At 46.5% G+C, this 141204-nt stretch overlaps 2 protein-coding genes across 7 annotated transcripts; both read left to right on the forward strand.

The window, feature by feature from the left end:
• The first annotated feature begins 9980 nt into the window (after positions 1-9980).
• Positions 9981-100154, forward strand: ANKRD17 (ankyrin repeat domain 17). Of its 5 annotated transcripts, none has more exons than XM_069854998.1 (34): positions 9981-10447; positions 54332-54485; positions 55041-55197; positions 57329-57476; positions 57641-57788; positions 58725-58958; positions 59486-59580; positions 63920-64157; positions 64731-64922; positions 65279-65388; positions 66143-66230; positions 67158-67285; positions 67774-67917; positions 68480-68582; positions 70104-70859; positions 78189-78337; positions 79979-80090; positions 80261-80406; positions 82399-82541; positions 83300-83513; positions 84498-84673; positions 85549-85711; positions 86467-86562; positions 87432-87548; positions 88322-88493; positions 89746-90193; positions 90585-90740; positions 90940-91089; positions 91561-93209; positions 94267-94464; positions 95139-95387; positions 97189-97364; positions 97697-97861; positions 99557-100154. In XM_069854998.1, the coding sequence occupies exons 1-34, from the start codon at positions 10154-10156 to the stop codon at positions 99614-99616; spliced, it is 7728 nt and encodes a 2575-aa protein (XP_069711099.1). In that variant the 5' UTR covers positions 9981-10153; the 3' UTR covers positions 99617-100154. The 5 variants fall into 5 exon arrangements, with proteins under 5 accessions (XP_069711099.1, XP_069711100.1, XP_069711102.1 ...); XM_069854999.1 differs by having other exon boundaries at positions 78192-78337; XM_069855000.1 differs by lacking the exon at positions 9981-10447 and adding an exon at positions 31635-31735 and having other exon boundaries at positions 99557-100153.
• A 2973-nt stretch (positions 100155-103127) lies between these two features.
• COX18 (cytochrome c oxidase assembly factor COX18) lies at positions 103128-109674 on the forward strand. Of its 2 annotated transcripts, XR_011337224.1 has the most exons (7): positions 103128-103393; positions 105195-105295; positions 105966-106129; positions 107403-107515; positions 108525-108629; positions 109158-109242; positions 109363-109501. XR_011337224.1 is itself a non-coding variant. In XM_069854831.1 (6 exons), the coding sequence occupies exons 1-6, from the start codon at positions 103142-103144 to the stop codon at positions 109534-109536; spliced, it is 909 nt and encodes a 302-aa protein (XP_069710932.1). In that variant the 5' UTR covers positions 103128-103141; the 3' UTR covers positions 109537-109674. The 2 variants fall into 2 exon arrangements, 1 of the variants encoding a protein (XP_069710932.1); XM_069854831.1 differs by lacking the exon at positions 109158-109242 and having other exon boundaries at positions 109363-109674.
• Positions 109675-141204: the final 31530 nt, after the last annotated feature.

Below are 141204 nucleotides of genomic sequence, written 5' to 3' on the forward strand. Positions count from 1 at the left end.
TTATTTCATAGCAAATCACACAAATATTTTTAGTGTGGTTAGCAGAAGAGTAGGAAGCATCCATGTCGCACAGTAAGGAATTAATCTGGGTTTAATCACTTCCTGTGTATGAGGCCAAGCACCCCACTCAAAGCTGCAGCTGAGGATTCCTGCAGATGAGACAGTGGTAGTAGATGGAAAGGGTGCTGCAACAAGCTGTGGGAGAAGTACACCTGGGAGGAGCTCTGGCATAAATGGAGATGAGACAACTATGGATGGTAAAAGCAGGTCTATCCCAGGTTACACTGAGATTATTCTAAACCTGATGTCAAGTCTAATCCTTTCCTAAAAAGGTTCTCTGGCAGAGAACACTGTGGTGTGTCTGGAGGTAAACAGGTATCTGCCTTTGGTAGGACCAGTCTGGAGGAACAGACAGCAAGTATTTTCAGAGCCATCGGGTGGGAGAAGGCAGCCACCTACTGTTACCACACTCTCCTGCACGCAGGAGCCCTGGACCTCACCGTGGAGATAAACGTCATGTTCGAGTGGGCAAGGACAGGGCTGTTCTTTCACAGACATCTTTCCTACCAACTACTCCCAGTTAGTGACTCACTATTCCAGGATAAAAAGCTTGCGAGGTGTTTCTCCATACTTTGTTGCACTGGTGGAAGATGCTAGAACACCAGAACACCCCAGCAACCTCTAAAAAACTCAAGATATCAGTTATTTGTGCTCATTTGGCAGGCACTGCTGTAGTCACGCTGTGTCATTAGGCCAGGAGGAGAGTGTGCTTTCTGTTAATTGCACTTTCTTCCCTTTTTTATTCAGGCTGTTGTAAGTAAAACTCATTAAATTTATTCCATGATATTCCATGATAGTCCATTCTATACCTTCAAGTATCTTCCAGTACTGAAAGGGGCTACAGGAAAGCTGGGGAGGGGCTCTTAATGAGGGAGTGCAGGGATAGGATGAGGGGGAAGGGTTTGAAGCTGAAAGAGGGGAGACTGAGATGAGGTATCAGGAAGAAATGTTTCTCTGTGAGGGTGGGGAGGCCCTGGCCCAGGTTGCCCAGAGAAGCCGTGGCTGCCCCATCCCTGGAGGTGTTCAAGGCCAGGCTGGATGGGGCTTGGAGCCCCTGATCCAGTGGGAGGTGTCCCTGCCCATGGCAGGGGGTGGAACTGGATGGGCTTTGGGGTCCCTCACAACCCAAACCATTCCATGATTCTACAAAATTCCATGGCAGGTTAAAATCAGTAGAAATAAATTAGTTAAAAGTAGAATAGTCATTATGCAAACAATTTCTTATGAACTGCCTCTGACAATCTGTTTAACAGAAGTCAGGTGTATCTGCTTAGGAATGACAGTCCACATAGGTGGGTAAGCAATGTATCTTAGTTTGAATATTCCAGCACACAAAACAAAACAACACAACACATCTGATTCTTCCAGTGATAGTCTTATGAAATTGCAATAGTGGAGTATGTAACAAAGAGATCGGTTCTTGATGGACTTTTGATTAATAGAAGGTGAAAACCTGACCTATGCGATTTATTTGGTGCTCTTATTGCAAAGTGTTTGTGTAAGACTCCTGCAAGGGTCATTGTCTTGGACAACATTTTCATTGTCCTTACTCAGGTCTCCTTAAATCAAAGATATTTGAAATACAGAAGGTAAAAAGTGCTTTAAAGACAGTAGGTAACACGGATAAAGCACAGCATTCCAAAACCAGCAAATAGCTTTTCTGGCTAGTGACAGCCACTGCCTAACAGAGGGGTGCAAGATGGGGAATTATGGCACAGAAAGAATCATGTAAGCTCTGTTTTGCTGAACATGAGATGGGTGTTTGAAATCTCACTGAAGCTGTGGCGTTTAAGAGCTTCACCAAACATGAAGAGGCTGTAGCACCAGCTGAAGGTAAGCTTGTGAGTTTGTGTTCAAACTGACTCTGAAATATAACCACGAAAGTAATATCTTGTGTGGAATTGAAAGTCACACACTTGGGAAAACAAATCAGATTCGGTAGGTTATGTCTGTGCATCAAAATTCATGAATGAGAATAAATGATGCACATCGACCTCCCAGAGCACTCATAACTCGCTCAACAGACATCCATTGGCAATGTGTGTTTTGATTTACTGCTGCACTTTGCCAGGTACTGCCTTACTTAAAAATATAACTGAAACCACATTCATGAAGGAGAAAACAAGAGAATGACAGGGGATGAAATGAAAATTCACCCCATCAGCAGTTTTCCTCTCATGTACATGAAATGCTAGTTGGAAAGGGCACTAATTCAGGAACACAAAGAGATTCAAGGCATCACATAGCTCTGTAATTGGCTTGCGCTGAAGTCACTGGCATTGTTGTAGATGTCACAAGCAAAAAAAAACCCTGGTTAGCCAGCTAGAAAGAAATGACACCAAAAAATCACTTTATATTTACTGTTTTTAGGATGTATACATTTAAGAATCAAATGCTTTAGTACAATTTTGTTTCCAGAACATTGGAAAGAGCAAGAATTTGTCACTCACGTCCCTCAATTCTGACTGTTTTAGATGAAGATGGACTGCCAGCTTCTAGCTCCATCTACTGTGTCAAACCGAAATAACAAAAATGATTGATCTTAAAAAAAAATTGTATCCCAGCCCCTCACTAAAACAAGAGATCAGGAATCAACAGTATAGAGCTGTTGAAAGAAAATGTATTGAAGTGAAGATGAAATGGCAAATAACATGAGATAATAAGTAGAACAGGACACAATAAGCAAGGGAGGGAAGGTTCTGCTTTGAAAAGCAGAGGCTGCACAGGATCCAAGGGGAGTTAGATACTTTTGGACAATGGAGGGCTTTCAGACAATCTTTCTAGTTATCATTTGAACCGTGCAAAAACCAGGTTTGTTCCCCTTTACCAACCTTTTTTGAGAGAGCAAGACAATTTCTTACACTGCCTTGAGTGAAAGCAAGCTCTCACGAAGCTTTACACAGAGATTCTCACCCCCCTTTCCTGCCCAGAGACAAACTACCCTGGCAACATAAATATTTTCCAGGCATACTTTACACGAAGATAGCAAAGCAACAGCTTAGACCGTGATGTTCTGCATGCCAGTAGAAGGCTGCTTGCATTCAGATCTCCTGAGCTGTGCAAAAGAGAAACAATTTCAAGGACTAATTTCAGGATTAATCAATTGTTTACTTAAAAAGAAGGCTGGCAGGACTCAAGCAAAACACAAGACACATTTAATCTTCTAGCTGATTCCTGGGTAGTCTGCAGTTGATTGTACCTTAAACGCTGGTACTAGCAAACCCCAAACAACAGAACATGATTTTGACAAGAAAACTTTGATACCCAAATACAGGAGGTTTAGCCTTGAGACATCTCATTCGTAGGCTGCGATTACAGATGCATTATATATGAAATACACCAAACTCCTCTTTATCTTACGATTTCTCTTGTTCTTATTTTATTTTTGTCTTCTACAGCACTTGCAGAGACTCAGGAAGAAACCCAGAATGTCACCCCGATGCTATTTGCCTCAGTTTGCCATGGTATTTTTCAATTTTATACTCACAAAAGGTAAGCATTTTAAAATTATGCGAAGCAAATTAGGAACCTGCAAAGGTTTAAGGGCAACTATCAAAACGTGTAATATCAGTATCTGAGATGGAATGCAAATCATTTTAAAGCCATCCAAGTGGGATGTACATATATTTCAACTCACACTGATGTGGAAAAGTGTAGCAAACGGCAAACCCTCCTGGCTTACTACGTCAAATGCAGACAGAGGTCACTCCCAAATGGCTCTTAGTGCTGGGTATTCTTGAGAGTTAGCATTAATGTAAAGGTTTTTACCTTGCTGAACAGGGCTGTTGTAACTCCCAGCAGTTATTCCAGGTTTGTACCACTCTCCTTAAATTCTGAATCTGTCTGGATTCTCTTTGCTTTCTTTCACTTCCAAGGCTACGCCAATGGAGACACAAGAAATTGCTGTAATGGAGAAACAGGTATTAACAAAATGTAATTTAAAGTAAATGCCAAGGTTGTATAGAAATGATTTTTAATCATTCTTTTTCATGTGTAATTTAGATATTAATGCTGTTTTAGATGAACCTTAAAATACATACCTCAGAGAGCAGTGTTTAAGGTAGACACATTTATGTTCTAACCCTTATTTTGCCCTCTGACTTGACCAGCAGTAGCTGCGCAATCACTGAACAACTCCAATGTTATTATTTCTGTGTAGAATAACTAATTATGGTCTCATTAATTTATCTTGTCTCCCATTTCAGATGAGTCTTCCTTTTTTTTTTTTTTGAGACAAGGCTATGCCCCAAGGAGGTTCAGCGAGACAGTCCTTTTGGTACGTGTGTTGAAGGAATACAATAATTGGGAGTTCAGAATTCCCAGAATGATACTAATGAAAATATTGCAGCACACAGAGAAGCTGCAACCATAGAACTGTTTGCATCAGGTTGGAACTTTGATGATCTTTAAGGTCCCTTCTGACCCAAACCATTCTATGATTTTATGATATCTGATGATTTCATTCATTCTGTAATCAGTGAGAATGGCATGATTTGGGTTTGGGATTAATTTTGCGGCTCATTTAGATAATCATCTCAACTGGAGACGTGTAACTTATGCGCCCCTCCTGTTTCTCCTACTCAGAATTAATATAAAATGAGATGTACTCAGTCTGGAGATGAAGAGACAAAAATTTAAGGCTGTGGTTTTAGGCTGACAGCTTTCACCCTTTGTACGAGGCAGTCCCTCTTTAGCACTTAGAGGAACTCAACTGAAGCACAAAAGAGAAAAGCCACTAGTGAGACAGGCTAGAGGGAGACAGTGGCAAAGGCAGACTAGCAGCAGTTGCAGCTGTCCTGAGTCTGGGTTAAAAGCTCAGGAAGTTTTCACAAAAACAAGTACAGAGAGAAAATATATTCACCCCTTCCCAAAAAGAAAACTAGATCAGTGTTTTATTAGTGCCAGTTCAGTGTGTTTACATTAAGAGTTATCAAAGTTAAAAGCTGGATTACTTAATCTTTGCACCTTCAGAATGAGACACCTTCTTTCAACCTTTTGTCTCTCCAGCCCTCAACTGATAATTGCAGAAGTCCTGATCGTCATTCAGGAGCTCCTAGGCTGAAAAAGTAACTAAGAAATAAGAGCTGAGTGTAACCAGAGTGTGTTTGGGACTGCTGGGTGGCACGGCACAGAGCACAGTTGGGTGGCAGTAGCTGACACACGCAGGAACCAGGAGGGAGTGGGCACATGTGTAAAATTGGAGTGGTCGGAGGCAAAACCAGACTCTCGGGGTGTGAAAATGTGCACATTACAGGCATGTGTGTGTGCTGGAGGGGTTACTGAAACTCAAACCAGCAATAACTTCCTTGAGTTCATGTAGGGAGTTATAATCGCAAACAGAATTCAACATCCCAGCTTCCTGCCTTTGACTGTGACCCTGCCTCCATCGGTTATAAATTAAACCAAAAGCAGATCTGCAGAGATATGTACTCCACGGCAGAGGTTGAAACAGGTGGGTTGTCCCATCAAACTTTATAAAGAATCTGGCACATGAGACAATTCCTGAAGGCATTCATTGAATTCCAACCTCAGGTTCTCCCAGTATTGGTACTGAGTGTTGGAGTTATCAGTAACCAGAAGGGAACTGAATAAATACTGAAGGAAAAGTCACAGATCCAAAGGATAAGCAGGGGTTATTAGTATTTTTCTCAAGATTTCCTGCAGCTTCATGCTAGCAACAAAACCAAAGAGCCAAAGTTCACCAATCTCACACAGGGAAATGTATTTGTCAGGGATCCCTTCCTGATCCCTCATGAGGGCTTGTCTGACTTCCCAATGCTGTGTAACCCATTCCCTAAGAGCCCCCATAAGCTGGAAACACAGCTTTGGATCATGCACCCACATGGAAACTGGGATACAAAACCAGTTACTTTCATTATTTCCTCTTTCATTATAAGCCTATCTGGATGACTGCTGTGGTATCTGCAAGAATGGTTTGTTTGGGGTTTCTAAAATACAAAGTTACACAACCTGGTGAAGCTCCGTGCCTTCCCGAGGTGTCCTGTTGCTCAAACTGTAATGACACCGACAGCCCACGTTTGCTCACACCTTTAGCCTAAGATAAAACCAAAGCTTACAAGCCCAATGAGTCCAACACCACACTTTGCTAAAGAACACAAGTGCTGTTGCTGCTGTTGCATTCTCAGAAGGTTCAAACTAGCAAGGGTTGTATGGAGAGCACGTATGAACCGTGTTACAGAAACGGAGGAAACCGACTTGCTCTATGCCACAAGATTAGGAGGAGGAAGTCTTTGATCAGAACAGAGGTCACCACCATAAAAGAAAGAAACAGTCTCAGACAGGCTGTCTGTGCCAACAAACGCGGGGTCCTGTGATCACTCCATGTGATTCGGGGCTTAAGAACACAATGCAGAGCAGTTAAAATAAATTGGTAACTTCCATTAACATAAAACTGGGCTGTATGGATCAAGCCTGACAAATTACACAGACACATGAAGTAATGTGTAGATGTTGAAGTGCAGTATTAAAATGCAGATTTGTAACACAGTTCAACCAGATTATGGCTTAGATCAGCTCAGTGGCAGGACAACCCTTCAATGGCATTTCCCAACCCTGTGCTGCTCTGGAAAGGGACTGAGCGGACAACTCCCTGCTAACAGCTCAAATGGTAAAATCCAGCCTTGCAGCTGCACTGCTTGAATCCAGGCAGATGCATTTGGTGCATGCGGACAATCTGTTCCTCTGCTGGGCTACTGTACAGCCAAAGAAATCTCAGACATGTTCTGTCTGAGAAGGCCACCACCTCCTGGATCAAACTGGGAAGAACTGGGTCACTTTTCCAGGCTTATCACCTGAACAAGGTGACATCCTTCTCACACATGCACCATGAATCTCGGGCAGTAAGGCCGAGATTGCCTGTATTCACTTCCAATTCTGCTTTCTGCCTGCAGTGATTACAGTGAATGCTTTTTGTGATAAATCAGTAACAATCAATGTATTTGACACAGGAAGACTGAAGGGTTGTCCTCACGGATCTGCCTCCAGGGATCTTGTACTGTGTGAGAGTTTTGTGCAGCCATACCAGGAAGTGCTAGATAGCTGCAACATGCAGTTTATTCCTCCTGGATCACATCAAACTGTTGTATACAAAGATATTTATAAGCACACTGTTCAGTTTAGACCTTGGACCTGAGGATGAGAGGTTAACAACTGCAGTTCTAGCCGGATGACTTGGAAATTGTGTCATTTAACAGTGGTGGTACTGCCCTAATGCAGTCCCTTAATTAAGAGGTGTGTAATGAGGCAGGTTTGGGTGGGCTACAGGGAAGATCTGGAGGGAAATTGTGCAGACTGGCTTTCCTGAGGAGGAATTCTTTCAGAATTTTTTTACAAGCAATGTTTCATTTCCAAGGCACTGCAGACGTGACTGGTGCTTTCCAGCATCATCCAAATAAGACAGAAGAGGAAAGTAATCGAGTAAGGCCAAGCTCTTTGCATTTCTCTAATTGGAACAGACAGTATTGGCTTGAAACACCACTCTAAAACATCCATAGCATAACCAGCACATAAGAGCCATTACCAATCTCTACAATCATGTGTTTTCCTGGTTAAAAACATTTTCCTTGGGTATTTCCATGAGGTCTAAGGGAAAAAAAAAGATTTTAAAAAGTAAAAAAAAAAAAATTCCTTTGATTAGCACGTGTTGGTCTGCCTGTGTTCAACTCTCCTGAGACTTCTGCTACCGCAGACCTGACCCGCACCACTGGAGGGGAGAGTGTTTGTCCAAACACTGTTAATTCCCAGCACACAGAATCATGGAAAGGTTTGAGCTTAAAGGGAACTCAAAGCCCAACCAGTCCCACTCCCTGCCACGGGCAGGGACACCTCCCACTGGATCAGGGGCTCCAAGCCCCATCCAGCCTGGCCTGGAACCCCTCCAGGGATGGGGCAGCCACGGCTTTCCTGGACAGCCTGGGCCAGGACCTCCCCACCCTCACAGCAAAACATTTCTGCCTAAGATCTCATCTCAATCTTCCTTCTTTCAGCTGAAAACCATTCACCCTTGTCCTGTCCCCGCACTCCCTATCCCTGCACTCCATCTTAGGGATGAAGGCCCAGCGTGGGGGCCTGAGGGAGGACAGGATGAGGTGACAGAGTTGGAGGATGTTGCTAAAGCCTATGGTTGGTGACAGAGATGCCCGTTTTCCCACTTTTTAGTGACATTGCCCTGGATTTCTGTTATAACAGAGCTTGGAGGTGGCCTGCAGGCCTGGTGTGGGTAACCATCACCTGTGACAGAAACCACGAACATGGCAGCTCCACAGCAGAGCTGAGACAGGGCCTTGGTCATAGAAATTTGGTTGGAAAAGACCTTTGAGATCATTAAGTCCAACCACCCCTGTCCACTACTAAACCACATTCCTAAGGACTTCATCTACCTGGCTTTTAAACCCCTCCAGGGGTAGGGACTCCAGGACACCTCCCTGGGCAGGCTCTGCCAGGACCTGAGAACCCTTACAGTGAAGAAATTTTTCCTGATATCCAACCTAACCCTCCCCTGGTGCAACTTGAGGCCATTTCCTCTAATCCCATCCCTTGTTACTTAGGAGAACAGACTAACACTCACCTCGCTACAATCTCCTTTCAGGGAACTGCAGAAAGCAATGAGGTCTCCTGTCAGCTTCCTTTTCTCCAGACTGAAAAAATCCCCAGGGCCCTCATTTGCCAAAGAACAAGGGTCTCATTCTCCAGCCCCTTCACCAGCTTTGTTGCCCTTGTCTGGACACATTCCAGCCCCTCAATGTCCTTCTTGTAGCAAGCTATAGGCTCTGGAGGCAGCAGCGTGGGCATCGCCCCTCACCTGGCAGCATCAGCAACAGCCGACTGAACTGCTGCTGCCAACCCCCCTCCTCGCATCAGTGTGGGAGCCTTTCCCCTCACAGGAAAGGGAGGTGAGACCTTGAATATCTCCAGCCTGTGGGGCACCCACAGCTGCTCTGGGCAATCTGTGAAAAATTTGTTCCTAATGTTTAATCTCACCCTCCCTTCTTCCAGATTCAACCATTCCCCCTCCCCTGCACTCCCTGTGCTCCTCCCCAGCTCTCCTGGAGCCCCTTTCACTACTGAAACCCATTCCCCTTCATCCTTTCCCCTCACAACGGTGGGAGCAGAGGGGTGGGGGTTGAAGAAATGAAGCGGCAGTGTGACCATGGCTCAGCCTCACTGCTCTCCGGGCAGCATCTGATCGACTCAGCACTGCCAAACCCCACTCCAAGCTGGCAGGGGAGCCTTTCCCCTCATGAGGATGTCTTGAGCCCTTCCAGGGACGGGGCAGCCACAGCTCCTCCGGGCAACTTGGGCCAGGGCCTCCCCAACCTCATCATGAAGAACTTTTTCCAAGTATTTCACGTAGATCTCCCCACTTTCAGCTTAAAACCATTTCCTTCATCCTCTCTCTGCGTTCCCTGATCAAGAGCCCTTCCCTAGCTTCCCTAAAGCCCCTCTGAAGTTCTTAAACTCGTTCCCTCTCATCCTTTCCCCTCACAGAGAGACCCTGAACCCCTCCAGGGACGGGACTTCCCTGGGCAACCCGGACCAGGGCCTCCCCACCCTCACGGGAACACATTTTTCCCTCAGGTTTCCCTCCCATCTGCATCGCTCCCCCTCACGGGGAGGCGCGCCCGCCATTTCGGGGGGCGGGAAGGGCAGTGGCGCGCGCGGGCGCTGTCGCTCGCCGATGACGTCACCGCCGCGAAGGCGGGAGGAGGGGGCGGTGGAGACAGCGGGGAGGTGGTGCCGAGGCTGGGGGCGGGGCGGGGCGGGGCGGCGGGAGGAGCGGGGCGCGCGTGCGTCGCGGCGCGATGACGTCGGCGTCACTTCCGGCGGCGCCGCGCTGAGGGGCGGCCGGGCCCGGGAGCGGCGGCGGGCGGCGAGGAGGAGGGGGCGGGCGCGGCCGGAGCGCGATCGCAGGGCGGCACCGGGGCGCCGCGCGGCCGCAGGCGGCACGGACAGCGCGGGGCGGCGGGCGCGGGCGGCGGCGCCTCCAAGTATCGCGAGAGGGGGCGCGGCGCCGGCGCTAGAGGTGACCGCGGCCTCGCGGGGGCCTCCTCTTCCTCCTCCCTCCCCGGCCGCCATGGAGCAGGCGGGGGACGGCGCCGCCGCGGCTGCGGGGCCGGGGCCCCCGGAGGGGCCGAGCGGCGGCCCCGGGCCCTCCCTGCCGGCGTGCCCCGGGGGGCTGGTGCGGGTGTGCGATTTGCTGCTGAAGAAGAAGGCGGCCGGGAAGGCGAAGCGGAGCGGGAGGGCGGGCCGGCCGGCCAGCAGCAGCGAGAGCGGCGGCGGCGGCAGCGAGAGCAGCAACGGCGGCAGCGAGGAGGACGAGGAGGAGGAGGAAGACGACGAAGAAGAGGAGGAGGAGGAAGTTTCCGAGGTACCGGGGAGAGGGGGCGGGTGGCGTTAAGCCGGGCGGGAGCGTGGGTCTGCTGGAGGGTAGGGAGGCTCTTCACGGGGTTCTGGATGGGCTGGATCCACGGGCCGGGGGTCTGCAGAGAGATCAGGCCAGGCTGGATTCGTGGCCCAGGACTAACGGGATGGGGTTCCTTAGGGCCAAGTACCGGGACCCGCACTTGGGCAACAACCCCGTGCAGCATTGCAGGCTTGAGGCAGACTGACTGGAAAGCAGCCAAGCAGAAGAGGAGCTGGGGGTGCTGGTTGGCAGTGACCAGATGTGATCCATCAGTGACCCAGGTGGTCAAGAAGGCCAATGGCATCCTGGCTTGGATCCACCATGGTGTGGCCAGCAGGAGCAGGGAAGTGATTCCCACATCTTGAATCCTGGGTTCAGCTTTGGGCTGCCACTCCAAGAAAAGCATGGAGGGGCTGGAGTTTGTCCAGAGAAGGGAATGGACCTGGGGAAGGGGCTGGAGAGCAAGGGTTATGAGAGGTGGTTGAGGGACCTAGAGCTACTTAGCCTGGAGAAAAGGAGGCTGAGGGGAGACCTCATCACTGTCTACAGCTGCCTGTAAGGAGGTTTTAGCAAGGTGGGTGCTGGTCTCTTCTCCCAAATGACAGGTGATAGGATGAGAGGAAATGGTCTCAAGCTGCACCAGCGCAGGTTCAAATTGGACATCAGGAAAAATTTCTTAAGTGAAAGGGTTCTCAGGCTCTGGTAGAGGCTCCTTGGGAAGGTGGTGGAATCCTGTCCTTGGGAGGGGTTTGAAAGATGGGCAGACATGCTGCTCATGGATCTGGTTTAGTAGTGGACAGGGATGGTTGGACTCAATCTTAAAGATCTGTTCTAGTCAAATGATTCTAGGAAACTAAGAGATAGGGGATGGGCTGCCAAGGGGCTGATGCCAAGGGCTGCCCTCTTGCTCTGGTTTCATAATTCCCCCCTGCTCCCGCCTCCTGTGGGGACCTGGGAAGGAGATGGCAGCAGGGCATGACCAAGAGGCCAGGGCACGATGGGACCCCATGCATCACTCACCTCGGGGGACCTACAGAGTGGGCATGTAATGGGAGGATGGAAGAGGCCCATGGGTTTCCCAGGAGGTTGGAGGCTCCCTGGGAGCCGCAGCTGGCAGCCACCTTTATATGCATGTGGTTTTGCTTGCAAAGACTCAGGAAACGTTGGAGGTCCCCTTCAAAACTGCGGTTTGTGCCTGTGTGAGCCGTATCACAATCCCAGTCGCACCCGGGAGCGCTGAGCCATGCGGCGTGCTTGTGGTGCACACGTGCTGAGGCTTTGGAGACAGGCCTGAGCTTGGTGTGCACTGCTCAAAGGCTGTTGATGCTCCTGACCACAGGAGTAGCTTGTCCTGGAGAAAAGTAGGTGATCTGGCAACTGAAGGCTGCTGTAGAGCGAGCCCTGGGTGCTTTGGTCTCATCTGGCATGTTCTCTGAGCCTGGAGTCACCCATCATTCCGATACAGTGCTGAAACAAGCACCAGGAAGCGTTGTTAACTTGTTCTCGTTTAAAATGTTGGGTTTTTCAGGTAGGTATTGCTGGAAAAGCCAAGCGAGGCTGGAAGCCCCTTCCTTATTTGCGTATAATCACACAGACCTGCTTTGCTGGGTGGTTTTAATTCTGTACCCTTGTAGGCTGAAGGTTCCACTCTTTTTGAATAGCGTCCTCAAAAAAAAGGCCACTTCAAGTTTGAAAGCTTTTTGTTGGAGTGTGTTTCTAAGCAATTTGACTCTTAAGTGTTTTATCTACATCGTGGTTTAGACCTGGCTGGCAGCTCAACTCGCTCACCCCTGGTGAGATGAGGAAGGGCAAAAGTGGGGAAATTCGTGGGATGAGATAAAGGCAGTTTAATGGGAGAAGCGGAAGCCACGCTAGCAAAGCAAACCGTGGAATCATTCACCACTTCCCATGGATGGGCACACGTTCAGCCATCTCCAGGAAAGCTGGGCTTCATCACTCGTAACAGTTCCTTGAGAAGACAAATGCCATCACTCCAAACGTCCCTCGCTTCTTTCCTTCTTCCCCAGCTTAATATGGTGAGCGTGATTCCGTGTGGAATATCCCTTTGGCCAGTGTGATCGGCTGTCTCAGCTGCGTTCCCTCCCAGCTCCCTGTGCCCCTCAGCCTGTGGGGTGAGGAGCAGGAACGGCCTTGGCGCTATGTGAGCATTGCCCAGCTGTGACCAAAATATCCCTGTGTTATCAGCACTGTTCCCAGCACAAACCCAAAACACAGCCCATAGCAGCTACTGGCGAGAAATTCAGCTCTGTCCCAGCCCAAACCAGCACATTCTGCTTTTGTGTTGGGAATCAAAACGAGCAGGAAGAAAGGGAAGGAAGAGTCAGATAGATTTAAGGCCAGTCTGGGTGAAGATGGTGATAGGCTTTTCACGATTAAGCCGATCTGTGCATCTTGTTTCTGCAGAAGTTGTTACGAGAAGCATTTTATCCAATGTCTGCGGATAAATTATGCACAATAAGCCTGTGCCAGTTGATAAGGAATTATGCCTGGCATTTTGTTTCTGTGGGAAAGTGAATATCATCATGTGGATAGAAGTTTTTGAGGGATAAAACTTGTAAGATGGGCAGATGTGGTTCTGTGCTGAACTGTTCTGTTGTGCAGTCCTGCAGAGACCTGAGGAGCTGCCTTGAACATGGAGTCAGGATGCAGGCCCTCTGATGAGGTAACAGAGACAGGGCTTGGTAGTTAAGCCCTGAGCCGAGCTGTGTGTGCCAGTAACCTTCAACAGACTTCATGTAAAGCCCAACCGACTGACAAGATTGTGGGCAGATTCCTTTTGTAGTCAGTAGTCCCTCTTCCAAGTGTCTCCTTATGCTGGTAGTGTCCAAACATGGTTGTGTGTGGCACAATGAGAGGGGCAGAGGCAGCTGAGGAATATCGCTGAGCTTGGGCGATGTGAGCCTTTACTGGTGCGTTGTGCAGCCGTAGAATCACGGAATGGTTTGGGTCAGAAGGGCTCTCAAAGCCCATCCAGTCCCACCCCTGCTATGGGCAGGGACACCTCCCACTGGATCAGGGGCTCCAAGCCCCATCCAACCTGGTCTTGAACCCTCCAGGGATGGGGCAGCCACAGCGTCTCTGGGCAACCTGGGCCAGGGCCTCCCCACCCTCACAGTAAACAATTTCTTCCTAAATTTCCTCTCTTTCGGCTTCAAACCATTCACTGTCATCCTGTCCTTGCCCTCACTGATCCAGAGTCTCTCCCCAGCTTTCCTGTAGCTCCTTTCAGCACTGGAAGCTGTTCTAAGGTCTCTCTGGAGCCTTCTCTTCTCCACGCTGAGCAAACCCAGCTCTCCCAGCCTGTCTCTATTTAATATGATCCAAGACCTCTGGAGAGATAACAAAGCAAATAGTCACTGAACTATCACGTGGCAGCAGGAGGACATTTCACTTCTTGTGACAGAATGGCATGTGTAGTAGATACCTGTAGCTGGCAAGGCAGTTCTGGCATCTGGAATCTTCCCTCATGTTGTCTTCTTGTTCATAGTAAGCAAAGGCTTTCTCAGTCTGTGTGGTCTGGGATTAGATATTAGGCAGGGGTAGGGAAGTGATAAACAAGTCAATTAAATTATTAAGTTCAGAATAGCATATGTTGGGTCACTTATTTGCTTCTAGAAGAATTCTTGATCATTCAGGCTGCTTGCAGAAAACTTTTGTAGTCTTTCTCTCCCTGACTTCAGGATGAAGCGATGCAGCTCAGTAGAATCTGCACAGCTGAAATCACAGTTTTCAGGAATGTGAACCTGGGGATGGCCTGATTAATGGAGCAGAGGATCTGACTTCAAAGTAGCTCCCAGAGGCTCCTGGGGAGGAAATGTGTTTCGAGTGTTTGTAGTGAAAGGGAATTTTCCTTTTCTGAGAGCAACCTGGCAATTAATTGTAGCTTCTAAAAGCTTTTTTTAAAAAACATAAAAATAAAAAGTTTGCATTGCAACCATGGGATATTTATTTCTTCAGAATTTTTAAAAAGGGTTTAGAATTTTTTTAGCTCAGACTTTGAGATGTGCCTGGCTTGAGTGGCCTCAGCAGCTGGATCACTGTCTTCTGACCACTGTCAGTCTGAAATGACAAGCAGAAAGAAATGGAAGTGTATGTTTTCACTGTAAGTGGAAACTTGTGGAAGCGCTGTGTAAGGTGGTGTTCCCTCCCAGCCATTCTGTTTATCTCTGCAAACTTAAGGCAGTTTCTCCTAGGCTATTCTTTGCCCTTCCTATGCTTAATGCGTTAAAGCTTCTATAATCTGTGAAGCAAAGCGCTTCTAGGGTTGACTGCCAATGAGACAGCTTCCAAAAATCAGGAGTACAGTAGCAACAAGTCAGAGGCGTTTTAATCGGAAACCTGGCAGGCGCTAAATTGCAGAAACCCCGTGAGTGGAAAGACCTTGTTTGGCTCAGTTGTTGCTGAGCTGATGGAATGGAATAAAAAGTTGTAATCAGATGTTTTCATCTCGGTCTCCTTCAGATCTCAATGCGGAAGCAGAGGCAGTGGACAGGGCTTTGGGAGAGGTTAAATGGAAGTCTCATACTGAGAGCTTAATGAGCTCCTACTGCAACGTTCATGGCAGCCTCTGAAGTTGCTTTTTCAAGCCGCTGCCTGCCAAAACCCAAGGTTCTAGGTAGCGCAGGCCAGTGCTGTCTGTAAATGGCAGATCGCCTTTTCCTAACTGCTGGCTAATGGAACAATGGTAACTTTTCCACACACAGAAGGAGAGATCTTAAGGTAAGAGAAAAAGGGCAGAAGCAGTTGCACCGGCGAGAGCAGCGTGCGTGCTTCCTGGCAGAGTTGTGGGCTTGGTCTGTGAATGGTCCTGTACAACAAGGGTTTGGTTCTCATGGGGGCAGCCCCGTCAGCTGGTTACGGACCTGTCCTGCTGTTAAATGGGACTGGGCATTGAAAGGTGAGCTGAAGGTGCCTCTCTTCTCCATCAGAGTTCTGTGAGGAGAGCCGTTACACACAGCTATGCTTTTGGGCCTGTTTTCTGCATCCCTAACAGGAAGCTGCTTTTCCTGTTTAGTGGGGCTTTGCAGAGTGTTCCCTCCATCCCCATCTAACGTGGCTGATTGCTGCTATGTCAATATGTGAAATAAATGTGAAGAAAACTGCCTGTCAGATTTCTGCCTTGGGTCAGGTGGAGGGTCTGCCTTCTGAGCTGCGTGAATGAATGGTTTTAAAGATGTCATGCAAAAAAAGAAGGGTTGTGTGTGAGCAGGTTAGAGGAATGAAAGCCGAGATATTATATTAAGATTGGGACTGTTGTTACTTTAGATCTTTGTTATTATCAGGAGTTTATTTTGTGAAAATAAGGTTTAGCAGTTCCTCTGAACAGGCTCAAATAGGCAATAAATACATAGACTTCTTGTATGGACCCATTTTGCTAAACATTTGTCTTCAATAAATAGTGATAGAGTATTAGGAGTTGGTGCTTAAAAATCTGCATTGGAACTTCTTTTGCTAAACACGAAAGTTTAATTGTTTAATAAACTCTCTTCACAAGCTTATTTTGTGCCTTTGAAGTTGAAGGATGCTTGCTGCTGGCAGTGAAATTTATAATTGCTTTTCCTAGCGTCCTGCCCATTTTAAGAGTTTCTAAGTTCAGTTTTCTCCTAGAGCAGAGTCTCGTGACGATCAGGTGTAGATCAGACTTGGGTTTGTCTGCTTGTTTCTGACTGGTATAGTTTGTTACTGGACTCTCATATGATGTGCACACTCCCTTTCCTAAAAGGAATCCTCTGTAGTGTTTGCTCTACCTGAACACAATGGTTTTGAGATGTTTTGGCTGTTCCTCTCTTTTTTTGAGCCCTCAGAGCTGCTGCAAATGAAAGTTGATTTTATTTTTTTTCAGCTGCAGTTGAATTAGTAATTGAACTGAGCAAGTAATCTGAAGTAAACAAACCAACAAAACAGCACTGGTCCTCCAAAATGTCTTAGTGCTGAAGAAGCTGCTCTGAACTTCTCTAGCTTCAGCTTCAGATGCAGGGTGTTAAACTAGAAACTTGGGTGGGATTTCGAGAACCACATGGTTGTAACACTTTACAAGCAAGCTGTTGATAGTTTGTTTTTTTTTAATCCCAGCTGTCTTAATTAGTGCCAGGGAGTAAGGGAATAAGGCCTGTGGGTGCTGCAGGACTGCAGGAGAGCCAGTATGTCTCGCTTGGCCGCTGTGTGATACATCTCTGCTACCATTGCTTTCATCTCCTCATGTCTTCAAATACGTGACTGAACATGCACCTAATTGGGCTCTGGCCTGGTTAGTTTGTGCCATCCTGGTGTACAGTTCTGTCTTGTATTCTACCACATTGTTTATGCTGTAATTCTTCCCTCTCTGTTTCCTTTGGCAGTTTTTTGTTTGTAAGGTTGTGTTACTTCCCTTCCAAAGAAGAAATAAAAGTGAAATCCCTTAGGAAAACCCAAGCTTCTGTATGACCAAAGGTGATTTTGGCATTTTCCTCATTAGTGTAGCTATTGCAGCGTATAGCGTGGCATAGCAGTGGTTTCCTTACATCAGCTGAACCGACGTGACTAGAAGAGCAGGTGAGCCGCAGCAGGGGCCGCAGCAGACTCATTTTCCATCTCTAGTAAGAGCAAGGCGGGCAAGATCTTTGCTTTGTCTCGCATGAGGGATATGGTAAGTATGATGTAATGTAGCTGTCAAGGGTCAGCATCCATTAATTGTATCTGGCCGTGAGTGGAATTAGAGATGGCCTGGTAGCCTGAAAGGATGTCTCTCAGAAACCTCTGAAATAACAGGGCTGGCTGAGCTGGTGGCAGGCAAATCCCACAGCCACGTTTCACAGCACTGAAATCCGCTGGGACTGACCCCAGGACGCATTAGCCAGTGTTTAACGCGGCGTCCTTTTTCTGCTCTAGACTAGGCACCAGCAAAATCAGTTTGGAAAACTGGGATAATTATTTGGCTGACTTTGCCGTTCTCTGCCAGCTGCCTTGCAGTCATTTCTGGCTTCACCCTGTAAGTGTGTGTGGCCCCTTATCAAAGGGAGCTGCGTTACTGGAGCTTGCGTGCTGGTTAGGAGGTGGAGCGTCTGTGAACTGGTGCTTTGCAAAACTGAGTAGTGTCTTCATGTGCATGGCTGAGAGTCCCAATATGGGAGCTGATAAATGGTGTCAGCCCAGGCCTAGTGGGGATTTTAATAAAAACCTTAAAGATTTTCTTTTGTCTGCTTTCCTTAATTGAAGTTATTGGTGAATATTGGGGTTTAAAAAGAAGCCCCCCCCCCCCCCAGGTACTGGTGATGCCATGTGAAAAGGTTCACTTCCTCAGATAGTCCTTCAGGAAATGTCCTTATAAACAGAATTCCTGTGCACAGGCTGGAGTCAACCCTCCATATTTTAGGTTAGTAATTTAGTTCTTTAAACAGAAAAGTTTTCTGGAAGAGATTTAGGTGAAAGAATTTCCTTGCCTGTCAACTTTGAAGGCAAGTGGGATTACGTATGTTTGGGTTTTCTCTCTCTCTCTGTTTTAAAACCAAAACTATTTGTGCATGTTTAGGAAACGTCTGATTCGGAAATTGGATTTAAGAATTGAAAAATCAATGCTGCAGATCCAAGATAAATGAGAAGGCTTTGTTTCTGAGGTTAGAGAAACAATCCCTTTGTACTTTGTGATTAAAAAAAAAGGAATCGCCCAAAATTGCTGTGTTTGAGGCTGTTGGAGCAGGATTTGTGGCTGCTGTAGTGGATGTTCTGTTTATTCTCTGAACTGATCATGTGCCCTGGTTTCTTGATAGTGTGGCATTGCAGGTGAGTTGAGTTGGAATAGCACCTTGGAGATGGGCTGTGTCTGTATAGCCTCTGTCCAGTGTGGGGCTTTTATCTTGGCAATAACTGATGTTTCCAGAAAGAATGCCCACTGGGTGGGTGGGGAAGGCCTGGTTGCTGGCAAAGGTCGGGATAAGGTCCATTAACAAACACGGGGAAGAACAGTCTTCCCGAACACACGGTTCACCTCACCGGTGCATGTAAGCCTGTCTCAGTGTCAGTGTGAGAGTTCTGGTGATCTCTGTTTAGCATGGACAGGAGTATTTGAAGAAAATATACTCTTGACCAGCAAAGGGCAGCTTTTCTGCTCCGTTAGTGCAGTTAGTGCTTTGTATTAATCGGTGCTCAGAGGGGTTATCTCCGTGTTCCAGACGCTCATCAGCCACATTTCCCCCCCATACGCAATCATAAGCTCATAACTATCCGCAGAGCTAAAGCCGTGCGGAGGTATTACTGAGCTGTTGTCACCTTATTTACATATTAGGTAATAGCTTTATGACAGGCTCAAATTCTGCCACGGGACATAATACATCTTTGTGCTTGCACTATTTTCTTGTAGGCTCAATGCTGTAATTATGATGATTTTGTTTGCCTTGCCCATAGCAGTTTTTGATGAATACACTTTATTAGTGTTTGATGTGCAGGTGTTTTTCATAGAATAATAGAATAGTTAGGGTTGGAAGGGACCTTCAAGATCATCTAGTTCCAACCTTCCTGCCATGAGCAGGGACATCCCACTAGATCAGGTTACCTGAGACCCCGTCCAAAGTAGCCTTGAACACAGGGATGGGGCATCTGTAACTTCCCTTGGCAACCTGTTCCAGTGTCTCACCACTCTTATGATGAAGAAATTCCTCCTAATGTCTAAATCTGCCCTTTTCCAGTTTATACCCGGTTCTCCCTCATCCTGTCACCACAAGCCTGTATGAATAGTCCTTCTCCAGCTGTCTTGTAGGCTCCTTTCAGGTACTGGAAGGTTGCTGTAAGATCTCTTCAGAGCCTTCTCTTCTCCAGGCTGAACAATCCCAACTCCCTCAGCCTGTGCTCATATGGAAGATTCTCCAGCCCTTGGATCATCTTTGTAGCCTCCTCTGGACCCCTTCCAACAGCTCCATATCCTTCTTATGTTGAGGATTCCAGAACTGGACACAGGGTTCCAGATGAGGTATAAAGAGAGTCATAAAGGGGCAAAATCACTTCCCTTGACCTACTGAAGCCTCAAGTCTTAGGTGTATAATGGTGTATTCTACAAAATGAGCTGCAATGAACCTTGATTTTAGTCTTTCTTCTGCCCCACCCCAGTATTTTAAGCCTTTGTGGTGTTAATCATCAAGAATGGATAACATGTCCAAATACGCAGCTGTTCAGATGCTAGAAAGCACAGCTTGGAGTGTTAAGTGTGATGAAATGTTGCTATTTAAAAGATCACTTTGGGCTTTTGGCTGCCATTCTCCTCAAGTTCAGCTTGAAAGAGTCCAAAACTTAAGTGTCTGTGTTCTTTATTTAGGTTAAAGATATCTTTCACACAGCAGGGTGTCTCCTCCTGTGTCTGGGGAGCCTGCCTCGTGTTTGACCTCAGGTTTGTCTCCCCTTGCCCTGATGAAAAGATCACTTGTTTCCAAGCCTGTACGTATGTCCTTTGCAGGAACCCCTTGTGGTCGCAGCCTCACAGAAGGGGAGCACTGGAAACCTCTCTCCAACACACACGCACAAAAAAAAGCATTCATTGCCGCTTGGGAAATGATCCCCTGTAAAAAAACCTCAGCAACAGAAAAATCCTGTTTACAGTCCATCAGTTCCTTGATCCTGTGTGTCACAAGAGTTTGTGCTGATGCAGTGGAGAACAAGGAGCTAGGGCAGGGAGGAGGGATGAGGGCTGCAGGTTTTGATGGAACCATGCATTTAAATATCAAAAGAAATACTTGGATTGTCTGCGAGGACTCAGATTGCTAGGAATGCTACACATCTGGGAGAATCTCTGTATTCAAGAGTGAAGTAGTCCTTTTGACTCTCTGTCCTTTGGATCTTCTGTTTGTGAGTGGCTGGCACAGTCCTGGAAAGATAAATCACACTTTAAAATATGAAAGCTTGAGATAATATCAGCTCTGACTTCTTTTGTCTCTGCTACTTAAGGTTCTTGAAAGCAATGTGTTAAGGATATGAGAAAGAGGAACAAGGCAGTATTTTCTTAAAATGTAGCTGTACTTTTGAGTATCACCATCACTGCTCTTGCATAGTTTATTACAGTGCAGAAAAGGTGTCACTTTGTACACTGATGAGCATAAAATACTCACAAAGCATGACTGGGATCGGTGTGGTAATCGCAAGACAAATAACCAAGCTGGTTGGTGGAACAGGGGCGCTTTCAACGTGCCAGCCTGCAAGACAGATGAACATATGCCTTCCGTCCGTCTCTGACGCTAACAGAAGTGGAAGTTGGCACAACAGCACACTGGTATTTTTGTGAAGCATCGGCTCCATAAAGGATCTCCTCAGCGATAAATATAGTGGCAAACTTTCTGTGCTCAACTTTGAAAAAGGGCTTTTCCACAGGCTATGTGTGGGGGAAACGGTTACGCCTTGACACAACGTGTGTATGAGAATGATTCTGCATGATGTGGCTGAGGTGGGGTGGGCTTTTAGATACATGGTGGCACCTGTGCCAAAGCTGGGGTCTGCAGACCCGTAATGTAATGAGTTATCTAATGGCTTCCTTCTGCCACGAGAGGGAATCTCTCCATCTGGGCTGGTCCCATTCACACCACTTGTGTCTTGCAGCTCTCTCTGCAGCCGGTCACTGGCCTGTGTGCTGTCTGCGAGGTGATAACATGGGTACAAAAGGGAAGCGGGGGAACGCTGTGGAGTGTGTTGTTTGGTTGGTTTCTCTTGAGTTTGGAACAGAGATGTTACTCAGGATGCGCCTCGTCTACCTGAGTGGGTCTTGAGATGTCCTCTTCAGCCACGTGTTGAGGAGACAGACAGCTTTGCCAGGGGAAGCTTTTTTTTTTAGGGAATTGCTGTTCCTCTTGTGCTTTGGAACTGTTGTGAACATCGCGTAGTTATGCCAGGGTATGGCCCAAACCTTAGTTGGTTTGCACATTTCTGCCTTCAGTAACTCTAACATTACGGCTTTTGAAGAAGTATGTGAAGTGGTCCCACGTCAGAAGCACTTCTGCAGTGAATTTGACTTACAGTGAGGTTAGTAGCAGTACTCTCTATAAACTTCATTTTAAAAAAACCTTAATTTTACATATAAAAATATCCCAAACTGTTTTCAAGCAAGGCAGATGTCTTTGCTGGTGGCTGTTATTGTAACTTGGAGATGGGTGTAGTGGGGGATGCAGTCTTCCCAAACCATTGGAATAAGCATTGCAAGAAATAACTTGAGTGAGTGGTTTTGGAACAAGCATTGTACATACAGTCTGAAACATAGTTAATTCTTTTTTATACTTTTTGTGAGCTTCCAATGCGTTTATTAAATGTTGTCGTAGTAGAATAATTCCTTTAGGCTCTGTGTGTAGGGTTTAATTTAAAAGGATTTAATTTACAAGTGGAGGGGGAGGCAGTGCGGATTTGTTTGGCTGAAAAGAGTCCCTCAGATATCAGGATGGTGAGAGCTGCTGGCTGTGCTCTTCAAGACTGAAGATATTTTGTGTTTGGATTCTTGAAAGCCTTTAGGGCTCATCTTGGGCTAAAATCGGGCTGTTACTGTGTGTGCATCTTGAATTGCAAAGGGCAAATGTTTGCAAGTTAATTGTGTCTTTCTCCTGGTAATGTGAGATAAACTGAAGCTGTGACCAGTTTGTGGTTTTTTTTTCTTCTTCAGCCTTTTCTACCAGCATGCTGTTAAATTCCAGGCTGTCAATAAGTGGAATAGGTTTCTTATCTGGTTTAGTCTGTGAACTGGAAGATGCCAGCTAAGGAACTGTGATTACTGGGGGCTTTGTGACAGAAACAAACATGAAGTACCTTGTTGTGGGTCCTGCTTGTTTCCATAACAGTTGGGACATCCGAAATTAACCGTGTCCACATTCATTGTGAACAGTCTGCCTGCATGTAGAGCTGTTGAAACAACTGTCTGGTTCACAGCTGGGATAACAGGGGACAGCACATTGCAATCCAGCAGATCCTGGAATAGAATTTGCTGTGGAAATACTCTATGTCAGTGTTCACATAACTGGGTTATTATGCATAGCAGAAAATGATAGACTAGCCCACTTAAAAAGGAGGAAGGCACTTTTTTCTAGAAAGTGGCTTTTTCTGGTTGAAGGTTTCCTAAGCCTTTGCAGGGAAGGTGTTTGCACTTAACTGTTCCAGAGCTTCCAGTAGCTTGCAGCTGTACCCGCAGAAAGTGCTTAAGTTTAAAAGATTAGACAGGCTCCAATATATATTTATATATGCAGAACTGGATGAGGGGTGAGCCTCCTGCACAGTGCGTTCAGTCGTTTTTGTGGCTGCGGAGTCTTGCATTGTTGCCTGTTCATTGTGTTCTGTGAGTACGGAGCCAAAGTTGCCGACAGTACCTTGTGTTACAGCTGGCAGAAGAAAAAGCATCTGTTTGAGAGCTTGTGTGCTGATACCAACTGGGTGCGGATAAAGAAGCAGGCATGTTCTCCTACTTGTGTATCACACAGAGTACACAGGTAGAGCGTACATTAAATGAAGGTGGTTTTTTACCTTGCACTCAAGTTTCCAGGTACTAATATGAAGATAGCTTGGATTTGTCCCCAGAGTTCGAGGGGGTGTTAGCCTGAATGTAGCAGGACTGTGTGACTCCCACAGGTGAGGAAGTATTACTCTGTATAAATGCTGCTTACCTTACACAGTTTTCCCATCACCGGTATTTCACATGTGGAATGAGAAAGGAATGTGTTTGAAGAAGGATCTTCCCTGTGTAAGCTGGTGTCTTTTCTGAATCTGAATGTGTTCCCCACCTTACTTGAGTTTAGCCCCAAACCAGGTTTCTTTAGTGTGTTGAAAGTTCTTGGACTAAAGGTTTGGAACATGGTTCTAAGCCATGAAAACTTGGGCTGCTTGGAGCAGAAAACTTAACGGACATTCCTGGATAGAAGGCTCCCCTTAGACAAACATTTATGCCAGTAATGTTACAGCTCTGATGAAAAACAATTCTAGAATGCTTGTGCTCTGTAATTTTGTCGTGCTGGTGCAGCTTGGTGTAAGTTGCATCGGAACTGGTGTCAGGCAGTTCCTCCAGAGCAAAATCATGGCAGCTCCCATTAATGAGAGAACGTGCCGGACAGATGACAAAGCAGAACTTCAGGGATATGTCTTGACACAGTTGCCTTTTAATGACGGTCTAGTTTAGCTCATCGTCAGGACAGTGCTAGGTATGAGTCAAGACATTTTCTTTCCTCCTCTTCCCATGCTCAGATTTGCCATGTGGATTTGAAACCCAAAATTATGGGGCTGATGCAGGCACTTCCTGAGGAAAGAGGCTCTCCTGATGGGAAGGGTTTCTCTTGCTTGGTGCTGGGATGCCGCTCCCTTGCTAGGCTGTAAAACTCTCTTTAAATGGTGGTTTTGTTTAGGTGTAGGTGAAGCCTGATCCTAGAAATATCTTTATGGTGCGTATACCTTCTGTTTAGAGATTGTTGGTGTAAGAGCAAGTGGCTGCCAGTAGAGTTTAAGGCTGTTAATGTCTGACTGTGGTGTTGCAGTCTCGCTTCAGATGGAGCTACCCTTTGGCATCCCTTGTCTTGGAAAAGAGCTGTAAGCTGCATGTTTGTAGGTGCTGTCAGTGAAACCTTCTGGTTCCCTTAGCTTCCTAGCACTACGTGGCTAACTTTTTTTCAGTTGTGAAAGCAATGGCCTTTTTACTGACCCTGGAATAAGAAATCCTCTGTGAAATGCAGTGTGAATGCTGAAATCCTCAGCAATTACTGGGAGGTGATAATATATATTTGAAAAGGATTCTCTGGATACAGAATCGTCATCTTCCCTGATCCCACCAGAACCCGATAGCTGATGCGAGTTGCCAAGTATACATTGCTTGAATAGTGCTTCTGTTGAGGGAGAACAGGTCGGAGGAGGGTGGTGTGAAGGGAATCAGGCGGCTTTATACACTCAGACAGATCATAAACGTCCAAGTCTTTGGTCAGCAGTCAGTCTTAAAAGCTTTTGAGTTTTATGCAGTCTTTTAAATTGACATAAAAAGCTCAGGACATGTTTATCTTGGCACTTTAAAAGATACTTAAATACCGACACCTTTCAAAGACACAAGTTTCCTTGGAGCTGTGGAAAACCTAGCTCTCAAGAATGCCACGTTAAGGCCCCCTAAGGAATAGAATTTCATCCACTTCAGCTTTATAAGCTTACAAAAAAGAGTGTAACTAAATGAATGGGAGATACTGAATGTGGCAAAAGGGTGTTGGACGCCTTGCTGCTGCCCTGGGCCAAGCGAGGGCAGGAATGAAAGAGCTGTCTAGGTGTTTGAGCAGGAAATAATCTTGGAGAGTTAAAAGAAGTTGTTGCATAGTTGTTAGAGAACAAAAATAGGTGGATTGGTTCTGGAATTTTCCTTATCTGTGGGAGGGAACAGCACTGAAACAAGGGTGGTGCGAGAGTAAGGATGGGCAGCAGGGATCATCTTGTGATTGTAACACTCAGGGAATGCTCCACTGCCATTGTGCATTGAAATGCTCAGTAAGAGACACTGAATTACCAGGATAAAGGAATGAAGAGAAGTTGGAATAGAAGTGGATGTTAAAAAGGGTAGATTTGACCAGATTAAAGGCTGTCATCCCTGTGTGACCCCCTCCACCCCCAATAATAAAAAGTAAAGGAAACAAGTGACTTCTTTGATCTGAAGTTCCCTAAAGCACCTGCCTGAAGGATGTTGGACATTTAGTCAGGGTGGCAGCTGTAGAGATGTGGTTGCTGTAAGCAGTGAAGGAAAAGAAAACAATATACTGTGTGAAAGTAGGAAAAACAGATGAGAGTCAATTTCAGATGGTTCCTGAGGTTTGTGTTTGGATGGAGTTGATTTATGTAGTCATGAAACACTGGGGATCAAGGGTGAGGAGTGCAATGGATCTGTCTGGAGAGAGGGGCTGGAACAGTACGGTTAAAGGTCTCTGTGTGTTGTTGGCATAGAACTAAGGGACCTTACAAGAAGCACCAGGTGGTGCTCACTGCTCGGAAGCAGAGCTCACATTTTTGTGGTATAACAAGAATTTTGTATTACTAACCAAAACCACGGGTGATATGAGAAGTAGCAGAGAAGAACACGTTTAGTGTCTTGGTGCTTATCTGTGCGAGGTAGTGATGTGATGGAGTGATGAAAGGGGTATGTGTGGGTGGGGATGGAGTTCCTAATGCAGGCTGGGAAACGTTACTGTGGTTTTCCAAGGCAGTGAGCTTCTCTAGAGTCGTGTATACCCGCAGCAGTGTCTGGTTGGGGAAACACTTGCTTCTGGCTTAGTTGTAGACAGTTTGAGATTCTGTTTTGACTCCAAGAGCAGATCGGGAGGACTTGGCTCAGTCCAGCAAAGGGAACGTGGGTAGGAGTGTCATCCTCTCTTAAAAAAGGAAGAAATGGGCCCAAAGCCGAAAGCCAGTGTTAGGAGAAGGAGGGGGAGAGGTACCTTCGGTGGTGAGTAATTTTAGTGTGTCATTTTGAGTTGTTTACTGTTACTGTGTCTCCAGTTAAGTTAGGGTTCTTGCCTTTTTTCACTTGTCCCTGTGCTATCTTTAAGGTAGTCTTGGCGACTACGTATTCTTTAATACAGAAGAGCTTCAGTAACTGTGTGTGCCTTCGAGGGGTGCTGGCTGCCTAGGTTTATACAGGGTGGTTGCATTACAAGTAATGTTTTGGTGATCCACTTCTGCAGCCTTCAAGAAAGAATACAGCAAGTCCAGACTACAAAAAGTCATCCCTTTGGTGTGGGATGACTCGCCAAGACGCGGTTGATTTTTTGTTGGTTATTCTGTAGGTGATTTCTTGTCTCGTGAGTTTTTTGCTCTCCCCTTAAGTAGCAGTAGGAGCTTGCTTCCAGTGCCAATGATAAAACTCAGGATAGGATCCATAATGAGTTGAGTTCCTGGGTTCTACACCACTGTATCCACTACTACACTGCTGTGAGCCTGGATGTGCTTCTTGCCCACAAAGTCTTTCAAAAACAGGTTTGAAGCAGCCATTCAAAATACTGTCTGAATGTTACTCACACCCCTGGATGTTCCTCTTGCATGTGAACAACTTCTTGTGCGTCTCACCATGGTTTTTGGTTTCATGTTAGAAGAGGAAACTTGGTCATTTGTAAGGTTTAGTGATGGAGTTTTCCCCTTTGTGGATTAATTGAGTTTTCTGATTTCCTGGGTATTTCTAATCCCTGTGAAATGTCAGTCTTCTCTCTGCAGATGTATCTTGTCATATCCAACGTGCTCAAATTCACTTCATTTGTGATAGATGTCTCTTCACAAGATATATTGTGTGACAGTGGTAGCATCTTTGTCTCGTGGCACTCTACACTTAGTGGAAAATGGCAATGTCACAAAATTCCAACTGGAAACTCACCCTGCCTTTTGGTCTGAACTGTCTCGGGAACTTCTTGGTTTCATCTGAGCTCATCTTGCTGTGACTGTCTGCCTACCTGGGAGGAGATATGCATGGGAAAGGTGTGCTGAAGGGGGTAACAGAAAGGTGCTTTGTACTGTACTATGGGGCTGGTTTTTCACCTCAGAATGATTTGGGCTTTTAGCAATGAATGCACCTCATGGTTCTGTTGGAGAAGGTGTTAGCACCATGTGGGCCATGGTTTAAACAACCCAACTTTGACACAGAGCTCTACGACTCTGAGAATACACAAAAAGTATGTGTGCGCGCTGTGGGAGAGTTGGTGACCAGTACTGCTCAATCAGCTGTAAACAGATAACAATGTGCTTTTGTGATATGAGTGGGAATTGTCTGATCAGTTGTTCCAAGCCTTTCGTTTCTGGGTGCCAGAATCTGTCTCGGATCAATTGTTCAAATGCTTGTGTTTCAGGGTGACGTAATCCAGGCGATGCCCGTTCGGAATGCGTGGTGCTGGTCTGGTTTGATCCTCTCTGGTACCAGAAGATTGAACTGAGATCTCTTTACCACTGCCCACTCACCAGTTCCTGAGCATTTATAGCCACACTGTAAACTTCATCCTGCATGAACTGCTGCACTACTTGCAAGTGCTTTTATTCTTCCTTTGCTCAAATCACACGCTTTTTGCTTAGGTGCTGTGTTGAGAGCATAGCATGGAGTAAACCAGCCTTGATTTGTGCTCATCCCTGGCTTTGCCTTTCACAAAATGCCACCTCAGGATTCCCTCTGGTCTAGCACATGTTAGCATAGCTTGCAAGAGGGCTCTTTTTTTCAGTGCTGTGCCAAGTTTGTTTCCTTCAGCTGCGCTTTAAATGTTTGCTCTTCAATTTCTGCATGGGGAACATCAGGACTTTCTGGTGGCTTAGGCTTATGGAATGGTAGAGACAGGACTAAGGAAACATGATGATGGATGTGTGTGACTCGGAGGGCTGCCTTCTTTTGCAGTACTGCTTGTTCAGAAGGCTGCTGTTTGGTGATAGATGAGAGTGCTGACTAGATCAAGCCCTTCAAAGTAAGGCGTAACAGAGATAATCAGCTTTCAAATAGCAGGTGACAGGTTTCAAGAAGATAGTGGGTTTTATCCCAAAAACAGCTAGTGCAGGTAATTCACGGAGATAGACTTGAAAGCAAGGAAGAAATGGATTTGTGTTCATCTTTGCAGTACTTGAAGATATATTTCTTCACCTGTGTTTAAAACCCAAAATCACACAGTAGAAACGGGAAAGAAATGAATCGTGGGCATCTAAACAGGATTTCTTGGTTGGGTTTTCCACCTGCATTGCTCCTTTCTTGCAGGGATGGAATGGAAGCCTGTGTTAAAGCCTTTGAGTTGTACTGAAGGTCTCACAGTGGTGTAAAATAAAGTGTTGGGAATGGAGGTGTTGGATTTTGATACTCCAGACTATACTTCTAAGTACTAAGTGTAAGTAGGAGTTGTCATTTGGCAAACAAATGGGTCTTCCCAGGCCCGCACCAGAGGGCTGCGGGTGGGGAAGGAGAGCCAGGAGAGGGGAGGAGGTGAGGGGGCAGCAGGGGCACAAAGGGGCTTGAAGTATCAGTATTTTGGGTGTGGAAGTGAACAGAAGTTGAGTGTGACTTGCTTTTGGTGAAATACCTAACTGGGTAGGTGGTTTGCTGCTTGCTTTGCTCATACGTACAGCCTCACTCCTCAAGGTGTTTCTGGTGGGGCAGCGCAGCTTGAGAAGCTTTGAACCGGCTGAGTTGGTATGAATTATGCTTTCAGTTAGGGTTTTGTAAATGAAGTTGTGTCGTTGAACTCTGTCGCCTTCTAAGCAGTGTGGGAAATGGTTCAGCTTTTGAGATGAGCGTGTTTCTCCTTCTCCTGAAACCCTCACATTTGTTTTGGAACACCAGGAAAGGTGATGCTTTTCAGTTTGCTTCGTGTGGAACAGACAGCTTCTTTTGTTCCTGCGTTGTGCCATCTTTCCATCAGATGATGCTTTCAGCGTTGTGTGTCAACTATCTTCATCTCAGTGCTGAGCTGGGTGTTTTATGCTTGTTTTGTGTGTGATATAAGGTATCTGTTAATTCCTTCCTATGCTCAGAAGAGTGAATAAGTGGTCTTTTGAGACATGAGCCTTAGGTGGGGACTGCTGGCTATTTTCTTGTTCTATACAAAGGAGTCCTTCCGGTTGGCTGGGAGAGCTTGGTACTTGGGCTGATGTTTGCGTGTGATTACATGTACGTGGGATCAGGTGCAAGGGGCTGTTAAGGACATGAGAAACGCTGTCCTCGAGAGGAACCATGGAATTTTGTCCTGTGATTCTTTGCGTGGGCAACAGTTTCCTATGGGAAGTAGGCTGTGATATGTAGATGTCTGTGTGATTCATTTCCCTCGAGGTAGTAAAGACTTCCATGTGCCCCCTTGCCTATCTAACTTTAGATTGCTGAGCTGCTGCTTCCATCGGCACATGCCCAGTAAAGTTTGGTGGGAAGTCCAGCATCATTGGAAGAGGTCCTGTGGCAAGTGGGCAAACCTAAGTGGATTGGAGTCTACAGCAGATCTCGGCAATTGTTGCCTGGTCCTGAGTTAACCTCCAATAAGGATAAGTCACTAGATTGGCTTTTAGAATCACAGAGTGGTTCAGGTGGGGAGGAACCTCAAAGCTCATCCAGCGCCAACCCTGCCATGGGTAGGGACACCTCCCACTGGATCAGGGGCTCCAAGTCCCTAAAATGTAAAGGTAGTGTGGATGGCCTGAGCAGGTGCAGCAGTTGTGGAAAACAAGGGAGTTTGAGAGCTGGGTAGGATTGATTGCCTTTTATTTGTTGGTTTAAGAACAGAATTTTTAGTAGAAGAACATAGCTGTGCCTAACATTTAGACGGCTCAAGTAGAAATTCCCTATTTAATGTTAGTGGTTGGCCTGGTCTGCTGCCTAAACCTTGTTTGAGTGTTCATAGAGTCATAGAATTGTTAAGGTTGGAAAAGCTCATCCACTCCCAACCCCACTGTGCCTGGTAAACCATGTCCCAAAGCACCACATCCATATGTGTGTTGAACCCCTCCAAAATGAAGAACCTTCTTCCTGTTGTGAGTTATTTGTTACCAGCAGAGTATTTTCTGGAAGAAGATGATGTCGATCAAAAGAAGCGATCCCTGCTTGCATTTCTCAAAGCCAAACTGTGAATTCAGTTCCCTCTGCCATTTGCGTTCTGCTCACGTGAGCCCATGAGAGGAGACTTCTGTGAAGTTGATGAGATTTATTATGTTTCAACCTGGAAAATTAATACTTGGAGAGCTGCAGATATGACTGCTCAGTGATTTCAACCTGCTGTGTGCAGAATGGGTCTTACCATCACCCGGTGTCAGGAGGAGCCTGTAAAACTTCATTTTTCTTGGCCCAAATTAACACTCGATGGTTTGGGTGAAGCAGAGATGATGGTGGCTCTCACAACTACCTTGTGGAGACCTTTCTTCCCATGGTCGATACCTTTGTTCAAGTCACAGGCTGTCTCTGGAATTGCTCTGGCTCGGTGGAGGTGAGATGGATGGTGTGGTTGGAAATGTGGCCCTGGGCGTAGGTCGGCTGGCTGAGGAGGTTCGGCCGGCACGGGAGGCCAGGTCACAGCACAGACACAACTGTGGGCATTGCTGTGGATCTGCTCGATCTGGAGCTTGGGGTGGTTTTATGCTTTGGGGAGCGGACTGCGTACTCAGGAGCAGTTAGGACAGGGTGGCAATGGTCAGGCTCCAGGAGAGCACCTGGACTTGTGAGTTTTGGGTCCGAATGAGCATGTGGGTTGGCGATGGGCGCCCTGGCCACTGTTGGGCCCGCTTGGTGTGCAGAGACTGGCAGCAGGCCCACCACAGACCAAGGGGGACCTCATGGAGGGGACCTCATAGAGTTCCTGCTGGGGAGCCCCTCATGGGGAGAGCCTCACTGAGCTCCTGTTTTGAGGGGAAGCTCACTGAGAGATCTCATGGATGGAAAAATTCATGGAGATTCTCTTGGGAGGGTGAGGGGGGGAGCACACCTCATGGAGGGGGAACCCTGCAGAGCTCCTGATGGGGGGGCACCACATCTTGCTTCTGTTGGGAGAGAACCTTATGGTGGGAGGGGACGTCATGGAGCTCGCTCTGGAGGACCTGCCTGGAGGCAGATGAGGGGCTAGTATTCCCAGCCCGGTAGCCACTGGGCAAGTTGGTTGAGGCCCCGGCCAGGCTTGGAGTGTCCTCATGCACGGGGTGAGCCGGGTGCTCTGGGCCTTGGGGAGAGGGGAGCTGAGGAGAGGCACTGCAGCGCGTTTTGTGTGGGAAAGGGGGAGTGGAAGCATGGAACCCTGCAGTGGCTGGGTGGGAAGGGGCCTCAAAGGTCTGTAGGATTGTGGAGCCATGGAATGGTTTGGCCTGGAAGGGACCCCAAAGCCCACCCAGTCCCACCCCTGTGATGTGCAGGGACACCTCCCACGGGATCAGGGGCTCCAAGCCCCATCCAGCCTGGCCTTGAACCCCTCCAGGGATGGGGCAGCCACGGCTGCTCTGGGCAAACACGTTCTTTACCCGTACAGCCCGGCGGTAGCTCCTTCCTCGCAGTGGTAACACCCCCCCCCCCCAACGCCGTGGTAGCTCCCCCAACCCGTGTTAGCTCCCCCCTCCCAGGCGTTGGTAGCTCCCCCGGCTCAGTTATTCCCGTGCCCGTTGGCGTCCCCCCCCGCGCGTCCGGGTGGTAGCTCCCGGCGCGGCCGTTGGAGGCGCGCGGTGGAACAGTCCATTTCCTGTTCCCCTGTGACAGCGGGGGGGGGCGGGCGGCCGCCGGCTGCCGGTCGGTGTGCGGGTCCCGGCGGGCATGGCCGCGCGGTGAGGGCCGACATGGAGGCCTACGTGCTGGAGGACATCCTGGAGGTGGGGACGGGGCGGCCCGCGAACAAAGGGGGACGCGGCCTGGGGAGCGGCCGGGGCCTGGGCCGAGGGGGCGGGGGGCAGGCTCGGTGTGTGCTCGGGGCTGGGCAGGTCTTTTGCCCCTGTGGGGGGGGGGAGATGGTTCCTGGGGTGAGCGCGGGGCTGGCGCTGCCCCTGCAGGGTGGGGACGCCGGTTCCTGGGGTGCTGGGGGTGTCAGTCCCGCTGTGAGCACTGGGCTGGGCACCTTTTAGTCCCTATGGAATGAGAGGGACCAGTTCCCAGGGTGCTGGGGGGGTCAGCCCCACTTCGGGCCCTGGGCTGGGCCGCTGGGGTTGGAGTGGGGGGGGAGCCGTTTCCCAAGGTGGTGTAGGGTCAGGCCTTGTGTGTGACCGGGGCTGGGCACCCTTTTTTTTGACCCTGTGGAATGAGTGGGACCGGTTCCTGTGTTGCTGGGAGGGTTCAGTCCCCATGTGTGCTCAGGACTGGGGCACCAGGGTGTAGGGGGGACAGACGGTTCCTGGGGTGCTGTGGGGTCAGGCCTAGTGTGCACCCTGGGCTGGACACTGGTGCTTATAGAATAGGGGGCACCAGTTTCCGGGGTGTTGGGAGTGTGGTCAAGGCCCAGTGTGTGCCCAGGGCTGGGTCAGTGGGGCATGCAAGGGACCAGTTCCCAGGGTGCTGGGGGTCAGTCCCACTACTGGAGGTGAGTTCCAGTGTGTGCCCCAGGCAGGGCACCTTTTTTGCTCCTATGGAACTGGGGGGACCGATTCCTAGGGTGCTGCCCCAAGCAGGATCAGGATGATGTGTGCTTGGGGCTCTGCACCAGTGCTGCCCCTGTGGAACAGAGGCAACTGTTTCTGTGGTGCTGGGTGTTCCTGATGTGTGCCTAGGAGCTGGGCACTAGTGCTGTGCATTTAGGGTATGGGGGGGACCGTTTCCCAGGGTGCTGGGAGTCAGGCCTGGTGTGAGCCCGGGGCTGGGCCAGTGATGTGTAGAGTGCTTACCCAGGGTTGGACACCACTGCTGCCCACACAAACTGAGAGGGGACCGATTCCTGGGGTGCTGGAGGATCAGTCCCAGAGGGTCAGTGCCAGTGCGAGCCTGCAGCCAGCAGATTGGTGTGGTGGCCAAGCCTGAGCCCTCCTGCAGAGCCTCCGCTGGGCATCACTCTTGTGTATCGTGCCAGTGCTCCTGTTCCTGCAGTGAGTCTGTGCTAGGCCTGTAGGTTCTGTGCTCCCAGCTGTCTGAAGCTTACTCTGCTTGGGCTTCCTCTGCAGAAGAGGTCCTGCGTTACAAAATGAATAACGTTGTCCCTTCTGATGAGGGGAACTTGGAAAGGATCTTTCAGCCATGTGAAGAGAGGCCTACCTAGGAATCCTAAAGTGAAACTTGTGTTCGCACTGACAAAGAGCTCTATTCTGGATCTTATTAGCTTGAATTGTTCAAGGAGATATCTTTGTTATTGGTATTCTTGTGGGTTTTTTTTGGTTTAGCAAGCAAAACCACAATTTCATTGCTAGGTGACTGTTCAGAGTAGTTGCACATGTTCTTCATCGTAACAAGAAGCTGCTACCTCATAGCACTGTCAGAATTTAAACAGAACGGTGCTTTCAGCAATCCATGTTCTGTAGGGTTTTTCTTGTCACAACCATACTTAAGTTGCTCTTGAGGTGGCTTTAAAATGTTAAATCGATGGAAGTATGTAGTATTGGTGTTAACTTCCTTGTAGACCTTGGAACTGTTTAACATAATGATATCCAGTGTGTGAACATGAGCGTGGTTTCTGCTTAGGAAACCAGTACAGATGTATGGACAGGGCTTTTAGCGGTGTCTGCCTGTGGCTCGGTTGCTGTGGTGAGGTTGGGAGACCAACAGTGAACTGGGCTCTCTGCCATTAGAGAAATGCTTTGGTTCTTCACTTGCATCATTGAATAGAAAGCTTTTTCTTTCTATTTTTGCTTTCTTGTAACTATAATTGTCAGGTGCAGCTCCATAGGTGAATGAAGTGTTTGGTGTTTGTTAATATTCTGTTTGGAAAGGCTATTGGCAAATTAATTGTGTCAATATAATGATACTTTGGGTTTGCATTTGTGAACTAAGCAATTATATCTTGCTCCTCAGAGTAGGTTGTGGTGCCCCATCCCTGGATACATTCAAGGTCAAGTTGTATGAGACTGAGCAACCTGATCTGGCTGAAGATGTCCCTGGTCCTGCAGGGGGGTTGGACTGGATGACCTTCATGTTCTCTTCCAACACAACCCATTCTATGACTTTTCTGTTGGTAATCTCACCACGCATTCTTTTCCTGGTCATAAGACCAACTGCATCCAAGTAGAACACCTTTAGAGATCAAGTGTAGCTTATCTGACTTGAGATGTGTGTAAGCTATGACTGAATTGGTTGTTCATGAGTCTCTGAAATAGCAGCATTAGAGATGGCTCAGAATTCCTAGTGCATTAGTAGAAGCATCATAACGGTATTCCCAGTAAGGGTCCAGAAGTGAAACTTGCTTCTCCTGAAACTTGTTTCCAGTATAACTTTTTACAGTGTGTATTTTATTTTCTCACTTTAGGCTTTCTTTTCTCCCGTGGAACAGCTTGTGATGTTCGTTCAAAGACAGAATCGTGAAGATGGAGAGAACTGCTCTTGCTTAGGCAGCAGAATCTGTCTGGTCTTTGTACTATTGAGTAGACCTGGTACTGCTTAGTAGTTCGACTTGGAGGGATCGGTCCTTGCCTCTTCATTAAATCGTGGAAAATGTTTTCACCTTTAATCTATTTATAATGTGAAACAGGAAGAAGAGGCATTTTGTGTAGTGTGCTGGTGATGTTGATGAGTTAGCAAGAGACCACGGTTCAAACTGTGCTGGAGGTCCTTACTGCAAGCAGCAAGTGCATGCTTCTGGGGCAAAAATAGTTCCTTAGTTAAAAAGGTAGATACTAACCACGTAATTCATAGTTTGAATATTCTATCTTGCCCCCATGTGAAGGCTGCTTCCTTGGGAAGAGGAAGAAATAAGATGAAATTAAGGCATAAGCCTCTGCTTGTTTCATTACTGAAGTTGCAGGACTTAGGAGAAGTGATTTCTGACATAGTTCTTTCCTGTCGGAGTATAAAACTGTAAGACTTCTTCCAGTTCAGTGCAGTGGCTGACAGAAATGGTTGGTGGCCTAGAGGATGCTGTGTGGCAGCCTGACTGCCATGCACTTACACCGCCTTCGAGGAGGGTGTCCCTCATGCAGAACCTGAGCTGGCTTTGCTGCTGCCAGCTGCGGAACAACATTGTCTCTGTTAATGGAGTCTGGTGTTGGAAACACTGCGTAGGAATGCAGTTGGGTGAAATGTAGGTACTCTAGGGTTAATCTGTAGTTGGTTTTTGCTCATTCAGCTCTTCTGGTTGGTTTATCTTGGCCATACTTCTGTGTTGATGTGTGACCTAACTGACAACAAGGTCTTTTGTTGGTGTAACTTCTCGGGTTTGGTCCCTATGCTGGTGAAGGAATAGCTGTGCTGCAGGAGCCCTTACCATGGTCTCCAAAGGGAGGCATAAACCCATAGTGAAATGTCTGACGCTTGAGTTAGTCAACAGAAAGATTTCTTAGTCAGGAGAAAAGGAGATGTGCTTTGTCCTGACAGGTGAGGATGTGGTCTGTGTTGTCATGTGCTGAACTTAGGCTGACAGCAGAAAATTGAGGGGTAAATTTATATTCCCTGTGTTGATCTGAGGCTTCTCAAGAGAAGCAACCATGTGTTTTGACCTTCATGTTCTTTGAGAGCTTGTTTGTGCTTGACCTCGGAGAAGAGGGCTGGAGTGCAACGCAGGCCCACGTGCAGCAATTTCTTTGTGTTCTTAGTAAGTGCATTTAAAAGAAAACCAACCCTTTAATTTTCTAGCTTAAGGTAAATATCTTTCGCCTGCCTTGAACTGCATCTGAAGATCATGGTGAACAAAGCTTCCATTCTTATTGTGATGGTGGGAGTATTTCCTGACTGCAGGCATGCTTTTCAGGGTTGTACTGGCGTCACGGGGATGTTTAAATAACCCTGAAGGTCCTGCCTTGGTTACGCTGCTGATGTCGCTGAGGAGTGAGGTGATGTGAGAGGATCACCAGTTGCACCTTCAGTAGCTACAGGGAAGCTGGGAGGGGGCTTTTTATCAGACAGTGCAGCAACAGGGTGAGGGGAAACGGTTTGAAGCTGAAAGAGGAGAGACTGAGATGAGATCTTAGGGAGAAATGTTTTCCTGTGAGAGTGAGGAGGCCCTGGCCCAGGCTGCCCAGAGAAGCCATGGCTGCCCCATCCCTGAGGTGTTCAAGGCCAGGTTGGATGGGGCTTGGAGCCCCTGATCCAGTGGGAGGTGTCCCTGCCTATGGCAGGGGGTGGGACTGAGTGGGCTTTGAGGTCCTTTCCGAGGACTGTAGCCTTGTTGGCCACAGCACTGACATTGTAGTGTGGCTTAAATGGTGCACAAAAGCTTTATACAGAGCAGAGCCCACTCTGCATGAGTCCACTGGTGCTTGATGAAACAACGATGCAAGTAAGAGCAAGCATGAAATACAGGAGTGATGTCTATAATGCGTGCTCGGAGATCAGGGAGGCCTCTGCAATGACTTTTTTTTTATCAGGCCAAGGCTTTTAATATTTATAAGCCTTGCAGTCTCCTGCTCTGAAGATAGAAATCAGGGTTATGCTACAGTATTTGTGTTGGGCATTAGTAGCTTTCCCACGTTGCAGCTCTTGAACAGGCTAATCCTTTCCCTGTTCCCTTTCTCAGAGTTTCTCTTGGTAACCTTGTCTGTTCTACTTCCTACCTGTTTTCCCATCGTTTTAAAGTGAGTGCCTATATGAAGTCAGCAGTGGCTACTAGTGTGCTACAGGATTCCCTAGCGGTGCGTTGCAGTTGTTCCTGAATCGTCTGTCAGAGCAACCGCTCGTTCATGTGTTATTTGGAGTAAGTTGGGGCACTGCTGTAGCCTTCCTTGTGCTAAGGCATCATTTCTGACCTGGGCCACATCCAATCTCAGCCCTAGGGGATACATTTTGAAAGTTTTCATTGCTGACTGGGTCCAAGGATTTTTGAGGTTTTCTCTTAAATATTGAGGACTACACTTAAATGCTGTGAGGTTGCCCCCACAACGATGTTTGGAAGGTTCTGCTGATGCTAGTGGCGAGGCAGTAGGAATGTAGTATGGAGTAATAGAGGTACATCAGGAGTTGGGCTCTGACTTGCTGTGGAGCTGGGAATTTATGCTGTTCTCTAATGGGCTGAAGGAGAAATGATCTTCTCATTGGGATGTGTCTTATGCTGGAGAGTAGGTCCAGTCTTGTGTTCTGCTGGTGGTTTGGTTCTGGTTGGTGTGGTGCCCTGGTGTCAGTCGATGGCTACCTGATCCTGCCAGGGTTCGCCCGAACTGCAAGAAGAGCAGGTGGGCTTGGCTGCTGTGTCAGGGTGTTCTGAGGTGAACTCCTGTTCCCTGGGCTCTCTGGATGAATGAGAATTTAGTGTAGCTGAGTACGCCTTCCCTGAAGTGTTGTTCAGGGAGGAGAACTGGCCCAAGGAAAGCGAGTGGAACATGCTTTTAGGAGAAACTGGAATTCATCACTCAGCTCATGTTCAGGAAGTGGCACTTATACCCCTGGTAATGGCCTGTGAGGATGAGTAGGGACACTGTTGGTGGGGCTCATCCTCTGAGGAACACCAGGATGCTGCAACCTGTCCCTCATCCTTGTCTGGCTGGTAGTGTCACACACATGGAATTGGCTGGAGAAGAAGGGTTTACCCAGGTGAAATCTTTCTAAGCATGATGGCTGAGGTGTTTATGCATCTTGCTGACCTACCACACAACTGTTGATGCAGCAAAACCCTCTTTGTGCTGCCACTGCCTTCCCCAGGCTGGATGGAGGTGGCAGAATGGTGTCAGCCTGACAGAGCGGCCGCGCTGGCAGTCACCAAGGCTCTGCCAGCTCACCAAGGTGAGTGGGAACGCAAGCGAAGCTGTCTGGCTGCTGCCCAAGGGCTCTTTGTATCCTTGTCTCAGGCTTTCAAGCAGAACTTGGGAAGGTGATTGCCCTTCCCTTGACACTGCTCTCCCCCTGATACTACATCCTCAGCCCTTTTGCCTGTGGTGGGAGGCAGAGAGATTAGGACAAGCGTGTGTTGAGTCTTCTAGAAAAACAAACCCCACCTTTGATCCCTGTTCCTTTCCACTTCCAGCTAATTGGGTAAGGCTTTTCACTGCTGGATCTGGGCTCCCTTGTACAACCAGTAAGCAGTAAAAGCTGGTCGATATGATTTCTTTGGGTCTGATGCTGTTTCTCTTTGCCTTGCAGGAAGAGATTACAAGTTCACTGGTGTAACTGGAATCCATTCCTGTTATTTATGTGTTATTGCTTTATCTGTTTCAGTGACAGTTCGTTCTCAGTACAGTAATAGGGAAATGCAATTACTGTGGGAGAGCCCTTTAAGGAAGTAAGTGCTGAGGCAGGTAGGGAGCTGGTGTTTGAGAGATCAGTGTTATTCGGCTGGTGAGGGTCTTGCTCATTGGGGTAACTTAGCCGAAGCCTCAACAAGCAGGTGGGATCAGGCTGTCTACGAATATCTCTCCCAATCCAGCCTCTTTAGTCTTGCAAGTAGTATATTCAATTCAGGTACTTAACCAAAACCAGCAAGAGAGCTGAGAGACATTTTAAGTGAATTTATTTAGGTTTTTTTTTCCCCCTGTAAGTCCTGTCCTTAAACTGCTGCAGAAATGTGTGAAAGGGCTCTTTTTGTGCCTAAGGTACTTTCCTGTGTTTTCCTGCACGTGCCTAAAATCTCTCCAGATCTTTGCCGTGCTGGGATTTGCTGACGGTGGGGACTGGTAGGAGGTCACACACTCTTAACCAGTGACCCACACTGCAAACAACCTGTTACGCTGCCCAGCATCCCAATCAGGTGAGGAGACAACGGGCAGAACCATGTGGCTGCATAGCGATGGAAAAACCACTTCCTGTGCTGCACAATTCTGGCACAGGTTCTTCAGCTTGGTTGCACTTAAACAACATTCCTGGGTGGACTTGAGCATCTTGGATGTTGTTTTGGGAAGAAGTGTGATGTTCCTGTCTCTCACTGTAGACCAGCGTGTAGTGATAGGAACAGGAACTTTATCTGAGCAGTTTTTCCTGTGGTCCAAAGATGGCTGAGTGTGGCTTGTACTCAGGGGCGAGGAGAGGAGAAGATTCTTGATGCAGCTTGTTCTACTGAGGAGCTGCATTCCTGTAAACGGTGAAGAAATATACTAAAAAATATCTTTGTGGAATAGATGTGATCAGGAGTGTTCAGGGGAGAGTAGAAATCAAAGTCATGGTAGTGGTTTGAAGGACTTTGGTGCAGGATTTTTATATCTAGTATGTGAAGCCAATATTGAAAAGGAAGGGCTCCACTTAAAATCATTGTCTCTGCCCTTAAACCTACACTGATTTATTTTTTAATAGTACCTGTTTTGGTAAGAGGAGAGGATCTCTTTGGATTTAGTCAAATACTTGTGCACTGCTTAGCTACCTTCACAAGTCTGTAATTTACTGTGTGTAAGAACTGTTTGAATCTGTTCACTGTCCAGAAGCTTTCGGTTATGTGCCAAATAGAGCAAAAGTAAATGTAATTCATTTATTAGGTATGCCTAACAGTGGTTTGCATTGAAGGCAGCGTTCAGTGACTGTTCAGCTTGTCAGAATTTTAACCAAATGACTTGAAATTATTAGGAATAATTCCCTCTGCTAAGTTCCCCAGGCAGTAACAATAGGAATCCTAATCAGATACTGAAGTCGGCTGTCTCCTACTGTAACTTTATCCTCTCACTTCTCGGCAGCAGAGAAGATTGGTAATCTAGGCCAGACCAGTTCTTTTGCTGAAATAAAGGCTTCAGTTCTAAATGCCAAAAATGGAAAGGCAGTCCTCATTACATTTTAGGTGGTTCTGTTTGGTTTTTCTTTGGGCTCTGTTTCTATGTCTGTTAGTGTGGCTGGTTGTTTCAGGACAATTGTGTAGCTGTTTCTCCTTTTAACTTTACAGAACAAGGATAAATACCATTAAACCTGGAATGACTCTTAAGTCATTTCAGAGCTTGTGACCTAACTAGTTGTATCTCCGCAAACTACTGGTGAACTTCATAATCATCTCTACCCAAGACCTGGACTCAGTTGTTCTGCGTGATCAGAGATGGTGAAGGGCGATTCAGGAGGATCATTATGTACAGGAAAACAGAGAGCCTCTAAGGGCTGCTGGTTTCTACCTTACCCTCCCTGATCCCGATGGGTTAAATTGGATGCAGGCCATAGAACTTACGGGGGCAGTATCCCAGTGAGTTCCTAGTTGTCATCTGTGCCGGACAAAAAAAGGGCTTTCTGTAGTTTGTACAATCAAACGGCACGCAGCGTTTGATTTGCTTGGGATCAACCATTTCCACTGGTCCTGCCTTACAGCACCTTAATGGCAGAGCTGTTCCTCAGTCTGCTCTGCTGCGACGGTCGAGTTAAGCAGTAGCAGCATGGCTTGTCTCTCCCTTGCTTTGGAAGTCAGGTGGGAGGGAATGAGAGCTAAATCGGCATGTGCTAAACAGAGAAGCAAGTTTACTTACACACTGAGCAGGCTGGAAACAAAACACAGATGTCTGCTATGTCTCGGGCTTTTTTTACCAGCAGAAAAATGTAATGTCTATGGAAATTAGTGGAGAACTGTGATTTTTTTCCCTGTATTGTATTGTTTTTTTCTGTCACTGATGTACATTAGTGTTCATGTCTCCTATCTACTGGTCACTTAGTTTAGGATAGCTTCACTAAAGGCACTACCACCTCACATCAAGAAAGACGGCTTGTGGGATGTGCATAGTGTTTCTCTGGCTTTTAGTCGCTGGAATAGCACATTGTGTGGAGAGGGATGGAGCCTGGAGCTGGGATGGAGCCTTGGGCAGTGGGCTGCTGCTCTGGTTGCTTGGGTGACAGGAAGGGAAAGCTGTGACAAAGCTAAGCTACGTGCTGCCTGGTTTGAAGAGAAAAACGGTTCCAGCGTTCTTGTGTTTTGCTGTACATCTCTGCACACGAGTCAGTACCATGGTGCTGTGAACACGCCTGTGCACACATCCGTGTTTCATTCATGCCAAAAGGAATTCTGAGTTGGACTCACTGCGTGCTCATCCTGTCCCTCCTCCACACGTCCTCCTTCCATTCTGCTTTCAGCCTTTACCGCACAGCACTTGCTATTGTGAAGAAGAGCCGACCAAAACTACTTACAGAAGGGAATGGTTTCCTGCCAAATCTGTGTGAGGAAACATGTGGGCTGCTTAACATTATTTCTGTTTCAAGCCTAACGGCTGTTCAGACCACTTGCTCACTCTGTTCTGTGCTCAGTAGCCACAGTGAATAGTAGAATGAATTTGCCCATCCTTTTGGTAACTGTAGACTCAATGCCCAAAATGCATGTGTCGAAGAACATAAATCCAAGAGGATTCTCCCTCTTTAAGAGGAGCAATGAGGAAGAAACATGCAGTTTTGTGAAAAAGGGGCGGTAGTACTGCTGAGCATCATGGTTGAGGGCGGTGAAGATACTCTGTCTGGAGTTGTTCTCCTTGATTTCCCTGGTGTTATCTTACAGGAGGGAAGAAATGCTCTGGATGGGGGAGAGGTTATGCACAGTGGACAAAACGGGCAGCCTGGAGTGGGAGGTTAACAGCTTTTCTGCCTTGCTGTGCTGGGAGGGATGAGTGTCTGTCGTTGCGATGTCTTTTCCCCAACAGCAGATCTTTTTTCCGAACGTGTGCACAGAGACTGTCTGCCACTGTGGAGGGGACAGACAGGGAGGGTCTAGAAACGGAGGGTGACAGTAATTTTGTTACTGTGTGTTCACTTCCTGTTGGGATCTGGGCTCTCTGTGTTGGTTTGTATCCTTTCAGTGTCGTGGTGGAGGAGGCAGGGAGCAGGTGGGTTGAGCGGGGTGCATGCCTCACCTGGGGCTGCGGGGCCTCATCCACACTTTGTTCCCTGTGCTCAGCAGCCCGCTGTGCCACCACCACAGATGGAGTGTTGCTGCTCCAGGGTTGGGAAATCATCCTTTAAATGGCAAATCCTGTTTCCCCAACTCAAGGTGGCTGTTATTCCTGATGTTTGATGCTAGCTCCCACATCAGCTTCTATTAAAAAGAGAAAATATGGTACTTTGGGGGAAAACTTGAGCTTTCACCCTCAGTGTGGTGCCCTCAAAAATGTAGTTTTTGGATGTGCATCTTGCTGTGCTAGGGATTTGGTACAAAGTCTGTGGTGGCTCTATACCATGGTACTGGTGTAACTGCCACCAGTTTCTCCTGCGCCTTTTGAGGGCTGATGTAGTGGAGGAGTGCACTTGTGATCTGTTCCGATAAAGCCACAAGCACCTTCACCAACATGTTAAAATGAGTAACTGTGGACTTCTCACAGCACAGTATCACCAGTGCCTGTTTGGGAAAAACGTATGTGATTGATTCTATATCAGTATCTGTGTTTGGAGATGAAAATCTATGGACAAACATGGATCGTTTGAGTTCTGAAGCAAAATACTGTCAACTTAATAGCTTGTCTGCATGTCACAGACTTCTGTTTGGTAGAATGACTTCCACATTAGGTGGACATTTTCACTAATGTGTTCCATTTAGTGTCATGCACGAGCACGTGAGCTGCCTTATGTTTTGGGGTTGAGTTTGGCTGCAAGGTCAGAGTTCGGAAACACAGAAATAAGCCATTTAACTTAGGAAGGAAGGAATAGACTCCTTGTGGGAATTGTCGCTAGTTTAGCACCACAGTAGTTACTTATGGGCACAGGGAGGGCTGAAGCCAAGCTGACTAGGCTAATGATTGGAAAATGAGGTGCCTGAGGTGTGCTTGTGGTAGATGGAATGTAGCAAGTCTGAAGCATCTCCTCGTGAAGGCTGGGGAAGTCGGTGGTTTCCCTCCTTGTAACCTTACTCTAACAGTGAAAACTCACCATGTAGCAGCACTAATGGAGGCTTTCTTTTGGGAATGTTTATTATGGACATAGGATTCCGGTATTTTGGGTATAGGAGAACGGTCCTGCAATGACTGACAAAAATAGCTATGAGTGCCTGTCCTCTGTTTCCTCTGAATCTGCATGGTTTGCTGAGTTTGGCATTTCCTTGGCACGGGCTACGGAGAAAAGCTGCTTTGGGTCATCCGAGGCCTGGCCTCGTGGCGAGAAACAAGTGTGTGTTCACATCTAGGAGAGCAGTTCTTGTACTGCAGACCTTGACTGCGCTGTTGGAAAAGCTGGGTGAAGGCAGGGCCTCACGGCGCCGCCGTCACTGCCTGGAGCTTTATGGGTGCTGGCTTTGTCCACGTAGAAGTTGTGATGCCAGGTTTCCATTGTTCAGCCCTGCTGACCTGCAGTCCTTAGAATAACAACTTGTTTCAGCTGGAAATGGATGGGCGTGTGCAGTTCTGAGTTGAAACCTCATCCGAGTGTATCGGGCCACTGAAACGGAATTGGTGACATTCCAAACAAAGTGCCTGTGAGGAGCTGGGCCACCTTCAGTTGTGCTGAGCTGCTCTAACTCCCTTCTCAAAGGATTAGGTAAGGGTCCTTATCTCTTATAGCAGAGCTTGAGAGCGATTGAGAAATGGCTGCGTATTGAGCAGCAGAAAGAAAGCTCAAGGTACTTCTTGAAGACTCTGCAGGCAACAGACATGCAGAAATTAACCTGTGATAAAGACAAGACATAATCATTTGGATTTCAAGCATGGCTCTTATATGAAAAGTGAAACAATGCACATGTGCTCTTGACAGCTCAGGATTTTGTTTTTCATGTTTTCACTTTGCCCTTAGGTGTAATTTAAAAGGAGGATGCTTCAGGGTTTTAAATCGATTGATGTAGGTCTGTCGGTGTAGCAAGGCCCTTCACTCTGAATTTGGAAATGCTTGTATTGAGAGTTCATCCATTAAATTTATCCTTGGAATACATAGTCAAGGCGAAAGGTGAGTCCAGGATTTCCTTTCTTCTGAGCTCACCTTCCTTGATCAAGGCTTAAGAGAATCTTTAGTCCCTTGAAATTAGGGCAGTGAGGAACAGGACTTAGCAGGGCACACAGGACTGCTTGGTTCTTTCTCAGGAGCACACACGTTGTTCAGAGATGCTGGCATTACTGGGAATCAAGGTGCTCTTCAGGTAGCCCTCCAAAACTGTTGTTAAGGGCAGTCACACTTAGTTGCTTCTCAATTTTCACCTATCAAATAGCAAAACTGACTAGACTTTGATACAGATATGTTGTTCTGTGCTCTTTGTGTTTTCTGTATCCCTTTATTATCACTAGTGGAAGGCTTCTATGGACGCTGGCCAAGTCATCCTTGGGTGTCAGCCTGGATCTGAGGGGATGCCCTCAGGGTGTGCTTTGAGTGCTTGTTATCCAGAGAGACTGAGAGCCCTCGAGCTGTCCTTCAGCAGGAGGAGAGGTGGGAAACTCTCCCGGTACTGTTGATGTAGCTCTGAAGGCTCAGAGCCCGTGATATGGCCTGGGTGTAGAGGTGGCTGGGTGGTCCTAGGCAGCAGAGCTCTCTAAGCTTGTTACAGCTGTCGCGAGCACACTCTGGTTTCTGTGGGACTGTAAGTAACTTGTTAAGTAGCTTTAAGTGATGCTTACCTCAGATGTGGGGGAGTCTTAGGGGCTGTGGTTGTTTAAGAGTGACAGTTGGGGGATTTTGGCAACAAGGGGAGAAGGTGATTCTGGGAAGCTCGGTTGCCTCATTTCCTCTCTTTGTGGTTGTTGTCCCCCCTTTATTGTGTCTCTGATGGATAGACTTATCGGTGGGGAGATGTGATGGGTTACTTGCTAAGGGCAGCAGGGGTTGCCTGGGTAGGGTGAGGCTGTCTGTTCAGTACACCTTGGTTGTCGAGGTGGCTTTGTAGAAAGCGGTTTCCCTTTTGGTTTGTGACACTATGGGAACAACCTTTGTGGATGTTTCCTGCTTGTCAGCAGCTGTGCCCTAGACCACCACATCTCGGGGCTGGGCTGGAGACAGCGGGCCAGGTTCCTCACACACATCCAAAGCTTTGCTGCTGGGGTCAGTGCTTTCCAAGCTCACGCCAAATGAGATAGTTTCTGTCAATTGTTCACGTTCAGCTTGAGAGGAAGTGCATACCTCTGTTCAAGTGGTTGGGAATGTGTCAGCTTATGTACTGTTAACATCGAGTACCAGAAGCTGAGCTTTCAGAAGCATTGAAGGCAGGCACTTGTAGAGCTGGTGCTCTGATAATTTCCTTTCTTGTGATTTTCATCTGTTATTCATGTCAGAGGCCAAAATTTGTGGTTTTCTTCCCATGAATGTGAAATTGGGGCAGGGAACTTATTAAGATAATGAGTAGAGTTATTTTTACACTGGTGCGAGATCTCTCTCACAAACAATTGCAGTTCAATACCAGTTAATGCGTAAATGGGCATAACGTGCAGGTGTGCTGAGTGTTTGGGATGGAGGTTTGAATTGGGAAAAACTACTAAACTGAAGTTCTCTTCCTCTCTAGCCTCACAACCTTTTTGTATCTGTGGGTTTGGTTCTGTCTGCCTGCCTGCCTCTCTGTTGCTTGCAAAGCCGGAGATGTGGACCACAGGAGGAGAGGAGGGAGTTTTCCTGCGACTATCTCAGCACCTGCCTCGCTGTCAGGAACACTGCAGTGATAATGCAGGTGTCCCTGCAGCAGGAATGCTGCTGGTGCCAGCCCCGAGGACTGTTATGCCGTTTCAGCAGCACAGACTGTTACTCTTCGCACCATTCCCCCTCCCTCTTGTTGTATTTTAGCAGCAGTGGGAGAAACAGCATCTAGTTGTTGGAATAAAATGAAGGGAGAGGCTGCTGAGACATTCCAGCTGCCGGACTGCAGATTTCCGCTGAACAAAGCGGTTAGGTTTGGGGAGGATTGCTGTGTGTCCAAAAGACAGCAGCTCCAATGATAGATCCCAGGTAACTGGAAGCAATCCTCCCCTTGCAGGGAAGAAACGCTGCTGTAAGGCTTGCTGTCTGTGGTGATGGTGCTGCTGGAGCAGCCGGGAAGGGCAAGGTGGAATCACACAGCTTGTTCATGCTTCCAGATAGATTTGAAGGAAAGACACAAACCTGCAGGACTGAAATTGAGTGGGCAAAGTCATCTGCTTGACTTAGCTGCAGGGTGTGCCTTCTGCCTCAGGAAATGCTTATCTTTAGATAAAGAACAGGGTGTCTTGTGTAAATCTCCAGTAAACCATCGCTCCTATTCAGAGCTGTCCCTATAAATTAGGTGGTCGTGGTGTTCGGTTTATCCCCACAAGAATGGCAAGCAGTGCCAGAGTCTTCTCTTCGGTAAAGATCTGAGGTGGAATTTTTGTTCTAACATATTATTAATGCTATAAGATCTACATCTTAAAGTGGCTTGAAACTTGTGTATAGGGGCAGTTTCACCTGAGAACCTGTACCCTTAGGTGGAAACTCAGAACAGTCCACTTTGCCTTAATGTTCAGTTTGATAAAGTCAAAATCTATTCCCAGTGTTTTACTGCAGGATATGCGCAAGTTGATGCTTTGTCTGGATGTTTCAAATCGGTGTTTTTTCCAGTGAGCTGCCTTTCAGCTGGAATGGGTTACTGCAGTTTGAAAGTGTAAGAGAGGATATTCTGAGGGCTGAAAGGCAGTGGGGAAAGGGAGAACAGGCATGGAGTTCTTCCTTTAGCATGGGATGCGAGGGGCTGAAAAAATTCCCTCCCTTTCTTACCCTGAGTGGACCTGTGACTCACATGAAGGAAGATGGGCCACAAAGATGATCCGAGGGCCGGAGCACCTCCTGTACGAGGACAGGCTGAGAGAATTGGGGTTGTTCAGCCTGAAGAAGAGAAGGCCCCAAGGAGAACTTAAAGGAGCTTCTGGTATTGAAAGGGCTTCCAGGAAAGCTGGGGAGGGGCTCCTGATCGGGCTGGCGGGGAGAGGATATGGGGAGGTGGTTTAAAGCTGAAAGGGGAGAGATTGAGATGAGATTTTAGGGAGAAATGTTTTGCTGTGAGGGTGGGGAGGCCCTGGCCCAGGTTGCCCAGAGCAGGGGTGGCTGCCCCATCCCTGGACGTGTTCAAGGCCAGGCTGGTTGGGGCTTGGAGCCCCTGATCCAGTGGGAGGTGTCCCTGCCTATAGCAGGGGGTGAGACTGGATGGGCTTTGGGGTCCCTTCCAACCCAAACTATTCTATGATTCTGTGAAAAAAGCAGTGTGTGTCTGCAGTGTGGACATTTTGAAGGATCTTTAGAATAGTAAGTCATTTGTCTTCTGAAGACTCCCAATGATTTCTTCATACTTAGAACTGAGAGCTGCATGTGAAGGTTCTGTTAGCCCACTAAGGCTAGAACGACGATGGAATTATGCATTGTAATTTGCAGAGTTTCTGGGTTTGCTATTTGTATGTCAGGGTTTGGGTACCTAAGTGACAATCCAGTGCTTGAAATACTTGGCCTGGTTTTCCACGTTCCAAATATATCATTGCTTTGTTTTGATTCACTCTTCCTTCACACATCTCTTGCTGCGCATTGAATGTTTAGATAGAAGACATTGAAAATACCTAGCAGCGTCGTGCAGAGAAAACTGAACTGGTTATTAGTCAGGACTGGACTTTGTTCTTGCACTGGGAATGCTGTTTTGTTTCCTCTTGTGTGTTCCAGCTGCAAGGTAATAGTATAAAAGCTGCTATTTCTGTGTAAAGCAGACTCGTGGGGTGTAGTCATGAAGCAAACAGTGGAAAATACTTTAAAGAAATTCTCATGAAAGTTTTATGAAAGACAGATACATATATTTTTATTTATTTGGTGCAGTGTCTTCCCATAACTTGGAATGGTTCCACAGTCACCCCCAGGGCTGCAGGAGGGGATCGGCATACGCTCAGTGGAGCTGATAAGCAGCCAAAAAGACTTGGGGACCATTTTTCATACAGGCACAGATACAAGCAAATCCCTAATCCTGTCCCGGTCTCAGGCTCTGGGTCTCCGAGGGAAGGTCTGGGGGGGCAGGGTGGGGGGCCGTTCCAGCCTGCCCCATCCTCCGCATCAGCCTGGGAGGTGGAAGCACTGCAGGGCCAGCTCTGAGCGAGTAAATGGCATTGGCCATAAGAATAATCATAGCAATTCTTAGTGATGGAAAGGACAGGAACAGCAATAACCACTGCTATGCCAATGGAGTTGAGAGCTAAAACTGTTCTAGAGTGAGTGCTGAGATCATTTTGGATACAAGTTGTTGGAGCACAAGGGGAAGGCAGTGCAAGTGTTGGTCCAAAGGGAGTTTTGCCATACCTGGCAGGCTTCAAAGTACCTGTTAAATTTCATATTGTCTTAAAAACATTTTGCTGCTCTCAAAAAACATTGCATCTGGGAAAATCAATTGTTGCAGCACTTGCAAAAGGAAAAAAGTCCTCCTGTACCTCAGTAAGGAACAACACAAAAGGACTCTTGAAGTCTGTTTGAGGTCGAGTTTGCTACAATGCAATAGCCACGAGCTGTTACTTGCTAGGAGCTGTTCTTAAGCTAGAAGCTTCAGAAAGGCTTTGTCCCATGTCTGGATGCACGTAGGAACCGTTTGCACCCGCTGGGTGTCAAGCATCAAAGGCCAAAGGTAGAAATTTAGCAAATTCTAAACATGCCCAACATGAGGCAAAATTCATGGGAATCATCGGGCAAAAGATAAGAAATTAGTCTGCTGTTGGGTTGTAAACCTGAAAAATAGCAGCCAGACCTAAAATCAAGGAAGGAACTTGCAGAGGAGATAGTTTTTCATGAAAGAGTTTCTTTGGGCCTCGTGAAAGTCTTGTCTGGACAAGTGTGGTTCATCCAAGCCAGGTTTCAGATGCCGTTGTTTATGAAGCTTAAGAACACTGAGGCTTAAAAGCATTTCATCCTATTATGTTAATGAGTGCGACTTGCTGTTTCACAGCCCGCGAGATCTGCTGGTTGCAGCCCAACTGCCAGACATTTCAACCGTGTTTCACTGTTGGCTGGAGACTTTTAAAGGAGCATTTACTGATTTTTTTTTTTTTTTAGCATGTCTTTGTGTAAGGCTTCAGGATACAGAATTATTATGTTGTCTGTCTTGTTATAATAAACAGTAGCTAAAACACAGGCAGGAACTTGTGGTGCTTTCAGGAGTCACAGAGCCATGGAATGGTTTGGGTTGGAAAGGATCTCAAAACCCATCCATTCCCACCCCTGCCATGGGCAGGGACACCCCCCACTGGATCAGGGGCTCAAAGCCCCATCCAACCTGGCCTTGAACACCTCCAGGGATGGGGCAGCCACCACTGCTCTGGGCAACCTGGGCCAGGGCCTCCCCACCCTCACAGCAAAACATTTCTTCCCCTAAGATCTCATCTCAGTCTCCCCTCTTTCAGCTGATCGAAACTGTGTGCATGCCAGATGGCCCTAAAGAACGTGACCAGGGAATAGGATGGGCCACATGGACTCTTGAGCTCTTCAAATCAGGCAGGGAACCTGAGGTGGGAAGGAGAAAATACCTTTTTACAGCCTTTTCTTAGTGCTTGTATTACAGCACAGCTCTGATTGAGGAAAAACTCTAAAATTAGAGTGATAAAGAAATGCAGAGTTGCTGCAGATGAATGACCAGAGCTCTTCGTGGCAGCCCTGCACTGCTGGGGTGGATAAGTAACGAGCTACAGCCACGCTGCCATGGGGCTTTAGTGTGTGGTGCATGCTGGAAACTAGCTGCTTTCTGTCACTGTTCTTAAATGACACATTAAATAGTTGCTTTGATTGCTCTTTACTATTGATAAAGCTCAGCTCATCATAAAGCTCTCTGGTAAAGTTTAGTTGGCTACTGTGTTGGTGTGAAGTGTGAATATAGAAGTGTTAGATATGTGTGAAAAGTAGGAGCTCAGACACTAAACCAGTGGTAACCAAGTCACTGGTGTGGCAAAAAGGCTTGGCTTCACTCTTGAGTTCTTTGTGTGGCATCAAACAAGAGTAGAATTTCTTATTGGTGAAGTTGTGTGGTATCATCGGAGTTGAATCGGGTCATGGTCAGATGTGTGGCACCAGGTTCTGTTTTAAAGTGCTTGGAGAGTTTTCATTCTAAATTGCCAGTATATGGCAGGTAGTTGTGCTGAGAGTGAGATTAGAATTGCTGGTTTTTTAGGCTAGTAATGTTAATTCAGGTTTTGTGTCACAATGTTGGTAGGAATGTATCTTGCTCGGCTGAATAGCTTGTTTAGTGGTGAGGCTTTAGAGGAGTTGTTCTGTTGTGGAGTGCTGTGGCTTTGTATCATAAGTGTAGAAGTAGTTGGTTGTTGATGGAATGCATCTGCCTTCCTCCCACGCTCCCTGGCTTGATGTACAGTTAGGAAGACAGTAATCTGTGTTTAGCCTTACAAGTTGTAAAATCGAGTTTGGTGGGGGACTGACAGCTCCTTTTCACGTCCTTCATGCATGGAGTGTGGGGGTTTGAGGTTTTGGTTGTGTTATTTGGTGGGATTTTGTTGGTTTTTTGGGTTTTTTTTGAGAGGGGAACCCTGGGAGGAAGTTCATTCTTTGACCTTAGGTTACAGCTGTTTAGGACCATGTGGAGTTGTATGTAGGGACTCGGAAGCCACTGGCACAGGGATCCAGAGGCTATTTACATCATTGCATCCTTGTGGGATCTCTGTTGGTGGCAGGTTTATATGTGCATGGCTTGGTGGGGAGAAGCCGGTCAGGTCCGAGTTAGTATCAAGCCCTGAATTATGTCTCTCGTTGATCTAGCACAACGTCGAGGCAGGAGCTGTGCAGTTTGAGCCAAGTAAAGCAGTTGTGCTTGGGTTTTTTTGGCTCTAACCTGGCATTTATTAAACTGGATGTTCAGTATCTGGTACTTGGCAGTCAGACCATAAAACTACTGACGGCTTGCAGGGCTGTCTTCAAGGTGTATGGAAATGGGTCCTGGTGGGTCAGCTTTACCTGGCTGAGGTGTCTGTGTCCATGTACGAGATAGCAAAACAGCACTGAAAATGCAGAGGCATGGTTCTTTGTGAAAGCAGAAAAAGCAGCCTGGCACATAGCGTGACACGTCCTGTTTCTGGTGTGGTAAAGAGGACGTCTCTTCATGTTCTGTTTCCTGCTTGATGGGGAAAACCAAGGAGCAAACAGGACACCCCAAGGCTGGAGGAGAAGGAATGGGGGGGGGTTGAGCCTGTACCTCAGAAAAGAGTGAACCAGGCTGCTTGAATCAGTGAGAGTGCGTGCACATGGTGTGCCTGGTGGGATGTATATGGGCAAAGGAGCAGAGAGGGTGCTGTGAGGGAGAGAGCAAGTGTGCAGAACCCCATTTGGTGGTATTGCAAAGCAGTACTAAGCAAGGAAGAACTCCTCTTTCTAATAAGAGATGATAAAAGCATGTAATGTTGAAAATATAGGTTTAGTGTGGCATTACAGTGCTTGGAGAATTTAGAATTACTGTTTTGCCTAGATAAATAGTACTCGAACCATATGCTGAAGACCTTGTGGCGTGAAATGTCCTTGCAGCTTGGATTTATGTACCTGTTACCACTGTATGGCTCTGAGCCGCTTTTCCATTTCTCTTCACAGTTGCACTCAGCGCATCAACACTGCAGGCTGCTCCTTCTGAGATCGGGCAGAACTCGATAGTTTCATCTCCCTGGCACCTTGTTTGATTGTAGAAGCATCAAATACCCTGGAAGTGATTATGGGCAAAGTAAAAGTTGGCTAGGGCAGAACAGGAGATGATTATTGCGGGGTGAAAGGGGGAGCCGCCCTGCGCGATTGTGGCCTTCTGTGGGGCTGTCTGAACGGTTTGGTTGGACAAACACTGACTGAGAACACAGATTAGATACTCTGATATGTGAGGTGGAGCACTTGAGTGCTGTTCTGCAGGGTTTTAGTGAAGGGAAAGAAAGAGCATCTGAAGACTGTTAAAGGAAATGTCTGCTTACTTGGCCTGGTGGATGGAAACACTTTGTCTTCAGTTCCTAGTTTCTGTAGAGAGGGCAGTATTTTCTGAGAAATGAAAAAAATGTTTTCTCCTGAAGTAGTTTTTCTCACTGCTGTTAGACACTATTTTATCTCTGTCGCTCAGTGTGGTTGTTGGTGTCATGCTGAGCCAGCTGAAGGGACAAGGTCATAGGCAGAATGAAGCTCTGAAGCTGAAAGGTGATTGTGGGAATGTGGAGGACATAGTTGGAGGCTCAATGGAGGTCTGCAAGCGTCTTCTGCCTTAGAGAAGGAAACCCAGATATACTTAACGTCCTAAAACAGTCTAAAATGTCTCATTTAATAAGTTAATTTCTTATTGCTCAGGAATGTTTTGGGTGACAGTACACAATATAAATGTCTTCAAAACTTCATTGTAGGAGAAGTCTTCTCCTGATGACTTGTGGTTGTCTTGATTGTTTGTAGGTCGATTGCTTTTTTCTCTCCATTCTCCTTCTGCTTAGTTGTTTATTTAATCATACTGTGCTCATTCTTAGCTGGAAGGAAAATAGGAAGGTTTTTCCATTTGAAACTTAAGCTGCAGAAAAGGTCTGCTTTGGCGGGAGAGGGAGGTGAGTGGAGAGAGATGTTTTCCTCTCTGGACTTGTCTCCTAGCCAGTATTTCCCAGTGTTAGGAAGATCTGTGGTCAGTTGTGAAATCTCGCGCCCGGATGGGGTTTTTTCAGCTAGTCTAGGTAGCCGGGTTTGTGCAGGAGTTGGGTGAGCCACGAATCCTTCCGACGGCTCAGCAATTTGCCTTCCCAGTGGTGAGATCTGTCACTTGGCTCCTGAACAGCGGCGCAGTTCCCTTCTGTTGCTGCTCGCTGCAGTGGGCTTAGTCCTCTGGAATGAGACAAATGGCAAGGCCTCAGATGACCCAGACCCGGCTGAAAAAGGATGTTGGGGGTGCGTGGAGCAGAGCTGGCAGCGGCCAGGCAAGGGCGCTGGTGAGGTGGGAGTGTCTGTTCCGCAGGACTGGGAAGGGACTCGGAGGTGCCCTCACCAGCTGCCAAAGCCGCAGCCTGTGCGACTATCGCTTGGAAACAGGAATGCTGAGGAGCAATGTGCAGTCCTGGCGGACTGTCCTGTGGTCAGTGGCTGGAAGTCATCGGCCTGCTATGTTCCCACGTTTGAAGGAGAAGAGCAGAGGCTTTGGAGGAGTATAAGGAGGCTTCAGAGATGCCCTTGAGATGTGTCCTTGTGTATTGTCTGGTGGGGGATGTTGTTTCTCAGTGGTATTGTTGAAGTGATAAATTGAAGGCCTTTCAAAAGCTGTTTTGGGCCTCCCTTCCTAAACAAATGAGGTGTTTGGGTTCAGGCTGTGCTCTAGTACCGTATCCCAGCAAGGTTTGAGCAGGAGGCAGGCTGCAGAAGGAAAAGTTGTGTGAACTCCTTACTTGTGACAAGAGGGCAGCTGGGAGGATGGAGACAGTTGAGGAGTCCCAAGATGGAGTGGTCAGTCTTCTGGCTTATCAGGGCATTTATCTGCTGGAACCTCAACTTGTGATGCTCATGAGATGGCTTTGAAACTTTGGAGACAGGCATGCATCTTAAGAATGGAATAAATCGTATTCCTGTCTTGGTGGATCCCGTGTGGAAGTAGATTGCTGCTGTACTACAGACAGTGGCTGCTTTATCCACACTTTGAAGTTGTTAGCTCTGTGGTAGTGGTGGCTGGCACATGCGGGTGGGTTGTCTGGCAAACTTGCATTGAAATGGACTTCGATTTTGGATTGATCTTGGCTTTTGTGTTTTGTTTTTTTATTCTTTGATTATTTTTTTTTGAAGGTACGGATTTTTGAGGCAGCTGAGCTTTTTAGTGGGGTGTTTAAACTTGGTCTTTATAACCTAATAAATGGTTTGATGGCTCGTTCATGCATGGGCTTAGGGGTGTGTTCATGAAAGTAATCTTAGAGGAGTGTCCTCTCTAAACTACTTGGCTCATTCATAGAATCATGGAATGGTTCCGGTTGAAGGGACCTTAAAGCCCATCCAGTCCCACCCTCTGCCATGGGCAGGGACACCTCCCACGGGATCAGGGGCTCCAAGCCCCATCTGTTGCATTAGGAGACATCAGACTCTAAGGAAGAGAGAGAGCAGGAAGGATATTTCTGCAAGTAGGAAGAAAACAGTTGACACTAAAATAGCGATGACTTAGTTCTTCTGGTTTTGTATGCTAGTTTAGTTTAGACTGGGTTGTTTGAAATAGAATAATTCTGTCTTTGTTGTATGTATCTTTCATGCTTTGGGGAGAGAAAACCCCCAGCCCAACAGCTTGCATAGATGTTCCTGGCAGCTGCTACCTTCAGCCCTTTGGGGGTGATAGCAGTGGTTCTGCTTTTCCCTCCTGGTGTCAAGGTGGACTTGAAAACTGCAGTGCCACGTGCAGATGTGAAGCCAGTCTTAAACTGTTGGAGTATAACATGTGACTTAAAGTCTTGGAGTAAATGGATAAGGTGATGGATACCTTCTCTGTCTGTGATTTTGGAAAAAATGACTAACAAAGTACTTGAGAACCAAACGCTGAAGTTATAACTGCAACTCTGGGGTTTTTGTTTTAAGTATATTCTGGTCAGTTATATAATTTCTAAGCCAGGTCTGTTATTTTTCAGGTGGAATCGTTTATCTTGGATCAGGATGATCTTGAAAACCCGATGCTGGAAACAGCCTCTAAGTTGCTTTTGTCCAGTACGGCCGATGGTGCTGACCTGAGAACAGTAGATCCAGAAACCCAGGCAAGATTAGAAGCTTTACTTGAAGCTGCAGGTACGTCCCCGTGTCCCACACAGGTTTAACCCCAAAGCCCTTATACATGAGATCATGCTGATATTGCTTGCCTGAGCCTAATCCATATGAGCATAATGCAAATGCAGAACATAAAGCAGTGTGAACCCAGCATATTTGTGCAAGTCATTGGAGAGAAAAGTCTTTGGAGTTTGTTAAAGCATTGGAATTTTTCGGAAGTCAGAGTTTGATGTGAAGGTCGTGCTTCTAATTGAATTCCTCCAATCCTGGTTTCCTTAAAGCCTTAGTAAAATTTGACACCTGACCTTAGATCAAAAATAAATAGCTCAGTGCAGCTTTGTTTTGTAACTGGTGCCATATGAAAAGCTTCACTAGTCGGAGGGTTTCACTCACGCGCATCACATCTGAGCACAGCTTTTAAATCAGTGCTGTAAACTGTTAATCCCTCCATTCTGGAAGCTGTACTTTATTATGCTTGGAATGGTTCTGCCAACAAATCTCACAGGCTCAGTTGCAAATTCTCTCTTTTCTCCTTTTCTGGCCTTCGTCCCCGCTTGCCGTAAATTGGAACGGAAGGAATAGGTAAGCTGTCTACAGCTGATGGTAAAGCGTTCGCAGATCCCGAGGTGCTTCGCAGGCTGACTTCCTCGGTCAGCTGCGCGTTGGATGAAGCTGCCGCTGCACTGACCCGGATGAGAGCAGAAAGCACAGCGAATGCAGGGCAGACGGACAAGTAAGCCAAACTCTATACTGGGCTTTTTCAGTAGTTTCCTACTTTAAGAAGCTGTTTTTCTTATTGTATTGCTTCTCATTACGTGGTGGAGAAGCTCTTACTGAAGTGGAATTGGTGCCAGATTTTCACCTGTGACTCTCATATTGAATATTCCTGGAGTGTCAGGTCTCCCAGCAGGGAGTGAAGCAAGTTGTACTGCTTAGAATCCAGAAATCGCACTTCGAAGTAATTAAACCTGGCCACCTACAGAAACAACATGTTTAAGCTGTTAAATAGAATGACTCTTAGAACCTAAAACCAGCAAATCCTGACATGGGTCATTCAGTCATTGCTTTGGGATGAAGGGAAAACAACCTAATTTGTTGGTTTATGGAACTTCAGAGTGTCTTTAACTGAGGAGGGAGAACAGTTTTGAGGGACCGGAGCCTTCCTGCAGTGGCGGTCTGCAGCTTTCCCGTAGCGGGGAGGACCTTGGGTAGAGCCTCTGCCAGAGTCACTGCCTTGTGACAGCACCTTCTGCCTTTTGGTTGTGTCTTATGGGGACGCTTACGAGGGAAAGGAAATGAAAGTTGCCCTCTAGGCTGTCTTTAAGCCTCAGTACAACAGAAGTTTTGGGAGGAACAGCCAAGTGCCACTGTGGTAGTTGGACACTTGAGAGGTTCAGGTGGATAGGGTGCTGGGACATCTTGCCTAGAGTGTACTTTCGCTGAGAAAGGTTGGACCAGATGATCCTTGAGGTCCCTTCCAACCTGCGTTCTATGATTCTGTGATAGTTGGCAGTTTGTGTACTGAATAACTTCAAAGAAACATCTCCTGATGTGTTGACCAGGACATGTGAAGAACAGCAGAATCATCTGGGGTTAGCGCTTCCCTTCCTGCCCCAGCTGCCTCTTTGCTTGTGAATGAAGTTGTAACTGGGAGAAAGGATGTGGAAAACAAAACCAAATCTGTGAAATGCAGTGAACAGACATATTTGAGACATTTTTCTTTATGTATTAAGCTTATATCTGGTGGCACAAATCGAGCTGGAGTCCTAGGTACAGTTTACAGGTGTAAGTCAGTCCTTGTTCCACAAATACATGCTTTTACGCCTTGAGTGTCTTACGAATTGCTCATATTCTGGTTGAGTTACATCGGTTCCCAAAGCTTTCTGTCGACTACATTATTGTCCCATTCCCTTTTGAGATAGTTCTGTGTGGATGAAGCTCCGAAATGGAGAAAGGACAGTGGATCGAGTGAATCATGGGTTTATTACTACTGATCCAGTTATTTGGAGCAGAATCGAGAAAAAATCAGACCTGAATTTTTATTCTCACAAAGCAGTAGCTCTTTTGGAATGAAGGCAGTGTAGACAAAACCCAGAATCAGAGGGATTGATAATATGCTGCCAGCAGGCACTTTTGACCAAAACAAAATTGGAATGATAGAAGTGATGTACTCAAAGCAATGTGAGAAGCAGAAGCACCCTGACACAGGGCTTGCCCAGCTAGGGGAGTTTTCTACTTCACTGCTTGGTTGAGTTAGGGCCGTAATTGGAACATCAGATGGTGCTACACAATTTCAGGCTTTTCAGCACAGGGGAGAGGGCAGTGATGCATTTCATAATAGGAGAAGAGTGATGCAGGTGGTTGGTTTTAGTTGAATTAACAGTTACAGTGCTGATGAGAAGTTAAAGTTTTGTTAGGATGGACAGGTGACTTCTGTGTCCTCTGGTCCTGGGGCAGAAAGGAATGTGAATGCAGCTCTGCACCGTGGTTGCCAGCTTGGAGGGGAGTACTCATAGTGGTGTACTTGTCGAGATTTAATCTGTTCTCCTTTTCTTTGAACCTGATTTTGTCCCACTCATGTTTTCAGACTGGAACAACAAAGCAGGAATAGGCTGAGACTGTATTTTATGTCATAAAACTTCCCTTAAAAATCAGTAATGGTGAAGCGTACGCATTGCTCACCTTTCAGAGGTTATGTGGAAGACCTCAGGTAATGGCACCTCTGTAATTAGCAGTTGGCACTTCTTTATATCATGTTTCCTTTTTCATTGACTGTATCCTCATGCCATGTTGGGTTCTCACTCTGCACACAGAGCAAGCATTTCAAGTCTGTTTTCACTTTTAAACTCTTTCTATCTTATCAGCCGCAGCTTGGCCGAGGCGTGTTCTGAAGGAGATGTAAACGCTGTGCGGAAGTTGCTGATTGAAGGCCGAAGTGTGAACGAGCACACGGAAGAAGGGGAAAGCCTCCTTTGTTTAGCCTGCTCGGCAGGTTATTATGAGCTGGCACAGGTTGGTTTCCCAACTGTTAATGCATTCTTTATGCTTACTTCTCCATGTAGTTTCTAACAGAAAACTGTGCGGTTCTGAAGGTGGGGGCTTTGGTTAGTGTTTCAGCCATCTTGATGAGCTAAGTTGTTACTTGGTGGTGTTGTTGATAGCCCTTCTGTTGGCAGGTTCTTCTGGCGATGCACGCTAATGTGGAAGACCGCGGCATTAAGGGAGACATCACACCTCTCATGGCTGCTGCTAACGGCGGGCACGTCAAAATCGTCAAGCTGCTGCTAGCTCATGGTGCTGATGTGAATGCACAGTCATCGACAGGTAAAGAAGCGTTTTAGAGCTTGTCCAGAACTACTGAAAAGCTGGGATTTGCAGTGTGTGGGAAACTGTGTGAGGAAATTTGGGAAGAATGGCTCTTGGCCAAGCAGCGCAAAATGCTTCCTCGTGGTTTTATTACTCAGCTTTCGCAGTTTTTAATGAAGCTGTGAAATGCTGGTTGTGGACCTACAAAGGTGGATGCGGTCAATTAGTAACTGAAAGGTGTTTGCCTATGTAGGAGTTGTCACATGGTATTTTAAGCACAGTTCCAGAAGTTTCACTGTACTTAGACGATTTCTTGGTGTCAGGTCTGGGAAACTAAGGGAAAACAGTAAACCAGAGAACGTGGCCCTTTTTTCCCTTCTTTCCCTTCTCCCCTTGCCCCCTGGCAGTTCAGTCGGCATTTGTGTGGAAGTGACTGAAGTGGGAGGTTTTCTTAGCTTGTCTGACCTTGAAATGGAGAGGTTTTGTTTAGTTACCAATCATTGACCAATGGGGCCCTGGCCTGGAGTGACCAGGAAAGCTGGAATACCAGGAGGCACCTTTTTTTCCTTCCTTGAAGCTGTTCTGAGCGCTATCGCTGCTTTGACCTTGAACTTTTTTCAAGGTACCTTTCATAACAGCAGGTTCAGATACATTGTTCTGTAATTTCCATCTCTTTGTAGAGATTGTGGGCAATCTTGAACCAGCCCTTTAAAGATCTTCAGGACTTGATTTAGAAGCAGCAATTCCTTCTGCTCCATGTTTTGAGCTTTCCTTTTTACAGCACAGTACATCCCTGCTGATAACGGGAAAAGGGATGGGGGTTTGTGACAGAAGCTGCGATAGAAATGGGAAGAGGAGAACCGCTCCACGCGGTAGCATTGAAATGGAGCAGAAGTTGAAGTGTAGAAGTGCTGTCAAATGTTGTTATTAACCCTTCTTCTCTTGGGGCTTCAGGCAATACAGCCCTGACATATGCCTGTGCGGGAGGCTACGTGGATGTCGTGAAAGTCCTGCTGGAGTCGGGCGCCAGCATTGAAGACCACAACGAGAATGGTCACACTCCTCTGATGGAAGCGGGAAGTGCCGGTCACGTCGAAGTGGCCAGAGTGCTGTTAGAAAATGGAGCGGGCATAAACACGCATTCCAATGAATTCAAGGAGAGCGCGCTGACGCTGGCTTGCTACAAAGGTATGTGTAATGCTCCTTACTGAGGGGTAGCTAGCGTGGAGAAGTGGCATAGGTGTGAAAGGCCTTTTCAAACATATTTATTCAGCCTTGCTGCCACGGACAAAGTCACTTTAAAGGCTGTAAATAGACAGTTTGCAATGGATGCTTTTGTTCTGTAATACCACACAGCAGGTGTGCACCAGTGGTGATCAGTGTGGAGAGTGTAAGGATCAAGACATAAAGCCTTTGTTTGGTTCTCTATGATCCCTGTTAAAATAATTAGGAGAGGAGGACCTCGTCTGCATTATCATAGAATATGGTGAACTTTCTCTATTATACATGATCTTTCTGCTTAGATGCAGAGATCGTTTATTTTTAAAGGACTTCAGCACATGGAAAACATGCAGAATTGAGGGTCTTGCCTTTTAGGTGTCAGTGCTAGGCAACATGGCCTTCTCTCCCCTTCATGAAGTGTGTCAGAGCCAGCCTATGACTTGTGAAATGCACTTTCTAAAGTAGTTTTTCTGTTAAATACTTTCTCCGTGCAGGCCATCTAGAAATGGTGAGGTTTCTGCTGGAAGCTGGTGCAGACCAGGAACACAAAACAGATGAGATGCACACGGCTCTCATGGAGGCTTGCATGGTAAGAGACGTGTGGCTGGAGCAGGGAAGCGCACACATGCTCTCTTTGCTTCCTGAAGGTGAACAAAGTGAATCCTTTTGGTCTCCTTTTGGTACAGAACCTATCTATGCGATGGTTCTGTCCTGGTGTGTTCTCGATGGTCCTTTTGCAGAAAAAACTGGGATGTGTGTGGGTGGCTGAAATACCTGACTGAAAAATAGTACTTTCTAAAATGGGAAAACTGAACTTGTTCCTCTTGTGGCTGACAATGTAGTTGAATTTTTAAGAGACATCAGTCAAAACTTGCACCGTGTGGGCATTACTTATCAGGAGAGCTCTGTTAACCCATCCGTTGGATCAGTCGGTTCCTGCATGTCTGATTGCATGCTGTTTCTTTTCTTCAGTGGCAGAAGTTGGTGAGTGAGGCTGTGCTCACTGGCCAAAAGAGCTTCTGTTGGCCGCATCCCACCTTGTGTTGGAATATGTCATTTGTTCTTCGCTTTTTGCTCTTCTGATCATTGTGGAGGCTGGTTAGAAATGTTCGTACTTGTCCTGTTGGAGAAATGAAAATTAAACAAAACCAAGCAGAACTAGGCTCCGCTTTTAGACCCCCTCAGTTTTCCTTGTGGTCCTGGACTGCAGGAGACTGTTGTGCATTGCTCGCTGCAGAGGTTGCCTCTGCTGTTGAGGATGGAGGGCTGCAGCGTGCGTAGGTAGGTCAGGAGTTGGTTTATGCCAACGTATTCCAGGTACTTTGTCTGAATAGAGAACGCAAACCAAAAAATGCAAACTTATCACTTTGGTTTCCTTTTTCACCCTCCTCTCTGAATAGATTTGTCACTAGTTGGGTTTCTCATGTTTTCTATAGTGTCATGTTGTGAATCTGTGGCTGTGGAGGGGTGTCGCAAGTCCTCACTTAGTCTTCCCTTCCTTAAAATAGCTGTAATGTTTCTAGAATCAGCTGATTCTGTCTGTTCAGGGAAATTCATGGCTTCGGAGAGGGGAATCATCAGCAGAACCTATTATACTGCTCAAGAAGCAGAGAAAGAAAGGTGTGTGGATAAACAGGACTGTGGTTTATCTCGCTCTCAATTTTTAATAGATTAGCCATATAAATTGCATGGAGCTGTCCTTCCAGCGAGTTCTCTGGAAGGGAGCAACAAAGCTACCTTGTTTGATGTTGCAGTTGCTGTCTCATTGGATGACTTCTTCGCGGGTGAGAGGTTTGCCAAGGAAGAGCTAGCCCTCTATTCCTTGTCGCTGTCTTTCCTCCCTTTTCCCTCCCCAACAGACCAAGAGAAGTTCACCAGGTTCACAGAAATGTTGAGACCCGCTTTTTATTAAGACTTACTGAGCAATAGGAAGAAGTCTGTCTCCTGTATTTCTGCAGGGAACTGTTCCTAAGGAGGCGTTCCAACTTTGCTGCTTGGAATTGGCAGGTAGTTGAGAGTCTCAGTACCTTAGCAAGCCAGTGAGACTGTTTAAACCTTGTCCTACAAGGCGTTTGGGAAGACTCCTGACATAGAGCGTTTTTTATAGACAGCAGTTAACATCGGTTTGATGCAAATGAGTTGCTGGGCGATGTGCCTTGCCTTGCAGGAGCAAAGAGCAGGTTTGTCTACTTTGAGCTTCCTCTTACTGAAGTAGCCTTGTCTTCCATGGTTAAGGCTCACAGCAGTTGATCTTCAGAATACACCTGGTGCAGCTGGGGAGTTGGTCGGGTGACTTTGTGTGAACTAATAGCAGTGATGAGGCTTTTTCCAGCTGTTGGAAGAGCTGAACACACTGCCCCATTGCGAGGTTTGTTAAAGCACAGATAAAACCACCTTGTGTGGCTGTTCAAGGTCTGACACAAAACCTAAGATTAACACGATAGCTCGGGAACTGAGAGTGGGAGGCGAGAGACTGAGAGATGGGTATGGAATGTGTTCTGACCTGTCCCAGTGAGACACCTCACTCAGTGTGAGTGGATGCATGTTCAAATAGAGATGTTTCCTTACCCTCAGTTGGGAAATGTCACTGTGCAAGAGAACATCCAGTTTCTTGTGAAAGTGAAGAAGTCCATTATGGGAACTTTTCAATTACTGGCTGAGGCTGATGGTGAAGAGATCCCAGAGGTCCCGGAGGTGCTTAGAGGAACCCATTTGTTGTCAGTAGATGATGTGAAAGCCAAACTGATGGAGGCCCTCAACAGCCCATCAGAAAATGACCTGTGCAGTAGCTCTGGATGTTGGCAGCACCGTGTGTGGCTGTGGGTCAGCTCAGAAGGGCCCTGCTGTGTAGGGAGCCATAGCTGATTGTCTTGATTTGTTAAATGGAGATACAGACACAGTCTTGTTTTCTTGGTGCTGGCCCTGGTACACCAGCAGTTCTCCTCCAGGCTGCCCAGCCCACGTAGGCAGCTTTGAAGCATCTCTTTATGCTGCTGTTTGCCACCGTTGTCGGGAATTGGGGCTGATGACTGAGCTGTCTGGCAGAGCCTGATGGCTGAGGCACCATCTCTGCATTCCCTGAGGAAAGTTTCTTTGTGGAGTCTTGGAGTTTCTCCCTAAAATAGTATTGCCGTTTCATGTAGAAGGGGAATATGTCCTAGTTAATGTCCTAGATATTTTTCTGAGAGGAAATCATGCTCTGCTCTCTGGATATCAGAAGGAAGTATAAACGTCTTCAGAAAATGAAGCATAATGATGTTAGAGGCAGTTTGGCATCTGGTCTAGAGAAGGGCTTTTTGGGGTTGTGGTTCCTACTTGATGAGGGTGGCAGTGGCTGCGATTTGCTGCCTCTTAGTTATTCTGAGATCAAGGTGTGCTTGCCTTGTCCAGGGAGAGCTCTGGGACAGCCTTGTGCTCCTGGCAAGCTGCTGCCTCTTCTACGCAGCCCTCGGTTTTATGCGTCAGAGCTTTTCCATTATGGTTACTCCACATTTGAGTGATGGCAATTTCCTCCTGGGGAAAACAAACTTGGAGAGTTCGTGCTGCCATTGGTCCGCAGCGACCCAGCCGGTCTCAGCCTCTGCCCAAACCAAAACCCAACTGAGTGGCAGTTGGGTATGTCAGTGTCGGGCCTCCTGGGGAAACATGGAGCTGAAAAGCCACTTCAAATAACTCGTGGATTTACAGCATACTGAAAACATGATGAAGATCATATGCTGCGATATTTTAAGGGGAGAAAGCAAGCTTAGGAGCTGCGTTGGGTGGAACAAGTTTGGTGGCATGATAATGGTACCTGGAAATCCTGCCAAGGATTCAAGTGGCTCCTGAAATGTGTGAGGAACCCCTGGCAAATGGGCTTGTTCTGGCTTTTCTCGCAGAGGGAGAGAGTGAGTCCTGACTCTGCTGTTAAATTGAGCAGTGAAATAGTTACGCAGGAGCCAAGAGGCAGGCGATGTCATTAGAGGAAGGAAGCAGAATTGTTGAACTGAAATCCTGTCCTCTCTTCCGCCTCCCTCCTCAAAAGCCGTGAGTCTGTAATGTAAATATCCCGACACACTCTGTGTGGACATGAGGACAAGCTGTATTCCTGAGGTGTTGTTTTTATAACTAAAATACGCTCTATTTAACAAATAATGCAGCTGCACGTTGAATTTAAACCCAAATCCCCTCTTTGTGACAGAGTGGGGAGCGTTGGCAGTGAGTGACTGATTTGCAAGGGGAAGGTTTTGTGGTCTTTAGGAAGAATATCAAAACCTGTTCCTATATCACAGAGAAGGTGAATTTTCGTATTGAAATTCTCTTAAACCTCATTTATTTGTTCGACTGTGTGTGGTGTGAGTAGTGAATTTGTTGGCAGAATGCAAGGGGTACATTTGAGTGGAATTTATTTCTTAGAGCTTGTGTTTCTTAGGTAACTTAGCATGTGCAGTTCTGTGTCTGCAGCCTTTAACTGAGAGGAGTCCGGGTTGTTAGAGGAGTTGGTATTGTTCCTGGGGAGGAGGCGCGCTTCTACAATAGCATCAAGCTCCCTCTAAGCTCTTTGGGTTTTGTTTTGTGTCCATCCCTTGGCTAAGCTGATCCCAAACACTTGAACTTGAGTCTGGCATGAAGAAACTGCCCGGCATGTTCCTTACCCCATCATCAGTGAAGTTTGAGATGTGGTTCACAATGTGTTTGTTTTGTATTGAACACACTCAGTCAAACACGCTTGGAGGGTCTCCAGGTGCCTGTTTTTAACAGGAGCTCTTCAGTTTCTATCCAAACACTTAGGAAAAAACATTAAGCAAGTTCCATTAGATCTTTGAACTTTTTTAGTTGTTGCTTTCTGTCTCTTCTACCAGAATTTGAATCGGTAACTACTCAATATTTGGAGAAGAGCAATTTTTCTCTTTTGATGGTCTTTTGATCTTGTTTTTTTGAATTCCTAGGATGGCCATGTGGAAGTGGCACGATTACTTCTGGACAGCGGGGCTCAGGTGAACATGCCAGCTGACTCCTTTGAGTCTCCGTTGACTTTGGCAGCCTGCGGTGGGCATGTCGAGCTGGCAGCTCTCTTAATCGAACGTGGAGCTAACCTGGAAGAGGTAAACGATGAAGGATACACACCACTCATGGAGGCAGCTAGAGAAGGCCATGAAGAGATGGTGGCACTGTTACTTGGTCAAGGTAACTACTGCGCTGCCTTCTAAGGGCTGTAATTCCGTAGGTGTCCACATATATTGCATGAGGAAAGCTGAGTTACTGCACTTCTTGTTTCCTTCTTCAACTCCTGAATGTCCTTCAACTTTTTGAGCAGATGTTGGGGTTTTTTTTGGTTTGGTATGGCTTTTTTTTTTTTAGCAAAATAGCCTTGCCTTTGCTTTTTCACTTAGTAAGTGGCTGTTCTGAGGTGTTTAGAACAGATTGGAGTTTGTCAGGCAGACTTTGAGCAGGGGTGGGTTACTGTCAGTAACTCTCTGTGCGATGGCCTTGGCCTGTCTTCAGGTCATTGCTAGTGCTGAAAAGCTATAGAGAAGCGCTCTGAGAGCCTCAGAGGGACTTCCAAAAGAGTTAAATAAAGCTGAATTCTTTTAGTTTGATACATTACAGTTTTAGAAGATGATTTCTACAGGTCTAGGAATGAGATACTTAATAAGATGCCTTGTGCATCAGGAAATGGTTTTGTTTCTGATAAGGTTTCAATAACTTGAGTTTTCTGATATATGGATGGATTTGGAGCTTCTTTTGTTGTTGTTTCAGGAGCAAACATCAATGCTCAGACAGAGGAGACACAAGAAACTGCGCTGACCCTGGCTTGCTGTGGAGGCTTTCTGGAGGTGGCTGATTTCCTTATTAAAGCAGGAGCTGACATAGAACTCGGGTGTTCTACACCTTTGATGGAGGCTGCTCAAGAGGGGCATTTGGAGCTGGTGAAATACTTATTAGCGGCAGGTATGGAGTAATGTTGTTAACAGCTTTGTAGGCACTCGTGGAGCATTAAGAGAAAAATATCTTTATCTGATTTCATTACGTTTTCATTAGCAGCTTCTGGAAGTTGACTGTGGAGCCTAGTTGGACCCTAATTTGGCTTTTGAAGGTTAAGTTGATGCAAACTCACTAGGAACTGAACTTTGAGTTTGAGTTTTTTATTCCTCCACAGTGTCATTAAGTTCTCACTTTCGTAGATGGTGGATTTGAAAGGGAAGAGTTAAAAATGTGTTATCTGATCTGGTAAAGATTATGATGAGACTTGCATATTTTCTGTCCTGGTCTTCATAAAGCTTATGTGCTCGTTTCTTCTGCCACAGGGGCTAACGTGCATGCGACAACAGCAACAGGCGACACAGCGCTGACATACGCCTGTGAAAACGGCCACACCGATGTAGCAGATGTCTTACTTCAGGCAGGCGCAGATCTGGTAATGCATTACCTTCTTAAAAAAATTGAATTAGGAAGCACAACTAAAAATGTCTGATTATGTCTTATTTTTCATTGCTGCAATCTTACCGACTTTGCTATTAATTGTCGTAGTTGTGTTCCTGTTATCCTTAGGCCTTTTCCTTTTAGCTAGGTAGGAATTGCTGGTGCTTGAGTGGATTTTAGGCTCTTGAGTTACCTGGAAGTGCTCAGGTCAGTTACAGTGCTCTGAGGTCTAAAGCATTTTTGAGGTTGCTTGTACTGAACAGCAGAGGGTTTTGCTAGTCACGTGCAGTCCTGAATGGTGTTGAGTCTTGAACCGCTGCGCAGGTTATGGGGTAGGACTTGTACCTCCAAATCTGCTCTGTTCCTCGTGCAACACAGCTGCAAGTTCTACTTGCTGTACTGTTAGGGAATTAAGATGTCAGAGGTAAATTATTTTTTCCATTTCAGTAGGCTTGTAGCCTGGTGTGTTATCAATAAGCAAAGGTAAGCATGGCAGAAAACAATTTACTTGACTAAAATCCCCACCATGTGCTTGAGTGCTGCTTGTCCAGAGTCCCAGACCTGTACACAAGGAGGTGGAGGGTCTCGTCTGTCTGCAAGATACACACAGTTCAAATGTTAACTAATTTTTAGTGTGTGAAACACTAAAAGAATCTTCTGTGCCTGGTGTCTTTCCGTCCAAAAAAACAGAAGGCTGAATTGCATCCTTCCCACATGCGTTTTTGTAAGCCTTTCTTTCTGTGCTTTAGGAGCATGAATCCGAAGGTGGAAGGACTCCTCTCATGAAAGCTGCAAGGGCAGGCCACGTTTGCACTGTTCAGTTCTTGATTAGCAAAGGTAAGAGTGAAGAGGGTTTGGTTTTCCTGCTGTTAGAAGCACTGAGAGTTACAAACACATCACTAGAGGGTAAATTTCCTGTATTGGTTTCAGATATTGTAACTCACCTGAGTCATTGATCCTCAAACTAGACACATTAACTGTCACCTCTGGTTTCTGAGGAGGTTGCTGGAGCTGTGACTACTTCTATAACTATCTCTGTTCCAGTCTAATTCCTAGCACTGGGTGTTTCTGTGCTCCTGGTGTAGCATTTGAGCCCTGACTTTTCAGAAGGGTAACTCCGGGTGCCTGTTAGTTTCCAGGTTTTGTCTGCAACTTGCTTGAATATGTCAGAACCATCAGCTCCAGCCTTCTGTCCCTGTTGAGTGCATAGAGTTGGTACAGAACTCAGAATTGCTGTTGTCTCTCTCTCTTGAGCTGATACTGGCAGGTGTTTCTGTACCTTCCTTGCATGGAGCAGGACTGGCCTGAAGCCTCCAGTGTGATGTGACTTTCCCCGTGTAGATTGTGGAGGAAGGAAGCAGAGCTGCAATTAATCAACTGCTTGCTGGTGCTAAGATGCATGGATCCATGTGCTGGTTCTTAGCGCTTGAATTTCACTCGTTTGTTTTACGAAGAGGCATAGCCCTCACACAATTGCTGGCAGACTTAAAAGCAATAGGTTCTCTTGCTCTGTGATGTTCTGTTCTCATCATGTAGCTGTCTGAACAGAGAGTTTGGAGTGCTAGGGTGCTCTTCTTTTTGTGACTTTAAATGCTTGTCTGATTATGGTAGTAACTGACATTGATTTAATTTATCAGTTGTAAGACTGCAGCCAAGGAGAACTACATGATCATGTTGAAGAAACAAGTTAACTTGCTGTATCTTTTGGTAGAGGAGAATCGTTTGAAGTCTCTCTAAATAATCTTTCTCTCTCTATTTTTGCAGGAGCAAATGTGAACAGGACCACAGCTAATAACGATCACACAGTATTGTCACTGGCCTGCGCTGGAGGCCATTTGGCAGTTGTGGAGTTACTGCTAGCACATGGTGCTGATCCTACGCACAGACTGAAGGTTGGTTGCTCAAATACCTTATTTTCCTCTGAGGTAGTCGTTCATTAATCTTCAAACTAACGTAACTCAAGCAAATTTGATCCTTCCGTGTTCTCTGCAACTGACCCAACTTGTCTTGAAGAGAAAGAAGGGTGCAAGAACAGGCATTGTGCTCGTGAATGTGTCTATAGAAGCTGAGATTAGGAGGAGCGCAGGTCTGTTGAGTGCCATGAGTGTCAAGGTTGCACTCCAGTTGTAAGGCTGTAACTGTTGAAGAGGAAGGAAAATACTAAAATTAATATATTGCATGTGTATAATATATTAATATTAAAATAATACATTTTTTTTAAATAATAGATTCTTTAAGTTTCCATGTGGCCTTACTGCAGATGGAACGAACACTTGTTACAGCAGCATTGGTAGATACAATGTCATGTCTCCCAAAACGCTGCAGTGCTGCCTTGTTTTGATGATGCTGTTTTCTAATCCTGTGATCTCCCCCTCTTTAGGACGGATCAACTATGTTAATAGAGGCCGCGAAAGGCGGTCATACCAGCGTGGTTTGTTACCTCCTAGATTACCCAAACAACTTGCTTTCTGCTCCTCCACCTGATGCTACTCAGCTGACCCCACCATCCCATGATCTAAACAGGGTAAGGTTTAAGGGCTGGCTGTTCGTGGATTTGTGGGGCTTGTTTGCATTTCTTCTGGCAGCTTATTCAGGACTGTAAATACGAGGGAAGAGTCAGTCACGTTGTAGGTGAACACACCGAAAGGTACTTTGAGCTGTTGGGAAAGTGGTGAAGACTCTTCGAGCATCACCGTGTAGCGCTCATCGTTTTTCATATTGCTCTGTAAATATTACTGTGAAAAATGATGAGGGTTAAAAAAAAATGAAGTGAAAAGGTCTGCTTTAACGAGACTTGTCAGAATTATGTTTGTAGCCCCTTGTGGCTTGTATTTGCTTTACAACACTGAGATGAGTATTGCTTGGCGAGTCCTTTCTTAGGTTAAAAATGCAAAGTATATAGAAGTCAGATGATCTCAAATTGTTAACTCTTGAACTCAACTTAAAACTCTTGAACTTAAAAACAGTATTAAATGTTATTGGTCACCTTTAAAGTCTGCTTTTCTAACAGGTTTTGTTTACCTTCTATTGAGTTATAACTAGATTAGAGTATGAGAAAAGTAATCTGTTAGTATCCAACGTTTTAGGCTCCTCGTGTACCAGTGCAGGCGCTGCCCATGGTCGTCCCACCGCAGGAGCCTGACAAACCCCCTGCTAATGTCGCCACAACCCTTCCCATCAGAAATAAAGGTCAGTCTTAGTTCTGGAGCTTGTTTTCTGAATATCCTTCCTAGGCAGAAGATAGAGGGTTGCACTTCTAGCAGAGTAGTTCCTCTGAAGAGTGTTTATGGATTCAGACAAGGAAACAGCATTTTTTTTTTTTAAGGATTTTCTTATCCTCCAGATATGGAGTGTCAGTCATCTAACCCTGAAACCATAAAGCGTCAAGAAATCTGCCTAAGTAAATCTGTTAAAGCACATATTAGTCTGACATACTGGACTAATGCAAAGCGTCACCCCGAAACCAATATAAAATTGATAATGGAAACTGTAAAAACAATGTTAATCTCCATATCGTAGCTGATTTGATAACTTGTGCTTACTTAGGATAAAGTAGTCTCGGAGTGGGTTTGACTAATTTGATTGAAGGCGGAATTTCTTGTGCTATAAAGTATTCAGTCTGATGTGGCTCAGGTCCTCCCAGGACTAAATTTGCATCTATTTTGCTGTCGCCATTTTGACACTTAACGCTTTCTGTACTTAAGAACTCTCTTCCAAACCAATTTTTATCAAGGATCAGCGATAGTGCAAATACAGGCGTGCATGTCATAAAATTAATACTGTGTGTGCACTTGTATTGTTCTGGGAATGCAGCGAGGATGGCTGGAAGAAACTGGGCGCCTCCACTGACTCAGACCCTGAATTTTGATTTGCCTTTCGCCCTTCAAAATTAACCGATTGTTCCTCCTCCAACCGGTATGGCAGACCATGTCAACTGTGTTACTGTGGACTTCTTCATAAAAGCTGAATTGGATGAGTCCATCGCTCGTTCTTGCAGGAAGGCTGAAATATCGGCCTTGCCTGGGCAGAGAGCCGAGTTTTGACACAGGCAAAGTCATGTCTGCTATGGATAAAACGTAGTGGCTAAACATACCCTGTTAGATCACGTTAAATCTAAATGACTGTCCTGGGTTCTAGCGCTGTTTGTCAACTGAGCAAAGCTGGATACCTGTAGTGAAAGGATTCGGTACTCCTAGAAAGTGTAGTGCTTCCTAAAATGTACCGAGTTGCTCACAAAGCTGGTGGCCTCGAACGAGTCACCTGTCCCTCGAGATGTTTTTGCATCACTTGCTGTGCTTTCAGGGCTGTAACCATACCTTTAAGTCTTAACACGACACCAGACGCAAAACATCAAGTAAAGCAAGAGCATATCCTTCCTTTTTGTTTCCATTTACCTCGTAGCACCACTTGATAACAGCGGCTCTTGAGGCAATCACTTCATTTGGCAAAAGTATAACCATTGTTGGAGTAAATAAGCCACCAAGACAGGGCTATTTGGGTTGTATGCGCGGTAATCTGTCCTGTTAAATTGCCATCGGGCTGCTGTGTTCAAATTGATAGCAAAGTTTCCTGTGAGGGCCTTACAGTACACGCTGCCCTTCTTCCTTGGTGCGTAACCGGCCAGTTGTAGCATCCCAGCGGTAGCTCTAGAGTGAGGATGCCATTCATATGCACTTCCATTGGTTCTGAGGGGGTTTCTTTTTCACACAGCTGCTTCTAAACAAAAGTCCAGCAGTCATTTGCCAGCAAACAACCAGGATGTACAGGGTTACATCACCAATCAGTCTCCAGAGAGCATTGTAGAAGAGGCTCAGGGCAAGTTGACAGAGCTGGAGCAGAGGATAAAAGAAGCCATAGAGAAGAACGCTCAGCTGCAGTCTCTGGAATTGGCGCACGCTGACCAGCTCACCAAAGAGAAGATTGAGGAGCTGAACAAAACGAGAGAGGAACAAATTCAGAAGAAACAAAAGATTTTGGAGGAACTGCAGAAGGTGGAGCGAGAGTTACAGCTGAAAACTCAGCAGCAGCTAAAAAAGCAATATCTAGAGGTAAAAGCGCAAAGAATTCAGCTCCAGCAGCAGCAGCAGCAACAGTCTTGCCAGCATCTGGGACTACTGACTCCTGTTGGGGTAGGAGAACAACTCTCAGAGGGAGACTATGCACGATTACAGCAAGTGGACCCCATCTTGCTTAAAGATGATCCCCAGCAAGCTGCTGCGCAGACGGGTTTTGCACCAATTCAGCCTCTGGCGATGCCACAAGCTTTGCCTCTGGCAGCAGGTTCCTTACCTCCGGGGTCCATCGCAAACCTTACAGAACTGCAAGGTGTTATAGTTGGACAGCCAGTGTTGGGCCAAGCACAACTAGCAGGGCTGGGGCAAGGAATACTGACAGAAACACAGCAAGGGTTAATGGTAGCCAGCCCCGCTCAGACGCTCAATGACACGCTGGATGACATCATGGCAGGTGGGTTTATATTGTTACGAGCAGGTATAACATTTGCTTGACCAGTTGAGGGTATGTCCACCTCTTTGTGTGTGTATGTGTGTTTGTGTATTCCCGCTAGCTCCGCAGCCAGTGCCACACTAGCCTCCTGCTCCCTGTCTGTAGGAGTGCAGAAAACCAGCCTTAACTTTTCAATTTGCAGGGTTGCCTTGCCTTTTGTTGAGCTAACTGGTGCCTCTCTGTCAGGTTGGTATGTCGGGAGTGGCGTTCTTCAATCTTATAGTTTTGGGGCTGACTTGCTAGGGTCTCATAGTTCTGTTTTGGCCTGCTTGTAGCTTAGGAAAGATCATGGAATGGTTTGGGTTGGAAGGAATCTCAAAGCCCATCCAATTCCAGCCCCTGTCACAGGCAGGGACACCTCCCACTGGATCAGGGGCTCCAAGCCCCTTCCAACCTGGCCTTGAATGATAGCAGTTATGACTTTGGACTAGCTAAGAGCCGACTTGGAGCACTCGGAGTTGACTTTGAGCAGCACTAGCTTCACATGGAGCCTATAACGTGTACAGAACCCTTAGGCTTGTTGTTTGAATGAGAGCTGCTCTGGTTGGCCTCAAATAGTTTGCCTGTTGAAAGCTTTTATTTCTCTTTGGAAAAGATGATAATAATCCCATGCCTTTTAAAAACAGCTGCTTTGCCAGCAAGAAACAAATTCGGCCATACTAATTTTTTTCTTAATTGCTTTGGAGAATTCCTTACCCAGTGACATCAGCACTTTAAGACCTTAAGTAGTTAAACAAGAGTGTGAAACAGGTTTTAAATACCATAAGAAGCGCGAGTTATTAGCGTTGCTTTCCTTTGCACCCACTTCTGTTTCACTTGATCTCCTTTCTGTGTTGAAGTAGTCACTGGAATACTCATTGTGGCTACTTAGCTGAATGCAGGATAGCTGTTAGGACAGAGCATTAAAATAACTGTGTTGTTCAATGAAAATTTGCTGAGGTGCTCTTGGTTAAGCTGTTGAAGTGTCATTTTTACGAGTGCTGTCTGTTTTGACATGCCCAATTTGTAAAGCGAGGGTGTGTGCCGGGGAAAGGCAGGTGTCTAAGTGTGCCCAGAGGTGCAGGGCTGGTTCTGGGTGCTGCAGGAGTTACGGGAGCGCGGTAATGGTGCGGAGTGAGTAGAGGAGACAGTGATGGTTAAAAATGCCCCATAGTGATTGTTTAAAGCAGAACTTTTCAAATTAGGCACCTGGTGAGTAGCTGATATTCAGGCAAAGCCTCATTAAAGGGTGATGAACCTTAGGGAGCTTCAGAGGGCGCTTTCTGACAACCTGGTTTAGAATTGAAGCTGATGGGAAGCTGTCAATGGGTAAAAAGCAAGCTGGATGCATTAAAAAATAGGTAAAGCTACATCCATCGTGCATTGCTAGTTAAGATTTCTCTCATGTAGAGCTGCTGGGATACATAACGATACTAGCTACTCGGCTCAGGAGGTGGGATAAGTGCAGTTCTTGGTTACTTAAGGAAGAATCCGTGCAACGCACTTCAACTGTGTTTAAATATAACTTGAACTTTGGGTGGGGACATTTGTTATGTGTCTAACTGCATAGAACATCTTGAGAATCTCCCATTTTAGGTCATTTGCTACATACCCAAAATGCTCGTGCATTTTGGGAGGTCAGGTATTTCTGATCTGCGCTTGAGTCATTGTCGTTGTACTGCTTCGTCCCAGTCCTTAGGATGTGTGTATGCACCCATGCAATTGGAAGCAAGGCCTTTAAGTCATAGAACCATGGAATGGTTGGTTGGGAAGGGCCTGTTAAAGGCCATTTACTCAAATCCCCCTGCCATAAGCATGGTCAGACCAGGTTGCTTGGAGCCCAGACCAACCTGATGACCTTGAATGATTCCAGGGATGGGGCATCCACCACCTCCCTGGGCATCCTGGGCCAGTGTTTCCCCACCCTCAGCATAACAAATGTCTCCCTAATACCTAGTCTGAATCGCCTCTCTTTTAGTTTGAAAACATTCTGCCTTGTCCCGTTGCATGAGACCCTGATAAAACGTCACTCCCCAGCTTTCCTGTAGCCCCTTTCAATACTGGAAAGCCACAATAAGGTCTCCCTGGAGCCTTCTCTTCTCCAGTTTGAACCACCCCGGCTCTCTCAGCCTTTCCCCACGCCTGTTCCATCCCCCTGACCATTTATTTCTGTGCCCTCCTCTGGTCTTTCTCCACAGGGCTGCTCCCAATCCCTTCATCCCCCAGCAGGCTGTGCTCTGGAGGACACTTGAGGCAAGTCTGTTAAAGCTGTACAAATGCAATTCCAGCTTCACTTTTCTGTGAAGTGGCTGATTTTAGTGTGTTTTAAGTGAGAACAGGCACAGATCCGAGTACACGACTTGAGTGCCAGCTTGAGTTCACACATCAGAACTTGGTGTATAGGTGCAATGGGCTCAATGTAACACAAAACATTTATGCAGCAGCTGAATATTTTATCAGTAGCTTTGTGTGTTGCCTTAATGGGAGTAATCCCTTGGAGTGAAATCCCTGCTCCTGAGATGGCTTGAGCGTAGTTCCATCACGGCACTGTGGCTTGCAATGCCCGTTACAAACCCAAAGCTTCACCTTGTTTGTGCAGACTTTGTCTGATGTTCCTCGCTGCGCTTGATGAGTTGCAGGCCATGGGTTTAAAGCAAGACTGGGTGTGCAAACACGGGGATGTGTCAGGGCGAGTATAAGCCGTGGGTATCCCCACCAGGGTCAGGTGGTGTTGCTGGATCGGCTCGAGGACTTCACAGTGGGATTCCTGGCCAGCAGGGAAGCCGATTGGTGTTACCAGAGTAGAGTGTTACTCTATGGAACTTGCCTGGAAACATTGGGAGAGAACATAAATGAAGAGTTTGGGATTTTGTTAAAGGGAGAAACAAGGTGAAATAGCAGTGAATGTTCTTTTGGTTTTAACTTGGGGCTTCTTTGCGGTCTTGCTGGAATTGATGCTAAGTGAAAGGTTTGCTCCTCAGCTTCAGATGCTGGACAGGCAGTCTGGTGGTGAGGTTGGTGGAAAGAAGTGGTTTGAGGGTTAGTTATGGAACTCTCACATGAAACATTGCACACCCTAACTGGTGTGATGAGGATATAAAATAAAAAAAAGGGAGTCTCTGTTTTTAATAGTTAACGTTTTTGCCAAATAATAACTATTGCAAGAATTTTGCCCAGTAACAGAGCCTCCCAAAGTACTTGAGGAATCTTGGCGTGCCTGATTAGATGAATTCCTGGAGGCCACCTTGTGGGATGAGTCAGTTCTAACTGTAACTGTAAATTATATGTAAGAAAGAACGTGCATGGACTCTTAAGTTCTTCACAGAAACTCAATAGTGAAAAAATAACTGCAAAGCGCCAGCAGCACAGGGATTTGGAGGTTGTCCCACACATTCCCCGTGTCGGCGCCGCAGGAAGCGAGGATGCAGGCTCCAGTGCATTGGTGTAACTGCAGTTGGTTGCTGGCAGTGGTTATGCTGGTCTTGCACATGGGTGGTAAACACATTTAGAGCTTTGTCCTTGGCGTATCCAGGGAGCTTGTCTGTAGCCAGGCAGCTGGGTGGATGTGCAGGAGCCTGACAGCCCACCTTTCAGACTGTGGCTGATGCTCATCAAGGCTGCAGGCGTGAGGTGGGTCTCAGATCTCATCTGTGGAGCTGTGAGTGCACAGAGCAGCACTGTGTGCTTGTGTTTGAACTCAGAACGTATCTCTGACTCGTGTATCCCAAGGCATGTCATGCGTCTGGAGTGCTCTGTGTTGGCTTTAAGCATGGTAGGAATGCAGCTTTTCATAACTTAAAAGTTCTGCAGAGAAACAGGGAGCAGAGTAGGAGAAGCTGATGTGGGGCAAGGCTGTGGAGCTTGAAACAAGTTGGACAAAGCTGAGATGTCTACTGTATTTCTTGTGAGATGGTGTTTTTCAGTCCCTCACCTTGGCTTGCTGCTGTGTAATGTGAAACAGTTCTTGTACATCTCCTGCATTGCAGGAGGTAAGGGGTGACCGCCCGGGAGCAGAGCTGTGCCCACAGACAGCATTAGTAAGAGACCTAATAGAGCAAAGGTGAAGCGGGATTATAAAGGCTCCTGGGTTTGACAACATCTTGCACTTAGTGAAAATACTGTGTATTCAAAGAAGCAGCAAACTTGAACAGTGCGAGCAACCCTGTGTTCCTTGTCCAAGTGCCAGGCTTTTTTCCAGGTGTATGTTTTGATGTAGGATGTGTAGATCAGAGAGGAGAAAGTCATCTTGGCTCCAATGTTCAGTATCTCGCATTAGTTTTCAGGCTGGTTTTTTTTTCCTTTTGTTGGGTTGGCTGTTTGCTTTTCAGCTCTGCTACTGGGGCTGTGTTTGTGAGCCAAATGCTCCTCTGGGTCATGAGGTGTTGGGCTTGGGGAGAAGGCAACAGCTGTCAGAATTTCCTTTCTTTTAATTTAAGCTAAGAGAAGGCACCTATCCAGAAAGACAAGAATATGAAGAGCGGCTCTGCTCCTGATATCAATAAGCACAGAACCGATTGTCCGTACCCAAACAAACATAAAAGACTGAGTGGAGCGATGAAGCGGTCCTTGGAGTGATGTGTTCTGACAAAGCAGCTTGGCCTTGGTTTGTAATGTGATTAAGACTGGTTGCTGGTCCCTACCAAGGCATGCATATGCTAAAATATTCTCCTACTGAGCTAGCTTTGAAGTCATTATTATCCCAGGCATGGAGTAATGATGTTTTAGTGCCAGCATAGAGACTTGTACTTAGATTTTGCCTCTGCTCCATTAGAGTATATGGGGGGGCAGCGGAGAAGGAGAAACCTTGGGCTGTCAGTGCACCTAGATTCGATGGTCATGCTGGGTGGTAACTCTTAGCACTGCTCAAGGCTCTCATGAAAACCTTTTTGGTTATTAACAACTCCTCCTATTTTCATTAGGACACTGCAAAGATCCTGTCCAATGCCCTGGGCATGTTCATTACAGATTTCAGCTCTGCACAGGTGGTGCTGAAATGAATACAGTGGCAGTCATTGCCCATAAAAATGAGTATCTCTTCTCAGGGAGATGTGCTGTAGGGATGTGAATTCTACTTGTCTGTGAAGCATGCTTGGAATATATGTAATCCAAGAACTGTAAGTCAACATGCACATTCTCTTTCACTGGCACGCATAGAAGCGTTTCCATACAGGTTGTACAATAAAGGTTTTGCTCTTTGTGGAAAGAGGGGTGCTGGCTTTTAAACATGTCTTGCTTGTCTGTTTTCTGTCCCCCTCACAGCAGCACCACTGTTATAAAAAGTAGACTCCACCTTCCTAAACACCTTGGATTTCTGGAGTATTTTTAAAGCCTAAGAACCTCGGCTGTGACAGAGCCGATGCACCCCATCCCCATACTGGGGCTGCAGCAGTGATTCTTAGCAACCCTTTAAAGTACATGAGCTTCTCTAGCAGGGTTAACATTTTTCATGTGTGAAAATGGATTTATTTGATGATTGTGCTTTTACATCATCCAAGTTCAGCATATTTGGTTTGTGTCCAGTTCACTTTAGCATCTTTATTGCGTTCTTTTGGAGTGGATATGAGAGCCAAGAATCATGATCCTTTCTAATTCCAGTAGTGTTTTATGCTGCTTTAACTTCCTCTTTGACCTTACAGAAAGAAGGTAAATATGCCAGTTGCCCAAAATTCCTGGTTATAACCGTGTGTGTAAAGAGGGAAGCGAGCATTAAACTGACGGCCTCTCTGTGAGACCAATTTGGAGTTGTGTTTTTAGGTGATATCTCTAATTTATGGTCAGAATAAGGAATGAGGTGAGATCAAATGTGATGCTCCACTGGAAGATACTTTATGACCTTTGCTCCGCTCTGCTCTGTACAGAGTTCTGTTAAGCCACAGGGTTTGTATTTATGCCAGAATATTTTGGCTTAGCTCCTGTACGTTCCTTGTAATCCATATCTAGTGTGAATTTTCTTTTAAGATCAGAAACTTTTTCAAAAAGCACTCTCATATAAAGGTCAAGAGAATTTGAATCTTGATTTACTCTTCAATGTAAGGTTAATCATGTTTCTTATGTTACAGTTTGGGGGGCTCTGTTTCTCATAGTGATGTTTATCTTCTGCTGTGCTGGAGTTCAGCATAGGAAGTCCAGAGATTAAATTAGTAATGAATGACAAGCAGAGCTGCCTTGCAGAGGAGGGAGGACACACATTGGCACGTTAGGATATAATTTTTGTGGCATCTGTTGAAAAACTTACCATTTCAGTTTAAATACAGACACTAATTATCAATGGCTGACAGTTAGGGATGCAGCTGGCTATTGAACCCATTTGGAAAATGAACAGGACTTGAGGAGTTGCGGATAAAGAGGCGTTATTTTGATGTTCTGTCAGGTTACTGCATGGTTTGTACTATATGAACGCTGACAATACGTGCATTTTGCAGTTAAAGATGCTTTTGTCCGCTTGCCAGGGGAGATGCCCAGGGGTTGACATTTTCCTTTGCTGGTCACACCCAATACAAGGCTGGAGAAAAGTCAGGGTGAAAGACACGGGCCTCTTTTAAGGAGACAATCCTAAAAGTAGTAAAATAGGAATTTTTCCCCAAAGGCTGTTTTAGATTCAAGTGTGCTCTGTACTTCTAAGCATTGTGCGTGCAGTGAATTCCAGGGAAGCGTGGCAGTCAGTGCTATCCCGTGTCATGTCGATACTGTCATCAACTGTACAGTGGTGTTACCTTCTGCTTGTCTAACAACCTTGACCAACGTTTCTGCAAAACGGCCATTAAGAAGCTTCCGCTTCTCTGGTTTCAGCAAATCCTGCCGTGTGAGCATCCCAACAGCAGCACTGTTGCTTTTGTGTCATGTTGGTGGGGGCAGGGGGTGGGGGTGAAGGTTGGACAGACTTTTATATGAGAATCTTTAAACTGTTTGAAGAAGAATTGCATTGATTCCCATTGATCAGAATTGTTCTGCAGTCCTACTTCCAAAAGGATGGAACCCCTGCTCCAAATAACAGCTGACTTGTGGATTTTTAGTTTAAAAATAATAATAATACTAATTTTTTTTGTGGTGGTCTTCCAGAAAACATGCCAGTCTGGTACGTACCTCTTCCTTTGGTTGAATACAGTTAACCTTTGTCATAGATGTTAAATACAAAGAGTTAAAGGTTCAAAGATTAGGTTAAATGTGGAAGATCCCTATTTGTGGAGAACAAAGGTTTTGGGGCAGTCTGTCTGTTGGTGGGAGTTATGTCCCACCATCCATTCTCTGTCATGTTTAACTCTTGAAATCATGTGGTTTGCTGTTACTAAGTGTGATTCTTGTGTTCAACAGCAGTGAGCGGAAGAGCATCTGCAATGTCAAACACTCCTACCCACAGCATTGCAACGTCGGTCTCCCAGCCTCAGACGCCAACTCCGAGTCCTATCATTTCTCCTTCGGCCATGCTACCGATCTACCCAGCTATAGACATCGATGCGCAGGTGAGCCTGCTGGCAGCGCTGCAGCCCTTTTCCCTTCTGCATCCTCAGTAATCCAGTGATAGTCAACAGCGCTGCTGTGTGAGGAACTGGGCTCTAAAGCCTCGTGTTGCTGCTTTTAGAAAGTCCAAACTCTCTGGAGAGCTGCAACCCACTTTCCTCTGTGCTCTCGCTGAATAAAACAGGAGGTTTTTCACAGAATCGCTTTGAATGGCTCAACACTTGTATTTAATATTTCTGTGTTGTTGGAACCATTATTATAAGCAGCGAGGTTGTCTTCCCACAGAAATGAAATGTTTTTCTGTCCTGGTATCATCAGAGATAAATAAACCCTAAAGTGGTACACACTGTTTTTTCTGGTTGCACTTGAAGTTCTTGGCCAGTGATCACCCAACTTCACAGAAGTGTTGAAACTAATAACTTACGCAGGTTTTAACAGGAGGAAATAACACAAGCTAAAGAAAAGGCATTTCTGTAATGAAAGTAGTTCTAAAAAGGGCTGTTGTGTATTCACTTGCTGGCCATCTGAAAAAATAGCCTGCCTATACAAACTAGCATACGTATGTGCAGAGCTCTGGACCGTACCTAGCGTGGATGAGGTGTGGAGGGGAGGAAAGGCATGAGGTTGTTGTGGAGAAAAGGGGAGACCTCTGGCAAAGCAGACTTGGCTGCTTCAGCTGCTTGGATTCTACTGCGACCACTTCCAGGACTGTTTGCCATAACCTGCATTATGGCAAACCTCACCATTAATGGTAGACAGCACATCAACATTGTGATAAGTTGCCAGCTGCCCTGGGTCAGAATAGAATGAAACTAAGTTCTCATAGTAGCTAAGAAATGTCGGGGGTTTCATTGTTTTGGTGTTTAAGAAGAGCGAGATGTCATTGTAGTGAGTCTCTGTGCTGTAACAGTGCCATGGTCCTCGCCGTATCTCAGTTGCTCTTTCAGATAGGATGGTGGTTATTCACATGGGCGGTACCACAAAGAAATGAAGTGCACGTTGATTCATTGTAAGTGTTCACTAGGCAGAACCAAAGTGCTGAGGGCTCCATGCTGCTGCTCAGAACTATCTGCTACCAGAAACGCTCACTAGGAGACAATGCGTGAATGCTCCAGAAGGAAACAACTTGAAAGGAGAGCATAAGCTCAAAGGCTTTGGTACATTTTCAGTTGTTTTGTTCAATGACTGTGAGTTGTGGACTTGCTGCAGCTGATTTCTGCTGTTCAGAGGCTTTGGCAACCATAGTGATGAGATTGGGGATTTCCCCTCCTTTAGTTTGACTGGAAGGTTAAGAATTAAAGGTAGCATTTTTGCCTTTGTCACGCAGTCCGAAGGGCATAGTTGGGCAGTGGTAGAGAAGTTGATCTAGATCGCAAAACACAGATGAAACCTGGGCTCATGAGGACTCTCAGTTGTCCCAGGAGTTGTTCTGAAGTCCCTGACAGAGCTCACCTGAGCAGCAGAATCCTGTTAACAGCTTGAACACAGAGGGAACCATAAGGTCACCTGTAGCAGTGTCTTGGGTTTATATAAGCTCTTGATTTTGTCGTAGTTGCGCTTGGGCTGATATGCAACGTAACAAGAATTGTGCTTGGAAAAGGAAATACTTACCTTGTTGTGTCTGTCATGTCTGCTTCCTTCAGACTGAGAGTAATCATGACACAGCGCTGACTCTTGCCTGTGCTGGTGGCCACGAGGAGCTGGTGCAAACACTGCTGGAGAGAGGAGCCAACATTGAACACCGGGACAAGAAAGGTGAGTACCTCGCTGTGGCAGTCCAGACCCACTCCAGTTTTCCAGTGTATCTCAATAAATACGCAGTGAGCATGGTCTTAACTCAAAGTTTTGAGCCTGCTCCTCTGCTGATTTAACTGGTGTCACTTAACTATGAATGTGGACTTGTCAAACATGCTTTTTCATTTCAGGGTTTACTCCTCTTATTTTGGCTGCTACAGCCGGCCACGTGGGTGTGGTTGAGATCTTGCTGGATAACGGAGCTGATATTGAAGCCCAGTCTGAGAGAACCAAGGACACTCCCTTGTCTTTGGCTTGTTCAGGAGGGAGACAAGAGGTGAAGTACAACTTGTGTCTTCAAAAGCAGGGTGTACATCGCTCACCATGTCAGTTATACTAAAGTGGTCTTATAGAAGTTACAGTACCTTAACTCGCTGCTCTGTTTCAACACATTGTTTTTGTAAGAGGATGCGAAGAGCTTCACGTTTTCCAAATTATATATAGGTTGCTTTTCGATTTTCTATAAGAGGGACCAGTGCTGTGCAGATGACTTCATGACTGTAATTGCTAGTGGCTCATTATGGGGCTTTTACCAGGCTAATTAGATGTAGTTAGGAAAGTGAAGGTGACGAGTGTTGTTTAGAAGCTGGAGTTCAGCACAGATCAGTTCCTGATGTGAGCCAAGAAGTCTTTCCAGTGGATTCTGTCTAGGCCATGGGATATCAGAGTGCTCCAGATGGCTCCAGTGTCTCTGATTGAAACACAAAACCCACTTTTCAAATGATTGATCAAAAGTAAATGTAGGGGAGGTCGTTTGGAATGTTAAATGAAACACTCTAGTCTCTAACTTCATTGTGAAATCAGCGTTTTGATTTCTTCTCATGGTTACTACAAACCTTCAGCATATAATTCTATTAGTGCTTCTGCTGTTTGGGTTGTTCCAGTGGAAGCTGGATGATCTTGTGCAAGATCACCTTCCTCTGTGACCTGATTATTTCATCACCTGGGAATTAATGGGGTTGGAGACACCACTTCCCAAGGCATTCTGTGGCATTTGAAAGGTGGTGACTTCCCTAGGGAAGGTCTTGCTGAAAACTTGTAGCTCTCCTGGCCTGTTTTTAGTGCTGTCAGAAGAATTTGGGCAGTGGGGCTGAGCCACAGTGACAATCATGTGCTTGGGGGAAGGGAAAGGCAGCTTTTCAGCCAGGCTGTTCCTGCAGCCGTTGAGACCAGCAGCCCCGTACAGCAATGCTGAATTAATGCTTATGTTTTTTGAGGTTGAGACGTGCTTCTCAAACAGCGTTCCCTGGAGATAAACGTTTTCTTCCATGGTTTTGGAGAAAGAAGATGGGAACACGTTAGCTTTGGGCACTAGTGATGATGTTGGGATGCCCTCCTGCCCCAGTTTTGTGTTTGGCTGTGTCTGTCCTGTGACTTGAAGGGAAAGCATCCTCATCGAAAAGCCCTCAGCTGCTGTTGCATAGGTCAAATCTAAATAAGCTTTAAGCATAAAATCCAAACACGGAGCTAATTAAACGTGGCACTGGAGGTGAGGCAGTGAGTTTTCACCTTAGCGCTCCATTCGGTTTTTACATTGCTGAACAGTTGGTTTTCTTGTCAAGCTTCATGCAGAAATCTCATCACAGAATGTAAACTTCGTTTGGAACAGGGAATGCTGCGAATTGCTTGGGCTGTAAATGGAATGTGTAAGGAAGGAATAGTAAATGTAAGAAATGCTGGTTTTGTTAATGGACAGAGAAAACCAGCAAGGGATGCAAACGTTAATTTCTCTAATGGCTCTCGCACCAGATTGCTGTCAACACACCCTTCCGGGCAGAGGTGTGAACAGAGAAAACAACCAAAAAACATGCAGTGCTTTCTGGTTTACCACTCAGCTTTGGGTTGTGGACGAGTTTTTAAATTAATGGTGAACTGAGCTTTAAAATGGAAGAGGACAGAAAGCAGGAGTACTCTTTGTACTGTATTCAGACTGAAACTCTGGGTTTGGCAATCTAAAAGTGGCTGAAATGATCATTTCGTGATAAAAAGCCCTCGTTTTTGTCTCACTTCATTGTACAATCAGTGAATGGTTTAAGCATGCTAATGAGCTATCAGGAGTGATTTTTAAAGGAAGTATTACAGTGGCTTTAAAGGCATAGTTGTAGCCTCTTCTGCTTTTAGAGGCAAGGAGTACAGGGAAGCAACTGCATGGAACGGCTTTCTCACTGTTGGAAGAGGTTGATGGTGTATTGAGGCTTCAGGAACATTTGCCCTGTTTGAGTTTGCAAGTTGGGGAGAAAACCAGATGTTGTTTCTTCAACCACTGCAGGTGGTGGAATTGCTGCTAGCTCGAGGGGCAAACAAAGAGCACCGGAATGTCTCCGATTACACACCTTTAAGCCTCGCTGCTTCTGGTGGCTACGTCAACATTATCAAGATTCTGCTAAATGCTGGGGCAGAAATAAATTCCAGGCAAGTTCTGGTTTTATTCATTCTCTCACGGTTTCTGCAGTGTTCTGAGCTTTCACCCTTTCCAGAAGGATTTCTTGACAACTGCTGTGTGGGACAAAATGTTGCTACCCTTCCATGATCACAACCAACGTAGTGCTTAATTTTTAGGAGGCTTCTTGCATATTAAGTAGGAAATTAAAGGTTTTGACTGTGTGTTTCTAATTCTCTCTGAACAAATAGATCAAGGGAGATGGAAGTTAACTTCTTTCCTGTATCATACAGTCAGTCATCTCTGTCAAAGACAGAAATCCTTTTTTTGCTCTGTTAGACCTGCTGGATTGAAATAAGCTCTGGGTTACATGAAGAAAGCACGCGTGTGTGTGTGTGTTTATCCCTTTGTTTTCTCTGTGTGGCTTAAGGAGAGCTTTTTGTGTGTGTATGTGTGTGTGTGTGCATGCTTTTGCATCCATTGGGAGGTAGAAAACAGCTCAGCTGTGCAGTGCACAAAGCAAATGAAAAGTACTAACTAAAGTTATACTACTTGTAAGTGATGTCTTTAAACTTAGAGCAATTAAAGGCATCCTGCATAGTATCTCTAGGTAGGAATGTGTGTCCTAAGCAATGCTACTATGGAGAACGTCTCGTAGTTTTAGTAACAGTAGTTGCATAGATTATTTTTCCGTCTTTGATAAGTCCTCCACCTTCAGTGGTTTGATTGAAGTCACTTCAGGAATGGGATTATGATTTAAAGAGTGAACTTTTTTCTTTTTCTCTTGCAGAACTGGTAGCAAATTGGGCATTTCTCCCTTAATGCTGGCAGCCATGAATGGGCACACTGCTGCTGTCAAGCTCTTACTGGACATGGGCTCCGACATCAATGCCCAGATAGAGACCAACAGGAACACCGCACTGACCCTGGCTTGTTTCCAAGGGAGAACCGAGGTGGTTAGCCTGCTGCTTGACAGGAAAGCCAATGTGGAGCATAGAGCTAAGGTGAGGAGCTGAGTACATCTCCAGAAAGCAATGCTCGTTAGTCGCCACTCCTCTGGGGTCATCCGATGATGTTCCGGCCTCGTGTGCATGTTGACTTCTAGTTCAGTTGCCTGAGATGAACCATATGTTGTAAAGAAAAGCGATGGCTGCACTGAAGCGCTGGTATCTGGGGGATTCATCAAAAAACAGTTTCTTCCAAAGCTTAATTAGTCTCCAGGTGCTGACAAGCATAAGAACAGCAATCCATTAACCTAGTATGCATTAAGTCCTTCTATTTCTTGAAAAATCAGCTAGAATCCTGGCCTAGCTGTGCCCATGGTCTAATCTACCTGTCCGGCTGCTCATATCCACCGTGGTGATGCAGAATTACAAGGGTTGTGTGTTCTTGAGTCTGTCAGTTGCCTTCAACTCTTTAAATGGGAGGAAAGGCTGTTGACTAGAGAAGTGGCTAGAATATTGAAGGAGAGAAGAAAGAGACTTGTGACAAGTGTGGCTTTGTATTCTGCATTTCCCCTGTACTTGATGGCTGCCACAGCGGAGCACAGAAGGACCCATGCAGTGCTGATTGCCACTAGGTGTTCCTCTTGCTGACGTAAAGTGTCCCCTTGACTTAGCCAGGTGCTTTCTGGGTGTTGCTTTGTAGGATCTCATAATGAAGGTAGGAAATAAGATCTGTATCATCTGTATAACAACATGAGCACTTTATGGGATTTAATGCTGGTGGTCCTCATCGAACAGGGTTGGTTGGGTTAGTTTTGAAAGCTGTGGGCTTTGATTCCCTCTCAGCACTGTGCTGCCGGGTGGAGGCTCTTCTCCAGGTATCTGGAGGTGAGCTTGCCTTCAAAGTGTTGCTTAGCTGTTAGGAAACTGGACTACATACGCCAGCACTAGACATAGGGTGGTGGCAATTGAAATAAATCCTGACTTAAGTAAAACACACATCCCACCCCCCAGCTGATGGCTTGTTTTTCTTGCTTCCTTCAGACTGGTCTCACACCGTTAATGGAAGCGGCTTCTGGTGGATATGCAGAAGTGGGCAGAGTGCTGCTGGACAAAGGTGCCGATGTGAATGCTCCTCCAGTACCTTCCTCGAGAGATACGGCTTTAACCATTGCAGCAGACAAAGGGCATTACAAGTTCTGTGAGCTTCTCATTAGCAGGTACTGCATGTGCGAGTGTGCAGCTTGAGAGCAAACACCTTGCCTGTGACTTGACTGCCACTGCCTTTTCCCAATGTGGTGCAGTATTTCCTAATGTTCACCACAGGGCAGGAAATGGGACTGTGTCTGTTGACCAGCACTATCTATTTTTATTGATTAGAAATGATCAAATTGAGTTCTAGGTCTTAGAGTGCTTGCTCTTGTCCAAATGGATTAATTCCGTTTTTCCAGAATCGTGGATGTTAGAAATAAGCAATTTCCTGTAAAGTTTACATACATGGTCCTCAATCCCAGCACACGGACAATTTACGTGGCAGTGTTAAGCCCTTAAATTATAGGATTGTAAATCATGGAATGGTTCAGCCTGGAAGGGACCTCAAAGCCTATCCAGCTCCAAGCCCTGCGGTGGGCAGGGACACCTCCCACTGGATCAGGGTGCTAACCAAGAGAAGATGCACACAAAACATAGATGTTGATCTTTTCTGGTGTCTAGGTTGATGGCCACACACTCTAGTGTAAATACGTTTCTGGGTAGCTGTTGGATGTGTTGTTTTCTAAGTGGTGGCACAAGTTATCGGCTTGCACTTAAGATGTCGCAGGTTGTATTGAGTGAGCTGGTGAGGAATACAGTGTGTTGGGTGAGAGCTCATGCAGTAATGAGAGAAGCTTCAGACACAGCTGACAAACAGCATGATTTAGAGTATCACCAGTGGGTTTAGCTAAGTTGAAGCTCTTGACAGCATCAGAAGAAAGAACAGTAGAACTTTGGAAGCTGAAGCACTCTGCAAATGCTTTGTTTGATGTAATAATAAGTATTGAATTTTACCCCGTTGTTGCATGCCCAGTTTTACGACAGAAGGTGTTTGCTTTTGTAGAGGAGCTCACATCGACGTGCGGAACAAGAAGGGGAATACTCCACTGTGGCTGGCAGCAAATGGAGGGCACCTAGACGTTGTCCAGCTGTTGGTGCAAGCTGGTGCTGATGTGGATGCTGCTGATAACAGGAAAATAACTCCTCTTATGGCAGCCTTTCGAAAGGTAGGATGCAAAGTTCAGCTTCGGTCTTAGCTAGTATTGTCTCCATCGTCCCTACACAGCTGTTGTATTTATAGCAGAACTGACAGAAAGTACATATTGAAAAAGATATCAACTAATTTTAAAAATCGGCATCAAATGTGCAAAAATGGGTATGTATGTCACCTTTATAATATCTGTGTTTAATCCTAATAGAAATTTGCTTTGTAGGCATTTCACTGACACTGGTTCTCCTGGGCCTGAGAGGTGAAAATCACTGTGTATGTGTGCAGAAGAGAATGTGGGATAGAGCTGGGAGGAAATGGATTGGCATTTTTTTATGTAAGAGCGGATGTGTCCTTTTGCTGAAACAAGTGAAGGTTTAGCCCGATGTGACTCCTGAGAGAATTATTGCCAGCAAGAAGTTGTGGTCCCAATGCTGCAGTACTTGAAAAGTGGCAGCTGCTCAGTTGCCAGAGCTGGGCATCTGAAAAGTACCAAGACAAAAGGCAGAGAGGTGTGAAGGTGTGGCCAGAGTAAGGATGAGTTGACAGCAGGCACAGTAATTGCTTGTGCCCTTTGTTATAAATGCCCAGTAACATCCCTTGCTCCTTTAGGAGTTAGTAAAGATCCAGATAACAAAGCAAGTGTTGGGAGTATTGTTTGAAAGAGCTGAAAATAAATATATTGCAGTGAGTGTTTGGGCTAAAAGTGTGTTTCTTAGCAAACCAGAAGCAGCTGGTCTGACATAAATATCGTCCTTGAAATGTCTTTTCCAGGGTCATGTAAAGGTGGTGCGGTACCTGGTGAAAGAGGTGAACCAGTTCCCCTCAGACTCGGAATGCATGAGATACATAGCAACCATTACTGATAAGGTAAGATTGTGAGGGAGGAAACACTGGAGATGGAATAGTGCTGCGACACAGCTCTAGAGTCGCTGTTGTGAACAGTCTGTAGCTTCCTGGCACACCGGCGTTCAGACAGATGATGAGTCCTGTGGGGCTTTCAAAAAGGCAACACACAGCCACCGTAACTTTGTGCACCTTGGTGCTTAGAACAGGAGTAAAGGTGCCGTTGTTTCTTATATTGATTATCCAGGCTTATTTTCAAGTGCTTCCCCAGTTGTTACACCCATCTGCTCTGCAATCCTCCCTGTTGAGTGAGGTGTACTGAATTTATGGGGTCTTTTCCAGTGGGGTGGAGGTAAGAGACGGAACCTCTGCTAGGAGTATGGATTGAGCCTAAGTGTGAAGGTTCACAACCCTATAAACAAATTCATACTAGAAAGAAGATAGAAAATGTAATTGACAGTAAAGTGGCTTCTTGCAGCCTTGTAAGGGGGCTGCTGCTCTTCCTGTAGGGGTTCGGGTTCATTTCGTTTGTCTTCCAGCCAGATGAACAGGGCACAAACTATTCTGTAGTAAGAGAACTGAGAGTAGCAACCGCTGCAGAAACATGGTCATAATGCTGTGTCTTTGCACTGAGCCACCGCAGTGCAGTTGTCATCGTTCTGGGGCATCAGGCTGTAATCAGCACGTTGGGGCTGAAGGAGAGCCAGTGTTTAAATTGGGGGGTGTCTTGTGGCTGTGACCCTTCTCTGCTTCTATGATGCACTCTGCACATTTAAACACTTTTGCTCCTGTGCAGCTGGTGTTAAATTACAGGTGTGAGCTTGAGATCACACAGTCCAACACGTGCGGTGTTACTTCTTCAAACACAAGGCTGACGCGTGTTGTCATTTCAGGAGATGCTCAAGAAGTGCCACCTGTGTATGGAATCCATCGTTCAAGCCAAAGACAGACAGGCTGCTGAAGCCAACAAAAATGCAAGCATTCTTTTAGAAGAACTGGACTTGGAGAAGGCAAGTTGAAAGCTGTGAACATTTAATGGATAGAATTCCACTTTCACCTTCCTTAAATATAAAAGATTGGTGAAAGTATGCGTAATTACTGTACGTGTGGTGTCTAGAGCTGAGCTGCTTCTTGTTCAGATCATCTCTGATCTTTGACTGTTACTCAAAGAAATTGGATCAAGAATCTCCACTGTAACTGTTTCCTCTGGAATAATGTTGCACCAAAAGAAGAATTTCTGACTGTAGTCCTTTGTCAAATGCACGATAGATGGGCTTTTCCCAGCCACTTCGTGGATTTTAGGTCTGAACCCTGTGTTGTGACCTAAATATTAAAAAATACAGTAATAATGTTACTAGAAACAATAATATTATGGTAGAAATGTGATGGAAAAAATCTGAGTAGAGCGTCACATGAGCGTGTGCTTTACAGCCAAGCTGGCTGAAACCATCTCATGCTCTGATCTTTGAAAGGGAAAAGGGAGATGGTTGTTGTTTGGCCTGTGCTCGTGAGACACACAAGGTTAGTCCCCGGAATCCTGACAGTGAGTCTTAGAAAACTCTGGTGTCTGTCCTCTGCTTCTGCACTGACCCTCTGTTAACATGAGCAAAGAGTCTGGAAGAAGTAAATGCATGAAAATACGGATCATCAGGAGTTTAGCTTTTGTTTAATAAATACTGTTAGTCTGAAATGGAAGTGCAGCTTCCTGGGAAATAGGAAGCATTTGCTGTTCTTGGAGCTCATGGGCCGTCTTGTAATCTTATTCCGTGTGCTTGGCTTGCAGCTAAGGGAAGAAAGCAGGAGACTGGCTCTGGCTGCCAAGAGAGAGAAAAGAAAGGAAAAGAGAAGGAAGAAGAAAGAAGAACAAAGGCGGAAACTTGAAGAAATTGAAGCAAAAAATAAAGAGAACTTTGAACTGCAGGCTGCTCAGGAGAAAGAGAAGCTAAAAGCTGAAGGTGATTTAAAGTATTTGCCTTATTTATGAAACATGGCCTTGATTTTATGCCCAGTATTAAAAATGGCTGTTCTGGGCAGGGCTACGGGCTTTCTCATGCCCTGCTGAGCTTTCCCTTTGTTTACCTGTTCCGTTAAGCCCATGGATTACTGTGATGGCTCTTTTGGTGTCTTGCTGCTGCAAGGTTCTGCTTTCAGCAGCCTCAGGGGGAGTAGTTTCATGTTCACATCGTCATGGGGGTAGTTTTGGATTGGGTGTTTTCTTCTGGGTCACAACACTTTGTTGACAGAAGTCCACAGACTTGTTGACAATAGTCAAACACTATTTTCAGCTCTCAAACAGAATGATGATAAGTTAGCTGAAAAAATGGCAGCGTGAAAATTCCAAACCTGTCTCATTCTCTCCTTACCCATGGGAAACTGCCTATTCCGTATCTTGAGTTGTATGTCGTGTTCTGGAATCCCCAACATAAGGAGGATATGGAGCTGTTGGAGCAGGTCCAGAGGAGGCCACGGAGGTGATGTGAGGGCTGGAGCACCTCTGCTGTGAGGACAGGCTGAGGCTTGGGGTTGTTCAGCCTGGAGCAGAGAAAGCTCTGGGGGCACCTTAGAGTTGAGTCTCCAGTACTGAAAAGGGCTCCAGGAGACCTGAGGAGGGACTTTTTACAAGGGCCTGGAGTGACAGGATGAGGGGGAGTGGCTGTAAACTGGAAGGAGGAAGATTTAGATTAGGAAGGAATTCTTCACGATGAAGGTGAGAAGGCCCTGGCCCAGGCTGCCCAGACAGGCTGTGGCTGCCCCGTCCCTGGAGGGGTTCAAGGCCAGGCTGGATGGGGCTTGGAGCCCCTGATCCAGTGGGAGGTGTCCCTGCCCATGGCAGGGGGTGGCACTGGATGGGCTTTGAGGTCTCTTCCAGCCCAAACCATTCCATGATTCTACAAGTCTGAGAAATGGATTTCCCTTTCTCTGATATGCTGAAGGAAAGGGAGGACATGCAGTGTTTTAATGTTCTTTCATACGCTTGTCTGTGTCCCCTGATTGCTTGCATTTCTCTTTCTGTGTCTGAATGCCGTTTTACATTTGTTAAATAGTTTCTGCATTTGTTCCAGGAAACGAATGCCATTCATATCTGAGTTAGCATAAACCAGCACAGCGGCTCGCTCCATGGTTTGACATGCAGAATAGCTTTACAGATGTCCTCACAAGCTTCCTCAGGCCAGTTAAATCACTGCTGTTTTTGTACTCTTCCATCAGATGAACCAGAGGTCCTCATGGAGCCTCCCAGTGCGACCACTACAACCACCATAGGTATTTCTGCAACCTGGACCACATTAGCAGGTTCCCACGGGAAGAGGAATAATACCATCACCACAACGAGCTCCAAAAGGAAAAACAGGAAAAACAAAGTCACCCCTGATAACGTCCAGATTATATTTGATGATCAGCTCCCGATTTCCTATAGCCAGCCAGAGAAAGTGAACGGCGAGTCCAAGAGCAGCAGTACCAGTGAAAGCGGCGATAGCGACAACATGAGGATTTCCAGCTGTAGCGACGAAAGCAGCAATAGCAACAGCAGCCACAAGAGTGACAATCATTCTTCCACAGCCGTTACCAACACACAGAGCAACAAAAAGCAACCCTCTGTTCTTGTCACTTGTCCGAAGGATGAGAGGAAAGCAGTTCCTGGCAAGTCATCCATAAAGTGAGTCGCTGTGGCCACGCTTGCCACGTTGGGCTGGTGGTTGCCCCATGCTTTAATGCTGTGTCCTTGTCTGCGTGGACTTGCCTTCTCAAGTTTTCAGGAAGTGGACGAGGCAGCGTGTCCTTGCTGCAGCGTGTAGGAGTGTAAATGTTGATGCAGTGGGAACTTGAACTCAGGTTCTGAACCAAGAACCGTAGTTGTGGGTCTGGAGTTAGAGAAGTGTTGGGCTCTTTTGAGATTTAAGCAGCCCAACTTCAGCAACTTCTCCATAATATGGTGCTTTCATGCCAGAAGAGAAAAATAGGTTTAGGGGGCTGGAAAATGGGTGGAATTCAAGTTATCCTGCCTTTTTTTCCCACTGCCTAATGACAGTATTTAATTCCTTCTAAAGGTTGTCTGAAGTCATCAGTGAAGTGACGAGTAATTCCTTGTCTACTTGCACAAAGTCTGCTCCTTCTCCCCTTTCTTCTCCAAACGGAAAGCTAACCATTGCTAGTCCTAAACGTGGTCAGAAGAGAGAAGAAGGATGGAAGGAAGTTGTAAGAAGGTAAGCAGAACGTTCCTCAAACTCCCCTTGTTGATGTTCTCCTTCAGAATGTTTTGTCTGGTGTAGCCCTCTCTGGGATTGCTGACTGATCGTCTTAGTGGACCCAACAGATATCACAGAAATGCTGAATCTCATGGATTGTAACATTGTTTTGACTAGCTTGCCCACTTGAAGTGATATTGTTTCCTCTTTTCTCCAGATCCAAGAAGGTTTCTGTTCCATCAACTGTGATTTCCAGAGTCATCGGCAGAGGAGGATGTAACATCAATGCGATCCGCGAGTGCACGGGAGCTCACATAGACATTGACAAACAGAAGGACAAAACTGGAGACAGGATAATAACAATAAGGTAAGTGGCCTGCTCCATTTGCTTGTTCCTGTGGGGATTTTAGTTGGAAAACATTTCTCGGTACAGAAAAATGGGAGGGCTTGACCGCATTGTACCTTGAAAGGTGGCTTTGAGACGGTTCTTTGAGGCAGGGGAGGTGAATAGGGTGGGGAAACCAAGAACAACTGTTGCATTTGTACAAAAGGAGACTTTTGAGCTAAGGTGGAGCATAAACATTAGGGTTCTGTAGTTAGGGAAGGGAACCTCTTAACCATGTGGGGGTTTTGACAATTAGCGTTTTCAGCTTGAGCTGCTTCAGTAATTGTCAGCAGCAAGAACGTGGCCTGGCTCACTCTTCAGTTAGAGGGTAAAGTTCTGTCTGTGTTAGCATGATGGAAGGCAGCTGGATGATGGGTTGGAGGTACTTGGCAATAACATATGTGAATGCTTTAGATGCAGCACTTTGTGTTTTCCCTTCCTGCCTTTTTCTAGGGGTGGCACAGAATCCACCAGACAGGCCACGCAGTTGATCAATGCTCTCATTAAGGATCCAGATAAGGAAATCGATGAACTTATTCCAAAGAACCGCTTGAAAAGCTCGGCCACCAATTCCAAGATAGGGTCATCAGCACCTGCCACCACTACAGCTGCTAACAGTTCCCTCATGGGCATCAAAGTGACCACTGTAGCTGCTTCGTCGACATCTCAGACTGCCTCCGCACTCTCTGTGCCTGCAATTTCTTCAGCATCCACTCACAAAAACATTAAGAACCCAGTGAATAACGTGCGGCCCGGTTTCCAGGTTTCTCTTCCATTAGCATATCCTCCTCCGCAGTTTGCACACGCTTTGCTTGCTGCTCAGACTTTCCAGCAGATCCGTCCGCCTCGGTTGCCCATGACGCACTTCGGAGGTACCTTCCCACCAGCTCAGTCCACATGGGGTCCGTTTCCCGTCAGGCCATTGAGCCCTGCAAGAGCTACCAACTCGCCGAAACCTCACATGGTGCCTCGCCATAGCAGCCAGAACAGCAGCGGTTCTCAGGTGAATTCAGCAAGCTCTTTGACAACTAGTCCAACAGCTACAACAAGCTCAGTGGCTTCTACCGTGCCTGGTTCTTCTGCAAACGGCAGTCCAAGCTCACCTTCGGTCAGAAGACAGCTTTTCGTCACGGTCGTGAAGACATCGAATGCCACGACGACCACGGTGACGACCACGGCAAGTAACTCGAGCACAGCGCCGACAAATGCCACGTATCCAATTCCTACTGCCAAAGAACACTACCCTGCATCTTCCCCGTCATCTCCTTCTCCTCCTGCGCAGCCAGCAGGTGTTTCCAGAAGCAGTCCTTCCGACTGCACAGCGACCTCTCCAAATAAAGGCGCGCCTTCGTCCGATCCGGAAGCGGGTAGTCCACCAGCAGTGGAAACGAGCAGCTCGACCAGCAGTAGGCAGCCCAGTTCTGGTCCTGGCAGCTCCTCCGTGCACCCTGCTCATCAGCAGCCTCCGGGAGCTCCTCTGCAAGAGGCAAGACCCCCTCTCCAGCAACCTCAGGTTCCTGCACCAGATCCTCGAATGGTTGTGCCTCCGAACTTAGCAGCGACAAGCTCATCGGCTCCTGTGGCGGGTCCAACAAACGCCCCGATGACCTATCCCATGTCTCAGGCCTCGATGGGGTCTTCTCAACCCGCAGCGAAGATGGAAACCCCGGCCATCAGACCGCCTGTCCACGGAGCCAGTAGTGTCCATAAGAACCCAGCTCCTGTGCAAAACTCTCCTGTCGCAGTCCTCAACGTGAATCACATCAAAAGGCCCCACAGTGTTCCTTCGTCAGTGCAGCTTCCGTCTACCTTAAGTACACAAAGTGCTTCTCAGAGTTCAGCCCACCCAGCAAACAAGCCCATGGGCAACAATTTCAGTGCGACTTTACCGTTCGGGCCCTTCAGTACGTTGTTTGAGAACAGCCCTACGTCTGCTCATGCCTTCTGGGGCGGTTCCGTCGTCTCATCTCAGACAACTCCAGAATCCATGCTGTCGGGAAAGTCTTCATTCTTGCCAAATTCAGATCCTTTACATCAGTCTGACACTTCCAAAGCCCCGGGTTTTAGGCCACCATTACAAAGGCCGGCTCCAAGTCCCTCAGGTAAGACTGTAGTTTGTGTTCACACCTTCAGAATACACTTAGCTAACGACTGCTGCGTGGTTTCTGTTTTGAACACGTAATGCTTTCTGCCTCCGCTTTGGTGGTCACTTACGGTAAGTGAAGGGGTGCTGTAATGTAGTTTTTGCTGATCCTGTAATCACAGTTCAGTTTGTGTCTCTTAATCCCGTAACTCAGAGCCACGAAGATGCTCTGAGGGCTGCAGCACCTGCCAGTCAAGCGCAGGTTGAGAGAGTTGGGGTTGTTCAGCCTGAAGAAGAGAAGGCTCCAGGGAGAATTTAGAGCAGCTTCCAATGCTGAAAGGGGCTCCAGGAAAGCTGGGGAGGGGCTCTGGATTAGAGAGTGCAGGGATAGGAACGGTTTCATAGGAAAGGTTGGACAGGAACGGTTGGACTCGATGATCCGGTGGGTCTCTTCCAACCTGGTTATTCTGTGATTCTGTGTGATAGGGCGAGGGCGAATGGATTTAAGCTCAGAGTAGGGAGAGTGAGATGAGATCTTAAGCAGAATGTTTTCCTGTGAGGGTGGGGAGGCCCTGGCCGGGGCTGCCCAGAGCAGTGGTGGCTGCCCCATCCCTGGAGGTGTCCAAGGCCAGGCTGGATGGGGCTTGGAGCCCCTGATCCAGTGGGAGGTGTCCCTGCCCATGGCAGGGGGTGGGACTGGATGGGCTTTGAGGTCCCTTCCAGCCCAAACCATTCCATGATTGTGTTCGTATCCTGCAATAATCCCACTGAGCTTTTAGTGCAGCCACGAATTCCATGGGCTAGAAGAACAGAGTCAGTTATTTTGCTCTCCTTGGAGAACACTAACAACTCCCAGTGGGCTGGATAAAAGTCGTGGAATCACAGAATCACGGAATGGTTTGGGTTGGAAGGGACCTCAGAGCCCATCCAGTTCTACCCTCTGCCATGGGCAGGGGCACCTCCCACTCGATCTAGGGGCTCATGTGCCTTATCCTCTTGCTTCTTTTTTTGTGTGGGCAACCTCTTCACGGAGCTCTTGGAGTCCTGGGAGTCACTTGTGCCGGTTTATCTCACAGGTATCGTCAGTATGGATTCACCCTATGCTTCTGTAACACCTTCTTCTACGCACCTGGGTAACTTTGCCTCGAACCTCTCAGGAGGTCAGATCTATGCGCCTGGGGCACCTCTCGGCGGAGCGCCTGCAGCTGCTAATTTTAATAGACAGCATTTTTCCCCACTTAGTTTGTTGCCTCCATGTTCATCAGCATCAAACGGTGAGTTCTAGTCAGTGGGAAAAGGGTTTAGAAGCTGCTGTATCAATATAGGGGCCTGATGCCTTCCTCCATCTCTGGCCCATTGAGTGTGACTGTGCAGCATCGTGTTTTGTCGAGAAAGTAAATCAGCTGTTGAGTGCTGGCTTATTCAGGGAAAAATCAGTCTTTTACCGGTTAAAATGCTGAAAAACAAAGCCCACAATAAAAAAACACAGAGAACAAATTGGGATTTAGAAACAAAACACAAAAAGACCCAACAAAAACACCCTCAGAGCAAGAAAAAATCAAGAAGAAAGAAACTCACACCCTCTACACCATGGGTTTATGTCAGCTGTGCTTTGGAATATAGTCCTGAACTTCTCTGTTGATTATGCACAGGAATGCTTAATTTGTATTTTGAACCACCTTTTGCCACTGGTTGTGGTGCGTGGCCGGTAGCTGGGCTGACACGGCATGATAATCATTGTATCTAAAAGCCCAAATCAGTGGTGAATGTCTCACTCATCTTGGAAGTACAAGTGTTCCAACGGTTCCCACGTGTTTGCCGTGCGAGTCTGCCATGAACAACTCTGTTTCTCTGGTTTGATGCCTGGCTTGGTGTGAAAGGCGGGGTTTGTAGTGACTGGAGGGGGTCTGGCTGCCTTTCCTAAGTGTGCTCCTTGCTCTCCTTGCAGAATCTCCCACTCAGTCAGTGTCTTCTGGAGTAAGAGCGCCATCTCCCACCCCTTCAGCTGTGTCCTTGGGATCAGAAAAACCCAGCAATGTTTCTCAGGACAGAAAAGTTCCTGTTCCGATTGGGACTGAACGGTCTGCGCGTATTCGACAAACTGGAACTTCTACTCCATCTGTTATCGGGAGCAACTTAGCTGCTCCGGTGGGACACAGTGGGATCTGGTCCTTCGAAGGCATAGGCGGCAGCCAAGGTACATAGGGTTTATAGATGGCCTTGCGCCACCAGTTTGTGTTCCTAGCTTGCTTTTGGAGCTGGAGGGTGATGCAGAAGCATGTGCCTCACAATATAGGAGTGCTTGTCCCAAAGGAGTGGGAGCAGGGGCTTCTGTTGCCTTCCTGTCCACTCAACTGTGTTTTAACAAGGTCTTAGGAAACCTCAGGTGTTCTGGAAAGGCTGGAAAGGTTGGTCACTCAAAGCAAGAAAGAGCAGGGGAAATAAAACCACAGGGTTTATGGGGATGAACGGAGCAAGGATCGTTTGACTTGGGAAGAGGGGAAATGAAGATGTTTCAACAGTATTCCTTCTTTCTGTTGATAAACAGATGATTTTGTACAACAGGAGTTAATAGTAGACTCTAAGTCAGAGCCCAGGCAGGGCTTCTTCTGGTGATGATCCTGCAGTGCATGGTTTTGAGTTTGCATTGCCTGTGTTTTCTTTACTAACACAGTGCGCTCAGCTCTGCTGTAGCCACGGAGAATTCACTATTCAAGAACTCATTAATAACACTGAAGTTACTGATGGGACGGCGCTCATCAGCAAACACTTCAGGAGTCTTGGATGCAATTTAGAGGAGACTGATGATTTTTTTCAAGTTGTTCTTTTTATTTAGTTGGGGGTTGGCTGTGTTTTGTTTTGGTTTTTTTTGCTTGGGCTGAGGTGGGGAATCCTGAGATGATGTTGTGTGGGACCTCTGGAGGCCGTCTCAGCCTCCGGCACAGAAGGGGTTTTGCTGAGAAATTGAACTGGGTTGCTCAGGGCTTTATCCAATCTGATCCTCACAACTCTCTGGTGAGCACCTTCCGCTGCTTGCCTGAGGAGTCCAACAGGTTAAGGTTTTAATAGACAGACTGTGCACAAGCCTTGCCTGTGATGAGTGTACGGTCCTAGGTTCTTTCCCAGATACACAGTAGACAGGACGCACCCAAACCATTTTATACCTCACTAATGATCTTTTTGCCATCTGAGTAGCAACAGGCTACTCAATATTAATGCCTTAGAAACTGAATATTTTCTTTTTGCATTGTTCTGATGTACAAGTTGCCCACTGGAGCTGTCTCTGTTTTCAGAACGCTGCTTACTTTTGACATCATTCAGTTACTTCAGCATTTTGATATTTGTTTCAGAAATGGACTAGCTCTGCTTTTATTTAGTGTTAGGATGGCTTTGGGAATGTTCCTATATTCCTTCTCCCACCCTCCAAATATCATTTCCTCGTGTTTTTCCTTGTAAAACTGGCTGTCTGGTTTGAGCTGCAGTGACAATACTAAGCTGCCTCTACTGAATTCATGTAATTAGAACACGAGCACGTGGCTGTAACTGGCCGTTTGCTGGGTTGGGTTTTCAAAAGCACCTCTCTGCCTCTTAGTTCATTAGATAATTCAGAAATGGTGGCAATGAAATGGAGAAAATTGCCTTTCTAGCATACGTACCCCTCTCACAGCACCAAATGCACAAGGAATTGAGGGGTTTGGAGGAGGGAGCAGTAGTACAGATGCCGGGTCTCCTTCTCAAACGAAGGCAAACTGCAGAGGTGCTGCTTGGGTGCACGTAGCTGCCCCAAACTCCGTGCACTGGCACAGGGTTCCTGCCCTGGAGTAACCCTATGTGCAGGAGCCATTTCTGATGCTCTCCATCAACCAAGCTCAGATGCAGGTGTAGAGGGACAGGAACCAGGAGCTGAGCAGATGCCACTTAGAAATGTTGCGGTGGGCAGGTGTTTGGACTGGAAAGCGGGTGTTACAACATTGTTGCTGTGTCTTCTGTGCCATTAGATAAAGTGGACTGGTGTCACAGCGGAATGGGGAGCCACATGATCCACCGGCCCATGTCGGACCCAGGGGTGTTCTCGCACCAGGCCATGGAGAGAGACAGCACGGGAATAGTAACGCCTTCCGGTACATTCCATCAGCCCGTTCCTGCAGGATACATGGACTTCCCAAAAGTCGGGGTAATGACCTTACTGGGCTTGGCATGTGCGGTTCCGCGCGATTTCCCTGTCAGTGTGTGAGGCAGATGAACGACACAGAGGTGCTGTTCGCTCTGCAGTTGAGTGTCGTGAGCTAAAATGCTAACTTGCCCTCACAGTATGGCAGAAGCCTGGAACTAGTGCAAAATAACTCATCGAAATATATGCACAGAAAGGTTTTTCTTAAAAGTCAAGCCTTTCGTGACTGCTTTAAGACACAATTTCTGTCACACAACCTCCCCGCTGTCATTGTGCACATGCAGTAGTAGCAGTGTTATGGACCCACACTGATTCTCACTTTTTCCTTCCCGCAGGGTATGCCTTTTTCTGTGTACGGGAACGCAATGATTCCTCCTGTAGCCCCCATCGCAGATGGTACTGGAGGCCCTATATTTAATGGGCCTCATGCTGCTGACCCATCCTGGAACTCGCTGATAAAGATGGTTTCTAATTCCACAGAAAATAACGGGCCTCAGACGGTAATTTTTCCTTTTTTATGTTTACGATTTTATTTTAACTTAAACAGTGTGGGGAAGGTGAGATCCTAGCTGTTAGAATGTATGGAAATAAGAGTTTAGTGCTGCTTTTTTCTGCTTGACTTTCCAAGGAGCTGATACAGCCTCTTCCTCACTGCAGCACCGGGGGCTTTACGTACTTACTCACCGCTTCTGAAGATTATTCATCCCTCCAAAAGCATGCGCGGGCTGTCCTGAGAAACAGCTGTTGTCGCCAAGTTAAAGCAGTTCAAGGGAGGGTGCTGTGGTTACTTTTGTGAGCATAGCTGTGCTTGAGAGTTGGGACTTGTGCTTCCAGCTGAGCTCAGAGAAGCTGCCTCTTTACTCAAAGCAGACACCTGCTTAATTACTGCAAGTCAGCTTTTTGATGATGTGTTGTGGGCAAGTCTGGCTAGTGAAGATAGCTTTACACTGCACACATTACTCAAAATTATCCTGATTTTGGTCTGTGCAGTTCTGCATTTGGGTAAAGCACAATCAATCTGCTTTTGAGAGGAGAGCCTTTTATTGGCTGTCAGGTCAGCTTTCCCTTCCCCAACACAGCGCTAGGTCTGAAAGATTGTTCCAGGCTCTGAAAGGTCTGGTGTCTGCACTGCCTGAGGAGTAACTAGCGCTTCTGTGCACTGCTCTGATCTTGCCTGGATTATAGGCTTGCCCCATAACTATAGGTTAGGAACAGGGATTATATTCCCCTAAACCTCTTGTCCTTATTCAGCCAGCAGCTGATTTTGTAATGGATCAGCAGTAGCTCTCGCTGGATTATATCCTGTGTTTATTTTTATTATACAGTGAGCTGTTATACCATTATTAAACAAAGATATTTCTGGACTTTGCACGCTTGGGAACCATCTAAGCTGCTGAGAGAGTTCCCAGTGCTGGCAGGCGGTGGCTGTGCAGGAAAGAGGCGCTCTGAAGTGGCTTGTGACTGTTGCGAGGTGGCTTCTGGTTTAGTGAGGAAGGCTTTGCTGTGCTGTAGTTGGGTTTCCCCATAGTGGAGGGTGTTGGTATGGAGGGAAGTAGTTCAAGGCACCAGAAATCAAGTTTTTGATGGTTTGTACTTGCTAGGGCCAAGAGGAGAAAGGGTCTCTTGCTGTGGAAGTCTCCAGACACTGCCCTTGTAAATTATTAGGCGTTTATCAAGAGCTGTGTTCACTCCTCTTGGTGGCGGGCCTGACGTATTTAGAGGGAGTGCTTATCTCCCTGGTCTGAAGGTGTACACTGTTCCCGTGGGATGGTGAAATATTTATTACATCAGCAGAGCTATGAAGGAGGAACTCAGGGACAGTAATAGCATTGATGTCTCTCTTGTGTTTTGTCGTAAGGGCAGGCAGGCTGCATGACGGTATTTCCTCGCACTGAGTAGAAAAGGAGAGAAAGAGGGACCTTTGGCCAGGGCGGAAGAGGTTAAAGCCCCATTTTGCTCTTTCTTCACCTTATTACAGCAGGGTGAAAGAAGTGCCGAGAGGAGCTCGGTGTGGTTTGAGGTTTTGATCTTGAAGGTTTTTTCCAGCCAAGTGATTCTGTGATGTTTCTAGGTTTGACTGCGATGTCCAACACGGGGCTCTACTGAGGTGTAGGGAAAGCCCCGTGCGCTGCTGTGTGGTGTTTTGACTCCTGGGCTGCGTCAAGCACGGTGTTAAAGCCAGCTCTCTGTTTCAGGTGTGGACTGGAACTTGGACACCTCACATGAACAGCGTGCATATGAACCAGCTTGGCTGAGTGGGATCAACGTGCTAGCCTTGGGATTCCTTTCTTTGCAGAGGAAAATACAAACGGCAGAAACAGTTTATGTGCTCCCAGATCATTCTACTGATGTGCTTGACTGAAGTGTGTAGGCTTTTTGCAGAAGAACTTACTAACTGACCTTTTTCTGTGAACATTGTGACCGCCCATTCCCCACCATCATACGTTTCAACTTAGTTAGCGTTTCTTCTTTCCTTTCCTCTTTATTTTTCTGACATAACTTTCTGTTGAAGCTGTTCTTTGGCTGGTTGGTTTTAGTACTGTAAACTGCTTCTGAGCAAACACAGAAATTTAGCAAAATTATGTAAACTTGATCCTGAAGTTTTAGAATGGCAAATAAATGTACAATTGTTTACATAACAAATGGCTAAGCAGAAAGTAAATTTCAATATGTCAGTATAGAGGCTCTACTTTATGTAGACTTAAATTAATGTGAGATATGTACCTTCATATTCAGAAATCTGGATGTTTCCTTCATACATTAAACTATTAATAAGCATAACTTTTCTACTTGTGTAATTTAAGCACGTTATAAACAAAAATGGGCATTATCAGGGGGCTTGGTCCCAGTGCGTTGGATTTCTTCGAGAAGGCGTACATCAGTTATAACCATGATTTCTCTCCTTCTGGGAAGGGCAATCGGGCAAAAAGTGCTCAGCGTTTTGGTGCACTCGGAGTTGTCTCCACGCTGAACTCCACTGCCTGGTAAACGTGGTCGGTGGATCACGCCGCAGCAGCTATGGCAAATCATGCTTGCAGCCAAGTCTGTTCTGTTCCACGAGTGCTCCCAGGTTTTCTCTTCCTCCGGTCCTTCCTTCGCCTGCCACAGGCACTTCGGAACACTCATCCTTGGTGTGTGAGTTCAAGAATGACCTCCCAGCTGCAGCAGCGCTTCCCTGACTCCAGCGGGCTCCGGGGGAAGGCTTATTTCAGAGTAAGTACCTTTGTTCCAGGAGGTGATGTCTTGCTCCAGACTGGGTCACTGCCCCAGGAAGCTCTGTTTGAGAAGCCCAAGGGCGAATTTGTTTAGGAGCTGTCAGCTCCTCCACCTGGAGGGAAGAGCAGCCCCAGAGGCAAAGATGGGGCGTCCATCCTGTGAGGCAGGACGTGTGGCTCCAGCCACGATCCCCACACCCTTCGTGTACATATGGTTTAAAGCGGATCTGCTGGGTGGATTTACTGTGCAGGACAAGTGAGGGCCAGAATGCTTGGTTGCTGTTATCCTGCATGGAGGCAGGCCGAAGGAAAGCTAGGTTTTTTCCTTGGCCTGTACTTGGGATCAGCAATTCTGGGAATGTTACTGTCTTGAGGGATATACAATCTGGGGAAGAAGTATCCTGAATGGGTTAAATCATTTGCTGTTGAGGCTGGAATGGTATAAGGGCTATTTACTATTTATTACCATATTCTTTTCTAAGCCACAAAAACAAAACCCTTGTGCAAAGGCCCTTCTGGCTGCTTAACATTTGAGGTCTGTGCATGTGACTGGCTGTACCAAGCCTGCGCCTTGAGGTGATGCCCTGTATAGAAGCAAGGTCCTTTCTCCCCTGCTGGCTCCCCTGAAATCCATGGTGTGAGGAACTGAGGATGGCACAGTGGAGACCAGATGGAGGGAATGACTGGACCCCCGCGGCAGCTCATTGTGTGTAGGGAATAAAGTGCTCCCAGCCTTCAGAATGGCTTTTTGCCCTGGCTAGGGTTTTACCTAGTGCAGTTTTGGATTATTGAGAATGGGCTGAGAGAGTTGTGGTCAGCTCTGAGGCTCCGGGGAGATCTGAGAGCAGCTTCCAGTGCTGAAAAGGGCTCCAGGAAAGCTGGGGAGGGGCTCTGGATCAGGGATGGCAGGGATACGAGGAGGAGGGGGACAGGTTTGAAGCTGCAAAAGGGGAGATTGAGATGAGATCTTGGGGAGAAATGTTTTGCGGTGAGGGTGGGGAGGCCCTGGCCCAGGTTGCCCAGAGCAGGGATGGCTGCCCCATCCCTGGAGGGGTTCAAGGCCAGTCTGAATGGGGCTTGGAGCCCCTGATCCAGTGGGAGGTGTCCCTGCCCGTGGCTGGATGGGCTTTGGGGTCCCTTCCGACACAACCGTTCCAGGATTGTGTTCTTATCCCACAATAATCCCACTGCATTTCTGTGGGGGGAGGCAGGGATTGGATGCTGCCCTGGCACTTTCCGCACAGGTTCATCCATCGCACAGGTTCATCCATTGGGTGCTGCCGTCTGGTCCAGGGAATCCAAGGAATTTGGTCCATGGAATCATGGGATTTGGTCTTCTGGAATCCAGGACTTGCCTGTGGCTGTGGAAGGTGGAGCCAGGACCCTCCTTTTTTTTCTCAGGTCTATAGATTATCTTTCTTTTCTTTGTCGAATTTCATGTGCCCAGGTTTTAACGGGAACAACGCCGCTGCCCGTGCCCCTTCCCTGAAGAAGGCGGGTGTTAGGGGCTGGAGAACAGGCTTTACGAGGGGCGGCTGAGAGAGCTGGGGGTGTTTAGCCTGGAGAAGAGGAGGCTGAGGGGAGACCTCATTGCTCTCTACAACTACCTGAAAGGAGGTTGTGGAGAGGAGGGTGCTGGCCTCTTCTCCCAAGTGACAGGGGACAGGACAAGAGGGAATGGCCTCAAGCTCCGCCAGGGGAGGTTTAGGCTGGACATTAGGAAAAAATTCTTCACAGAAAGGGTGATTGGGCCCTGGAACAGGCTGCCCAAGGAGGTGGTTGATTCACCTTCCCTGGAGGTGTTTAAGGCACGGGTGGACGAGGTGCTAGGGGACATGGTTTAGTGTTTGACAGGAATGGTTGGACTCAACGATCCGGTGGGTCTCTTCCAATCTGGTGATTCTATGATTCTAATGGGCGGGGAGCTGGGACCCCGCACACCCGGATCCCTCCGCCTCGCGCCGACCGGTGCACGTGACGCTTCACACCCTCCTCGGACCCTTCCGCGCTGAGCGCCGGGCTCCTCGCGACACCCCCCCCCTCCACCCCCCCCATTAGCGTCTTCCGAGCTCTCTCCTCGCCCCCCCCCCCCCCATTAGCACGTGCGCAGCGCGCGCCCCACCCCGTCTTCCCGCCCTTAGCGCGTGCGCAGCGCGAGCCCCGCCTCCGCCTTCCCGCCCTTGGCGCGTGCGCGGCGCGAGCCCCGCCTTCCCGCCCTTGGCGCGTGCGCGGCGCGAGCCCCGCCTTCCCGCCCTTGGCGCGTGCGCGGCGCGAGCCCCGCCTTCCCGCCTTTGGCGCGTGCGCGGCGCGAGCCCCGCCTTCCCGCCTTTGGCGCGTGCGCGGCGCGAGCCCCGCCTTCCCGCCCTTGGCGCGTGCGCGGCGCGAGCCCCGCCTTCCCGCCTTTGGCGCGTGCGCGGCGCGAGCTCTCTCCTCCCGCCGCCCCCCCCCCCCCCCCCGGCCCTTAGCGCGTGCGCGGCGCGAGGCGCCGCTCCCCGCCTTTTTTTTTTTCCCGCTCGGATCCCTCCGCCCCTCAGGGGGCAGGAGCCGCATCGCGCTCCCTCCGCGATGTGGCGGGCGCCCCGCGTGTGGCGCCTGGCGGCGGCTCTGGGCGCGAGTCCCGACCCCGGCGGCGGCCCCGGGTCGCTGGGCGAGCGGCTGTCCCGGGCCCCGCCCGTGCGCTGGGCCGAGGAGGCGCTGCTGGCGCTGCGGGACGCGGCGGGGCTGCCGTGCTGGGCCGCCATCGCGGGAGGCGCCGCCCTGCTCCGCACCGCCGTCACCCTGCCCCTCGCCGCCGGGCAGCGCCGCCTCCTCGTCAAGGTGCGGCCGCGGGACCGGGTCCCTTGGGGAGGAGAGGGGCCCCTGGGTTCCTCGCAGATAGCCCCTCGGCGCTTTGGAGTTCTCGGGGCTCTGGGTCCCTCAGACTCTGGATTTCCCAAGGCTTTAGATCCCTAAGGGTGCCGGGATCCTCCGCGAATTCCTTAGGGTTATGGGTGGCTCTGGGTTCCTCAGGCCACCAATTACTTTGGGCTCTGGGTTCCTCCGGGTTCCAGGTCGCTCAGGGTTTTTGATCCCTTGTGCTGGGACCCTCAGGGAGAACCCTTGGGGCTGCAGGTCCCTCAATGGATCCATTTGGGTTATTGAGTCCCTCTGGGCTCTCGAATTTCTCGAATTCCTCAGGGCTTTGGATTTTTCAGGGCTCGGGGTCCCTCAAGGGGTCCCTTGGGGCTATAGGTGGCTCCGGGTCGGGTCCCTCTGGGCTCAGAGTTCCGCACAACGAGTCCCTCAGGGTCCTTTAGGGCACTGGTCAGTCAGGGCTCTGGGTCCCTCAAGGTGGACTCCCTTAGGGAATTCCTTGGGGTCCCTCAAGGATTCTGGGTGACTCAGGGCTGTGGGGTCCCTTTGGGGCTCTGGGTACCCTCAGGGCAAGTCCCTCAGGGCTTTGGATTCTTAAGCACTCTGGGTCCCATGGGGTGCCCAGTTCCTCAGGGCTCTGCTCCCTCCCCGCAGGTGTGTCTGTGTTCTGGGTCTCAGGGTGCTAGGCGGGCTTCCTCGCGGTGTATCCCGCTAGGAGCAGAGCTCTGTGGGGCGGCCATTGCGAGCCCGCACGTCACTGTCATGTGCTCCTTCACCAGGCCCCGCTGGCACAGGGGTTCGGTGGGGGCAGACCTGCATCTGGCCGTCGTGGGGAGCCCAGATAAACCTGGAAAGTGAGAATGCGCCTCTTGGAGTGACTGGTTTCCACGTGGGCCTCAGAGGGCTGTGAAGGAGCTCTGTGGGGTGAGGTGCTGGCTGAAACAAAGCCCTCGCTGAAGCTGCCCCAACACAAACTACGACAAAACCAGCCATAAATGTTTTTCCTCAAAAGCGAAGAGGAGGGTTTGGGGTCGGTGCAAAGCAGGCACTCAGCCGTTCTTTGCCCCTGGGCCCGTTCTTTGCCCCGCCCAGGAGCAATTACGGTGATTCTGCACAGCTGCTGGGGTTGGGCTCGGCGGGGAATGGTTCTCCACCTGTGCGGAGGGCAGGATGGTCAGACCAGGCACGCTCTCTCAGTGACCACCATTCCAGTAGCCTCCCTGTAGGATAAACATAGTTTTGTTCTTTTATTACAGCAGGTTTAGGATGTTTTTGCAGTTTGTTTGAGTTTTTGGGGGGTTTTTTTGTTTGTTTGTTTTTTTACAGAGATGCTTGTTCATTTTTCTTTTTCTTTTGTTTACAAAAGTGAATATTGCGTTGTGCTTGTGCAAAATTGGCATCTCCGGAATTCCTCAGAGTTGTGACTGCAACATTGTGCATCCTGCCGGGCTTTAAATCTTGCTGAAGTGGCATTAAAGGCTTCTATTAATTAATTAGCTGGTCACAATTCCTGAATGGAGACAAAAAAATTACTTATTGAGAACAAAATATAAAATCTAATTCTGTATTTAATTTATCAACAAGAGAGCATCTTTGTTACTGCCAACACTTCTCATTAGTATCGTTGGGTGCTCATTGTGTTTAAAGTTAAAAGGTGTTTGCAGATATGCGCTGTGTAAATTGTTTTGATGTCTGGTATTGGGTAGGGCAAGGAAGCGTTGTGCTGTGTAACTGTGCGTAAACATCTTTCCTTTTCTTCAGCTAGTTGGAAAACTTGCAGCCTGAGATAAAAACACTGGCTGAGCGTCTTCGCTATGAGGTGTCTGTGCGTGGGAAGCAGCTGGGTTGGTCTGAAAAGGTGGCCAGGTAAGTTGGTGATTGCATGTGCTGTATAAATACGCTCTGTATTGAGGAGTGGCGGGAGGGAAAGTCCTACAAATGAGAATCCTGTAGAAAGACCCTGCTGTTGGCCGAAGCTTAGATTTTCTTACCACTTCTACCACTTGTGTTTGTTATATCGCCCTGCGAAGTTCATCCATTTTAAAGCTCTGCCCTTGTGATAGGCTTAGGGTCACAAAAGCAACTCTGGAATTGATTTGGTTGTATTTACTTGTAGCTAAAGTTTTCGTAGCTGTTTTATGGTACCTAAATATTGCTGGAACGTGTATGGTTGTGGTCCTGTTTTCACCCGTGCAGTAGCACTTTATTTAAACTGGGTATCATATAACCAGCCAATTACCTCTGTATTGAGGAAGTTAGACCCTCGTATGGACAAAAACCACCATGAAATAAAATATCCCACAAGGTACTGGTGGATGGTGATGGGAAATTTTGGTACAAAAGCTGCTTAGCAACAGGCTTAAAAGCTGTGAGGGAAGTGAGGTGGGTAAGAAGACACCTGTGTTTGAAGAGGAGAGTTTTAGGTGTTCTAGAGCTGCACCTGAAGAAGCCAATTTGAAGAAATGCTGTTCTGGAATTGGAGAAGTAACTCTGGAACAGGTGTTGTCTGAGGGCTTTTGTTTTTCTTTTCTGAAAGGTTCCACTTCAAGAAGAACCTGCGTCGCATTGTTACAGAGCTGTACGTGCGAGACAACTGCCATCCCTTCAAAGCCACCCTGCTGGTGTGGGTACAGATTCCGTTGTGGGTCTGCGTGTCCCTTGCTCTGCGCAACTGCAGCATCGGTGCTGCGGGCTCAGAAGGTGAGTGTTCTGTGCACACGCACTCTTATCAGTTGGTTTTCATTCAATTACTGTATTTACAGGCGCTTTGGGGGTTAAAGAATGCAATCTGCGGAGCTTGATGTATAAGGTGATAGAAAAACTGCTCCTCTGCCAAGTTTTTAAACTTAATATTTATCTGTGCTTAAACTACATCTGATTGAAATGAACTTCGAAGACTTCAATTAAGTACGTTGTACATGTTTTTCTCGATTAGTCCGCAGTTCATACAAGTAAAGAGCTGGTGTCTAGACCAGACCTGTCCTTCTCTTTGGTTTGAGCTCTTCGAGCAGTGTGGGAATGTGAGGGAGGATTGTAAACACACTCAAGTGACTTGCAGCTGGAGTGAAGGAAAACACAGAATTGGACTAATTGCTGTTCAGTCTTGTGCATATGAGGAGTAGAACCTCTGTGCTTAGATAACGTGGGCCTGGGATAAACCCAGCAAACATACTTGAGATTCCTGCTGTGGAATGAGTGAAACATAAGGACGGTTGTGCCTGTGTGAATCTGTGCTGTGCAGGCAAAAACAACAGGTTCGTTATCAGAGCAAGGACCAATTTCTGTGGTGCCTCCCTCCTTGCTTATGTATTTCAGAGATCCCCTGGGCTGCGGGGTAATGGGAATAAATTTATTCTTTGCATTTTATCCATGGCTTTGTGGTTGTTCTCATGTCCTGCCTCATCACACATTTGGTGTAGATGGCGGGGTCCAGGAACAGCCATGCCATGACTACAGCACATTACCTATTCATTTGTATTTGTATCTTCCGTGAGAAGTGCTATAGACAAGATGAGTGTGTAAGATCTTTTTATAGAAATGCTGATACTTTGATTTGCTAGAGGAGGGGTAATTGTTTCTTCTTTAAGCAAGAAAGTAACAAGTTATGGGGTTAATAAGAAACATATTTCAAAACTGCAACATCTGTAATCATTGTAGGTTACTGCATTGCATGTTTTCCTCTTTGGCTTGTCAAAGGGTGCTTGAGCTCAAGAGAGTTTTTGTCCCAGGCTTGTCATGGCTGTCATGAACTCACCTGGGCCTCACCTTGTAACTCCCACTGTTCTTCAAGAGTGTGGGTAGCAGAGTGCCTGGACCTGTGATCCGTTAGACAGAGACTTTTGCTTTAATGCTATTTATCGTGTAGATAAAATGTACCCAGAAATGTGGCTGTTTTGATTGCCATATACAGGAAGGCTCTGACAAGCATGAGGAAGCAATCATACTTAATTTCCTATTCTCTTTATTCTTGTAGTTCAAGAACAATTTTCCACTGGTGGAACACTGTGGTTTAGAGACCTCACAGCACCAGATTCCACCTGGATCCTGCCGATTTCACTCGGGCTGGTGAACTTGCTGATAGTAGAGGTATGTTGGTGGAATAGATGGGATGATTACAAAAGAATAAGTCATTTTGTAGGCTTGTAAGACAGTATCGTACAGTTATAAAACATGGTAATGTAAGGGTAGTTCCAGATTATCCACTTATAATTATCCAGATTATTATTCCAGATTATCGCTCTGAAAGATTGCTTAATTGTTCTGTGAGTTTGAACACAGTTCAACACAAGTTGAACCTTGTTTAGAGGTGACACGTTCTGCTGTGGCACATCTCAGACCCTTCACTGGCTTTACTTGAGCCTCAGTAAAATTCAGATGTGACTCTTGAAATGATATTTTAATGAGCTTCCAGGTCATTAAGTGTCCAGGGGCATGTGTGGGGTGTTTTGGTTTGTTCTAAAGCTGCCCTGCTCATTACTTGTTACTTTCGTGCGGTCAAAACTAACACTAGTATGTAGTGCTCTTGAGAAACTGAAAAAAAAATCTAAAACTAATTAAAATGTCTGGGAGATTAATAAATAGAAACAAAAAAAAGTCTTAATTTCCCATTTTGTGGGTAATTCAGTTGAGAACTTTTTTTTCCTGATTTTAATGTTGGGTGTTATAGTCAAACTCTAACCGCTCTTACCCCATTTTCTTCTATATCAGTGAACACAGAGAAGGAAAGTCAGTATGTGACTAGATGTGATACTGCTTTCATTCAATTCCCTGTCAACCAGTTTGGATCTGTTTCCTGTTGGCAGCTTTTCTCAGAGAGCTTGAGCCCTTGGGACTTTCAGCTGTGTAAAAGTGACTGTGTTGAGTTGCATTGCCTTGAGGTGGTGGTGAGGGACTGTGCTGGGTTGCTGCAGTGTTTTCTGCAAAGGACTAGGCATGTAAAACGTCAGACAAGTTCAAGGAAAGGTTGTACCAGTGTGGAAATGGAAATGGAGGATGAAAAGTGCTAGGTTACAGAGAACCCCCACCGTTGCCTTTTTTCTCATTTTAGCCGTTTCAAAAGGAACTTGTTTGTAACTGTGGGTTTCTTGCCTTTCAGCTCTTTACTTCTCACAAGGAAGTTTCCAGGCTGCAAAAGCTTGCTACGAATTTCTTCCGAGTGCTGTCAGTCGTGATGGTCCCCATTGCTGCCACAGTCCCCTCCGTAAGTACAGCATCTCAGCAGTGACTCTGTAACCTGTAAACCGGTACGTTCCAGTGCTTAAAGAGTAGCCTGGGGGTTTCATAGACAGTGCTCTAAGACAGCGTGCCCTAAAACAAATAAACTGTTTTGTCTATGCGTATGTTTAAATACTTAACACGTTTGGTATGCTTTTGTCCAAGAGGAATGACTCTGCACACACTGTTTCTAAACATCGTCATGAACTAGGGCTTGGAAGGACATTCAGAGCAAGCTAGCATCCTTTTTGTAATCTCAAACATGAGAGAAGAACTTTATATACGGACACACAGACCAAAGTTTGCTGACTTTAAGAGGAAAACTGCACAGTTCTTAGATTAGGACACTTTCCACAGTCATCTTAAAACACTTCTTGTTTATACCAGGTGTTCTGGATGTTTTTGCAGCGGTTAGCAAAAGCAAAGTATCTGGTGGCTTGACTCATCAACTTTTAGTCTGAAGTATAGAAGTGTACGCAAGTTTAATATGAATTAATGTATGAACTGTTGTCAGACTTCAGTGTAGATGACACTTTTTCCCCAGAAGAGTTGAGAAAGTGAAAAATGGAAGCCATTGTTATTGAAAGGAGTGGTCCTAGGTGAGTTGTTTTTCTCAGTAACTGGGAGCAACCAGTGGTTGTGGTTCATGAAGAGCTGTCTCTAACTGAGTGTTCTCACTGCATCGAGGGAGCCTGAACTTGGTCTTTATCTCATTGCAGTCCATGGCTCTGTACTGGCTGTCCTCGAGCTTTGTGGGACTCGCGCACAACCTGCTGCTGCGGTCTCCAGCCTTCCGTCGCCTGTGCTGCATACCAAGGACCAGATCGGACTCGGATACTCCTTACAGGGATATCGTGTCTGCCTTGGCTGCCAGATATGGCTTCAAGAAATGATATCATCTGACTTGTCTAGAGAGCTGTCCCACGAATGTGGCATGAGGAATTCGGTTTGTTTGAGATGTACTTACCGACTGTAAAATGTTGCAGATGGAGTTGTATTTATTTTCCAAATAAAGCATCGCCTAGACATAATGAGTGATTGTTCAATACCAGTGGATGTTTACTGGAAGTTTTGCAGTTAGAATAGTCCCGTAATGTCTCCTGAGTTATTGTAAGGAATTGTGCAGTTGAATATTAAATAAAACTGTGACTCACCTAGGGCGCCTTTGTGTGCTGAAGCTGATGTTACCTGTGGGCTAGTGACCACCAAGTTCTAAGGTGAGGAAAAAGACCACATGCAGTGACGCTGTAGTTATTGGTTTGTTTAATGAAGATGCTCGTGCAGATTGGTTCAATATCCAGGTGGTTCATGTCCTGGTCTTTGTAGCAGTTCTGGTAGCTGGTCTCCTGTAGCTGCAAAGTAGACTCTCATAGGTTGCTGTCAGTCTCGTGTGCACTAGATTTGCAGTTAGCAGGATGAATTTCTTGTATCGTTTCTGGTGACAACTTCTTGTGTCACAGCACTGTTGCTTTCCGATCCCTTTTCCATGAATGAAACAGAGTAGGGGCTGCTTATGTAATAAAATGAGGCAAGTAGCACCTTGGAAAAAAACAAATTATGGTAATAATCTAAATATCTGAATATCAAGTAAAAAGTCCTAGAGGTAAGTGCAAGTATTTTATGCCTTAAAGGATCTATGTGCAATATTTTTTTTCATGCAAACATGACTGTAATTACATGCAGGCACTTCCTATAAGGGTATTCTGATTCACCTTTCCCCTTGCATTACGTCCTAAATCAACGTTGAAAAAAGGGCTGTGATGCTTGTTAGTCTGGATAGTTTTGACGTGGAAAAAAGACTCCGTGCCCAAAGCTTGCCTCTTTTTGCAGCCATGGTCGTTACACTGTTAAAGTATCTTATCTGTACTAAATCCTTGTCTTGGTGTTTGATGCTGTTCCTAGCAAAGAGGATCAGAGCTTTGTTGTGACCTTTTCTGTGGCATCTGCCTGGGGTGTCATTCCTTTGTTTTCAGTCTGTGTTGAGACAAGGATGGAGCAAAGAAGGGTTCAGTGGCCTGGCTAAAGGAACCTATTGCTCTGAGAAGGAAGGGTCCCACCGAGGTCTCTGCCCTCTCCTTTGTGCTGGCCTGGGGAGGGAAGGACCTGGCAAGTGGTCCCACCCTGTTAGAGGGTGTGCTTTCTGCAAACAGGTCGGCTGAAATGGGTTTCCGTAGAGGAACACTGCAAAACTGTGGCTGTGCTCCTGAGAAACTAAACTGAGGTGGCTTGAAACAGTCTGTACAGTGTTATTGCTGAGTGATAACTATTATTTCAGTAATGTGATATATAGCTTAACTGTTTTGTCTTCTATTCTGCTTACTTCCCATTCTGGCTTTACTGAAAATTAAGAAATTGTAAGTAAATTACCAAGACCCTCCAGTATTAAAAAGATAGGAGAGTTTAGAAAGGAGGAGAGAGTTTCCTCCTTACCTTCCCTCTGCTTCTTAGCGTGAAGTACCCTAAAAAGACAAGTTGGTTGCTGTCACATTCAAGATGTGAACATTGGTGTAACAGAACACCGTTCACAGGGTGCTGGTGGGGAGTGTTGCCCACCAGAGTCGGATGCTCTGCAGTGTGCCCTGGCTGTGCTTCGTGGTGCTTGTAGTGGGGAACCCAAATTCTTAGTTCAAAGGAAGATTTTTTTTCAAGGACAAAGTATCATTTCTGGTGCTTCAGTTCTGTGGGTTTGGAAGGAAAGAAGTGCTGAAGTGTTTTTTGAGTATGCCACTGCACACATGGGGGTGCTCAAGCTGCAGCTCATGTTGTCGGCATTCAGACTCAGACTATCAGGGTTCTACAGTCAAGGACGAGCAGGCAGCCGCAGATCAAAACTGTTTTCTCTTCCGTCTTTCATCTTGGTGCTGTTTCAGAGCTTAATCAGCCCATCCCTTTGCAGCGTACGCTGCTTTTCCACCTCGTTGCTGTGTCCCTTTGAAGTAAGCCAGTGTTTAACGCCACTGATCTTTAAAATAACGAAGAGGACTTGCTAGCTGCTCCTGCTCTGTGGGCTGAGGATGCCAAATGGGAATTGGCAGGTGTCAGGACAAATCCCTCTGACTGCCGGGTTGTCTTTGCAAAGCTGTCTGGATGCGCACCACTATGGTCAGCTGGCAGGAGTGCTCTTCCCTTTTTCACTTGTTATTGTTGGACTACCTGTATTTAGTTGTTCTGACTTATTTCTTTTGGTAAATAGAACACTTCTGGCTCCTGTGAAGCTTAAGAGAGTGCTAGGAGTAACAGCAGCAGATGTTCATAAGAATTCATAAGAATTGCTGCTCTGGTTTTTAAGTTTGACAGACCACAATGTAGTATTGTCTTAAAATTTTGAGAGGGGACAGGCCAATGAGGAAGTTGCACCACACAAAAACTGATACAGAATATGTCCTTAATCCTTTTTTTTCATTCTTTTTTGTCCCCCTCTATTTTGTAGATTTAGGTCATGATTTCATAGTATTCATGCTATGGGCTTTAGGTTTGGGCATGGATTTTTAAGGTAGCTTGTGTAAATTAGGTGCCTAACTTCAGTGCAGATTAAGTTGAGCACACACATCCATGTGTTCCTTTAAGAGTTGAGCTTTGTAGACTCATTTTTCTGACTGCCTGTTCACAATTTGAATGCCTTAATTAACTTTGCAATTGCAGCAACAGTGAATAACATTTTTTTATGTGCTTTATTTAATGTAATCCCTTACTTTTTCAAAGCAGAAAGGAAGGAGTTGTTCAGGAGAGACTACTGCTGCTTTGTTTATAGGTATTTGGCTTCTGGATGAGGGTGATAGTCAACCACAGAGCCCAGATGGCTCTTTTTGTCCCCTGCTCCCCTTGTCTGGGGAATGAGGGTTCCCTCGGGCAGCGGGGCAGAGCCTCTCTGGGTCTGCTTGCTGCCATGGGCAGGGTCAGATACTTGAACTTGGTAAGCAGCTCTCTCCGACTGCCCCACCCAGCTGCAATTGTTGTGGCAAATTCTTCATTGACCAAATTATTCTCTGTTCAGTTTTGACCAGGAGGAGATAAAATGATAATAAAAATCATGTCTCTGCTTTTACTTAGTTCCACAATAGAGAATAACAAAGAAATCTGCAGTATTACCATCTACAAAGAATGAGAACTGGAATTTAAGCCTATGATTTCTATCTAATTTCATATTTCAACTGGTGAATTAAGACCATTGTCATTGTCTCTCTGAAGCAGTTACATTCCATTCCACTCAGTACTGGCAGGAGGAGGCTGAGGACCATTATAGACTGGTGTAAATCTAAAGAAACCCCTAGAACGTGGCAAAACTTTTCCTGTGTATTCTAAGCATTATGCTCTGAGTAATTTTATTTAAGTTTTCTTTTTTTTTTTCCTTTCAAGCTAATCCCCGGTATTTATTTTCTGATTGTTATTTTGCCCCTGCATAGCATAAAACAGACTACAAAAATACATTATCTTCTTGTTTGTTTATCTGTGCTTTAGCTTGTTTGCAGAGTATGTGATGAATCACTTGGACAAAAAAATAGCTTGTCCTGGATCAAATAAATGAACGTGATGTGACACCCTTGAAAATGGGAAGCGAATAATATTAATTTCCAAGATTTCATTTGGACGATTGCTGTGTTTATAAAAAGCCAGTGTGCTTCTAGGGACTGGTGCATGCTTTCACAAATCACGTACTAAATGTCAGTCATAGAGCAAAGGGATATGCAAGTGATAGGATGTAAATGCTGGGGAGCTGGTTTCACTTGAACAGCTCACTCGGAACTTTTCCAAACTGCTTGTGCTGGCGAGGATTCAAAAGTGTCCCTCTGCTCTCTAATATATGTCGCGTACTTACAGAATGAGGGAGGCTTTGTTAAGGATTGCAGTTCTCCCCAGGTGACATAATCTTTCCTGCTCTGCAAACCGTCCTGTCACTGCACTCCCCAGATGTTGTGATGATGGGAGCGTAAAGACAGCCTGGCTAGGCTGGCCAGGAGGAATTCCCTCAGGTCTTGCCTATTGCGGCTGCTTCCTTAGGGTCTGGTGCGCTCCACCCAGAGACTCGGCACAGATGAATTTCTGCGGCGCAACAATTGTTCTTTCATAGGAGGAGCCGTTACCTGCTGCTCTGTGTCAAACCTTCTGTTTGTGGATGGCAGGCGGATGTAGGACAGATGAATATCCCACCAGAGACTGCACTGTCTCACCTCACGGGTGAATTAAGGCAGTTGATTGCAAGGAAATCACATGTGAGGGATAAAGAGATGGCTTTGGTACTTCTTCCAGGAGCACAGATGTGAACTCATGGTATTATCACAGGCTTGGGTTTGGCTTTATGAGTCCGAGGCTCAAACGTGTTAAATGGAGAGGCCAGAAAGGCTTGAAAGCCATTTGGAATGTTGATGGGTACCACACGCATTGTAACGGGAAGAATGTTGTTAATTAGAACAAAATGCTAGTCTTCAGCATCCGCCAGTTCTGAGGGAAAGGGCCTGTTGGATCCAGGAGTTTGGACTCTGTTCTGTTTGTTTTGAGTTTGCGTGGGGACTGTTTGTCAGTGCTGATCAGCAGTGGAGTGCAGTTGTTCCAGAGGGGATGGAACGCAAAACTGGGGTGAATGATCAATCCTTGGGAGTGCAAGGGGGTAAACAGAGATCTTTGGATTGTAGTTAAAAAGCACTCTAGCGGCCAAGTTAGAGCAAGCCAAGATTTCTCAGTTTAATCTTTTAAGATGACCTTTTTATGTTGTGCCGAGATGGGCTAGGACCCTTCAGGCAGAGACATAATAGCTTTTGAAGTGCTTGAACTTCTGGCTGGTTTTAGTCTTTGTTCGTGTTTGAGGACTGTGGTGGGTGACCGTTTGTCATTGCATGCGCTTTCCACCTTGGGAACGTGCTTTAGAAAATGGTGAACCATGAACTCTTTGAAAACATTTTAAATACAGAGTTCGCTTGATATTTTTGAAGGGCTGAACTGCGTTTGAGAGGTCAAGTTAAGGGGACAGGGCACTTAAGTACGATGATTTTCTTTCAGCACCTGAGTTTGAACAGACAGCCAACCTCTACGGTGGTGATCGTTGCTGAGAGAGAGTTTTCAAACATCTGTAAGGATAAGACGACCTTTAAGAATTGGAAACATTTTTGCTCAAAGGGGTTAGTGCAAAACACGTTCATTGAGGTAGACTGTTAGGATTCAGAGATGGTTTCCTCTCCATGCAAATATCTTACACAGTGTAGTTTCATCACTGTTGATGAAAAACCTTGCCATGAGGAGGGCCTTTCCTAACCTTCGTGGTTACAGGGAGGAAAAGTAATCTTAAAGGTGGCTTTTGAGCTCTGGATGGTGAATTAGTAAATTGGCTATTGTTAGCCAGTGGTATGTGTTGTTAATGACAGGAAGTCTGTGAAGTTTCTTGGACAGGATCCCTTCCTTTCAGTTATGTTTCTTGTCACTGGCAGGTGTGATAAAGGTAAGAAGTGTTGGCCAGAACTTACTGAGGTGAATGATTGTGCACACTGATTATCACTGCTCAAAGGGGTAAAGCAAGTCTGTAGCAGAACTGGGTGGAAACTTGGTTTTCTACACTGGGACTGTAAGACTCCAAGTAATGCTTTGTATGGGATATGGATCCCTGTCTTTCATACTGCCTTGTATTCCCTTTTTCTATAGATATATAGAATCATCATAGAATCATAGGGTTTGGGCTGGAAGGGACCCCAAAGCCCATCCAGTCCCACTCCCTGCCATGAGCAGGGACACCTCCCACTGGATCAGGGGCTCCAAGCCCCATCCAGCCTGGCCTTGAACCCCTCCAGGGATGGGGCAATTGCTTCTTCTCTGGGCAACCTGGGCCAGGGCCTCCCCACCCCCAAAGGAAAACATTTCTCCCTAAGATCTCATCTCAATATCCCCTCTTTCAGCTTCAAACTGTTCTCCCTGTCATATCACTGCCCTCCCTGATCTTCCGCCTCTGCTATCTAGACACTGACATGTGCTCATTATGAGTTTGTTGGACTCGTTTAGACCCAAACAGGAAATGCTAACTTGCCATTTTTGGTCTTGGAGTTTTCTTTGTGCTGCGTAGAGAAAAATGTGATGCGCTCGGCTAAATGTTTTATTTGCGATGGGAATTTGCTTTGGCTAATGCAGTTTTTAAGACCTGTTGGTTCATGCGGAGGTCAAGGAACATTTATGTAAGAGAGTCTTCAATAACATTCCTTCAACTTGGCAAGTTGAAAAAGCACAGCGCCAGTGTTTCTCCTCATTTGAGTATTGAATTATTACCTGGATCCCTTTGACTTCCAACCAGTGAGATGGCATTTAGAATCTGAAGGCAGCATCCTGTAAAGGCAGAGATGTGCATTCTGAGTTGGTCTCCAGTGGGTTTTATTTGTGTTCCCTCTCTCTCTGTTAATGAAGGTGAACTCAAACCCCAACACCCTTTCTAGGAGCTGTCAGCTGCGATGGAACACAGAGGTAAGATTTGTCTAAGCTTGCTCAAGTCCAGCTATCTGCTGTCACCAAAATTCTGGAGATCCCAGATGGGAGGGAAGGTCTTGTAGTTGTGTGCGTAGCTGCTTCTCCTCCCTGAGTAGTCTGTAGTATGTTGGTGTTTTCCCTATTTCTCTCACACTTGCCATCTGTACAAGCGCTCAAAGCATTTGCCTCCTCTCGGTCCATAAAACCCCACTCTTAGGTAAATTCTGGATTAAAAGCATTAGGCTAGGAAACATTCAAACTGATTTCTTTCCTGAGAAAGACAGACTCTTCAAACGCTTGCAGTAAAGAGGGCTGAAGGGTGCTTTACCTGAGCTGCCTCTTGCAACTTCAAGCAATGGAAAGAGCAAATGTCTGTCCACAAACTTTTCTTATGCATTAAATGCTTTTCCTCCCACTTTCATCTGCAGTTATTCCATGCTGTGTGCACGGGATTTGTATTTGGTTTATATAAAGCTGAATGAGAAGGAAAACTGGGGATGGGTTGCTGAGAAGCAGGGTGAGATCCACAGCCTGCTGGTTACCAGAGGGACTCCTGATCTGGTAGAAGCACTTGGAGGAAAGCTACTCTGAGTTTTCAGGGAAAGCACCCCTGAAACCAGACCTGAGGGACCACAGCCATCTGTGCTCTGGTGCACATAGTCAGAGAGACAGCGTTGCCACAGGGACCTCCAGCTTGCACGTCTCCTCAGGTCCGTGTTGGAATTTAGCTCCTTGGGTCAGCACTGACAGTTCAAAAGTTCTTCCTGGCAAGCGCTCTGGGGCTCTTTCCTTCCTTATCCCTGCTGGGCAGCTTCTGGGTGCTTGGCAGGCTTTATCCTAGCTGTGGTCCTGCTTTTTGCTTGCCTCTTTGTCTTTTCCTTTTGTGCTGTGCCTCTTACCTCTAACAGATTTAACCACCGTGTTTTGTGGCTGGTAGGGTGAACAAAAGGGGAGAGGAGGAGAGAAAAAAAAAGACAGCAGATGATGTCTTTTTGTGTGAGAGACACCCTGGGTGGTGGAAATATTGTTTGTAAAGCTCTGAAAAAATCCGTATTGCCCTTGAATCGTGTTTGGCCGTTCAATCCTATACCAGTACCTGCATTTATACCTGGGGTGAATTCATCTCTTCATTAGCAATGTCTGGCTGCTCAGGTGAATGTATAATCATTCTTGTTGTGCAGGGAGGTGTCACCCTTTTTGATAGCATATCCCAGCAGTGGCTGAATCTCTTCACTGCTGAGACACACAATTTAGCTTTAAAAGAAGTTTAAAACCACAAGCATGGTAAATATATTCTGGTGCCTAAACACACACACACACACACACACACCTGTCACTCTGGACTTCTTTGCTGTCTGCCTCCTGTTGGAATTCTTAGGAGTGTTTGCAGTTATTTGTGTACAGACCAGCTGTTGGCTGTGTGTGATTGATGTTTATGCACCTTACACAGAGAAAGGGTGACAAATCCTCTTCCAGTGTGTTTGGTTAAACCTGAGCATTCCCATTTTGGAGAGCGGTGCTGCCTTCTGCTGTCACTGCACGTTACTGTAGGAATAAATGAACCACGTGGAACCGAATTGTATGCTGACATTTGCTGTTCTCATTTTTCTGACTGGGTCAGTTTTGGTTTCTCACTGTGAATTTGGATTCTGGAAGGAAAAAACAATACTACCTCTTTTTCGACTCACTAGATTACATCAGCTTGCTCAAGATGCTGGCTGTGTGAGTGCTTTACAGTTGCTGCTGCTCGTGTCCACTGCTGCTGTTACCCGTGCTGTTGGACTGAAGGAGCCCGGGTATGCTAGCAGGTGGAATTGCACACACGTGCCTGCATCCATAGAGATGTTTCATTCTGCCAGTAGTTTCCAAACTGGGGCAAGCATCTCTTCTTAAGTATTTTATGGCACTGGTGCACATTTTCTCACAAACATGGAGTGCGGTGCCACTTACTACTTAATATGCTTTTCAGAGCCAGGTGCCAGTGAGTTGCCATTTGTTTCTCGAAGCACAGTTGCATTTTGGGGAGCTTTTGCAGTGGAGGAGAGGTTTAGTTTGAAGCAGAGTCTGTGCCCAGAAGAGGGCTCCCCTGTCCAAATGAGGAGCGAAACCCATGAGAATTTAACATGAGATTTCTTTCCTTTCAATGAGATCTGGTTTCTGGTTGGTTGGTTGGTTGGTTTTGGGATGTGTGTTAAGCAATCAGTTTAGAATTTAAGATGACATTAACGCTAGTAACTGATCTTGGGTTAGCCAAATCTATTAACCAGTGGATTTAGAGGTGGAAAATGACGCAGAGGGAATTTGAGTGACCATAGATGGTACATGGCAGTGTGGCTGTGTCTGAACAGAACGACACAAGTTAATGTCAGCCTAAGGTCTAGCTCAGCTCCTGCAATAACCTGGGAGAGTGGGTGAGGGAGAGAATTATTCTTTCCGCACTGGGGACCTGGCTGGATTGCTGGACCTGGCTCTCCGTGTGCTTGCCAAAGATAGCAGATGATTTTTAATGGCTGCACCTCTTTAGGATTGTTATTTTATGTCTCATCCAAGAAAGGACAGGATAAATGTTGTTCTCTTTCAGGAAAATACCGCAGGCGTGGTAAACGTGGCCAAAACTAACAACAGTTTAGATAAGAAACCATGTTCTGGGGGATATCAGGCTTGCATTCTTTATTAGGCTCATGCTTGCACAGTATGACCATTATTAACATCATTAATGTTTATTGTGCTGACTCTGGTCAGTTTGTTTTCTTAAAAACATTTTCTGTGTGGCTTTATATTCCTTTAAATATACCATGCTGTGCAGGGTGACTCCTGAGCGTGGCCCTGGTTCATCGCTGGGAGCAGAGCGTGTGCCCGCTCCAGCTCCCTTTGCAGCTGCTCCAGGCAGCACAGTTGTCTTATCTGTGCTGGTGGTGGGTTACCATGTGCAGCGGGCCCATGGCTGGGTCCTCTCTCTGCTCGTAGCTCGCACCCAGTGCTGCCTCGGCTCACCATCGCGTGATGTGCCCTTGCGTAGGCACAGGATAGGCAAAAGCCATCACTGTTCCTGTTCTAGGAGGTGCTGGTGGAGGTCCTGGTGTTTGGGGGGCCAGTTGGCTCGATCTGACTAGGTAATATTTTCTGATTCCTTTATTCATTCTGGATGCATGTGCTGAAATAGCAGCTGGCAAAGAAATGTGAGCAGTAGAATGGAACTGGCTGCTTGGTCTCCCCCAAACCAGCAAGTTTCATTTCGGACAACTGTAATGAAGGCCAAATGAGAGCTGAAAAAGGGTGGTACGTGTGCTGCTTCCACTTTCTACGCAAGCAGGTAATAGCCAGTCTGGTTCTGAGGAGCTCTGCTGTGCTTCCCATAGCTGCGGCTGCTTTCTGTCTTGTGTGAACTGTGCAGGACCAGCAGACAGACTGCCTGAAGTGCAGATGTATCTTTAAAAAACCCAAGGCTGCTCAAAAACATTGCTTTGCTTAGGGACTTTGCCTGAAGAATGCCTGTTAATAAAACTATCAGATGTAAGCAGCAAGTTTATACAACATTTCTGCAGTTCATATTATTGCACAATGAAGTTTGGGTTTGGATTTGTTGACTTTCCACAATGACCGTATCAGCTTACACCAGGGAGGCTTCTGGAGTGGGTTCCAGCATTTGCTACAAGACTGCATGAACATTCCTAACCCGAGAGAGAGCCTGAATTCAAGCTGGCGCACACAGCATTCATGACAGCCTTGATGTCTGAGATATTTGTGTGTGTGAGAGTTTCTGCTCTGGAATAGCCATCTTTATTTGCCAGGCGTGCGTGGTCAGAGGCTTCGTGGTGTCCTCAGCAGAGCAGCCTCAAAGCTGGCCAACATGCTGATTTAGGGCCTACAGAATTATTGGTGTCTCGGACTCCAGCCAGCATCGTGAAACCACAAGAATCAGACAGACAATAGGGTTTGTTTGGTGAAATATTTTTCCTTACCCTGAAAGATGTCATTTGTTGTACTTCAGAGATTGATGGGGAGGGAGGAGGATTCCACTGCTTTGAGTCCAGACTCAAGGGGATGCGGGAACATTTGTCTTTTGTCTCGGGAAGCAGGGTGGCCAACCACCTCAGTCAAAGCCAGTGCAGTGGTTTGGGACAGCTGACAAATAGCACTCCCAAAGGTCGTTTTCGCAAGTGGCTCAGAGTTGGTAGACATTCCTACCTACCTGAGGATCGTTTTGTCCATACAGTTAATAAGATGAGCTGCAAGAACTCCCATTTTACAGGTGCATGTAGAAACTTGGTGCTCCACTGAAACCTTCTGGCACTGATCCCTGTGGATGGAGTTCAGTACGTACGGAGCACAGTGTGACTTCATCTTCTGAAATGCATTTCTGGTTGTCCTGTCCTCATCTCACACGTGGGTTAAAGTTAACGTGATGTCATTCCCAGTACTGTATACATTCCTTAGTCTGCTGTAGACTGTGTAACCCAGAATGGCTTGCGGTTTCCAAAACTACCAGGGCAGCCTACTCAGGTTTGGGTTATGTGACATTATTTGGATATTTCCCAAACATTTTTCTGATATAAATAAAATAGAAGTAAGCAGAAATTTCTTTTGTGTTAAGTAAAAGGAAGTAGTTTTCCCAGACGCAAATGTCATTTGAGAAATCCTGTCCCTATTTATACAGAATCAAAGGCAAAAACAGTATTAGGAGAAAATCACTGAACCATAGTTTCAGGGCAGTTCAAAAAGCATTATTGTATGCAATCCTCATCACAACTGAACATCCAAGAAGAGTTTAAGCGGCTGAAAGCAAACCAAAAGTTTTAATGTTTGGCTTCGGTTTTGTCTTATTAAAACTCCTTTCAGCTGCTTCAAATCCACGGGAGATGGAGGAAATAAGTGACAAGTAGCAAGTTGAGAAGATGGTTAAAAGAGTCAGCTTTACCAGAGCTTTTTCTACCTTAAAAGTGTGGAACAGGAACTGTTAAAACATTCCTGTTCTGTGTTAGGAAAGCAGGGCTGCAGTGACTTTCCTTATTATCAGCCGCAGCTGAGCATTCATGAGGCTGTTGGATGAAGAGGTTTCATTTCTTCCAGGGTGACTTTTCCCTTAGGGTCCCTGTGTGGACGATGAAGCCATTAACAATGTCACTGCTGTGGCAGACACTTCAGAGAGCCTTGCAACCGTTAAGTCATGCAAAGTCTGAAGAGCTTGCAACCTAAATTACTTTAAAATACTGGTAAAACTTTGCAAACAAAACTTCCAGAGCTGCAGAGGCAGAGTCTTTGGCAAGGCATGCTTTCTGTCTTATAAAAACCTTCAAAGTTTAAAGGTACCAATAAAGTCTTTAGAAAAGAAAAAGAAAAGATTGGCAGAGGAATCTCGTATGGGACCAACATTTCTTGGCAGGGTGAAAATTCTTTCAAAGAAACATTTGGAAAAGTTCTTTGCAGCATTTTTATTGTGTTTTTCTTCATCACTTCTGTTGCCAAAATAATTTAATGTGGGCTGAATACTTGTGCTTGCTTTCATTCTCCTTAAGTTCTTTGACATGAGCATCTCATCTCGAAAAAAGGCAACTTTTATCTGTTAGACAATTCAGGCTCTTTATGTGGAGCATAATGGCAATCCAGACAGATTTTTGAGAGCTGCAGCCCAAGGCCGCGCATCCTGTGGCTCAGGAGTCCTTTTACTGCTTCACTGGTGCAAATGGACAAGGCTATTCTGTATTAGTGAGGGTGGCAGAAGAGATCCTGGCTTGGAGATACCCTGGGAATGACAGAATATAGCAAACCCATTTCGATGTCAGCAATTCAAGTGATCGGTGTGGCACCAAACCCAGTCATAATCTGGAATTCCCATTGAGCAATGGTGTATTTTTAAGAGTAGGATTTGTATTGATAGAACTGGTAGTTGTCCATCTGGCCTAATGCTCCCATTCTGGATGCTTTTAAGCAAGGTGTTAATCTTCCTTCGCTCAATATTCTGTTAATTATCCAACACTACATCCCGTGAAGGGATTTCATTCTGATCCCAGCTGGTGATCAGCTTATGCCTTGCTGATAAGGATTGATAGCCCCAGTAATTCCTGTATAAGTTAATAGCAAACCATTCTGTGGCAGTTATTCCTTTTCATAATGGAAATTCTGTTCCTGTTTTACAGGCATCGACCAGATGAGGTGGGGTCTTCCTGATATTCCAGCACCTGTTGGAATTTGCTAGCCATTTTGTCTCAGTCATCCGACTCCCCCTTTTGCAAGTTAAATTTGCTTAAACCACAGTTGAACTGATCCTCTCCCATAGCGGCAAGATCTGCATCTTTTCATCTGTAATGATTACAGTCCTATTACGTCTAACAGGATTGGCCCCAATCTTCCCACATCTGACGTGCTACGCTCCATCTGTACAAATTTTACTAAGAAATACTCCTCAATCAAAAAGTCTCTAATTTTGTGAATATACCCAGCTTTGAAATGTGTGTGGATGGTGTGAGCAGCCACTGTAAGCATAAGCTCTTCCTTTATTTGCCACTTCAGTTGAAGGCGGACACAGAGAAGTTGTGTGTTGCCAGTCTAAAAGACTCCACGGGTCTGGAAGAAGCATTGGTAGTTGGGATTAAATGTTCTGGATTTCAAGGCTGGGATTTCTTCACAGAAGCAATCTTTTGAGCTCCTCCTTCTAATTTACTAATGCTCTCCCTTCCTACTGTTTTTGGGTTCCGTCCAATCCAGCCCTAACAGCAGCGGGGACCAAATGTGTATCTTCATTAAGCTCATTTGTAAATCATGTGTGCCGTATCCCTTTTAGCATCTTGAAATGGAATTCTGATCACAGGTTTCTGTTCCAGATTAGTAGGCCGGATATGGAGTGTTCTTGTGCTAAATGTGAATGAACAAACAAAATTTTACTGTGTCCTGTTTGTGGTTTCTTCTTCATAGCATCTTTGGCTCAGGCATCGAGGCAGTTCCAGCTTTTCCAGTGTTTGGAAAGCAAAGTCGATGCCTTTCTTATCGCGGAGGGAACGTAGGGTCGGACAAGGCCGAATGTCATTGGCATCTGGTGTTGTCCTGACTATGCAAGAGAGAAACAAGATGAAAATGTTGGTTTGTAGCACTGGCAGTGCTCACTTCAGTTTTGCCTTAGGTCTTCAAGATCAAAGGACAGAGCTGTCAGCGAGAACCGTATCTTAGCGTCATTACCCTTCACAGGCAACTTCCAGCTGTCTAGAGGAGATCAAAGACACATGAGAGAACTCTGGCTGTCCACATCCTGGGAACTCCACACCACCAAGGCGATGTGGTGGCTGTGTCTGGGAGCCAGCTGTGTGGCCTCCTCTGCCCGGCCTCATGCCTGAGCATTCGGTTTGATGTAAAAGGAACTGGAAAGGAACTGCATGATGTGGCATGACGGGACCTTTATTTTCAAAGCAAGGTGGCTGCAGAAGGCTCACGGGGAATGCTCCTGTTAAAACAGAGACAGAGGAATGGTTGAGAAGAATAAAGTGCACCCTCCTTGCTCTCAGGGAGCGCAGCATCAAATGTGTTTGTCTAAAGCACACTAGGTAACGAGGAGACTTAAACTGCAAGGATGGAGTTTGGTTTACATTTTGTTTCCCTTATTTATCAAGTTGGCACTTGTAACAGAAGGAGACTGTCCATGCTGATGGCTATCATGGCTTGCCTACAGGCAAGAGCTTCTTAGGGTGTCCTCACTGCAATCCTTGTAAATACGCAGTAATCCATCCAGATTGAATTCAGAATCACTTGCTTCTTTCTTGTTGCAGATGGGCCTGATTTTAATTGCTGTAAGTGTTGGCAGGGTCTTGTGATGGGCATTGGTTGGCCTTCTGATACCTGAAACCTAATTCCCAATCTTCGTTTTCTATAGGTCGCTTTCATGTGTTCCAAACTCAGCCCCAGAAGCCTGATCCAAACTGTAGAAGGACCCCAAGTGCACAATGTGTTCTTTTCTTTTTGTGCTTGTGGTGAAATTGGTGTTTGCAGGAGCTGTGAAATCCATTGTGCCTGGATACCAGGCTGTGTCGATGTCTTGGGTGGGATGAGCGCTTTCCTGGCCATGTTTCACCCACTGCATGGCTACTTCAGCTATCGCCAGCGTGATGCCAATGGAATGACCCAGCCGTAAGCGCTGGATAACCGTAGCCGTGTGCTTGTCATCTCTGCAAAATGCTCAATTTCTGAATCCTTTGCACTCAAAATGGGGCCTGGATTTGTTTGTACCCAGTTTTTCCAGTCCTTTTTCTTTTCAAGTGAGAGCATCGGGACTGGAGATGGGATAGGATGTGAACTTGTTTGCCTTTTTCCAGCATGTGCTGCATTCACAGACTGTGAAGAAGTCTGTGTTCCACCAGGGCTGGGGTAACCATTGCATGATATTCACTTGGTGGACCTATTTTAATTTTCACTGCTGTGCTATTATCGGACTGAAAAACAATCCCTTTGTATGCCAAACCTGGCCCTCTCTTGGATTGCTACTAGGACTGGCAAACATTCCAGGAATCTCATGTTCTGACTTGATTCCAGCATTCCCCACTGATTTACTTATTTCTTAGAAAAATATGTTCCATTTGAAATTAAACACTGGCCATGGCACCGTGTGTTTGTGTAGCGGCTTTCACCGTGAAAGATCCCAGCCGATGCTCCTGACCAGCCTGATGCGTGTGATCACATCGTGGTTGGCACAGCCACTACAACATGAGCAGGGGCATTCCCACCTGTGCTGCCCAAGCTCCACAACCACTTCTTGCTTGGGCTGGAACACAGCAGGAAAGGGGACAGGGCTTCGAGAGAGGAAGTAGGGATCTGCTGGAAGCATGGACAGGGGAGCCTGGGGATGACCTCTCCCCTCTATGTTTGAGAAGCCTAAGATGTTCCTTGGCAGTTAAACACGATGGAAGCTGCTCATTTCACTCACCCTACATCAGTGATCTCCCATTCTCTTTAATAGGATGTGTGGCTGGTTTAAGTACTGTGTAAAATAAAAACCTAAGCTTCCTGAACTTGGCACTCTCCAAAAAGTCAAGTCACCTGGAAGGTCAGGGTTTGTTGGGAACGTGACTGTGAGGCAGCAGAGGCAGCTGTCAAGGAATTAGGCATTCTTCCTTCACAGCAAGGAGAGCTGTGCCTTTCCTGTGCCACCTGCAGCCCTGGGGTACACATTCTCCCACCTGATTGACCAGAGAGGCTGTGCCAGAGCCTCCTGATAGGGAACGTGGCTCTTGTTTACACCCCCAGGCTCTACTGCCCCTAAATAGCTGTGTTCAGCAATGCAGGTCACTGCTAAGTGAATATCAGGTCAAGCGGCTCTGGGGTTGTTATTTAGTGTTGTTTGTGTGGTTGGAAACTTGCCCTGGTAAGAACTGGAGGCAAATTTCAGATTGTGCAATGCTTTGTGAGACTCCTACACATACAGCCAGGGCAGGAGATTGGGCAAGGGGCTGGGTTTTGTACAGAAAAAGATGTCATTTTCATTTGTGGCTCTGATAGGAAGTTTTGTTCCCTTTTTTCCCGTCAAGGCCATGTTTCCTTTCCGTTTGCTGGTGTTTCTAAGCATATTCTATTGGCTTGGGCACACAGACTAAAGTCTGAAAAGCAGCAAAAGAGGCAAACTGTTAAAAACTTCGTTTGTGTCTTTCTTTTGGTCTGTGCCCATATAGGATGGTGCTGTCAAGCTGATCTTTATTTCTCCATATTGATTCCTCTCAGGTACGCAGGAAAAACACCTCTTGTCATTTTATAGAGTAATTTTTGTGTAAGCTTTCAGTTATAAAAATGCAAGCTGCTTTCATGCAAACTGCTTGTATATTTAGGCAAACAGATGCATCTGTTTATCCTTAAACTGACACCAACGGGAGGTAAAACATTGAAAGGTTTATGGCAAGTGAGGCCTTTCTCCTTCTCTGATTTAGACAATGACTCTCCATCTCTTAAACACTTGTGCTCTCCATTGTATGCTTTGCAAGGATTGGCAGCACGCAGAGAAAAAGTGCCATTTCTTTTATGTGGAAACTTACTGCTCTCAGAATCAACTACCATAATGCTGGAAAATATGATAATGGGATTTTCGTAACACCGTTAAAACTGGGCCGGCCCTGGTGGCACTGCGCTTTCATGCACAGTGCCCAGAAGCGCCCCTTGCCAAACTGCAAGGAGCCTGGTCTTGCTGCTGGAAAAGGGAGGACAATCCAGGCCGAGCTAATTCCAGTTCCATTGATATGTCCATAGACTGTCCACCCACACTAGAGCGCTTCTGACCAGGGGTGAAGCTGGAACAGAGCTGGGAAATGGTGAGGATCTTCAGAAGCGTTGCAAGACTAAAAGGGAGATAAGTATCTCCTTTTAACGATCACGCTTGAGTTATGCCCATACAGGGATAATGGAGTTCATTTAAACGTCAATACAGATGTTTTGTTTCTCTGCTATTTTAGAAATGATTCACAAAGTGAATTAATGAATTCCCGTAAAGCCACGGAGTGATGTTTGGAGGCTTGCATGTTCCTTGCATAAGCAAAGTCCTAGCAAAGCCGGTGGGACTTGTGTCAGAGAACTACGGAAGCAAGTTCTGGAGCACCTAACAGACAGGTCCCAGGGGGCCAGGCTGCACCATACTCAGAGCTGCAGCCTCAGAACCAGCAGAAGCTTTGACCCCCAATGATGTCACTGCTGTCTTTCCATGTGCTTAGGGGAGTCGACATCCTCTCTCTCTGTCAGCAAGGTCTTTGGAGTTTTGCTGCACAGCAGCGCCTCTATTTGTGTTTTATTTGGACCAGGTAACAGGAAGGAGGCTCACTCCTGAGTGTAGAGAACCATGGCTTCCAGCATCTGCGAATACATTGCTTGCCTTTGCTGAAACATCAGCTGCTCACCAAAAGGTCCTTTTTATCAAAAGCTTTGCCAACCTGTGAGCTGTCAGCAATCCTGCTTGTTTCCAGTGTTCTTCTGGAGAACCAGGAGCTTGAATGGCAGATCAAATGGCAGACCGCTCCTCGAATCCTGTGTTCAGTTCTGGGCCCCTCACCACAAGAAGGATGTTGAGGCTCTGGAGTGAGTCTTCACAGACAGGGTGATTGGGCACTGGCAGAGGCTGCCCGGGGAGGGGGTTGAGTCACCTTCCCTGGAGGTGTTTAAGGCACGGGTGGACGAGGTGCTAAGCGGCATGGTTTAGTGTTTGATAGGAATGGTTGGACTCAATGATCCGGTGGGTCTCTTCCAACCTGGTTATTCTATGATTCTATGAAATACGGACAGAAATGCTGTCTGCCCAACCCTCGTGTGTGCTGTTGCCGTTGTCAGACCCAGTACCTCCTCAGAGCCTAGGAAGAGTTTCCAAAGGTGCTCTCTGAAACATGGCCCCCGCAGGTCCTGTGTGGTGTGGAGTAAACAAAGGCAGGGCAAACACATGTGGAAAACTCAACAGGGCTGGAGATCTTGATATTCTTTTCTGTTTGTTATTGCCATTTTCAGTAAGCTATGAAGCAGACAGTAACCATCTTTAAGTTATTCGTCTATGGAATGTTACAGTTGGAGCTTTTGGTCTTTTTTTTCTTGTGTCTCGTGGGATGTTGAAGAGCATTTTCTGGTCTCATGGAAGGATGGATGTCCTTTGAGCTGTCCTTTGAAGGTTCCTCCTTGTTGCACAATGCCATCAAATTAGAGATTCGAATCATAGAATCAGAAATGGTTTTGGTTGAAAGGGACCTTAAAGATCAGTGGCATTGCGTATTCATAGAACAAGATGGTGAAGAAGGAACCACAGAGAGGAGTCTGAGCTTTTTGATGTGCTCCTGCCAGAGGCCAGGGATGGGTGATATGGTTGGAGATGAGGGTGGTGGGTAGGTAGGCAAGCCTCGTTACTTTTCATATCTCATTAGAACTGTTGTGTTTTTATCATTGTGGTTGACTTTAAATTGACCAGAGTGCTCTGAAGAGGGTGGCATTTGAAGAAGAGCGGGGAAAGAAGCTCCTGACAGTGGGATGCTAACAGTGGAATATTGAGCAGGATGGAAACCACAGCCTTCTTGCCTCTGGTTCTTTGAAGGCAGCACTTGATTATGACCCACTTGCCATCATCTTAACGGGCTGTTGAGGCCAAGGTAAAGGATCCCAGGGCTATGGCTTTTATGGAGAGCTGCTGCAGTAGGGTACAGCATCTCTGCACAAAAGCTGTTCCTGAAAGGAAAGTGATGGGCATGATGGAATAGGGAGTAAGCTGCTTGGGGCCATTGGCTCCGGTATGGAATCACAACTGTTGGTGGATGCTCCTGGTCTTGGAAATACCTCTAAAGCTGCCTTGAGAGCCATCTAATTTTCTTTGGTCCTCAATAAAGGAGTTTGTAAAGCGAGTTTACAATCTCATCCCCCTAAAACCTGGCACCGCCTCAGCATATAATATATTTCCTTATAGATTCTCATTTGAGAAGGCGTTTAGCATTCAGCAAAACTGGTAACCTTTCCTCCGTCTGGTCAGCACTGGAGCAAATCCAGTAGGAAATGAGATCCTTAGGTTAAGGTTTTGTAGAGTGGTGTTCAAACCTATCACAGTCTTATTCAGTATTTGATTTGTCAGGGTTTATAATTTCTATAGAGCTTTATTAAATCCCATTAACAACATCTCACGTTCATTCCTCTTAGACTACGTAGTGCTATGGAAAAGGTTTGTGGTCCCATCGTGCATTTCTGATAATGAGAGAAGGAGTTGATTTGCTAGGACTGATGTACAGACAGTTTACATTGATGTTGGCATTTAAAGGCAACAAAATATGAAAAGAGTTATGATATTTCACAGTTTAAGCAACACATTTTCAGATTTTTTTAGCCTGAAATTTTTTTTGGCATCTTTTATTCCAATCCATCTACGTTTGACTATGAATGGGAAGGATGTTTTGATACAAAACTGTTTAAAAATAATAGTGAGAAAGCTGGAACGACTTTGATGAACAAGCATCTTTCTGAAAAGCTGGGAAACGCAACCCCAAGGTTCCTCTGTGCTTCCTTCCTAGGAAAAGAAAGACCAGTTCCAGTTATTTTCTACGTGATGATGAACTGCCTGTCGAAAGGGGCATCTTTATATATATGATCTTCCCAATTGCAGCCACCGCTGGATGAATCTGTGAAGAACAGCTGGAATCTGTAAGGTATGAGTGAAAACCTGGGTTTGGGTTTGTGCCTTGTGGGCAGTGGGCTTCTTGCGAGCTTCTTGCTAACACACAGAATTAAAGTATTGCACAGTGAGCCTGGCAGGGCACACAAGGGCCAGTTTTAGAAACAAGTGTGGCCCCTTGAGTGGTAATTTTTGCTAGGCATTGTTGCATCTTCTGTCAAAAGGTGCATAGCAGGGGTGTGCATTCTTGGTCACGGACTCAGCTCTGTCTTAGAGGAAAAAGCAGCTGCTTCCATTTTTCTGCCCTATTCCCATCCATATTTTCTGGGGATTTGCTCACTGGCTCTACTGAATAGACCAGAAATATCTCCTATTTTGTGATTGAGGGTAGAGGTTCCATCGCACTATACTTATATGATTTGGTGATAAGCAAACTTAAAACCATGTGGATTGAGTCTGGTTTTGGACCTGGTTCTTTCCAGCCTGGCTACATGAGCAGCAGCACAGCGGGAATTGGAATACCCAGGGATCTGCCTCTGGTGCATCTGTGTTATGGGACTGGGCATTCTGTGGAGGTGTTCACACCATGCTGTGAATCTCCACATCAGTTCAGGAAGCTCTTGCAGGCTGCTCTTCTGTGGTACTGACCAACGAGTGGCTCGGGAAAACAAGAAGCTGAGCTTTTGGCTAGGAGGATTTTAATGAATCTTTGATGGTTCATGTCAATCCATCCAGTATTTGATCTCATTTGCTGCTCGGGTGTTGTTTCTGTAAGGAGCTGGCGTAGAACAGACCTGTGTTGCCTGCAAATCAAAATGTACCCAGAAGATGAGAGATGTTTAGGTGACTTAATGAAAAACCCAACAGAGCTAGGGTTTTTATTTGTTTTTTAAATGCATCACAGCCCTCGGCATCCTCCCCAGCAGCGACAGCGGAACATTCTTTTAGCTGTTACATGAGGCAGAATCTCCTTTCTGAAGTGTTAGAATGTGCAGTCGGTCCAGACATCTGAGCGGCTGGAAAAAAAAGCAGGGGCACTGTGAGATTTTTATTATTATTCCTTTTTTTTGTATCAAATTGCCATGGATTTATGGGGTCAAAAGCATTTGGGCTCCCTGCAATGAGCAGATAATTAGGAATTAATGAAAGAAATTAGTGCAGATACCAGCAGAATAAAAACACCATCCCAGTTGTTTTGATGTAGATGGCAAGAACTTCACAGCCCATCTGAAACTCTTGTGATTGAAGTAAAAAGGCAAGGCATTGTGCTCTTGAAGCCTGTCAGTGATCAGTGGGTTGATATTAAAACAGGATTAAGGGTGCCCTGGCTTGAAGACTGAAGTGTTCTGCTTTGGGTTTGGGTCATTGGACAGTTACAGAGTTTGGCAGTTAATTCCAAACGTCCTGTTTTGCCACTGTTCATTGATGGCTGCAAATAACTATGTTTAAAGAGAAAAGGAAGGGAACAAAGGAGGTTTCAGATATCCTAGTCTCTTCCAGGAAAGCCTGCCAAGTCTCCAGAAAGCCAAACTTAGTAACTAAAACTGTTAAAATCATAAAGGTTTATAGAATTTTCATTTCATTACACTTTCATCCCAAAGTATTTAATAGCAGATGTTACACGTAGGATGTCATACGCTTTTCTGGCTTGATCTGCAAGGTCACTGTTTGCATGACTAACAGCAGTTCTTGCAGTCATTCCTCTTTCCAGGTGTGGTGGTGCACCCCTCTGGAATGTTCACCGTACAACTGTGGAATCTGTGACACACGAGGGCTGCGCCACTGTGTCTTTGCACATCTCTGGGCTCTCTCAGTGATATTCTGCATTGGACGCAACCTGGAGAGGGTAACAACTTCCAGCAGCCTCCTGTGGGGCTACCGATGGAGCGTGCCACACATTCCTTTAATTGTAGTTAAACAAAAGGGACACAGTTGTTTTCCAAAACGTTTCTCTTGATCTAGGGCTTCAATTAATGCTTTCCTCTTGTGGGAGAAGAGTGTGGGACAGCGAAGGAAACAGCCTCCTTGGGTAGAATAAATGTTGCCCATTAGCAGTTCTCTCTGAAAGCCAATGGCAAAGGAACAGGCGTTATTCCCTAATAAATCCAGAAGCAGTAGTGTGGTAAAAGGAGAGACAGGCTGGACCATCAGAGCATTGGGCAGAGACTCTTGGATTCTCTTCTCTCTGTTAGTCAGACAGACCAAATCTTTTCCTTGCTGCGTATCCACATTAAAATAGCTGGGTGGACACTGAGCTGTGTTGGAGCACCGGCTTTCCAGAGGCTTGGTTCCATCGATGCAGCTTTCTGTCCTGCTTGGTTGGGTAGGAGAAGTTGGTCATTGCTCCCTTCAGAGACAAGAGTTTCTGTGGCAAATTGTGTTATAACAGCAGGAAAGAGGGAAACTGGGAGTGGGCATCCAGTTCCCTACACGGCTGTACACCTCCAGTGCCAAAATGGCCTTGGCCCAGTTCTAGGCAAGCCCTGGTGTCACCGTGGCCACCTAAATATTTGGGAGCATCCCTCTTAAGCACATATTGACATCACTGTATCTGCCTGCTCTCATCCCTTCAGTCTTTGCACATCATCTCACAAATTCATGGAAACCTTTTCAGCTGCATCGACTCCTTGATCAGGTTTAACTTGTGGTTGGTTGATGGAGGCAGTGAAGAGGCTGCAAAAGGAGAGGATCCGAGCAATATTAATGGTTGTTGTTTGATCTAACACGTCTGAAAATGAAAGCAGGGGCACATGCAATGCCATGTTGTGCAATGCTGCATCCAACTTTTGCAGAAGGAACTGGAACAAGATATTCTTCTTTCAGCCTAGGACTGTGGTGTGATGTGTTCCTGTTTCCCAGGTGCCTCGGTCCAACGGCCTGGTGGGCTCCGTGGCCGTGGCTCACTGTCGCTTTCCCTTACAGCGCTGAGTGCCCAGACTGGGGGAGACGGGACTTGCTTACGGCCTCAGGCAATCCTGAAAATCTGGAACTCGTTCCCTCTGGAGTTATGAAATGTGGACGGACTATTCTTTTTTACAGTGGAAAAGCATGAAATCACAGCCACATTGGCTGGCGTTATTATTCATTTAACAGTTAAACTTCCATTATGTTTTACTGTTTGCTGGTTTTATGTGCTTCAACTTTATGTGTTTTGCAGTTAACTGTTTGAAAGGAGAGCGAAGCGATTTGCCAGGACTGTGTCTTTCTCCCTGCTCACTCTGTGCTTTCCTTGTTGCTAGGGTGGTATTTGTTTCACATGGCACGTGGGCATATTGGAAAGTGTAAATGTATAAAGTTTTACTGTCTCATTCTTCGTAAGACCCCTAGAAATGAATGGCTCTACGTATGTTGTGATAAATCCTCCCTATCTGTGGGTGTAACCACAACTGGAAGCGCTGTTCCACGTTGGTTTGGAAGGCAAATTGCTGAGAGTAGTGTTGAGTCTCGCTGTTACTGTTCAAAAATGCTTGAGTCATGGTGTTTGCTTTTTAAATTAGTAGCTTTTCTGCTTGCAAAACTAAAAAGCCCAACTGGTACTTGCCCTTCTTTGAGATCAACAGCAACCTTCCTTCTCATAAACCTCAGCCTATCCCTGTTGTCTTCATAGAATCATGGAATCATGGATCCTACTGGATCAGGGGCTCCAAGCCCCATCTAACCTGACCTTGAATATCTTCGGGGGTGGGGCAGCCGTGGCTTCTCTAGGCAACCTTATTCATCAGAAGAAGTTTCCTCAATCACAGTTGCTTTGGCTTAGCTGGAAAATCTGTTCTTTTCCACTGTAGTTCTGTGCTATGAGGTGAAATTCCTAAGAAACCCTTTTTCTGGAAGAAGGTCCATAGAAGCAGGTGGGTGCTACGCCATGGCTTTGGACATCAGCATGCATCTGCTGTGTGACCTTAAGCTCACACTGAAGTCAGTGGATTCTCGTTATGGGAACTGTGGGTCCTACTGACGTGGGCCCTTGATTGAAGTCTGTAGCGATAGCTTTTACTCTGGAACATTGAAGAATGCCTGAGGGACAGTGCCAAGGTGGGAGGAAGGCATCAGGGTACTTCCTCCTTAGCCTGTCCACGCCAGTGGCACAGATGGCTTTGTTCCTAGAGCCCCACAAACACCTGGAAGAGGAGATAGGCCTATGTGGTGGCTGCTCTTCAAGTAGCCTCTGAGTGGCTGCATAGGGAACAGCAGATTTGGCTAAAAGGTAAGGAAGAACCCAAACAATAAAACGTGTATCTGGGCCTAAACTTTCCGCGGTTCCGGTTCTGGCCATCTGCTATGCAGTTATGTATGTGCAGGCCGCCTGCATGTCAGGAATGTAGGGGTTTATCAGGGTTGGTTTCATTGCTGGTGGATACAGAGCTTGGATTCCAGCTCAGGGTTGGCAGCGCCTCGTCCCTGAGCAGTGTTGGATCTGCTAGCATGACCTCACTGCTGCAGCAGGGCTTCTGCGGTCGGAATGCCAACTATGTCCCTCACCTGGTGCTCTTGTAGAGAGCGAGGACCAAGCTGCTGGAGGAAAGGAGCAGGGCTTGCTGTGCCCGCTTGGGGATGGAGCATGTTGCTGTGAGGCTGAGGTGGTAACAGTGTAACACAGTGTGTGTAGCTCCAGCCAGCTCGTCCTTCTCTGCTGGCCTGGATGTGATCCAAGAGGTGGCACAACATGCCTGTGAGGATCACTGGCTGGGAGTTACAGAGGTGACTCATAGATGCCCAGCTCTCAGTGATGATCGCTGCGGTTTAGCTGTCTCATTTTCCATAAGCTGTTTGGAAAACCACAGTCTGAGCAGTCAGAATTCCAGAAGGACAGTATATACTGTAACTGCATTATTTTACAGTATTCCCTGGCAAGAAAAAAATGTTCCCTCTGCACTTGGAGGTGCTGTTGGTGCAGAACTGAAACGTCGCACCGAAGGATCTGCAGTCTCCGGCTGAGGAGTCCTAAGCCATGGTGCAAACCATCCAGAGTGAGTGTCCTGGAGCGTGGTTCTGAGGGCAGCCGGTCAGTCGGTCATTCATGCACCAGGAGCAAAAGAAGTGGGAAGCTGGGCAGTTTAGGACAGAATGCTAGGTTGTTTTGAGATGCAATCTGGGCGGTATGTGGGTCAGCACGAAGGGATCGCCTGTGTCTGCAGAGGGGCTGGGAAAGGTGCCTTTCCTGGGACAGAAGTCTGGGCTTTTTTGGTGTGTGCTCAGGTTGAGCTTCGCATTCTCATTCATGACGGGCTCAGGTTTCGGACTGTCTGCCCGAAGGGGAAATTTATCCTGGCAGCTGCTGAAAGAGGAACTCTTGTGGATTGGCACCAGTTTGTGCATGAAAAAAATAAGAGTTTTCTTTGCTGCATGTCAGGTGGCTTTTCAGGGATGCTTTGTTTACATTTCCCACTGTGTGCTCTGACTGCTCACATCAGCAAGAGTTGATATTTGAGCTCTTTCTGGCAGCTGCCAGGCACCACGTAAGATGCCGTGAGCAAGAAGTACCTGTGCTCTGGTGGCATTCCATGGTGGCAGCATGAGCCACGGGCCTGCTGCGGTGCAGACAAACTGCTCACTGTGGGGCTCAGCGCCCTCTCGCTCCATGTGGACAGTTTCCTACACATTCATGTTGGTGATTTTGTTACTGATAGCTGTGAAATCACTTGCGATTGCAGGCTGCCTCTCACCGGCTGGGAGGCTGGGCTTGGATCTTCTGGGGAGCAGAAGAGACATGAAACCTCTGGAGTGGTCCTGACAGGAGAAATGCCATGTTGCTGTGTCAAGCCTTTCAGGGCCATTTGAGTTGTGAGCTCTTTGTATGGCCTAGCTCAGGTCGGGATTGACAAACAATAGCTGCTGAAAACAGTGTTATTTTAAATATCATAAAGTCCAGCCTCATGGAATACTTGGGGAAGACTTAAAATCTTGTTATCAGCCCTTGACAGGAGCTTGAACCTCCGTTCGCCCCCTTGGTCCCATGCAGCCTGAACTTTGTCAGGGCCCTGAAGTCCCAAACAAAACATTTAAAACTTGGCTGGTAGGACATTTTAAATGGCAGTAGAACAATTATTTGTTTTCCAGAACAAGCGCTGGGAAAATTTGTTTGCTGTTCTGAAATACTTAGCTTTAAATACTAGTTCAATACTTACTTTTCACTGCGTGGTTTGCACACACAGTGTAGTTTTTTAAGGCAGATTCTGTTGTCACTGCGTAGTCCTTCTCATGCTTCACAGAGCAATAGAGGTGCTTAAATTGTATCGAAGGAGCGCATCTTGAGGGCTGGGGTTTACTGATTGCCAGGATGGCTGAGCGCAAGGCCTATGGTAGCTCTGTTCATCCTTTCTCTGTTAGGTAGAATCCCTGTTGGGTGAGATGCCAGTGGAGGGACTGTGCACGGAGAAGGCACTGGATGTGTTCTCTGCCATAGGCTGCAAATGTGGCTTAAAGACAGCTTTGCTGTGTCAGCCGGGCTCCTCCAAACCCTTCTTCTGGTATGTGGACACCTAAGTCATATCTGCTATGTGTCTTCAAAGAGTTTGACTCTATAATTTAAAAGCAGGCTTGCCAAAGGGGCTTTTACCAAGGAAGAATTTGTTTTCCTGCAGCCCTGATGGATGGATTTATTGCTTCTGCAGTTTTTTCTGGAAGCTGCTGCGTTGTGGCATTGTGCCTTCTGGGTCAGAGATGAGAGGAGCTGGCCAGCAATGGTGGAACCACAGCCCTTTTTTCTGAAGGTACAGTAAAATCGTAGCTGTTGTGTTGAAATGCACCATTCTGCTCGGTCAGTGATGACTACTAATGCATATTTTTTGTAGCAAAGGGAGTAATTTAGTTCTTTATTGCAGAACAATTGTAGTTGCAGATTTTTGAAAAATCCAAGTAAAAAACAATTTTCTGTTGACCCCTCTTTCATGATTTTTGAAAAAAAAACAAACCAAAAAACATTGTCTGGGATTGTGTGCACACGTAAGCATACACTAAAGAAGCTGGGTGTCCGTGTTTGTCCAAAGTTTGTTCAAAACTGACGGATTTTTCTGTGTATGAGGTTGGGTTTTTAGACCTGATAGTAAGAGCAAAGGTGGAGAAGAAAGAAAATTGGCCAAGTAAGAAAACATTGTGGCCCATCATCAGATCAACAGATGAATGTTCGGGAAGAACCTCCTCTAGCCCAGGCAGTAACAGTTTGCCATCATAGGAGTATTTCTGCTTTCTGAAGTGTAGCAGCCCTTTAAAATCAACCTCAAGTCAATGCCGGTGGAAAACCGGAGCTCTTCTTTCAGAGATCATTAGCCACTTTAACAATTAGTACTCCAGTCTGGGCAGTGTATTCAGGGACATAACCAGTCTTTGCCTTGCAGATTTGTAACGTGAGCACGTGGTCATTGTTTTGTTGTGGTTGCTTTGGATGCTGAATCCCGGGCCGTCTTGCCATGGACCTCCCTCCCTCGTGCCTGCTTCTGCCTCCTCAGGTAGGCTGGGTTGTGCCTCCACCGCACTTCACTTTCATGACACGGGTCTCCTCACCGGTTCTCCTGCCCGCTTTAAACCTGCCCCAGATATCTTTTTCTCTCCTGCTCCCCTCTGATTAGCGATAGAAAATCGTAGAATTGTGGAATGGTTTGGGTTGCAAGGGACCTCAAAGCCCATCCAATTCTACCTCTCTGCTGTGGGCAGGGGCAGCTCCCACTGGATCGGGGGCTTCTGATTTGTTTTGGTTGCTCTCACCATCAAAAACTAGTTAGCAGCCCCATCTTGTGCAAGAGTTCTTTGTTTAAATGGGAGACCAACAAATTCCCCAAAGGGAACACAAGAAAGCAGCCAAGCCCATTTCACAGTGGATTCCCCTTCTGTACAGAAAAAGCTTAGTACCCAAAGTGTTTACAGGGTGTATGTAACCAGCTCCCACAGCTCATCCCATTTCTTCCACAGGTTTGTGTACGGTGCTGCTGTGGGCTGGAAATGGCCGCACCTGAGACTCCGCAGCTGGGCACAAGGTGAGGGAACGAGGGATTTCTCTTTGCACAGAATCATTTGCAGAAGATGAACAGGAGTTATTGAAAATGCATATTGTAATATGGCAGCATCTCATTTCATTTCTTCTGACCCAGTAGAATCCTGGTTTATGGAAAAAGAAATACTCACTGTTAAGGATACGTAAAGCAGTTTTACGTTGAGGACTGTTTCTATCAGACCTGCCCTCGGAGGGTTGTCGTTGTGCTGGCAGGGCTTGGGGTCTGATGTGTTTTCAGCTGCTTGAAAGCATTTGTGGTGGGAAATGGCATTACAGCATTAAGAGAAGTGCCTCAGTCCAGGAGCAGAGCTTGGAAGTGACAGGGACCGGACAAAGTACCGGCGAATCATTGAGTTATGCATGGTTTTGCCACTGCTCAAATCACACCCAAATCCAAGCGCTTTATGGTTTTAAAGCAGAGTTTTTAACAGTCTGCGTATGCTTTTAAAGTTCCAGATCTCACTGAAACTGCAGCTATTAAAACAGCAGAAAAGAATCTGTTGCTGGACAGATTTCCAGCCAGGCTGAAACACAACCAGTGCTGGAAATTTCATTTGAAAAATCTGAGCTTGCAAAACTGCTTTGTACATTTCCAGGCTGTTAAAGTCCGTTTGCTCTGAAGTAAGCAACTGAACTAGTGTATTTATCCCAGTTAACTCTGACTTGCAGAGGCTCACTCACACCTCAGCTGAGCCTCCTTTGTCAAGAGGTGTGTGCAGGCTTGGGGTTTGCAGTGTTTGAGTGAGACTCCTGCATGTTATGCAGCTCACAAAGATGCTCCTCCACAGTCCTGAGTGACCCAAAGATGGGCTGTGATGGTGATTTTCAGTTTGATGGAGCAGTTCTGACTCCTGCATGGAGCAATGGCTTGAACCAAATGGATTATCTATACGTATAAATTCATAAATACACACCAGCGCTTGCAAGGATAGAGCCAAAAAAATTAAAAAGGTATTTGTATTTCCTGTGTCTTGATTAAAATTACATTTTCAGTACCTAGGGGACATGAGTGATGTGGCATAAACTGGTAGAACTTTAAATCAGGTTACATTGAAAAGGCTGTTATTTTGGGGTTGTTTGTAATGTATGTGCATTATTCTTTCAACAGAAAAAGTTCATAAAGCTGTTTAGAAGTGCTTCATCTGCTCTTAAATCATATTTTTTTTTCAATTAAGAATTTGCCTATTTTGTCTCTTGTTTGGTTGGAGCAGTTGTGTTGTTCTTATCAGTATCTGTACATGAATTCAACAGCAATCAATTAAGATTTGATTGTAGAAGCCACAAACCAAAGCCAGCTTCATTAAGGTCACACACTTCAGACTTTCTGGAACAGTATTCAGAAATAGCAAACTGGTTCTTTTTTCCTAAATTAGAGAGTCCTCCTACCAACCAATAAGGGAAAGAACTCTGCCAGAAGGTAGGGAAGTGTCCATTGTTTGAGGGCCACGGGGAGCCGCAGCCCTGCAGTCACGTCAGAGTGGAGTGCAGGGTGGCAGCAAGGATGTGTACTGGTTCTCCTTGGTCAGGGTGGCGGTTCTGCATTTGCCCGAGGGTGAGCAGACATGGAACTGTCACTGCTGGTCATGGCAAGTACCATAGAGAGAATATTTTCAGTGTATTTCACAACTAAAACACCACTTGTTTTGGCTTGGTTTTTAACTCATCAAGGTTTTTCTTCCACCCCCTTCCATTACGTTGAGGTTCCTTGGCAGGGGTAGTGGTGTAGAGGCACGGCTAGCAAACCTCAGCAGAAACAGTTTCATTTGTTAGCTTTCCCAGTCTCCCCAAGTCTCTCCATTCTGAAACTTGAACATTTCGCAATTATGGAACTCATGTCCATCTTTTAGGCTTTGAATGGGAACATCTGAGTATCCCTCAAACGAGCACAGTGACTTGGGAACGTCCCAGTTTGCGGGAGAGGGGCATTTCTGCAGGTATGCTGGTTGGTTTGGCTGACAGCAGCTGAAGCAGCAAATTGAACAGACGAGAGGGAGTGGCCTCAAGCTGCACCAGGGCAGGTTCAGATTGGACATCAGGAAAAACCTCTTCGCTGAAAGGGTTCTCAGGCACTGGCAGAGGCCAGGGAGTTCCCATCCCTGGAGGGGTTTAAAAAGCAGGTAGATGAAGTGGTTAGGGATCTGGTTTAGTAGTGGACAGGGACGGTTAACTCGATGATCTCAAAGGTCTTTTCCAACCTAGGGATTCTATGATTCTATGAGATTTGAACCCAATTCCTCTCTTGCTCTGAAATCAGAGGGCATTCTCCTGAAGTGTGGGAAGAGCCGCATCAGCAGCTCACAAGTGGCCTCTGGCCAAGGCTCCGGTTAGCACTGCTGCTTGGAGCAGCCCCGCAGCACAGTGCCTGGCGGGGCAGGGTCCTCTGTTGAGCAATGTAACTTTGCTTGAGTCGTTCTGAAGTTCATAATCATGGAACAAGGAGAAATTGCTGCATTCTTCTGCCTGTTTGAGTTAAGGAGGGAGGAATTACTAGGGTCTCTGCTGTATATCAGCTGCTGAGTTTTGCAAAATACAGCAGAACTCTGAGACTTCAATTCCAACTCTAAATTTGGGTAAGATTAACCAGCAAGTTCAAAAGGGGAGTGGGAACAGGAGCACAAAGAGAGCAGCAGCACCATCCACAAGTGTCATTTATTTTGGGAAGACTAGAAATTATAGAATCACTGAATGGTTTGGGTTGGAAGGGACCCACCCAGTTCCACCCTCTGCCATGGGCAGGGACACCTCCCACTGGATCAGGGGTCCAAACCCCATCCAACCTGGCCTTGAACCCCTTCAGGGATGGGGCAGCCACGGCTTCTCTGGGCAACCTGGGCCAGGGCCTCACAACCCTCACAGCAAAACATTTCTCCCTAAGATCTCATTTCAGTCCCCCCTATTTCAGCTGAAAACCATTCCCCTTGTTCTGTTGCTGCACTCCCTAATAAATAATGTGTGACTGGAGTCTTCTGCTTGAGGGAAAATCTACTGGAAGCTAGAGAAACAATGGAATGCTTTTGTAAGTAGGGAAGAACTGATGTCGTAAGAACTGAGGATAAGCACTGCCTGCGAATGTGGGACCCTTGGCATGAGCACCAGAGTTTAGGGGTTCATTGTTACAGGAAGTAACAGATGACTCCACAGGGATGATTTCTGAGCCCTAAGTGCACATTGCAGGGATGCCTTTTTCTCACTTTCTGAAACAAAGGACCATAGAGAATCCTGATTTCCTCTTCCCTGGCTTGTTGTGAATTAAATCCTCCTCCTACAGCAATTCAGTTCACCCTGTGTTTAACAAATCTGAGCTCTTAAGACATGAAGCAGAGTAGTTTAGTTGTTTCTTGCTCAGTGAGTTATCAGGTACCATCTCCAGGGCTGAAGCGAAGGCTCTGAGCAAGCTGGGCTCCTCTCAGCTGGTGCATGGTCACTGTGCAGGGGTCAGTGTTCAGTGACAGACGCAGGTTATGCAGCGTGCTGGTGAGCATGGGAGATCCTGCAAGAAACAAGGTTATTAAGTCCAACAGAGTTTCTGTATTCATTTTGCGTTCTTTGCTTTAAAAGAAGGTAAATCAGCATGAGAAAAATTGCCTCCTAAGGATCAGCTTCTCAAGATGCTCATCTGTATGTGAGAGCATTATATCACGGTCCCTGGGAATAACCATTTCAGGCCTTTTCTTCCCCATTCTATAAAATGCTCTGTGAGAATGAGCCAATTCCCTGAATGAAATCTCATTTTCTCTGCCCTTTTCCCCATGGAAGAGCCCTATAAACACAGAAAAGAATTGAACAGAATAGAGAAAAGAAAGTTATTTGACTTCTTTATTTTTTTTTAAAAAAAGAGGCATAAAAATCCATGACTTATTGTTGCCTGGCGCTCAGTCAGAACGTGGATCTCTTACTATCAGCCAATTTATAAGTGAACTGACGTTTCCACTTTGCAGTGCAAAGGATGTTAGCAAAGTGGTGTCAGGATTTTCTGCCAGCACCCCTGGGATGAGCAGTTGCCATGTGCTGACAAACACAAGCAGCATGCGCTGTGGTACA

The sequence above is a fragment of the Phaenicophaeus curvirostris genome, chromosome 4 (genome assembly GCF_032191515.1).
Source record: "Phaenicophaeus curvirostris isolate KB17595 chromosome 4, BPBGC_Pcur_1.0, whole genome shotgun sequence".
Classification (NCBI taxonomy): domain Eukaryota; kingdom Metazoa; phylum Chordata; class Aves; order Cuculiformes; family Cuculidae; genus Phaenicophaeus; species Phaenicophaeus curvirostris.

Excerpts from the sequence above, each read along its gene's own strand:
- ANKRD17 (XM_069854998.1), top strand. The coding sequence starts at position 10,154 with ATGGAGCAGGCGGGGGACGGCGCCGCCGCGGCTGCGGGGCCGGGGCCC. Across the intron at positions 55,198-57,328 it reads AATGCAGGGCAGACGGACAA|CCGCAGCTTGGCCGAGGCGT; the intron begins GTAAGCCAAACT and ends CTATCTTATCAG. Across the intron at positions 64,158-64,730 it reads GGCACTGTTACTTGGTCAAG|GAGCAAACATCAATGCTCAG; the intron begins GTAACTACTGCG and ends TTGTTGTTTCAG.
- COX18 (XM_069854831.1), top strand. The coding sequence starts at position 103,142 with ATGTGGCGGGCGCCCCGCGTGTGGCGCCTGGCGGCGGCTCTGGGCGCG. Across the intron at positions 103,394-105,194 it reads AGCGCCGCCTCCTCGTCAAG|TTGGAAAACTTGCAGCCTGA; the intron begins GTGCGGCCGCGG and ends TTCTTCAGCTAG. Across the intron at positions 107,516-108,524 it reads TGAACTTGCTGATAGTAGAG|CTCTTTACTTCTCACAAGGA; the intron begins GTATGTTGGTGG and ends CTTGCCTTTCAG.